The sequence below is a fragment of the Candoia aspera genome, chromosome 10, assembly GCF_035149785.1.
Source record: "Candoia aspera isolate rCanAsp1 chromosome 10, rCanAsp1.hap2, whole genome shotgun sequence".
In the NCBI taxonomy this organism is placed as follows: Eukaryota; Metazoa; Chordata; class Lepidosauria; order Squamata; family Boidae; genus Candoia; species Candoia aspera.
This window is the reverse complement of record NC_086162.1, coordinates 11,359,671-11,481,566: the sequence shown is the minus strand read 5'-3', so window position 1 is coordinate 11,481,566 and position 121,896 is coordinate 11,359,671. Positions and strand designations below refer to the sequence as shown.

Here is a 121,896-nt window from a genome sequence, read left to right as displayed (position 1 = left end):
GAAGTTAGAGGGTTACATTTGGAGAAACAAAGGATTTTAATGAGAAGGAGAGAGAATACTATAATGTGGTGGTTAGCCTTATGTGAGGCAACCTGTTAAGGATTATCTGTATACCTTCAAAATAGCTTGAGGTGATTTAACATTGTTTTAGCATGTATTTTTCTCTTAATCAAACTTATTTTTTAATTGAAGAGACTCATCCTGACTACAGATTAGAAAGGAGCTCAAAATGTATTTATTTTCCCAGCCTTCAACAGTCCTTCAATTGTTAGCCCAAAATAGCCAAAGGATAGGCAACTGGTGCTTTTTTAATGTTTTCAATCAGTTCTAAAACGTTTTGGAACTCCTCAACCACCATGGGTAGTGATTAGGTACTATGGTGGCAACAATCCAAAATATTTGAAAGACATGAAGTTGTCTGACCTTGGAATAGCCCAACCACCTTTTCTGTTTGGCCTCAGAATTACGGGGTATTTGAAATATATTCCACATGTGATAAAAAAATTCCCAAATCAGGATTGATTCCTGGTACATTCATGACAGTAGTCATCTTAAGATCAATTCAGAAGCAGTGTGCTGCTGTCTTCTTCCATTTTTTTTTCCAACTTACCTGTGTAGCATACATCCCTCAGATTTCCTGGTAGTCTTCTGTCCAAAAATAATTAAATCCGACTGTGCTTAGCTTTTTAAAGAACAGCTAAGTGTTGCTACCTGCTGAGGACACTAGGAGGTGTATCTTCCGGCAATTCACAATGGACAATGTTGCCTCCAAAGAGAAAGGAAGTTTTTTACTTTCACCTTGCTGTGAGATAAAAGTAAAATGAGAGTATTGTCTCATCCTGTGCAAGAGTAAATACCATACTAGCTGTTATATTAATGTTTTCTCAGTGATACCTGTAAATGTTTTGTATGAAATTTGAAGGTATAGTTGTATCCATTGTGGCTTTGATTCTGCATTTGGTACTGGTCAATCTCTGGGACGTATCTAGAAGTCTAACTGGTTCTAATTTTATTGGATTAATTTTAATTTGGGGGGCCTGGGAATAAGTACAAGGTACAAGGCAGGTTTCTGCTTGATCCTTGCCTCTGATGAATAACATCTGACTGTGAGAAGACCACTGGTTGAGACCAGAAGGAAAAAAAAATCCTATCTAAAGGAGGGAGTGGTCCCATCTTTTTCAAAGGAACCATTCTTGAAACAAACATAGTTGAACCTAGAAGAATTTATTAATTATAAATCAGTGGCAACCTCCCTTCCCTTTCTTGAGCAAAGTGTTAATATGGTAGTGGACTTGATCCAGGTTCTCTTCAATTAATTTTGGTTGTCCAATGGGAAAGCTATTATTGGGAGACAGAAGGATGCAACACTGACCAATCTCCTTGACCTCTTAGTGCAGGGATAATCAGCTTGAGGCTCTTCAAATCCGTATTATCTGACCCTGGGATGTTCCCCTGATAACTCTTCAAAATTGGTGGCATAATTTCTTGTTGAGGCAGGAAGTACTTGAAAACTATGATAAGAGTCTTATAAGTTTTAAAGATTCCCATCCCCAAAGCAAAAACCATCCTCACTTAACTTGTTTCATTGCCTTGCTCACTCTGGCCCTCAGGCTTCCAAAAAACATTAAGCACAGTCCCTGCCTCCTAAAAGGGTACTGCCTATGTCTGAATACCAATGGTATACTGGAGCCATAACCCATGTTAGGGAAACGTGGGACTGCCTTGTAGGTGTGTTGCTTATCCTTGACCATTTACAGAAGGTGGTGCTGGAGGACTTCTGGTAGATCCTTGGATGAGAGCTACCAAACTAAGGCTCAATTCAAAAAATGTTGAGGCCCTATCAGTTCCGTGTTTCCTGGTCCAGATGGGTGGCTTTCGTCACTGGAGGGGAGGAGCTACATTTAAAACTTTGTGGTACTGTTAGGTTAGTACCACAATCATTAGTGATCCAAGTAACTCCAGTAATATGGAGTGTTTTTTAAACCAGTTTAGTGGGTATTCTGGTTGTGCCGATATTTGGAGAAAAATATCTTGGATGCAATAATCCATGTTGTCTAAACTGCCATCAGAGTTATTGTAATACATTATACATAGTCCTGCCTTTGAAAACAGACTCGCAGGGAAATAAATGAGTAAATACAAGGCACAGAAAGAATATTAACTGAAAGGTTTCCTTGCTGTATTTCAAGCTAAAGAGACTGGAGAGTGACAAGATCACTACAACAAACATATTAATACCTTTGTGAAGAAAAGATATTCATGTATCTGGACTTGAAAATCTCATAAAACCTAAGGTATAGAATGCTTGTTACTTTCCAAAGGTATAGAATGCTTGTTACTTTTCAAACAGCCTGTCATTAGTTCCATGGAAACTAATTTTGTAATTTGCAAACCAACAAAAACCTATTCAATAACTCATCCAGAGTTAGGATTCCAATTCTAACAATGAAGGAAAACCATCTTATTTCAGCAAAAGAGCACTGAACTCCCTAATAGATATAATTGAGCAACTGAGCCACTGGATTGATGGAACAGAGAAAGGGAGCAGGTGTCCTGATTGAGAAAGAGATGGAAAGCCAAGAGGAAATCTTGGTACAGAAAAGATAGAGGCACTGTTGCTATTAAATCTCTTTATAACAATTGTAAACACTCATCCACACCCACCTGCTTCTTTGCAATGTATTTTACAGCAGAGTAAGACTGACAGAGGTTTCATAGGTAAGTCTGTCCATGCAGCCTATAAGGCCAAAAGCATCCAAAATACAGTTGGTAATTGAAATAATTAAAATGCTGGCTAGTACAGTCTTTCTGGCATGTCCAAACTACTTGGCAATATTTAATCATATTTAATTTGAAACTAATATAGGATTCCTCATTACTAGCTTATATATAGCACTTAGTGTGCAAGAAGCTTTTGATTCTTTTATTGGTTAACTATCCTGAAAATTGGTTCTTTAACTATCCTAAAACCAATTTAACTATTTCAGGTTAAATTGGTTCTTTAACTATCCTGAAATAGACCAAATCTTAATTTTCCCAGCCCAAGTATCCATGTTTTAAGTTTGACTAGCAAATCCATCAGGTTAGTATCTTCTGTGGCCTCAAGGAAGTCACCTGAAAGTGATGATTTAAAAATGGCAGTCATGTAGTCAATTAGCAAGTTCTGAGTAAATATATAAACAAGCACATCTTAAGTTTAATTTTTATGAGTTAACCTATGGGCCGGCCAATTAGTACGTTCTATCAACTCATTTTCTCAATTTCTTGGACTTAGGGTGAAAAGGAGAATTATATATATATATATATATATATATATATATATATATATATATATAAAATACGGAGTTCTATTTGCATACTATGGAGTCCTATATATATATATATATATATATATATATATATATATATATATATATATAAATAAATAAAAAATACGGAGTTCTATTTGCATACTATGGAGTCCTACCTACACATTTTTGTTGTAATATTTCAGTATAATCCACTGAGGTATGAGGAAAGTCTCTCTGCTTGTGGAAACAGTGAATCATCACATTGACACGAACTCAAAAATTTATATCCCATCAAACTGAACAAAATCCAACTCAAGCTGATTTACAATAATTTAAAATAACCCATATAAAAAAATACTGTTTAACAGAAAACACCCGTCAAAAGAGCACAAGCTGTAAAAACAGATCATTCTGAATTTGAATAGGTTCCAAAAAGTAAAATCTACTATAAAACTGTTCTCAAGGCATGCATAAAAATGGGCAACTTTCTTTAGGATGGCAGTGCCTGTAAAATGTGAGGCATGGAAGATAAAATGGACTGGAATAAAATTCACATGCTTTCTGCCAATCCTACCTGGATCTTATGTGCAGCTTATAGCCTTCTAAAATCAGAAGCTAAGACTATAAAATAGCCATTACTTCAATATCTCCAGTTGTATTAGACTACAGCTCCCAGAATTCCTTGCCAGCAGAGCCAAAGGCCTCCCATTGGCAATGAATTATGTAAGACGACTTCAAGCTAAGAAAATCGCTCTTGCATGGTAGTTGTTTCCATTGATTTGCAAAAAGCGGGTGCCTGTATAGTTTTCCTCTTTCGCAGTGCTGACAAATGCCAAGCATCCAGCTCCTAGCTGTCATCTACGCATACCTGATGGCCAGATGCTAAGCCACGGACCTATCCCTTGTGCTGCTTCTTTCCTAAATGGAAATAATTTACAGTTCCCCTTTGAGTGGTTATTAAAAGGGCTCCTTCTACTGTCATAAAAGCTTCAAGTTACCATTGGAGTTTACCCAGATTGTGGATCGTGGGCTCTGGAGTTGGCACAAAGCCTTCCAGTGCTGCATGGTTTCCCAGAGCTGTGGATGTGCACACCCAGTTATGTCACCTAATAGAATCGTTAGTTCGGCAGGGACTTGAAGATTGTCTCGTTGAATCATCTACACAGTGCAAATCCTCACACTCAAGAATGTTAACTACACTACAATGACATGGTCCCCTGTCTCCAGTGGAGAATCCCGTTTCCAAAGTGAGATTAGTGTATTGTTACGCAGTTTCTCCTATACTTACCTGAATTCTGCTTTCCAACAACTTCCATGCATTGGTTATGGAAAAAAGGGAAAACAGTATCTTCTGTGACAACCACTCAGAAATTTAATAACATTTCTCCCCTCGATTTTCTGCACCCCAGGCTTAAGCTTTCAACTGTTCCTCATCTCTTTGAAATACCACAGATACGCAAGTAGTAAAACCTCTCTGTTCAGACCATCTGGTTTAACGCTTTCCACAATTTATTTGTACTGTATCCATGCTGGAAACTGTCTCCATAAAGATACTACTCCTTTGCTGTAGATCAACTAGTAAGGTTCCTCAATTAGTAAGAGTTAAACCAGATACCAAATGCTTATCATTGACATCAAACAAATCAGCATTATTACATACCTGAAAAACAAAAGATGCCAGTAAGGTCAAGCCACTGATAAATATTATACAGGAAAATGTTATTCGAAGGGGAAATACGTGGTTGCTGGCCTCTGCTTACTCAAGTCTTCAATTCATATTATGTAAAACAGGCTTTTCTAAACAGAGAGAGCCACTAATAGATAAAAAGTTGTTGATTCTGAGCAACTTAACAGAAGTGGGGTTTGATATTAGGTAGAAAAAAGAGATTATATTTCATGTGGGATTGACAAAGTATTATAGTGTATCTGGCTCCCTGCAGCAGTGTCCCTGTTTAGAAATCTTGCAAGCAGGACTTTCGACACTTCCACTGATACAGGTGGTCCTCACTTAGCGACCACTTGTTCAGCGACTGTTCAAACTTACAATGGTGCTGAACTAGTGGTACTCACAACCGGTCCTCAAAGTTCCAACTGTCACAGCATCCCCACGGTCACGTGATCACCATTTGTGACCTCTTTGCTGGATTCCTACAAGCAATGAGGAAGCCAGCAGAAGGTCCCAAAGGATGACCACATGATGTTCTTAATGACCCGCAGTGATTCGCTTAATGATGGCAACTGGAAGTGCCAGGATTTCTGTTGCTAAGTGGTACAGTCATGTGATGTCATGCTTTACAACCATGTTGCTTATCGACAGAAATTCCAGTCCCAATTGCTGTTGTTAACTGAGGACTGCCTACATTCCATATTCTCCACCCCTATGTTAAAAGGCTCTGCCCTATTGGGCTGTTTCTCTGGGGGAGAGACAGGATGTACTGCGACATTACATTTTTAGCTGCCTCCCCATTGCAATTAGGGTGCCTGTTTTCCCAGTGATAATAAACTGGAGATGATCAGCAGTCTTTCTTCAATACTCCCTACTCTAACCTTATCCCCTTATGGTGGGAAACCTAGATTAGCAAATCCAGAATGGAGAAAGCTAAACAACTGGATAGAGAAAGGGAAAATAGGAGGAAGAAGGAGTATTAGGTATGTTCGCTGCCTTGAGTTATTTATAAAATTAATAAAGGCAGGATAAAAAAAAATCTAAAAGGCAGAAGGGGTAGAAATAAATACTAGCAACAGCAGGGTATTCAGTAAAGCTCAATCTAACAGTGTAAGTAAGGTAGAGACAATTCCAGCTAAAAATCACCAGTGGCAAGGCATCATTGTTCCAGCCAGATTGGAAGAAACATTGGATGGAAAGTTACAGCAAAAGAAGGTCCCTTTCTCTTCCCCACATATTTCTTTTGATGTAACAGATTCTGTCCCATTTGTAAGCAAATTAGCCACACAATTAAAAGAAAGGACAGGGAAATGCAAGGTTAGTCAGTAAAGTAACTTCAAGCTGCATGATATGATTTATTTGAAAATTCAGACAGAAACCCTGAGTTACCAGCTACACAATTGGTTAAATTAAAAAAAAAAAAAAAAAAGGAAAAGAGCAACAAATACTTTTTTTGGTTGCACTTAGCATCACAGAGGTGCTGGATTGTGCTGTTTGAAAGAGTTTAAAACAAACAAACAAACAGACAAAGAAAGAAAGAAAGAACAGAAACCCTCTCCCCTTTCTCCACCTAGAAATCCTGGACATCTTCACCGCTGGAAAGAAATTTTCTTACAGGCCCATTGCACATTTAAAAGCAAGATACAATCTGGCATAGATTCAAGAGTCAACTGGATTTGAGGATTTAGAAAAGCACAGTAATTCCAACCCGTCAGATTGAGTTGTCTCCAATCGCATGATGTGGAAAAGGGAAAGAGGGAAGAGATGAGACAGAGTTGTTCAAAACTGTCTTGAGTAGCAGCCACATGGCTTCGATGATAAGGAGCAGGAAGTTCAGCTTGTGCACACAAGAACTCACAAGCCATGTAAAAAGTGTGTGTCTGTACAGAGGGGATCCTTTAAAAAACAAAACATCTCCACTGGAGCGATCTTGGCGAGAGAAGCAGAGACAGCACTGTTTCAGCTGCATCAGCTTTGAGTTGCAGAGATATCAACTTGTCTAAGGCATGGCCCTTTGCAGGTAGAGGTGTTTTGCACGAAGATTATTGCATGTTCATCTTCTTACCTACATCTACATAGATTCCTTTTTAAATAGCCTCTCTGTTCATTTAAGAAAAACACAACAACCACAACAACAAAAAAGACATCCATGAGGAGAACAAGAGCGAATCTTTCTGAAGGCACTTGGCCCTGATGGACTTCTTGGTGGACTGACATTTTCATGTTCCCCTGGAAGACCAGGGGAGTTTGTGCAGAGTCACCACTGGGGTGAAATGGGGAATTACCCTGCATTCCCGTATCACAGAGTTGTAGATGGGAGTTTCTTGACCCGCCTCTGTGCCAAGAAAGAGGCCTCAATAGGCTTCAGCTGGGGACTTGGCTTTGAGTTGTTCAATGCAGAGTATGTAGCAGCCATGGCACCCTGGAAGAGAGAAGAGCCACAGGTGTTTGCTTAAGAGACAGACATATATAAGATGCATCAGCTGTGTGCTGGGGGAAGGATGGATAACCAGGGTTGGCATCATTGACTATTTGCTGATGACTTAAGCCCCCAGAGCACTAAACAATTCACTATCCCATTTAGCCATACTGTTTGGACACAAAGCATTTTCATTCATTTACACATTCTCAAGCATCAAACCTTTTCCTGCTGGTATCTGGAGGGCATCAAGTTGGGGAAGGCAGTTTTAAAGTATCACTCCAGAGTGTGCTCTCCTGAGATCCCACTTCAGTGAGCAGTGATGATAGGACCAACTGGTAGACTTGCCTTTGCTATTCCAAGGCTCTTATTAATGTCCAAGGTAGTACATTATCTGTTTTGCTAGCCATAGGAATCTCACTGCCCAGGATGAGCAATTTTACCAGTGCTGAACCTCAACTGAGGAAAAATGCTCCTAAGCCTGCTTAAGGGAACAAATCAAGATCTTGAAAGAAGCAGAGATCACTTGTGCACTGGGTTTTTCAAGCAAATACTGGTAAAAAACATAGGAATGGGGCCAGAATGTTTGCAGACATCCTTGCAGTAATCAAGTCCACTCCTCTGGGAGTCACAACTAACTGCAGTTCCCCCACTGAATGTATGTGGGGCAGTAAAACCATTTACTGTGTGAAACAGCCCTGACTTGTTCTTAAAGAAATGTAATGGCCAGTGTTCCTCAAAGGAGTGCAGCCTTTTTTTTTTTGGTGCCTTCAAGTCAGTCTTAACTCCTGGCCACTGCCTGGACAAGTCCCTGCAGTTTTCTTGGCAAGTCTTCCAGAAGTGGTTTGCCACTGCCTCCTTCCTAGGGCTGAGTGTATGTGACTGGCCCAAGTACCTGAAGAATGACTTCCCAGGAGTTTTCCATCATGCGTAGGTGCACACATATATGACAGGGAGTGAGTGAGTGAGTGAGTGAGTGAGTGAGAGAGAGAGAGAGAGAGAGAGAGAGGCTTGATAATCCTATTCCTCTGCTGGGTTTACTCTAGTATGTTTTCATGACTGTTTTTTTAAACAATAGGGTACAGGAACACAGAAGTGCCAACTTCAAAGGACTTCTTCATCCAGACTAGTATTGTCTACTTTGGCAGCAGCTGTTTTGTTTTGTTTTTTAAACATGAGATGCCACAGACAGAACATGGCTTTCCCACATGTAATCTGAGCTATGCCAACCTCCCTCTCCCATATGGCTTCTCTTTGTCTTTCCTCACTGACCCAAGGATATTGAGAGAAAATTAGGGCCATTATGGCAAAGCATTTATGCCTTGATATGCTATGGATTCCTTCTGAGATCAGGAATGGAGGGTCCTCACAAGGAAGATTTTCTCTACACACCTGTACAGTCATTGCTTTGTGTCTGGATAGGTACTGGATGGGAGAACAGAACAGATCTTTTCATAGCCAATACATTAAGTGTGATAGAACAGGGCAGGAAACACACAACTCTCTTCCACCCCATACCTTTACAAGCTGTACATCCTGGTGGCTTAATTGGCTCTGAGGCAACTTGTCCTTCTGGGTTATCCACAGGTGTTGGAGTACCTGTTTGGCAGTCAAGCGCTGATGTGGATCAACATGGAGCATCTTGGATACTAAATCCTGCAATAAGCATTCAGAAAACAAAGCTGCTGAATATCCTTTTTCCCTCTGCAGGTTTCTTGGCTACCCCAAAGACAATCCTGTTTCTTAATTCATTTGGAAGTTGCTTCCAGTTTGTCTTATCTGAGAGCAACCATACCTAGTTAGCCAAGAGTAACTTCCTTCCTTCCAATGTGACTGAAGACTTAGGCCACATTTGGGCAGTGTGTCTGAACCTAATCCCTGGCTTGTTCTTCTTTACTTCGGAGCAGCTGCTAGGACTTGAAAAAGAATTCTGACTGGGCCATTTGTGATCATGCGCTGGCAAATCAGGGAGCTGAATTAATTGTTCTAGGACAGTGTTTCTCAACCTTGGCAACTTTAAGATGTGTGGGCTTCAACATGGCTGGCTGGGGAACTCTGGGAGTAGAAGCCCATACATCTTAAAGTTGCCAAGGTTGAGAAACACTGTTCTAGGAGGAGCAGATTGGTCCATCGGGTTGTCCCAACAGAGCCAATGTCTCTGGCTTTCTAACTCAAGGAAAAATTGGGTGCCTATGTGAGTTTGGGGGTAAACAACAGAGGTATATAAAAAGATACATGGTGTGTATAAAGCAGGCTGGAAGATTTTTTTTTTAAAACCTCCCTGTTCCTTCTGTCCTAAAATTACACTCATTCAATGAAACTGAATTGTGGGAGAATTGGGACAGATAAACAGCTTGTTTTGTTATATAGTGCATAACTTAAACCATGGGATTGGTTATCACAGGATGGAGTAAAAGCTGCCAAATTGGGCAGCTTTAACATTCCTGGAGGATGAGGTTACCAAAGGCTCCTGATCATGATGGCTAAAAATTACTCCTCAGTATCAGGGCTCATCATTAGGAGCATAGGCAGGAGGGTGTGGTGGCACTTCTGGAGGTACCTGGCCAGCCACAGGATGAACAGAAAGCTGGAGGAGATAAGCTGTAGTTCCAAGCCCGAGGGCTCTCGTGGACTTATGACTGAAGCTGGAAGCTGCTTTGTCACTCCCTGAGCTTAAAACGCTAAACCTTACTTTGGCCGCATCAGAAACAGTGTTCCAATTTCCTCCTTTGAGGGAAAACTTTCCGCCGCCTATCCGAGTAAGGATCTCTTCAGGGGTATCACCGGGCCCATTTGCAAATGGAGTATACCTGCAAAAGGGGGGCGGAGAGTGACAACGACCACATATTTAATACATGCAATGCCATAATATCAGATGGAAGAGAGGAACAAAACAGAACACACAAAGCAGCGGGTGAGAGTAGACATGGGTGAAGAAGACAGAAGGAGTGCAAAGGAGGGAGATCCTCCACCACCACCACCCCCAGTTCCCCGGAAACCCATTTAACACCAGGTAGAGGTTTAAGCACAAACTAGTTTTGCTGTAAGGTTTTCTCTGCACTGGTTATTCTTTAAAATCACAGAGATCCACACACGTTCTCAGCAGAAGGCGGGATTCTCAGGAGACAAACAGAGACAGACTCTGAACTGGAAGATTTCATAATTCATTATAATTATGAGCGTGTAATAAGTCACCGTGCCCTATTGTAGAGTTGAATCATACGGTCTAGTCTGTTAATGATTGGTTGGGAATGGAAGATTTGCTGTGGGGCAAAAAATTGGCCGGCTCGACCTTCAGGTTTGTTACAGTCCTCCAGTTTAACAGTGACGACTAATAAATGCCTATAGCAGTTTGGAGATTATAACAATTTTCTAATTCTTAAGAAATATTATAATGAGCCTGGATGGGTTTTACCAATAGCCAACTTATGGAGAATTTTGCCTGAGAAGGAGAGAGGGGCTTCAAATGCATTTTAAGCAGAACAAAAAGACATTTCTTTGTTGGGGGGAGGATGTGATTCAGAATACAATTCCAGGTGAATCGATTCTTTGCTCACTGATGGGAGGGATAGGCTTAACATGTTGCGTGAACTAACTTCTGCATTATAAGTTAGTTTCCACAACATGTTAAGTCAACCCTTCCAAAAACCACTGTGTGTTCTTGTTGACTCTAACTACTATGGCACATAGGACATGACTGACACCCATAAGTGATGTGAACCCAGTAATTCTGAGATATTCAGCAAAACAAACTTAAGAAAACCATGGCTTAATAATACCAAAGTCCTCAGCAGCAGGGCATATGCTCTGAAGGTTCAATCTCCAGATTAAAAAGATCAGGGAGCAGGGAACGGAAAAGATTTCTGCCTGGGGATCCAGGAGAACCACTGTGGGTTCGTCAGTCCCATGGCATCAATCCTCTACACTTCAACGAAAGCCAACCCTGAGTCAGTTTACACTTTTCGGTTGCTCCTCTTGATTTGGAAGCAACTAAACAAACCCTGACAACATTGTGCACGGTTTGTTCAGTTTTATGGGTAAAGGAAAAACTCTGTTAACAAATCAGAATCATAACCAAGGAAGAAATGGTAGTTTCCCAAAATTCTTAGTCTGTACACTGCTCTTGACTCAATATCAATACCTACTTAGAAGTTAATGAAAATCTTTCCCTGCCATCAAATCACCATCAAAGTTGGCAGAAAGTGTAATACAGTATGTGACATGACTGCATTAGGGCCCTGTTTCTTTGTCATTTGTTTAATATTTACACTCCACCTATTTATTTATCCAATTTGTATAGCCGCCCATCTCACAAGAAGTTGATTCTGGGCGGCGTTCAACAATCAAATACGTTTTCCTTCAATAAAAATGGAAAGTGCAATGTTCCAATCAGGTATGGTAAATATATTATGTTCCTTAACAATGAAAAAGACAATTAAGTAATGTAACAAAATCATGACGACAAATATGCAACATTTCAGTTACATATAATATTTAGGCTAAGAAAACATGTTGTGAACAAACTAATCCTGAATTCTAGTATGTAACCATGATTCACACAAAAGTATTGAAAACAGGCCCAAAGAAAACCCAAGGATTACAGAAGAACAAAATACTAAAAATATTTAGAGATGAAAATCCCAAAGAACCTATTGGTAAGAAAATTCAAGGTGAATTATCCCACCAATCATCTCCTCTGCATACAGATCTGCTGGATTTAAGATCTTCAGAGATCCTACCCCAAGTGCCACAGCCAAAGAGGCAAGACAGGCCATTAGTAGAAAAGGACTTTCTAGTGACAGAGCCATGTTCCAGTAATGGCATCCACTTTATGGTCTTCTAAGTACAGGTGAGTATCTTTTTCTTCCCTCAGCTTCATCGAGTCATAAACAATGAGCGCTTTGAGGAATGCTGATTGGTTATTCTCTGTCCCTCCCTGCTCTTTTAATTCAGCACCTTGTATTTAAACAGTGTAGCTAATGGTTTTAGCTTTTAATTTCCTCTATAAGAACCTGCAATCTGTTGCTGACTGGAAACCCCTTACAGGCTTTTTGTGGGAAACAGAAAAAAAATGAATTTATGATTTATGGTTTTGATGATTAGAAAGAGTAAATTACAGAAAAAATAGAGTTATGTTCTACAGCTAGAGGTAAATTTATAATTGTACTTATAACTGCTGTAAAGAAGATCGGAAGCTACTTCTTTGTATCTTTTTTCTTTCTTTGCTTTTGCACTTTTAGCTCTTTCCCTGATCTCTTTTTTTTTACTTTTTCTGACTCTATATTAGTTCCTATTACTGTAGTTTAATCTTCTTTCTTAATTTTTTAAAATAAAGTTTTGTATGCATGTATGTATAAAAGAACCTGCGACCTGGAGGAGGAAGAGGAGGAGGAGGAGGATTGTTGGTCCACGAAGGTCCTGGGAATGGTTCCTAGTTGAGGGACCAATATAAGCTAAAATTGCAGATCATCACCAAATCTTACAAGAATCTGATTTTCTTGCCTCAGAGCTTTGCTAGACTACAAGCGGAACATTAAAATCCCATGAAATTTAACTTTTAAAAAATTGTTTACAAGAACATCTCTGGGCTTGATCAGGGTGGGGGATGCCCATTCTACCACACCTGGCTCCTCTACCTATTAACACCTCCACCAATTAACTATCCACAGGGTCAGAAAAGGGGAATATAATCTTTCTCCAAAGAGACTGGTCACTTGAAACTTCAAGAAGGGTTGCAAAGTCTCATTTGATCACAATTACTATAAGGAGACCTAGCTTCGATTTTTTAATCAGTTAATATATTTGCTATCAGGTGTGGCAATCATTTTTATTTATAGCTGCTTATTGTCTAATTTTAATTTTAGATTATCCTTTTTTCACTTTCTTTGCCTTTCCTTTTGCTTGTTTGTCAAGTGCTTATTAAACTACTTTTCTGATTATTTTTGAGCATACATTACGTATTTACAAAGAATTACTCCTACTCTTAATCTGGGGGTCCCTGGATGCTCTCTAGGAGGGAAATGTGTGTTCCTTGGTACTCACTCTGAGATCAGACTCATTCTCCCTTGCTTGCTTTTAATTGAATCATCTTGCTTGATGAAGACTTCTGCTTTAACAGGCATCTATCTCTAGCCCAACTGGGACTGAGTAAGAACTTTATTGATTTATTTTTTTTCCAACAGTTTACAAGTTTTAATCCAGTAAATCATCAAAAAGGTGCTCCTGAAAGAAGTTTATTATCACTGTTGAATACAGCAGATACTAAGTACTCTCTTAAACAGAAGTACCTTCCTACATATATGAGGGAATCCAGTCACATATCCCATCTATCACAAGTAAAGGAAATACTGTACATGTCTTGTTCCAGGTTTTGTTTTTTTTAATCTTTAGGCACACTGAAAAATAAAAATGACTGAAACTAGTATGGTCTATCAGAATGTATTAAGAATCTCATCTGATGTAGTGGTTACACCAGGGATGGCCACCTAGTGAATATTGATGAACTACAGCTCCCAGCATCCCTTGCCATTGACCACATTGGCTGGGTATGCTGTGAGTTGTAGTATAGCAAATATTCAGCTCTAAGTTGCCTACCCCAAGTTAAGAAAGCTGCTGAAGAGGAGGCAGGTTCTAATCCCTTGCTCAAAGAGGAGATTTACTAAGCAATCTCAAGCTAGTCATACCTGTCAATTGTGTTCACACACACTGTGCTAAGCATGGCTTGCTGGGTTCACATTGTATACTAGACCATGACTCATAACGCACAATCTCTCACCCTGTCCTACCTCACAGAACTACTATGAGGAAAAAAAGCAGAGGTAGAGGACCCACCTCTCTCTCCAACATTCTTTGGGGTGGGTGGAATGAAAATATAATAAATAAATACAGCTGAAACTATTGTTCTCCAAGCAAAACACAATACAGCCTCTTACCCTGCTAGCATTGTGTAGAGAAGAATTCCTAAGCTCCAGATATCACAGGCCTCATCATAGCCTTGACGTTTCAAAACCTAAATAAGAACAAGAAAACATGGAGATATAATTATCGACCCTAGGAAGAATGGGGAAAACATTGAAAAGTAGTTCTCCCTGTAATTTTCTTGGCTCTGAAAAAAGAGAAGTAGTAAAAGTAGAGGCATGGATGACATCTCCAGCAATTCAAATATCTGCAGAAGACCAAGAGGCAGGAAGCAGCTCAGTTTTGAATTTCTCCTCTCTTAACACTCCTGCATGTCCTGATTTGAAGATGACCAGTAACTTGTTGGTCTCCTCTACCTTTTCTTATCCTCTTACCTTTTCCTATTTGTGACATTTAAAAAAAGTCAGTCAATTCCAATAATTTCCAGCCATTGGCTGTGCTGGCCAGAACACCGAGAGACCTATTAAACAAAGGATGTTTTAAATACTGTGTAGTTACAAGAAAGCAATTGGCCTAATTAGCAATCTGAACTATGAATAGTTTCTAAGCAAGGAGAACTACATTCTCTATATACAGCCTTCCCCATGGTGGATCTTCCAGATGAATTCAGCTTGCAACACCGAGGATTCCTAGCTTTCTTTTTCTAGTTTAAAAGGGAGATGTTTCACTCCATACAAAAATGTCCTCCTTGCAACTGCAGAACATCCCATTCTTGCCTCCTAGCATCACATCTCCCCTTTGTCTAAGTCAGCATTCTCCCACTTACTCTTCTCAGGATATATGGATTACATCCCATCCAGTACAGAATGGTCATGTTGTAATCCTCCCAAACAATCTAGAGGGAGTCTGCTTGATGGAGGCTAAGACTAGTTCAAAAAGGACATAAGGGTTCCCCCAGGCTTATCAGCTAAAACACAGGTAGCATTTGGAATGCTACTGAAAGGAAGCCATCAAAATTTGTGATAGTGTCAAGGAAACAGGAGAAGAACCATGCTGAGCCAAAGTTCCAACTCTAGTACTTTATTGCTCTTGCCATTAAACAGAATCTTGCCAGACTAAAGGTACTCTAACTGACCTATAGGTAAACATTCAGCAATGGCTCTAAGGTGGTTACCTTGAACCTCTTAACTTTCCCACCAGCAGAACCTGGATTGAGCAATCTTTTATCTCTCTGGAATGTGCTCCCTCCCTCTTGGGAGGGAGTACCAGCTCTGAACTCCACCACAGATAGTTACCAAAATTCATATCCTGTCAAGAACAATCACAGGAGAAAAGACCCAGTTTCTATGTTGGCCTGTATCTCCAAACCCAAACATGCTGATAAGATCTGGGGGAAATCTGCATGTTCCTGAAATGGATGACATTAGTAGAACAAGTATGTTTTATGTGGGAATTCGAACCCAACAGATTCAGGATTATGAGCTGCTTACCTCTGGAGCAACGAAGTTAGCAGTATAGCAAGGGGTCATGAGGAGCCCATTGTCTGCCCTCAGTTGCTTGGCAAATCCAAAGTCACAGATACGAATAGACTCAGGATTGCCGGACTCATCTACATAGAGGATGTTGCTGGGTTTCAAGTCTCTATGGACCACCTGCAAAGCAAAAGTGGAAATTGCAGGTCATGAGTTTACTTCTGCTTCCTTCCAATTTACAGGCAAGTGCTTTAACAACTTCATTCTGATACAATTCATCCTGATACAACTGCAATTTATTTATTTATTTCCTGCTTTTTGGGTTACAGAACCCCTAATAAGGATTACAAAACTAAAAACAAAAAGTAGAAAACAGGTCACAATAAAATAGAAGCCACAATATACTGATAATTAAAGAGAAAAGGCTTGTTAAAATAACTTTGCAATGCAGGCTAAAATGAACACCAGGCTAAACCCACAGATTTCCACCGCAAGGACGTTCTAGAGATTTGGTGCCACCACAGGGAAATAATCCCCGTCTCTGGTTTGTACGTGTCACATCTCATGTGACAACTGAATTTATAACCAAGACAAAGCAGAAGCCATGGCTTTAAGGCAGGCATGCGTGACCTCCTTCAAATTCAGGGCAGCAGGTACTGACATCTGCCGAATACTTGATACCCATCTCTCCTGGTGAAGCTCCTCTGACATTTCCCTTGTACTTCTTCCACAGCCTGATGATACTTTTCTTTATTTGTCCTGATTTTTTAAAAAAGTTTCACTCTAACCCTAATGGATTTACCCTGACATTTCCTGGTTTTTGCTTTTCACACACTCCTCTTGTGCTGCATTTAATTATATATAAGCAAGCCAGGTTATTTTTATTTGCAGAACAAATTAAAACGTGTCATGCACATAAAAGTTTGAGACACATGAAAAACAGGCGGAGCCTTGATCACACCATTGCAACCGCCATCTTGACTCTGTGACTGTACCCTGTGGACACCCCTGCCTCTTTCCCTCGAGAGGCATCGGGAACGGGGTGGGGTTCTTGCCAGCATCTCCTACTCACCCCTTGGGAGTGAAGATATTCCACGGTCTTGCAGATCGTGTGTAGGACAGAGCTTGCTTCTCTTTCTGAAAAACACTTCTGCTTGAGAATCCTGTCCAGCAGCTCCCCACCTCTCATTAGCTCAGTCACCAGGTAAACGTGTTTGCCATCATCGTACACCTGCCAAATGGATATTTCTGAGCAGGTCTGAGAAAAATGATTTTGCTTCTTTCCCCAAACCAGTCTACCAACTCCATACATATCCAACCTGAGGCCCAGAAATTGCACAGGATGCAATTCTGCACAGTGATATAAATTTGCTCTACAATGCCAGGAACAGCATCTCAGCAACCTTGGGGCTGGCATGTATGATGTCTAGGCAAAGAAAGAGCTGCCTGCCTCTCTCTCTAGCACCGGGTTTCTCAACCAGGGTTCTGTGGCACCCTGGGGTTCCGCGAGAGGTCACGAGGGGTTCCCTGGGAGATCCCAATTTATTTAAAAAATCATTTCAAATTCAGGCAACTTCACATTAAAGAGGTCAGTTTCATTCTTTGTTTTCAGTTTAAGAACACTGTTAATGCATACATACAGGCCTACGCATGAAACAAATATAATAATGTTGTAACTTCTGGCCTCTATTTGAGTCTGAATGTGCAGAGCCTCCCCGAGGCCTGGAAAATATTTCAAGGGCTCCTCCAGGGTCAAAAGGTTGAGAAAGGCTGGTCTAGCAATACGATGCTGAATCAGAATTGACATGCATGCCAGCAGAAGTGTGGTGGACTACACTTTTTTAGGGCGCCATATACGAAGGGCCAACTCTTTCACCGTAACTCCTGCTTGCTTTTTGCTCTCTTCTACTTCCACCACACACCCCCTGCCAAGAGGAGGCTCCGCTGCAAGCACCAGGAAGGAATGCAGAACTGCCTCGGAATACAGCAAAAAGCGTGGTATCTTCTATGAATCCTGCAAGGCCGCTAACCTGCAGAGTCCATAGCTGTGAATGGATCTGATGTGGCAGTGAGAAAGAGAGCCGAGAGATGTTTATCCACAGGTTTACACTTTTCTCTGATGAACTACAAATATTCTGATCTGCTGTCCTGCCCCAATCATGAGTGAACAAATTCTTGTATTCCAACTGCTTTTTCCCCACGAGCATAGGACACTGATCAGCTCGACTCTGCTATGACACTCACATCCTTCAGTGTGATGATGTTTGGGTGCTGTCCGTACCGTAGGAGTATCTCAATTTCCTCCGAGGGGTCTCGCTTACTCTTGTCAATAACCTGCAAGAAGTATAGGCTTTCTTACTACAAAGCAACAGCAACGTTTAGGATTTAGATGATGTTTGAAAGTTGAAAACACAACCTATGTATTTAATTGTGATCTCTCCAATAATCCTGCAAGGTTTTATTTCTTAATTATTCACTGTACTTCTAGACCATCCAATAATCATAGTCTTGAGGCACGCACAAAGCAATCAAAGCCTACTATAAAGTATTAATTTATAAAATTAATTAATTTATAAAATCAATTAATTTATAAAATCAATTAATTTATAAAATTAGGCAGCATCGATCAGCAGCACCAATATAAAAATCAGCAGCACCAATAAAAAGAGCAATAAATGCAGAACGAAAAGAACGAAATTCTAAAAACTCTACAATTTTTTAAAAATTCCTGGAAATATCGGAAAGACTGTGTGATGCAAGCATGTAAAACATCATCTGCACACTGATGCGCACATTATGATCTACCACCCCACCCGAGATGCCTGTGCAGTTGGCACGTGGCAGTGGTGAGGTATGAAATAAGGGACTTTTCAGTTCATTCAACTCCTGGGTTACATCAGTTCACACCCACGATCGGCAGATACAGTTGGAGCACCCAGATTCAGTGACACGAGGCTAAGACTTTCCTGTGCACACAATCCCAACTTTGCTCCCCTTCATTTTATGTACAAGGAAGGATCACTTTTAAACTAATTGTGACATTTTAGAAGATTTCACTGTTCCTAGCCTTGACAAAAGAGAAAGCTCTTACCTTGACTGCGTATTCTGTGCTGGTTGCCTTGTGAACACAGCGCTTGCACACAGAATAAGAGCCCACACCAATGGCTTCTTTTACCAAATAACCATCGTTAAACTGGAGATTCTTCCCATGCAGCTGCTACAAGGAAAGACAATAAGGAAAACTCAGGTTTGCTAGACTATACACAAAGTTTATGAAAGTCTCTCTGTGGCTGAAGCTGAACCAGGATGGAGAAATCCAGGTGAGGTTGTGTATACACTGTTTTCATACAGTTTTTCCAGAGTGCTTTCCCAATTAAAATTCCCCTCCTCACTAACCTAAATTGACACTAAACTTCCCAGGACAAATAGCAGCTTTGGAGCAGGGTAGATTCATCAGAGGCAAATAGTGTGTTGAAATTCACAGAGTTTACATAGAATGGATGCAAATCATCTTTCATAAATTGGCGACGATAAGTTTGTGTATGCACGCTTGCTAAGTTAAGAGACAACTTTCATGTGGCTTTTAGACTGCATATGAATTGTTGCTTGATTTGGAAATAACCAGACACGCACCCCGCCCCGGATTCCAGGGATAGCCCAGCAGCTTTTGAAGTGTTTTTCAGGAACTCCAGGTTTTCTTACCTGAACTACAGAATGCAAAGGTATAGGTGGGGATTTAGCTTTCTCATCCTCTATCAATCCAGTGGCCACAAAACTGAATCCTCGGAAGAGCTGATGGGCCCCCGCACTAGGTGGAATTCCAGGGGAATCTGGAACAAAAAAGGCAGAAAAGAGTAGAACTCAACTCACTGAAACAGTGGCATGTCAGGAATTGACCATTAGTTATCCCTTCCCCCAAAGTTCAAGACAGAGCCATGACAAGACATGTTAGCCCAGTGTTTTTCAAACTTGGCAACTTTAAGGTGTGTGGACTTCAAGCCTGCTGGCTGGGGAATTCTGGGAGTTGAGGTCCACACATCTTAAAGTTGCCAAGTTTGAAAAACACTGCACTAGCCAGCTCTAATAGTGAGAGACAAAGACCAGGATGAGGAACCTGGTGTTGTTGGACCAACTCCCTTTCCCTTGACCACTGCCAAAGCTGGCTTGAAGGTGAGAGTCCAGTATCTGGAGAGCCATAAGTATTCCACATCTATTTCTTCAATTCCATTAACTGTGGGAACATGAAATGCTCATCTGAGCTATGTAGACAGGAAAGAATCATGTGGAGAATCCTGATGCATCTTACTATATTTATTTTATGAGATGCTCTTTTTCTGATACAGAGACCTTTTCTCTATATTGGGAGACTGTTCAGGATCCCAACTCAGGCTGCTGGACCTAATGTAAGTAACAAAAACCATGAGCAAAGCTCCCAGAAAAAATGTGCAAAAGAACAAGTTCATTTCAGGCAAGAATCTGATTCTCCATGGGTCTGAATGAAATGATTTAAAAATGGAGGTAAGGGCTATTTCTATGTCCTAGGAACTAGATGTCCAAAGATGATGTCCATAGACCAAGACTGAATCCAGGTACATACACACACTGCCTTATGGTTATTAAAAGCCAAACACGAACCTTTGGGTGTGCGGGAGGTAAATTCTTTGTCAAAATAAAAGGTATCATCTGGCCGGCCCACAGCAGGTTTGAACGGTGGCTTGATTTCTCGACGGAAAAGCTTCTGGAGGATGAAAAATCATGCAGAAATAGGAGGATTAGGTCAGGGTCTAGATGCACCAAGAGTGCCAAAGAGGGAAAAGCAGAAAATAGTTCAGCCACAGGTTCAGTTCTTCAAGGAAATGATGCCCAAGTATTTGGGTGGTATCAGTTTGATATCAGAAGACACCAAGCTGGGAGCTGCCTGCAAAAGTATGGAAAGCCACGGAAATTCATGTATTCTGAGCTCAGGCCTATAGTTCCCTGAAATGGCCAGCATATTCAGAATTGCTTCTATCATGGTTTGCTCTATCAACAAGCCAAATCTATACATCGTCCTGTTGTCAAAACCTGAATTTTAAGATCTTACCAAACGAAGCAAGAAACAGAAGAAAAAGAAGCCAAATACTCACATTCCAGTCAATGGTGGAGTAGAAAGGGTGGCGCTTTATCTCTTCAACACCATCTGGACCAGATCCTGCAAGGTAAGGTGCACTCTTTCTGACAAGTTCTACACACAACACAGGGCTAGTGCGTTCAGGCTTACGCATATGTACAGGGAAACACATGCCTCTCCACCCCAGCAGCAGAACCCTATTTGTTTGGTTGCTGGGATTCAGCATTTTGACTGTTTTTAGTTTAGACGAGCTTTAGGAGTGTTGTGCTATGCAGAAAACCTGCTAAAAGACCCATCAGGGGCACCTGACTCCACTGCTGCACAGGTGGTCATGTTGTAGGTACACTCAGATGCAAAGCTAGCACAAATGTCTTACCTAACCTGTTGACTGGGTTCCTCTTGAAAAGGGCTCGCAGAAGGCTTTGGGCTTCACAGCTTAGAAATTGGGGCATGCCCAGCTTTGCTCTAAATGAAAAGATATATACATAAATATACACAGAAGTGTGCAACCAGACATGAGTCAACAAAGTAACAGCCAAACAAACAAACAAACTTGCAGCACCTCCATTTTCCAACGTGCCAGTGACCTCTCTTGCTTTGAGGATCAAAGGGGAAAACATGGCACAGACCAGTGCTGTTGAAGTAGCCAAGAGGCTCCAAATGATGCCCCTCAAAGGCCTGGCTTTTAAGAAAGGCAAAGCAGGGCCCACCATTTGTAGTCCCTGGAACAAATTCCTCTCTCAATCAAGTGACGTTTTCCACCCATATCAGAGACAGGCAACCTTTTGGGCCCATTGGGAATTCTGAAAGCATGTCTTTGGTGCTTGCCCAAAAAAAACTAACCTCAGGTGGGGAGTTGCCTATTCACCTAATGGCTCTCATAGTTGGGGGCATCAAGTTATAAAACATATATATACAAAAGAAAAACTGGTAGGGATGCTCCCCATCATCTTCTCTAGCAACTCCAGGATGGTTTCTATCAATCCACCTCAACTTTTTTTCTCCTCCCCCCCCCACAACCCCCCCCCCCCAAGCACTGGGCTGAGGCCACCCTTCAATATTACCTTCTAAGAATGTCAATATAGTCTGTGGGATCCAGCACATTCTCAGAAACAAAGATGATGCTGGAGGTGTTTTGTTGTATTACTGCACTCAATAAACAAACAGCAGAGAGTCTCACAGATGCCAAGGCACATTGGCATCCATAAACACCATGATGCCTATGCCTCTCCCATGTTGCTGTGCGGCCAGAGAGGATTCTAGCTGTTCTACATATGTCAAACCTCTCTGTTATGAGAGCTGAGATTCAACGTATTTAAAGAGCAGCAGATCAGTACAACTGGGATGAATTCACCATTTTGTGGCCATGGGGTTGGCAGTCAATCGTTCGATGGGAGGGACACGGGGATCATATTGGCTTCTTTTAAAGCAAACATTTCAAACCCCTCCTTTCCGTGTTTCAACACCAGTCAGGATGGTTAGCAACGTTTTCTTTTAACTATATCAGGGTCTCACAACCAGCGTTCCGTAGGGTTCCATGAGAGGTCACTAGGGGTTCCCTGGGAGATCATGATTTATTTTAAAAAATATTTCAAATTTGGGCAACTTCACATTAAGGAGGTAAGTTTCATTCTTTATTTTCAGTTTAAGGACACTGTTCATGATATATAGAGGCCTACCCATGAAACAAACATATTTTGTAACTTCTGGCCTATTTTTGAGCCTGAATGTGCAGGGGTTCCCTGAGGCCTGAAAAATATTTCAAGGATGCCTCCAGGGTCAGAAGGTTGAGTAAGGCTGCTCTATATAGATCATAAAATATACTAAAGCTCAGAGGGACAACAAAATCAGTGTAAGTGCATAAAGCAGTGTTTCTCAACCTTGGCAACTTTAAGCTGTGTGGACTTCAACTCCCAGATTTCCCTAGCCAGTGCATGCTGGCTGTGGAATTCTGGGAGTTGAAGTCCACACAGCTTAAAGTTGCCAAGGTTGAGAAACACTGGCATAAAGCATCAGATAACCTCATGTGCTTCCATTTCTTTCCAAAGAGACACTTTCCAAAGCTATTTACCAACCAGGAGTCAACCTGAGGCAAACCCTCTCCAGGGTCTGCATGTGGAGAGACCACCAGACTCACTTAAGAATGAGGGTCATTGTTTCCTTCCTGTCCTTTCCTTGGAACGGCAAGGCCCCTGTCAGCATCTCAAACTGAAATGAACAACATACAAAGAAGTCAACACACAAGAGCCAGGGAATTCCATCAACAGCACTCACTATTGTTATTTTATTTGTTTTTTTTTTTTTTTTTACTTTCACATCCAAGGTTGCTTTTGCCACCGAAGGAAGCAACAGAGTCAAAGCAACTTCAGCATTTGCATTCACCTTGGCTAGCTAGATGGGAAGGATGCTTCTTATTGGTCAGGACAAAAGCAGACCACTGCCTCTCTTCACCATTGGTACATTTGCATCAGGCACCAGCCTCCTTAAAATAGTTAGGCTTCTAACCCTAATTCTGTTTGCAGGATTTTCATGAATGGCCCTCCTTGGATTTCTCAGAGCATCCCTGCTGCAAGGTTAGGAAGGAAGAGGTTAGCCAAGAAGGCCTCAAATGGCAGGAGAAAAATGAAGGTTTTTCTTCTTAAAAAAAGAAAAGCAACTTAAAACTCATCATGCTGTTGCGACACCAGCTCCTTTGTGAGTATCTGCCAAGCAGAAGGAAGGGATAGCCCAGAACTTTATCAGTGACAAAACTGCAGTCAAGCAAAAAAATGTAATAACGGAGCCAAGAAAAAAAGCAAATGTAGGAGATACTAAGCAAGGTGGAGTTGTAGCAACTTCCATGTGAGCTATGCCAAGAGTTTGCCATTACTGGCAGCTGCTGGAGCCCAACACACTTCAGAGCTCCCTGAGAAGCAAGCAAGCCAAGCCTCAGCCTGTGTGAAAGAAGGAACATCAGCAATTCTTGCTGTCCGGGCACGGGTGCATGAAGGGCATGTCTCGTCCTTTCCCTGGGTAAAAGAATTTAGAGCTGACCTCGGGGAAGAAAGGAATGAGCCACAAAGGAGGGACTTGAGACACAATTACACGGTCCAGAGATTGCAGCAAATGTGAGAAAGAAATTCAAAACAACCAGCCCTTGATTCTGTTTAGTATAAGAAGGGAGAGAGAGAAACTTGGATAGGCTTTCAAGATCCTGTTCTTCCACCCAGCAACAATAAAGAGGCATTCCTGGAATCCTTGTGGCGTCTGTGTAGTGGCCTGGCCTCCCTTCAAGAGCTGGCACCCTGTCTCTGGGAAAGAGAGGGCAGAGAGAAGGATTCTGTTTATTAGTTTCCTGCCTGGGTGGAGAACAAAACAGGGAGGCAGTTGCAAGGACAGGACAACATCCACCAAGCCTGGGAGCAGGCAGATATTTCTTGCTGCTACCACTCTCATTTGGGGGAATGGCCACAAGAAACAGCTGTACTTCACTTCCCTTCTCTTGTTCTTCTAAGAGGTGCTGAAGACTGGACTTTCCATGCACAAAGGGGCAGCTGCACATGAAGAACAGCCCCTGCTGTTGGCTCTTCCAGTCAACCAACTAAAGGTAACGCAAGGCCCATTTACTAAGGAGCTTCTCCTCAAGAGTTTACACCAAATACATTGGGACGCGGTGGCACTGCGGGTTAAACCACTGAGCTGCTGAGCTTGCCAATCAGAAGGTTGGCGGTTCGAATTCGCGTGACGGGCTCCCGTCGCTAGTCCCAGATCCTGCCAACCTAGCAGTTTTAAAACATGCAAATGTGAGTAGATTAATAGGCACCGCTTCGGCGGGCAGGTAACGGCGTTCTGTGTAGTCATGCCGGCCACATGACCATGTAAGTGTCTACGAACAAACGCCGGCTCTTCGGCTTTGAAACGGAGATGAGCACCGCCCCCTAGAGTCGGACACGACTGGACTTCATGTCAAGGGAAACCTTTACCTTTACCTACATGGTGCTACGAAACAGGGACAGTATTTGTGGTTTCAAGCCAGGCCACCTTTGCAGATAATCGCCACAAGAGGGCAGCACTTATTCAGCTAATGACCATCCCTGCTAGCATTGCAGGCGGCTTCCACAAAGCCAAAGGATCTCAAAATGCTGCTTGAGGTGATTCCAGTGGTCTTAGGTGTGGTGTGGAGGATCCCAGGAGGACCATCTAGGGGGTTTCAATGCTCCTGCTGAAGCTGCCTTGTTGGGGACAGCTCAGGACTTCCATGTAACTACACAGGTCTGTTCTAATGTCTCCTCAGTCCAACGCACTGGAAGCCATGCTCTGAATTTAGTGTTCCCATTCAGGAAAGAAGGTTGATGCTTTGTTCTTGTGGGGAATGTATTTTATGTTATTTATTCATTTAAAAATTAAACTGCCCAGTAGCCAAAGTGCTCTGGGCGGTTTGCAACAAAACACACTGAAAAATATGCCCATGCACCCGTGCCTGGACAGGGAAGATTGCTGATGTTCCTTCTTTCTCGCAGGCTCAGCCTTGGCTTACTTGCTTCTAGGGGAGCTCTGTAGCATGTTGGGATCCAGCAGCTGCCAGTGATGGCAAACCCTTGGCAAAACTCACATGGAAGTTGCTACAACTCTGCCTTGCTTAGTATCTCCTTCAATTGCTATTTTCTTGGCTCTGTTATTACGTTTTGGGCTTGACTGCAGTTTTGTCACTGCTAAAGTTCTGAGCTATCCCTTCCTCCTACTTGGCAGATACTCACAAAGATGCTGGCGTTGCAACCTACTCCATAAAATGCAAAATAAAAATATCGTGTAAACTAAGCAGCTGCAAGGCAGGTGTTCAAAAACTAAAACAAAATGAACTAAAATATAATTAAAAGCCAGTTAAAAACCCTGGGAAAATAGAAAGCTCTTCATTTGGAGCCAATACAATGTCGTGTGGGCACCAGTTGAGCCTCTCTGGGGAGGGAATTCCATAAATGGTGTCCCGCCACAGAAAAAGCTCTCCCCCTTGTAGAGGTCCACCTCACCTCCTTTGGGGATGGGACCTGGAGGAAGGCCTCAATAGTTGATCTTAAAGTCTGGGGCATTTCTCTCTGCACCAGGATTACAGCCAGATTATTTCCTAGTGAACTGCAGGTTGCAGGGCTGGTTGAGGCAGTGTTTCCTAACTGGGGAACTTCCAGATGTGTAGGTTTTAATTCCTAGAATTCTCCAGCCAGTCTGGCCATTGTTGACAATTCTAGGAATCACTCCATAGATCTGGAAGTTCCCAAGTTAGGAAATACTAATCTAGAGCCTGACAGTCTTCCTGAGGGCTCTTGAAGTGTCTCTGCTTAACATGAGTGGCAATCAATAAACACCACAGCCTCATGTTGAATGCAGAGATGACCCACACAATTGATACAGGATTACCATAAATACGTGTCTCTTGTTAAAACACTCTGGATTACTGAACCAAAATTCCCAGCATCCCTACGAAGGATGACCAACAAGGAGGCGGCTTTGGACTTTGCCACAGGATGCCTGCACCTGGCCTAGAAGTGTTTAGCTCCATCATTTACCAGGAAGTTGGAAACAACACGCATAGAAGTTGCAGAAGCAGGACAAGCCAAGAGCAAAGCAGGTTATCCTAAAACCACACAATGTTAGTGACAATGTAGTAAAAAAACAATATTTTTGTGCCCCCATTACATCTTTACATGCCATACAGCAGACATTTTTTTGGTAATATGTGCTCCAGCTTGCCTAGCAACTAACTGCCAAAGAACATTCAGAAAGGTTTTCTAAGGTATGTTAATTAGCAGTGACAGGATAAAATTGGATTCAATCTACTATCCATTTGTCAAGCCACTAAAGATTGACCAGCCTGCTCTGGGAAGCACTAAATGCCTCTGTAGTCTTTCCAGAAAAAAAGCCTCTTGTGGCACTGATGAATGTTCCTACTGTTGACCAGCTGGTGCTTGAGAAGATTAGAATTATGCAACTCTACCACTCTTGGGGTAAAATCAATTTACTTGTGATCCACTTCAACCTGTTTTCCAACCTGGGGTTTGTACCAAATTAGTTTGGGTCACCTTCCTTGAACACCCTTCTTCGCATATTTTTCTCATCAAGCAATGATCCAAGAGAGGGTCTCCTCAGTGGCAAGGGCCCATCTCTAGGACAGTCTTCCCATGAAGGACTTCCTAATTCCAATCCAACGCCAGTGGGCATTTAGCTTCAACCTGCTGTGAATCCATTTCTGTTTTATCTTATCATCTGATGGATTTTATTAAAGACATGGATTCTGCTAGCTCTCTGAGAGCATCTGAGTTAGTTGGTATGACAAACTGACAAAGGGAACTGTACCATTAATACTCCGTATGACCACCAGTCTGCGCTCTGGGTGTGGCCCTGGCGATTCACTACTTCTGGTGCCATGTACTCCACAGTTCCACAGAAAGAATATGCCTTCTTCTCATGATCAATGGCTTCTTTGCTTAAACCAAAGTCTACAAAAGAGACAAGGGTTGGGGAAAGGACAAGGTAAATTGATGGCGGGGAATGAAGAGAACCAGAAAATAAAAGAAAGGAAAGGTAGGGAGAAAGACACAGATAGTTTTTTACCAAGTAAAAGAAACTTCGAAATGCAACAGGAGAGGCCGTACCTGTAAGTTTGATATGTCCTTCATCATCTAGGAGTATACTGTGAAAGAAAAAAACAACGTAAGGGAACAAAAAAGCTAGAATAGCTCAAATATAACCAGCAATTAAATGCAACTAAACACTGGCTTCCAAAGCAGAAGGCAACTGCATTCCTGGAAGACAATGATTAGGGACAAGCGATGTCCCTAGGCTGAGCTTAATCTTTTAAAACCCTCATAAGGGAACCCACACTTTCCAAGTTCACTTGCAAGGATCTCCAATTGGCTACTGAAGGTATCAACCTGCTGTTCAGTCTAGGAACCCAGACTAGAGCAACCCCAACAGATAGCTGACCAGGTTCAAATCTACCCTCTGCCACAGAAGCTCTCTGGGGCTTTTGGGCCAGTCTGTCTCTCTCAGCTCAAGAGCCAAGGTGGCGCAATGGTGAAAGTGTTGGACTAGGAGTGGGGAGACCTGGGTTCTAGTCACCTTACAGTCACAGAGGCACACTGTGTGACTTTGAGCCTGCCTCTCAGTCCAAAAGCCAGTGTGGTGCAGTGGTGCAGGTCTTGGACTAGGAATGGGGACACCCAGGTTCAAGTCCCTCTTCAGCCACATAAGGACCCTAGATGGTTTGGGCCAGTCCCAGCCTATCTCACCAGATATTATCGCGAAGACAGATGAGAGGAGGGAGTGCTATGTATGCTCCCTTTAGCACCTGAAAGGTGGGATATACATTGAACAAGCAAATAAATAAAGTTTCTGCCTAAGTATTAGGAAACATGATGCATGCTGGAAAAGGACACTTAAAATCTTAACCTGTAGAGTAAGCAAGTAAGAGGAATTGTCAATAGTTATGATCTGGTCAGGCATCTTTACAGAGAAAGAGGGAAGCACAGCTGGAGGGCAGAAGCTTCAGGAAAGCTGAATTGTGCAGCAGCTAACACTTTTCTTCCAAAGGTTCTGGCTTGGTCTGCAGGATGGAGAATTTCACTTGTATTTTCTCCAGTGGGACCACAGACTGGGGCGATCCCATAAAGTTTTGCAGCAGGCAGACTGAGGCAGGTTGGGCAAACTGTGGAGCTAAAAAGAAGTGGCTATGAGATAATGTGAGGAGGGGAGGCATGGTTGAAAGGACAGGGCCCACCACTCAGCCATCTCCCAGAGACCCAAGAGTAATGTGATGACATCACTGGAAGTGGCAGAGTTAAAATATTTCAGCCTTTTTTTGTAGCAGAGGGTAGATTTGAACCTGGTCAACCATTTGTTGGGGTTGCTTTAATTGGACGAGCAAAAGAAGTTATTAAAATATATACAGTCATAGACCAAAAGAAGTGGAAGATGAGAACAGCACTGGGAGGTCTCTGAAAGGCAAACCGCCCCAAGCACCTTGAACTCCCCATCTCCCCATTTTGGGGTCACTGTTCATGTTCTGGAGGAGCTATGGGTGGGGACAGGAGTGACTCAGCCCCCTTAGGCCTACCTCTCCTATTCCCACCTTTCCTTCTTGAAAAAAGGCAACAACAATGCATTGCCAAAATTGGGCATTTTGCAACCAAATTACAGGGGTGTAATCTCAGGGTCCTGCAGGGCCATAAATGGGATGCTGGATGAGGCCACATGAGGCCACAGGTTGCCCAATCCTCATGTAATAGGATGGCATTGCATTCCACCAGCATTGCTACTCTAACCTGAAAGTCCCCACAGAACTAGGTTGCTTGGACGAGTTAGTGGCTCCATGAGCTGTCCATTGAGCAGGCCCATCCAATGGCCAATGTGCATTCACCGCCCGGTTAGACATCCTGAAGGAAGCCAGTAAATGAGCTTCTGGCCTATGCATACTTCTCTGGTTTCAGGTCCCTGTACACGATTCCCAGACGATGCAAATGACCAAGTCCCAGCGCCAGTTCTGCAAGATAGAACTTCACATCTTCCTCAGTGAACATTACCTGGGAGGAACAGAGAGCAGCCAGTTGAGGTCATGCAACGCAGAAGGCAAAAACGAGACTATCTATATACTTGTGTGTGTGCGCGCGCACACCTCTGCAGGGCCACATGCAGGAAGGGTCAGAAAAGTCAAGATGTCAGCTGTGACTCCGGGTTCAAAGCTCACCCCTTTCTCACACGCATTGTGGAGTTGTAGTTGTCAACTTCACTTTTTTAACCCTCCCCACAATGCCCGCAGATGGGTCCATAAGGCTGTTGAATAAACAAGGACTGTACTGTGAGCGGCATTCTGCAATCTAAGAATCACTTTCTTCTTTTCTTTTCAAACAAGGTTCTTGACTTCTGTATGTGATGCAGTGGTGACTGGATTAATCACAGACCAGATTTTCCAGCAATGACTCTATCAAAGCATCCTTTTTGATATCTCTGTATTGGGGGGCATGCCGAGAAGGGCAGAATTTTTAGAATGCAGTTATTTTCTGGAACACAAGATTAGACACTTGCATAACTTGTTGTTGTTGCAGAAGCTGGCTCTCTTCCAGCAGAACTTCTGTCCTGCACCCAGGATCATTCCCAGCATGATTATTTGGAGAATCCATCCCGCACTGTCAAAGATTTTTCTCTATCCCTTTTCTATCTATCTCATTAAAGACACTTAGTCTGCTCACTTGCCTCTATTTTACAGGCATGTCACAGGAAACGCATCAATTTTAAAAGCATTGTTAGAAGTTGCTAAGCAGCAGGAAAGAAGGAGAAAACAGACTTGGAATGGACTCTTTATTAAAAGCTATTCTACTCGTTCTCTATTACCGCCTTGCTCACATGGCACTTTCTGTAATGCCATCAGGGCCTCCCTGCATTTTCTGCATCTTGCCCCTCCCCGCCAGCTCCAAGGTGGCCAGGCACTGTGTATGAGGACAGAGGTCATTAAGCATGCACTGCTATTAATGCTTTTGCTGTGCTTGAGAGGGTAAAGTGGTTATGTACTATAGCAGCCTATCAAGCCTCTGCCTGGAACACCAGAGTTTCATACTAAGTTTGGCTCAAAAAATAAAATAAATAAAATAAAATAAAAAATAAAAAAATAAAAGTTCAAAGACTCAAGGTTCGACTTTTAAAAAAAGGATGCAAGGGAAACACAAATAGAAGCACTACCAAATAAATATACTTGGAATTAAAGAAACAATGTTGTCATATTTGTGATTCTCTCCTTATTCATTCTGTGATGAAAACTCTCCAGGCTGAAGTTATTTTTACTGTCTTGAAATGGTCTGTAATGTGAATAATGGCCCTATGGGATTATCATGTAAGCTGCTTAGACAAAGACCTGCTGTTTTTGCTTGATTGCACTGTGCAATTTGGGAACCCATGAGACTGGGTTGAAAACAGGCTAGAGCAGACTGAAACGCAGTTGGGTTAGGATCAGGGTACAGTGTGTTGTGGAAGGCTCAGCCACAAAGCTTGGCTGGATCAGGCCATCCTGTGAGGAGACAATACGGTTTGTTCGAGCGTTAATCGTTCTGTTCTGTATTAACCTGGAATTAGGGCTTGGTCCATTGTGTGAGTCCATCATTATGAATAAAAGATCACATTTGCAAATTCATGCATTTATATTATATTTCTAAAACTTAGAGTTTGGCTTTGGACTTTGCTGCTCTGTCTGAATTTCCTTTGTTTTGAAAAAAGTTTATTCTATTCCTCTTATTTGTGGAGGAAAAAGGAAATGAGTAAAGAGCTACTGAAACTTTGTGACCTCTACATCATAATGTCCTGCTCTTTCTCAGCACAACTCACATCTACGGCCAGGACTAACCCCAACTGCAGAGACAACTTAAGCTCCTTCTTAAGAGAAGTATTTTAGAGATGCTAAATACATGTTGCAAGGCATTCTAAATGTTCTTTCACTGAATTTACTAGTCATCCTCATCATGAACTTGGATCATGCAGCATCTCCAGGGGACATCGTTTGTTGGCCCTTTCAACCTCACTTTTGACACCTTTGAGGGCTGGAATCATGGAGGTTCTTTCAAATTCTGCACAGTGTAGTGTGCACGGTATGATCAGATTATAGAGTTGGAATGCAATGTATAACACAGTTCTGACTCTTAGGCATTTTAATGCCAAGAAGATTAGAAGATCTGACTTACCCATTAAGATTAGTATTCTCCCTGATGAGCAGTGCCAACAAGTGATAGCTTGAGATCTAACATGGAATTATATATAATCCAATCTCAAGTCTTGCACATTACTAGACAATGTCTGCTGATTACCAAGACCTCCAATGTTTCAGATGGCACATCTACCTTATGACTGCATTTATGTATCACCTCCTTTTCCTGTAGGGAGCATACCTGGCTTCCCTCCCCTCATGTCAGTCTCACAATGACTCTGAGAGGTAGATTAAACTTAATGATAATGACTCTCCTAGATTATCCAGTATCCTGCTGGGGTCAGCTGAGGTGAGAACCAAATCTTCCCAGTCATCATCTGATAGCACACTTGCACTCTTTAGAACAGTGTTTTTCAACCTTGGCAATTTTAAGAGCTGTGGACTTCAACTCCCAGAATTCTCCAGCCAGCATGCTGGCTGGGGAATTCTGGGAATTGAAGTCCACAGCTCTTAAAATTGCCAAGGTTGAAAAACACGGCTTTAGAAGGTAAACAGTGCCAGTATCCTGACAACATTAAAAAATGTCTACATTGCAGAATTTAATTCCTACCTCCAGCATCCAATAAACAGCCTGTAGGCTATGTGGCATGCAAATACATGGCGTGCAACTCACCTCTTTGGAAAGGCGCATGAAGAGGTCCCCTCCTCTGAGGAAGTCGAGGATGAGGTACACTTTCCCCTCTGTTTGGAAAGCTGAAATGCAAGGCAGAGAACAAGAATCAGTACAGGTAGTCCTCGGCTTACAACCATTTGTTTAGTGATTGTTTGAAGTTATGACAGTGCTGGGAAAAGTGACTTATAACTGGTCCTTGCACTTACGACTGTTGCAGTGTCCCTGCAGTCACATGACCAAAATTCGGGTGCTTGGCTACCAGCACATATTTACAACGATTGCAGTGTCCCAGGGTCATGTGATAGCCATTTGCGACTTTCCCAGCTGGCTTCCAACAAGCAAAATCAATGAAGAACCATGTGATTCACTTAACAATGGCCTGGTTCGCTTAACAACCATGTGATTTGTTTAACGACTGCCGCAAAAAAAAAATGTTGTAAAATTGGATGCGGTTACATGATGCCTCGCTTAATGACAGCACTGTTTAATCATGAATTTTCCAGTCCCAGTTGCGGTCAAGGACTACCTGTATTCCCTAAATAATTGGGGCAGCCTTTTCCAGTGCTGGCCCTGCATCGTGGAAGCTAGGGAAGGCTGAATCAGCCAAACCCAACCAGAATCTGAGGCATTCTTCCTCAAGCTGGTGGTTTCCAGACGTATGGACTTCAACCCCTCAAATTCTCAGAAATGGCTATGCTGTCTGGGGCATTCCAGGAATTAAAGTTTACAGAGACAATACATGTGCAATGACATCAACGAAGAGATACATATGACCTGCCTGTAATTTACATTCCTCCCCAAATCAAGAAAACAGAGTCCTGTACTCACCATAATGGAGTTTCACAATGAATGGGTGGTTTACTTCAACAAGAATATCTCTTTCCATCTTGGTCCTTACACGGTCACGCACTATCAACACAGAAGGGCCCAATTCAGAAGGGGTAGATCGAAAAAAATGCATAACACCAGCCCCAAGACCCACATGCAACCCAAAGCCTCAGTGAGGCGCAGGGGTCCTGTAAGTCAACCATTCAAACATCAGTTAAGAGGAAATTATCAAAGAGGGGTTAAGAGGAAAACCAAGCTAAGGGCAACCACTGAATGTCCGTCACACACTCTGCTGGCCAATAAATTCAGTTTCCTAAGCACATGAGACCACCTCACCTTTCAGAGTTGCCTTCTTTAGGACCTTCATGGCATAGAGGTGACTGTTATCTGGCGGGGTAATTTTTCTGACAAGAAAGACCTGTGCAGAAAAGATCTAGATGAACAACAGCAATGCATTTAGCAGAATTTCAGGAAAAACAGAAAAGGGAAATAGTTTTGGAGTTGAGTACACACATACATACATACCTACATGCACAGTTTCCATTAACTATTAAAAATACAGTATAGCCTCACCTTGCCAAAAGAGCCCTGTCCAAGAACTTTAAGGAGCTCAAACTGAGAGGGGTCCGCCTTCTCGGAACCTTCTTTCACAAGGTATGTGATTGTATATTCTTGGACAGAACCTTCATTCTGAATGTTAAGGAAGAAAAAGGAAAAAAACAGGGTAAGCAAGACACTTATACATGAAGATAACTGCAAATACAAAAATAACAAGCATCCAAAGATGTGCATTTGCGAAAAATATGCAAATTCTTGTGCCACCCTAAAAAGCAGTTAGATGTTAGTAAAAAACTTACCTTTACAGGCTTGTAGTGAATTGATCTAACTTGTGCATATGAAAATGCTTTGAGCATTTAAGAAAAGCAAGGCATGAATACTCAATGATAAGTGAGGGACATGCCAAGCCAAAAGAATGCATAGAGGCAGACAGAGAAGGGGTCATCCATTAGCATCCATTATGATGCACCCCCTTCCACCTACTGGTGAACAGGAATACAATACTTTTTGAATCCTATTTGGCACTGGCATTTCTTTAATCTCTTCCAGTTCAGGGACCAGGTGCACTTCATTTAGAGAACAGCAGGTAACAATAAGGTGCAATTCTAAGAGCATGTAGGCTTGACTTATCAAGCCGCAATTTTAAAACAGGCTTAGGTAATGCATGTTTCACATACCCCCAAGAAAGTGTTACTGTAAGGAAATGGGAGACTTCCATTTCTGGCGCAACATTTAGAAAGGGCAATTTTGGGAAGTTTTTGTTCATGATTAACATCAGTGAAGTTGACCAAAAGTTTGCCTTAAACCTACCACTGAAAAATGTATTGGCACCAGATTCAGCAGTGGTCTTGAAGGCCTCTAGGGCTACCTTTGATCCAAGGTGGGGAAGCTTAGCCTTATAGCCTGACCTGGCAGGTAGATTCAGATTCTGAACAGTCCAGAGTGACTGGATGTCCAATTAACATGCCCTATAATGCCTCAGAGTAATGTCATGTCTGGGGCAGTGTGTGAAATAAAAATCAGATCATGTCAGAAGGAGTCAATTAGTTGATTAATTATGTGCCATCAATTTGGTGTTGTCCTTTTCAATATAATAGATCATCCTGGAGACGTCTATCCCAACATGGCCTTTCAGGCCTTCTGATAGTACAACCGTTGCCGTTGTAATTGAGTCCATCCACTTTTCTGCTGTTTATCCTCTTTGTTTATTTCCTTCCATTTTTCCCAGCATTATACACCTCTCAAGAAAGCTAGGTCTTTCAATAATGTATACAAAATATGGTAATTTGAAAATAGTAATTTATGCCTCAAGTGAGAACTCTGGATTGATTAACCCATTTATTCATTTTTTTCTTGGCTATCCATTCTCAGGCGTCTCCTCCAACACCAAAGTTCAAAAAATGTCAGTACTCTTCCTCTCTTGCTTCTTCAGAGTCCAACTTTCACTTCCATAGAGTTTTCCAAGTAAAACTGTTGCCTCCACAATTATGATCTTTGAAGCTATAGACACATCACAGCACCTGAGTATCTTTTCCAAGGCCTTCATTATCACCCTATCAAGTGCTAGTCTGTGTAAAGAGTAAGGAAAATGACCTTGATGAAAATATGCAAGAACCATTTCCTAGGTAAAAGGGGCTGAAACATTTTTTTAAGTCCAGAGCAACGAGGTAACATTTGGAAGCAGCTCAGGCAAAGGCCCCGCTGATTTAGTGGAGCATAAGAAGGGGAAGGAGGTACAACACAACCAGACTTGCAAGATTCTGTTATTATACCCAGTGTCAATAAAGATAATTTTAGCCTTCCTGTGGAGTTGATTTCCCGGTCTGTGGGACTAACAATCTGTGCCGTACTTCTTGACAGTTAGTTCTTTACTGCTGATAGTTGATCCTAAGAAGCTATCTACCACTTCAATATCTTTACTGAAGATATGAGAAGGCTGGCTGCTGGACCTGTTGTCATCAGTTGGGTCTTCTTTATATTTAACCTTAATCCTATTTTTTCACTTGCTCCTTGACTTTCATTAGTAAAGCTCCCAGATCATTTGCATTTTCAACTTCAGAGTACCATTATCAGTGTGATGCACTATTCTTAATATCATTAGGTTATGATCAAGCTAAGTAATTAATCATTCAAAGAATAAGGGACACGAGGTTCCAGACTGAAGTTAACAGGCTGCCCCAGCACGAAAGAATTTGGATAAACATGGGTGTATGGGAACCAGCAAGTTATTTGCCAAACCTAACTATCCCTAAGCTAAGAATCGCATTCTTTAAATTCTAGATTCAATATTCTTCCATCTGCACTTCTTCAAGGCAGGTATAATAAAATCCTTACAGCTGAACGTATCTGTCCATATGGTGATGAGGAAGTTGAAACCATCTCACACGTATTATTATGTTGTAAATTTTATAGGGACATTAGGTCAATCTACATTTTGCCCTTAATAGATAAATTCCCTGGGAGTCCAGATCATTTTTATGAGAATGATCTCCTTCAGGATCTAAAACTATACATTACATGTGCAGTAGCTAATTTTTGTGTTGCCGCAATAAAAGTAAGACGAAACCAGCTAAAGTAGTAATCATCTTTGTTTTAAATATTACTTTTAAATTGATATATCTTAACTAATAAATTGTTAGGGGATATACATTTTTATGTTATTAATGTTTTAGGTTTTTATTACCTGGGTAACAAATGTATTGATACAGTAATAGAGGAGTGAATGCTATATTATGTGATTTATTTTGTTAGTCGATAGCATATTATTGTATCTATTTGTTTCACTCTGTTCTGTCCTTTTAAATTTTGCTTGTCATTGACTGAATAAATATTATTGTCAGTGTGATGCAGGTTACTGATGTTTTTTCTCCAATACTAAGGATATTGTATGATAGTTTTCATATTCTAAGTCTCCTTTCTTTGGTATTGGAAGGTAGACTAACCTCTTCCAATCTGTTGGCCCCTGTGTTGTTCTTCAGATTTGAGGCATGCTGTAGTTTGATTAGGACCTTTACTGATTCTTCTTCTGTTCCTTGCCATATTTCTGTAGATGTTCAATCAATCCTGTAGCCTTCCAACTTGGTAATTACTTATCTAACTCTATCTTCTAGTACTAGATTTTTTTTTAAAATAGGGAATATCTTCTAAAGTTACTTGGACGTTGAGTATACTCCTTCCATCTTCATTTGATCTAATTGGCATCCTTTAACATACCAATCCAAGGCTGAAATCTGCTTCTGAGTTCAGAGACCTTTTGGAAGACTTTCTTTGGTTTTCCATGTCTATTTCCATCTTCAATGTCTTTACAGATGTTGCTGTAATCTGCTTCTTTTCTAACATCTCTTTGAAATTCTTTGTTAAGTTCCTTCTTGGGATCTTTGTCTTTCCTGGCTTTGGCTTCTCCTCCTCTTGGCAATTTCCACTGTTCCAGTATTCACTTACTTTCTTCTACTTCTTGGTCTTTGGCAATCTCTTTTCACATTTATTCTTAACAATTTCGTTCTAATAGTTCTCATTTCGTTTGTAGTCGTAGTCCTCATTGACAGGGTCTATCAATAAGGATCAGGACTACAAAATGATTCCTGATATTATCCTTGAAAATGGTAGGTGTATGGCAACTGCTTGGCTCTGCATTAGCTTGACTTGGAACTTGCATGTGAGTGGTTTGTGATCTGTTCCAAATCAACGTACAATCCCCCCCCCGTTTTTATTTATTTATTTATATATTTCCCCCCTTTTCCCCCTCTCTCCTCTCCTCTCTTTTTTCTTTTTCTTCTCTCTTTTCTTTTTTGTATTGTAAGATATTATTGTTTGTATATAATTCTATGTTTATTAAATAAATTAATAAAGACTTTGTAAAAAAAAAAAACAAATAAAAAAAACAAATCAACGTACAATCAATTCATTTCATCTTTCACAATTCTGATCTTTTCTATGTTCATGCCTCTTACATACAATTTCCCACGGTAAGTCTGTCTTTGCAGCTTCAGAGTTTCTTTTCCTGCATGGCAACATCAGCACTACACATCTGGAAGGCTTTAATCTAGCCACATCATAAACATTACTATTCTGAAAGATCTTATCTCTTCCTCAGTAACATGTTGAGTGCCACCTGATCTGAGAGGCCCATCAGCCAGAATTATATCATCAGTCATTTTATCTTGCTACCCATATTGTTTTCTTGATAAAACACAGGAGTGGTTTACCACTGCTTTTTCTGCACAGTATGAAAACATGCCTTTGCCATTGTCACTAAAGCGATCAACTGCCTCCAACATCTTCCTATATTGTTGCTGCCCAATATTGTTTTAGCAGGACAGCTGGGATGACCTCCAAGCCTTGTTTGACCCTGCTGGAAATATATACCCTTGGCATACCCTCCCGGAGTTCTTTGCTCATCCCTTCCAGGAACACCTTCCTGCCAAGATGAGGCATCAATTTGGGATCAACTCCCCATAGCCCGAGCCAGCATGGCCAATGGCCAATGGCAAGAAAGCATGAGCCCATGTTACAGGAGGAAAGTGCATTTAACCAAATCAGGAATGAGCTTGGATTACTGTATTAGTCAGAAATTATTTTCATTATAATTAGTTGATCACAACAGGCTATGTTCAGAATATTGCTCTCAGTCAGGGAAATCCTTGGAGATGTTCACATATACACACACCCCATTTAATTTCAATTCATACCAAGTTTTGAAAATTGTTGAGAACACTGCTATTATTTATGATATGACTTATATTGTTAGCCTTCCTAGGTAAACCAGACAGGAAACACAACTAGATGGATTAATTCTACTTTATTGTAAGGCTACATTAACAGATTCTAGCAAGTTTGAAAGTACAAATCTCCCACTGTCCCCTTTACAGTCTGAGAAGTTAAGGAGGGTCCCTCCTGAGCCTCTTTCTCCTCCCATTATGCAACTGTGGGCTATGCCCTCTCTTATCTGACCATTTAGATAAGACAAATATCAGGCATATAGGATGAAAAGATACCAATTTTGACTTCTAAATTCCTCTACAGAATCTCTGCCTTCAATGAACAGAGTAATATTTGAAATGTCACAAAAATCAGGATCCTAGAAAGAGCCATACTGGAAACTTCAAACCGGATGTAGGAGGGTATAAAACTCGTTTCTCAAGTTTGTTGGGGTTTAGCGTTTAGGAATACAATTAAAACCTGTTTATTTCATCAGGCTTTGAGGGGGGGGGTATGATTTTAGAGGGATTCCTCCTACATAAGAATCCATGACTATATGAGGTTATGATTCTTTGATGTAATAATAATAGTTATTAATTGTAATAGTTTATTATGCAATTGTGATCATTGGCAATTTTTTGCTGTTTTAATCGTGTTTACACATAGTAGGACTGTAAACCGCTTAGGGTTGTTAGATAATTGGAACAGCATATAAACGTAGAAAAATAAATGAAATTGTTGCATCCTGGCTTTGAGAATTTTATTCATGAAAAGCCAGAAAGAAAACGTAGAAATAAAGAAGTCTCAGAATCTGATGTAGACCTAGATTTAACCATGTTTTATGCCCCTCCAGTCTTCTGATTGCCCCTTCAGTCTTCTGATTGCCAAAAGCTTAAAAAAAAAACCCTTTTCCTCCTCCTCCTCCCTCTTCCTGAACCACATTTGTTTATCCAGAGGATAGTAATAATGTATATGGATTCTTTGGCCTCCTTTCTTTGACAATATTCCTGACCTCGGGCCTTTACAGAAGTGTGCATTTTGTATACATACATCAGCTCTTCACATCACTTCATGCATCTGGCAAAGCAATCAATACATTGGGAACCCTGTGACTCTTTTCACCCCAATGTCCTGATCCAAACAGTGGGGAAGTTGCCAAATCCACGGCTTAGTAACTTGCAGGCTTTGCTTTTTTCATCTGATCCCATCTGTGTGTTTTCCACTTCCTATTCCCTGCTCAAAACTTTTTTTTTTTTTTTTGGCCATCTTCTTCTAATCCTTTTGGGTGGGTGGCAAAGAATGCGAATGTTTATGCCATCCAAATTACCCACTGTGCCACAAACACAGGCTTGAGTTTGTTGCAAAACACAGTTTGTGTGGCTGGCACAAATACCACAGTCCCCTGCCAGCATCGCCAAACCATCTGTTCAGCCTCCGGAGCTGTTCGGTAGACCCCCACCCCCACCCCGTTTCTTGGAAGTCTTTGGCCCCTCCCTGCCTGCCTCCCACCAGCAATCCTCCCTCTCTGCTTGGGGGAGATTGAGACGATGCCAGTGCCTGCAACTGGCACAGGTTGAAAATGCCTTGCTTCAAATCAGAATCCAATCAGAAACACACTTCCTATTAGAATCTCCAGAAGGAGCAAGTATCCACTCACAGACGATGGAGAGGGACCGTTTTGCTGATGGCCAAAGGATGGTAGACGTTTTGCCAAATACCAGTTATAAAAGTAAGGTGCTGTGTTGAAGTGCTGGAGCAGGGCCAGGTGGACCCAGGTTCAATTCCTGCCTTAGGCACGGAGGCTCCCTGGGTATCTGTATCTTAAGATGACTAATTTCCGCATATCTAGTTTAACATATCTGAGAGACTAATTATGCTTACCAAAAGTGCTGTGCCACAATCCAACATGGCTCTATTAAAACAAGCCACAATAGCTTGGAATTACAGTAAGGACTTTCCTGAAGCAAACTCTAATTTCCTTATCAACCCAAGTCAAGGTGGCATGGAATGAATTCTGTAGCAATCATGGTCCATCCAACCCAGTTGCTCACTTGAATTCCAGCACCAAGATTGGAGTGGAATTTTAGGCTACGTTCTCCACCACTAGAGTCTTTCCCCAGGCTGGTATCCTTCTGTTACACTAGCTGAGAAGTCCCCATAACTTCAAGCAACCTAGCTTAAGGGCAGCAACTGCAGAAGTTACAGGTCAAGATTTCCAGAGCATGTCAGCCTGGAGAAAGCTGAGCTAAGGAACAGTCTATGTCATTGTTCCTTAGCCTTGGCAACTTGAAGATGGGTGGACTTCAATTCCCAGAATGGGGAATTCTGGGAGTTGAAGTCCACCCACCTTAAAGTTGCCAAGGCTGAGGAACCTGGTCTATGCAGCTGAGAGAACTTCCCAACATTTTTCCAAGCTGCCCACCATTCATCCCTGAAGCTGCCTTGTTGCCACAGCTCGTGAGCAAACAAGCACATGTGGAGTTGGCCTGCACTACTAACCGGGTTGCTGGCGTTGCTAGCAGAAATCAAGGACAGATGGCAAGCTTCAGCACGGCGTTTCCCCAGAGCCAGCTGTGTGAGAAAGGCAAAGAGGCAAGGAAGTCTGGGTTGCTTAGCCATTTCTACTGTCCCATCCTGGTCAGAACAACCCATCGCCAGCTGCAAGATCCCTACAGGGACATGCCTGGAGGCTACAGGCACATCATCCGACAGTGCACAGTTGGTTTCACAGAGGACTAGCCACCACCACAGGTGACAAAAGCAAACCCAACCGGAAGTGCGGAGGCAGCTCGGCTCTAAATGCAAAGGAGGTTAAAAGCAGAGCTTCCTGCCTGCACCTATAGCAAAACAGTCGTGGTATGTAAGCTTTAAAGCAGTGTTTCTCAACCTTGGCATCTTTCAGATGGGCGGACTTCAACTCCCAGAATTCCCCAGCCGCCAAGGTTGAGAAACACCGCTTTAGACACTTCAACCTTCTCACGCCTCAGCTTAGGTTTTTATTTAAGACCAAGCTTTTACCCACAGCTTCAGAGGATTTTGCTTCCTGAAAAAGTTAATTTGCTCTTTAACAACTGCAAAATATAGCGACATGTTTCAGGGCTAAGCAACGGGATGAACCTGTTACAGCGGAATGGGAGCCTAGCCGTCTATTCTATCTTCATGTTTATTGTGTTTCTTTTCTTTTTCTTTAAATATAAAAACATGGGAAGCTGACATGAGGCAAAGCAAAATGCTGGGCAACCCCTGGGCTGCATGTGGTCACAAGCACCCTATTTGAGCCCATCCAACTCTCTTAGGTTGCTCCAGCGACACTGGGCATTAAAACAGGCAATTTTTGGTCAACACCATTTTTTGCTTTCTGTTTTTTTTTTTAAAGCATGGAAGTGGTATTGAAAGCCCTCTGAGGGCACCATTGTTATTCTTAAGAATGCCTCTTCCCTTCCCCCATGGACCCCAGAAACATCTGTGGAAAATAAAAAATAATACAAATAGAGAACCATGGCAGCACAGAGAAAACACAGAGAACACTCTAGTAGGCAGAGCATTTAACTTCTTGGGAACTCCAGCTTCCCCCTTTGCTCTTTTAAAGGAAGTATTTTCTTTTTTTATTTGTCAGTTGAGAAACTAAGCTTAAAATAGCGTGGGCAAGACCTGGCGTTCTTCCAGAACTACGACAAGCTGCCCCTGAAAAGGCAGGCTGCTTCTGGGATGTCCTTTCTACCCCGGTGAGCTTTTGAAGGAAAGGAGAAAAGATGGGAGGAGGAGTGGGTGGACAGGGGACGGACACAAGAAGTTGATATTGGGAGCCTCCCCATAAAATTCGGCTATGTTGTAGGGTCACTGCATGAGAAAGGCACATCCAAGAAAACCTCAGAAACCAGGAATATGACGTTGTATCTTGACACATCTAGACCAGTGCATGGGAGATATGGCAGAGGGACTGGAGACAGGGGAGGAGGCCTTGATATTTTAGAACAATTCCATGTTCCAGCTTTCAGGGTTCTCCCCAATGCCCATTTATTGGATCCTTGGAGACCATGGTCTGCAGCTGCTGTTACTGAATGCCCACTTGGGTTATACTAAGATATCCCTCATCCATGGTTTAATTGTGGATGAGAGGGCTGATCTGGACATGTATAACAGACCTGATTGAATTCAGAGTGAGTGATGTGCCTCTCAGAGATGTGCCATCCTAGATTTCAAGAGCGGCATCAGCCACAACTCCAGAGGAGGGGCAGGGATGTGGCTGTTGTCCTCTAAGAGTCTTGTGGTTTTCACCATTGCACTGCAGATAACTGGATGTGGGACCCTGTTTGTGAAATGAGGCTCTAGGGACCCATTAGGATTGTTGCTTCCATACCAGCCTCCCTGCTGCATAGCGGCTTCCCTGCCAGAGCTGATTGACTCTGTGGCCAGGCTGGCAGTGAAGTTCCTCAGATTTATGTTACTGGGAGACTTCTCTTGGGCAGGAGTGGGAGCATCTCAGGAGTTCATGGCTACAACGGCAACAATGGACCTGACCCAGGTTATTGAGGTCCCAATACAAAATAGTAGTCACACCCTGGATCTGGGTTGGGGGGGCACCGGTGACATGATCTATGTATGGGGAACATTAACAACAATCCCTTGTCATAGTCAAATCTGGGACCCCTTTCAGTCATGGTTGAAATGGTATACAGGAAAGACCCTGGGAGTCAGGGGAAGAGATGCTGCCTAGGGAAAGATCAGATAAGTGAGGGCATAGCCCACAGCTGCATAATGGGTGGAGAAAGAGGCTCAGAAGGGACCCACCCTGTCCTAACAGTCAGGAACCACGCTGAGACGAGGAATAAGTCTCTAGTGTTTTATTACTGCTACGTTAGACAGAAAATCCTACCAAACTGAAGGAGCGTGGGAAAACCCAGGCAGATAAACCCCAAAAGTCAAGGCGGGCCTGTTCTGTGTCTCTTTGAATGACTGCTCAACTCCTCACTACTACGCATGCGTTTTCCCCCCTGGATAGGGGCCCCCTCCTGCTCACCATCAGTGCTCATGACACACCCTGACTTCTCAGGCTGTAAAGAGGACGGCGGGAGATTTGTACTTTCAGACTTGCAAGATTCTGCTAATGTAGTAGTATTAGCTCATCTGATTATGTTTCCTGTCTGGTCTGCCTGGGAAGGCTGACAGGGTTTAGGCCTGGTTAGAGTACTAAGGCAGCATGGAGCACACTTATTGATGACCACTGGAGGGACCAGGATGGTGGTGATGCATTCCTCCTGGCTCTCCTTCTCTCTCAGGGGCCTTCACTACATCAATCATGGTATCTTTCTAGACCGATTCAGGAGATTGAGGGTGGGAGGCATGGGGTTGCACTCTTCAGGGCTGCTTCCAGGTGGTGCTGTTGGGGGAGAGATATAGCCCAAAGCCTCTGCTCTGTGGGGTTCCCCAGACCTCCACTCTCTCCCCACTTAACATCTACATGTATGTGAGACCGAGGTCATCTATATGGGTGAGGTAATCTGATGGCACAGCATCGGGTATCATCACTATGCTGATGATACCTAATTACACTTCTCTACCCAGGGCCAACCAAATGATACCAACAAGGTGTTCTTGCAGTGTCCACAGGCCATAGCGGCCTGGATGCAGAGGAACAGCTCAGACTCCACACTAGAAAGACCAAGTGGCTGTGGGTTCAGGGACATCTTGGATTGGGGGACTTACCATCTTTGGCTCTGAATGGCTCTGAATTCCCCAGACAGAGCTGATGCACAAGTTGGGGGATCCTCCTCAAAGAGCAATTGGCAGCTGTGGTTAGGAGGGTCTTTGCACAAATCCATCTTATGCACCAATTGCCCCCATTCCTAGACCAGGAGGCCTGACTCACAGCCATTCATGCTTTGATTACCTCCTGTCTAGATTAATGCAACGCGCTCTACATCAGGCTGCTCTTGGACCAGTCAGAAATGACAGCTGGTCCAAAATACAGTGACATGAGTAGTTATGGGTCTGCTTCCATATGCCCACTTAACACCTCTATTTCACAAGCTGCACTGGCTTCCGGTGGTGTTCTGGGTGCAATTCAAGGTGCTGCTTATCACCTATAAAGTTCTTCATAGCACAGGCCTAGATTATTTGTGGAACTACCTGTCTTCAATCATTTCTGCTTGTCTCGCAAGGTTGGGCAGGGTGGAGATCTCCATGGCCCCACATTAAACAATGTCATCTAACAGGACCTAGGAAGCGTGCTCTCTCTCTTGCACGGTTTGGCCTATGGAACATGATGCACCCACCGCCCTAGATTTGAATGGCCCTGCCTTTGACAGTCTTTAATAAAGCAGTGAAGACCTTGTTCTTCCCAGGTATTGGGCCAAGCTATTGGGTGAGCCCATCCTGGTGTTGTGGTTCTATGTTTTTGAGTTGCTCCGAGCACATTATATTGTTTTACATTGTCTTTCAAGTGGTCTTTACTGTTGGTTATTTTTAACTGACTGTTAGCCACCCAGATTCGTGTGTTAGGTAGGTGGCCATATAAAGCTAACTGACCAAATAAATACAATTCAGATCTGCCATTCACAACCTGGGATGCTCTAATCTACTAAATGCTCAGAATATGCACAGATGCTATAGGCTTAACACATTTGGAGGACACCAGCTCATGGAAAGGCTGATTTTTAAAAATTTTTTGGAAAAATTGTTCATTTTCAATGTTTAAAAAGGGAGCCACAATTTTAAGTGACACCCCCCACCACCACCACACACAAAAGCCCTTTAAAATTGTTTCTTTTAAAGTGTCCATTTTGGCCCATTCTAAGATTTTCCAACAACTAATTCCATTGCATGGAATTTAGCATAGGTCCTAAAGTTGCTATCTACTTCTTTAATGAAACAGCAAATACAAATATTTAGTAATATGCATCAGATTAGCTACATTCCTCCAGGCTGATTGGTCCTGAAAAGCAGCACCAGTCTCCTTTGCTTTTGGGATGAGGCAAGAACTAAAATCCCCATCCCCCCTTTTTTTACACAAATGCATCAGTCTTCTGCATTTCCAAACTTGGGCTCATATAGAGCATCAAGAGAGCCTATAACCTCAGAAGGAAAGAATGTGGAATGGCCTATGTTAACTCAACTCCAGTCCAGTGCAGAACTAAACCAATCATTTCTCAGCATCTGCCTTCTCAGAAAAAGTTAGGATGTAAAACGAAGAATCTTTCCCAAGCAGTGGCTGAGAATGTAAACAAGTGCATCTTACCTTCTCTGTAGTTTTCATGTCTCTCTCAATCCAAGTGGGCTCCCGTTTTGCCTGCAGAATGAACAAGATTTAGCATCTGAGCAGCCAAAGCAACAACAGATAGCCAAATAATTTCCCCCTAAAATGCTAACCCTCTGAACTTCATTCCCAAATCACCAAAGAGAAATACAGTATAGGTGAATTCCTTTGGTCTTCAGAACTGGCTGTGTGGTGCAGAATGCAGGGTCTGTTCCATCTTAAGCTTCCATTTTGAATGTGACATTTCTGGTTTGTATTGATGTAGTCAAAGGAAAGTAAGGAAAGCAAATTGCTCTCCAGTGTTTTCTTCCTTGCCAGAAACGCAGTTTGAATCTTAGAACCAGAAGCTACTGAGGAAAATAGGAATCTGGGGTCCAAGGTATCCCCAGAGGAGGATAAAAAAATCAAGATGGCAGTCACAACTTTGCAACTGAAGCTCTGCCTGGTTTTTATGTGGGTCGCAATACTTTGATTGCTCTGTTGCAGTTGCCATCTTGACTTTTTTGACCATACCCTGTGGACACCCCTTCTGGGGGTGCCAGAAGCCACAGTGTTGGGAATAGGGAGGTTAGCTAACCACAGCTCTTTCCTCTGGCTATAATTCCCATGTAGCTACTTCACTATTTGTGAAGCCACAAAAGTTTACTTTTGTTTTGAGAAACCCTGCACCCCAAAACAGGAGTAGATGTCCTCTCCCCAGACATAACACAAGTATTTGCCATCCTTAAGAAAAAGGAAGATTTTTTTTTCTTCCCATGGTTGCAATTCACATGTTTGCAGTTTACAACACAGAGATCAGAGAATTCAGTTTTGTTTGTTTGAAGCATGGAACCCTCCTTCCACAGGGAGAAGCATGCCTTTCCATATTCCCTTCTAAAATTGGGGAAGTAGGGCATATTTTTGCCAGTTGCTTCAGGCCGCAAAGCATCCTAGGCCATTCCAGCCTTTAGTATCATCTTTGTTATTATCAAAACTTAATGTCAGAGCAAGAGGACTCCATACATATATGGTGTAGAATGCTGTGCATGGAGACAAACAGATTGTGGAAAGTGCCCACATCTCTTTAGACACTGGAAAGATGCAAAATCAGTGCACACGTAAGAATTTCCTTATGCAAATGGAAGTATTACCCCTCCCACCCCCCTCACCCCAGCAATTTGGAGAGGAACCACCCGGTAGCAAGGATGGAAACTGGCTAAAAATTTATTTTATGAATTGTTAACTAATGTCTCAGTAGAAGAGAAGACTAGCAGAGCACATTCATGAACACCAACTAGCAGTCGGAACACAAGATGAAAACTCCTTAGTCTCACAACACATGGACAGGCTCAACCATAGTTTCAACTGGGAACTAATGTTCTGTCCTGTTAATGGGGGCAAAAAGCCAACTCTTCTAATGAAGCAGAGGTAGATTGTCATGCGCTGCCTACCTCTGAATAACATTCAGACGCTGGTTTGCAAAGCAGGTTCTGGTTTATTTCAGGTTAGGTACAACGTTGGTAGAAAAAAGCTGAGAGTGACAGGAGCGCGCCGGTGCGGGGTTTAAATACCCCGCGCCGGTCAGCGCCCCCTCGCTCACGGTCACGTCACCCCCCTTTGTCCCATGCGTTGCCCTGCCATTGGTTGAGGGTTTCCAGGATCGCCCATCCTCAGGTTTCCCTTCTTCTGCTGATTGCTTTCAGCTGGGCGATCCCCGTTGTATTGTCGCTGATGGCTTGGGTGGCTCCGTGATTAGTTTAGCTATTGTCTGTTAGCCGTTAGTCGTTGTGGGTTGATGGCTACTTAACTTGTGCCCCTTCACTTATTTCCTTGTCATTGTCATGAGTGCCATTGCGCTGATGACTTTAGCTCAACGGCACTCATGACATACTGCCCCCTTTCCGAATAGTGTTCTCCCTCGGGTTTCTGGGTTTTCCCCGTGGAGCTGTCAAAGCGCCACATTTTTTTTTTTTTTTTTTCAAAGTTCCCGCCGGAGTAGTTGTCGCCCCTCCCTTTGCTCCTCCCTCTACCACGTGCCTTCCCAGGGTGTGTCCATGGTGCGCATGCTCGGGTTCTGACCTGGCGTGCGCATGCTCCAACCACACCCTGTTTGTTTGGCTCAGTTCGGCGAGGCGAGAGGCGTGGCTGGTCGGGTGCTGCTCAGCTCCAGGTAGGGCCCTTCTTTTCTTATTTAGAGTGCGTCGCCTTTGTTGTGTCTCCTGGGCGTTGCCCCCAGGTTGCCCTGTTGACTTGCTTGCCACTCCCCCGCGGCCGGGGGGGCGGGGGGAGGGTGCTGGCGATCGTTTGTCACCACCCCGTGGGCCCGGGGCGGGGGGAGTGAGTCCCGGGGGGGGGAAGGTCCACCCAAGTCGCGGGCTTGGGGGGGGCCCTTTCCCTTGGGGCACGGGAGGCGGGGGGGGGCCTGCGGGGGGGGGTTGGATTTGCTGACCTTGGTTGCGGTTTGTCGGGGTATGCCCGGTGAAATGCTCTGGTCAGGTCAGGCGCGTTAACGTTGTGCGCCGCCACCCATTCCGGGTGGGGGAAGTGTTTCCACCTGACCAGATAGTGTAGAGTTCCTCGTTGCTTGCGGGAGTCGAGGATGTCCCTGATCTCGAAGTGGTGTTGCCCGTCGATCATTAGCGGTGCGGGCTGTGGCGTGCTTGGGTGCCATCGGGAGGTGGTTGCCGGTTTTAGGAGGCTGGTATGGAACACCGGGTGGAGTCTCCGGAGGTTGTGTGGCAGGTCCAGGCGTATTGCTACCGGGTTCACTATTTGCGTGACTCGGAACGGCCCGATGTACTTAGGCCCCAGTTTTTTCGAGGGTTGGGTTGACTTTAGGAACTTGGTGGAGAGATAGGCCATATCTCCCGCCTGGAACGGCGGTTGTTGGCGCCGGTGCTTGTCGGCCTGCTCTTTGTAAGCAGCCTGTGCCTCCTTTAGCGCCGCCGTGATTACTGGCCATGCTTCCGCGATCTTCCGTCCCCAGTCGCTGGCGTCCACCTGGGGTTCCGGGGGTTGAGGTAGCTCCGGTATGGGGACAAAGTCGCGCCCCGAGACTACTTCGAACGGGGTTTTCCCCGTGCTCGTGTGGACGGCGTTGTTGTATGCGACTTCGGCGAACGGGAGCAGTTCAGCCCAGTCGTCTTGGTGGTAGTTCGTATATGATCGTATAAATTGCTCTAAGGTGGCATTAAGAACCTCAGTGGCTCCGTCCGTCTGCGGATGCCAAGCCGTAGATAGGGCCTGTTGGGTCCCCGTCAGCTTCAGGAAGGCCCGCCAGAATTTGGAGGTGAACTGTGTGCCCCTGTCGGTCACCACACGTGCGGGACATCCGTGTAGCCTGTACACGTGGATGAGGAAGAGTTTGGCTAGTTGTGAGGATGGGACCGACGTGCAGGGGATGAAGTGGGCCTGCTTTGAGAAGTAGTCCTTCACCACCCAAATGGCCGTTTTCTTCTGGCTGGGTGGGAGGTCCACTATAAAATCCATAGAGATTTCCTCCCATGGGCGGGAGGGTTCTGCCACTCGTTGCAATAGCCCCGCGGGTTTGCCTGGTGCCCGTTTGGCCCTAGCGCACGTTGGGCAGGACGCCACGTAGGTTTTTACGTCTCGCCTGAGCGCGGGCCACCAGAATTGGCGCCGTGTTAGGTGTAGGGTCTTGAGGAACCCAAAGTGTCCCGCTTGCTTGGCGTCGTGTGACCTATGCAAGATCGCCTGGCGTTGCGAGTCCGGGACGTAGATTCTGCCTTCCCCCCATGCCAGGTCTTGCGCCATCGTTACCTTGTCGGGGTTTGCCAGGAACCAGGGGTCGGTTTTGAGGGCGGCGGCGAGGTCCGTGCGCATTCCCCCTGGTAGTTGCGGTTGGCTTCTTTCCGTCGCCGGTTGTCCCGCCGTCGGCTGCGCCGTAGCGTCGAGTTGCCTCCGTGCGCCGCTTCGGGTGGTCACGGCCATTCCCAGTTGCGAGGCGGATAGGACCGTCCCAATGGTGTCTGGGGCGGGCTCTTCGTCTTGGGGCAGCCGGGAGAGGGCGTCGGCCAGGAAGTTCTTCTTGCCCGGCATGAACTTCAGCTGGAAATCAAAGCGGCTGAAGAATTGGGCCCATCGGACCTGTTTTGGGCTAAGGCGTCTAGGCGTTCGTAGGGCCTCGAGGTTCCGGTGGTCCGTCCAGACCTCGAATGGTTGGGTGGCTCCCTCGAGTAGGTGACGCCATGTCTCTAGTGCCGATTTCACCGCGAAGGCTTCTTTCTCCCAGACGTGCCATCGCCTCTCTGTCTCGGAGAACTTCCTTGACAGGTAGGCGCATGGTTTCAGGAGCCCCGTGGAGTCTTTTTGTAGCAGGATGGCTCCCAGGGAGAAGTCTGAGGCGTCGGCTTGGACCACGAACGGCCGTTCTGGGTCCGGGTGTGCGAGGATTGGCTCCGTCGTGAACAGCGCTTTCAGCTTGTCGAATGCGGTCTGGCACGCGGGAGTCCAATTCAGCACTGTGCCTGGGTTCTTGGCGCGTCGGGTGTCCCCCACCCCTTTGGTTTTGAGGAGGTCCGTTAAGGGGAGGGCTATCTCAGCGAACCCCCGGGCGAAGGACCTGTAGAAATTCGCGAATCCCAGGAAGCTCTGTAGTTGCCGTCTGTTGCGGGGCCGCTCCCAGTTTAGCACCGCTTCGACTTTTGCGGGGTCCATTTCGATGCCGTCCCCGGAGATTCGATACCCCAAATAGTCTAGGCGCTCTTTGTGAAACTCGCACTTTGTAGGCTTTGCGTAGAGCTGCGCCCTTCTGAGCTTGTCGAGGACTTGCCTGACTAAGGTTACGTGTTCCTCGTGTGTTTTTGTGTAAATGAGGACGTCGTCGATGTAGACCAGGACCCCTTTAAACAGATGTTCATGCAGTACCTCATTGATGAGCTGCATGAACACCCCAGGGGCCCCCGCGAGTCCGAAGGGCAGTACCTTGTACTGGAAGGCGCCTAGGGGGCAGTTAAACGCCGTCTTCCATTCGTCCCCCTCCCTGATTCGGATGCGATAGTACGCTTCGCGAAGGTCCAATTTGGAAAAGACTTTGCCCGTGGAGAGGTGGGCGAGCATGTCCTTTACCAGGGGTAAGGGGTATTTGTTGGACAGGGAAGCCGCGTTTAGGCCCCGGTAGTCGGTGCAGAGCCGTAGGGTCCCGTCTTTCTTCTCCCGGAATAAGACGGGGGCTCCGACCGGTGAGCATGCTGGCTCTATGAATCCCCTGTCTAGGTTTTTATCGATGAACTCCCGGAGGGTTGCCATCTCCTTCGGGGTCATCGAATAGATCTTTGGTCTAGGTAGGGGGACGTCGGGCAGTAGGTCGATCCGGCAATCCGTCTTGCGGTGGGGGGGTAGTTGGTCTGCCTCTGCCTCTCCGAAGACCTCGGAGAAGTCGGCGTATTGTTCTGGTAGGTCTGCTGTGGTAGCGGCGTTGTCTTGTGTGGTCGCCTCCGCTCGTCCTACCGTGGGGTTGCTTTTGCCAGCTGGTGCTGGTGCTCGATACTCGCCGTCGCCGAATGTGAAGGTGCGGGTCGCCCAGTTGATCCGCGGGTTGTTTTTCGCGAGCCATGGCATCCCCAGGACTGCAATGGGCCGTCCGATGGGCGTGACTACGAACGATGTGCGCTCGGTGTGAGTGCCCATTTGCAGGGTGACCGGCTCGGTTTGTAGCGTGGCTGGTTTCCCTCCCGCTGTAGAGCCGTCCAGCTGGTGGAATGCCAGCGGCGTGGGGAGGGGGAAGCAGCGGAGGTCGAGTTTGGCAACTAGGTCGGGGTGGATGAGGTTTTTTGAGCACCCCGAGTCCACTAGTGCCGCGGCCGTGGTGGCTCCGTTGCCGGCAGAGAGTTGGATTGCTGCCAATATTACGGAGCTTTTGTCGTTTCGTTGAGGTGGTCCGCGTTGCTGTCCCACCGCCTGCCTTGCCACGCGTCTCAGAGCAGGCGGGGAGCATTTCCCGCCGGCTGGTCGGGGTCGGTATTGTCCTCTTCCCCCCAGTACGCGTCCCAGCCCTCTTCCGGTGTCGCTGTGGCCACGGTCATTCGGCGGTGAGGGGGCGGCCCCGGGTTGGGTGGTTTGGGGCTAATTTTCGGGGCGGGCTTGGGCGCGCTGGTCGGCGGTCGGTTGGCGAAGCAATCCGCCGTCTTGTGCCCTAATTTGCCACACCTCCCGCAGGGCTCCCGGTTGAACCTCTTTTTTGGGTATATGGGGCCGGCCATCCCCCCGTGTGGTGCGGGTACCTTTTTCCCGACATAGTTTGTGTCTTCCGTGGTTGTCATAAGGAAGGTGCGGTGCGCGTGTTCGGCTCTCCCCGCGAGGTGGATCCACCCGTGTAACGTTTCTGGGTCGTCGCGGTAGAGGGCCCATTGGAGAACGTCGCGGTTGAGCCCCCTTTTGAAGATTTCCAGCAGGGTGGTCTCAGACCAGTCGCAGACCTTTCCCGCGAGGGCTTTGAACTCCAGGGCGTAGTCAGGGACCGTGCGTGTGCCCTGTTTAAGTCTCTGGAGTGCGCTTTTCGCCCGTACTTTAGCTAGGGGGTCTTCGAAGTAGTTTTTCATCTCTTTGATGAAAGCAGGGAAGGTGGCGAGGGCGGGGGAGCTGGACTCGTACAGTTGGACGTACCAGTCCGCCGCCCTGTCTTGGAGTTTGATCGCCACGGCGGCGATCTTGTCGGCCTCGGAGTCATAGGAGTGTCCGTGCCTCCCCATGAACTCCCTAGCGTTGGTGATGAAAAACGAGAGTTTTGAGGGGGTCCCATCGAAGAAGATGGGGAAGTCCTTTGGGGCCCGGGCGTTTTGTGCGGCCCCGCCTCTCGCTTCCTGGGGTGTGGTGTCGGCCGCCTGTGCCGTCTGCTGGCTCTCCGCTGGCCCGTGTGGGTTCGGTGCTTCGCTCGGGGTGTGGGCTTGTGCGGGGACGTCGTTGGGTGGCGTGGGGGGCATAAGCGCCTGGAGCATGGTCCGGAGTTCCGTCAGCTGAGCCCGCATGGCCGCGAGTTCAGCTCGTGCCTCCTCGTCCACAGCCCGCGCCGCCGCTGGGGCCGGTTCCGTTGGCGCGTCCTCGGGGGTGGGTTGCCGGTGGGGTTCATCGTCCCTCCGCCGCGGGTCCGCTTCCTCCTCCGTCTGATGGGTGTCTCCGTCGTCCTCCTCCGTGTTGAGCACCGTGGGGCTGTCGCTCCACGCCCGTTGCTGGGGTGCGATGTGGGGCGCGGGGTCCTCCGCTGGTTTCGGAAGTCGTGCTGCTCCCTCCCGCGGTCGGGTTGCCTCCGTCGCCATCTCCCCTTGGGGTTGGAGCTGAGGCTCGGGTCGGGTGGGGTGGGCGTCCATGGCTCCGGGAGTCCGCGGTGCCTCTGGCCTCGGTCGGTCCTCCTCTGTCTCTTGCCGCGCGGCTCGCCCTCCTTGCCCGCGCCGTTCCGGCCTCATCTTGCTGGTCTTCTCGCCGTCTACTCCTCCCTCGGCTCGTTGTCGTCCGGTGGGGCTCGGCGAGGCTGAGTTTATGACTCTCAGCTTTATGTCATGCGCTGCCTACCTCTGAATAACATTCAGACGCTGGTTTGCAAAGCAGGTTCTGGTTTATTTCAGGTTAGGTACAACGTTGGTAGAAAAAAGCTGAGAGTGACAGGAGCGCGCCGGTGCGGGGTTTAAATACCCCGCGCCGGTCAGCGCCCCCTCGCTCACGGTCACGTCACCCCCCTTTGTCCCATGCGTTGCCCTGCCATTGGTTGAGGGTTTCCAGGATCGCCCATCCTCAGGTTTCCCTTCTTCTGCTGATTGCTTTCAGCTGGGCGATCCCCGTTGTATTGTCGCTGATGGCTTGGGTGGCTCCGTGATTAGTTTAGCTATTGTCTGTTAGCCGTTAGTCGTTGTGGGTTGATGGCTACTTAACTTGTGCCCCTTCACTTATTTCCTTGTCATTGTCATGAGTGCCATTGCGCTGATGACTTTAGCTCAACGGCACTCATGACATAGATAAAAATCAATTCCACTGCCCCATCTAGTCAAATTTCCCACTATTCTACCTATTTTTAAGCCTCTGAAGCACCTCTTTACCACTCTGGATGTCTATGAAAATTTTCCCCAGATGGAAAATACTAGTTGCTTTGTACTATTTACGGGTGGGTAGAGAAAAGTTTCACAAACAGCTTACAAGTGTGGCTGTAAGCAACTATAGTTCCTCTTCACCTCCACTTGGCTAAGTGGAGGTGAAGAGGAACTATAGTTGCTTACAGCCACACTTGTAAGCTGTTTGTGAAACTTCTGTTTTCTCTAACCTGGGACTGTCAAGTTGGCTGGGAATTATGGGAGCTACATTCCTACCACACCTGAACACACCAAGTTAAAGAAAACAGTATTAAGAGAATCAGGAAGAAGTAATATAAGGGAACAGCAGAAACCCTAACCATTGGCAATAAACTGATAAAGGCTTCCATGCTTCCAGGTATGAATAAAGATTCAGACCACCATCTTCACAATGCAAAAAAGATCAGAATTCTCACTCCACTGTCTCAGTCCCAGACTCTATGCATTCTACCCAACGGTTGTTCTGTATGGATTGTTTTAATATTCTCAATCTAGCGTGTTCCAGAATTCCCAGCCAATCTGATTATAATTGTAAAAAAAAAAAGCAGAATAATTTATTCATTACAAATTTCTTTGTTCCTCTAGAGTAGGGCTGCTTAACCAGCGGTCTATGAACTTGTATGGGAAAAAAATCATCTTTATTATACTAACCTCTAACTGAAATTTAGCTTGTCTTGTTACTGATTTAATGGATTGATAAAGTAGATTGATATATTACTACATTACATAATTGTTATCTACTATCTTGATAACTGTATTTGAGCATAATTGGCTTCCTTTGTAATACAACATATAGCTATGCATTTTAGTTTATGTCTTTCAATACATTTTCCCGAAAAGGAGTCTGTAGGTTTCAAGATACCTAAAATCCGCTAACTTAAAGAATGCATAAACAATCTGGGACCTGTTACTGCTGTGGAACTGAAATTTCCATGATGTTCAGACCAGTTTTATTCACAAAGTTGCGGCTGTTGCAGCATCCCCACAGTCATGTGATCGTGATTCTGTCTGGGAATTCTCCCATGCTGGCTGGAATTCTGGGAGTTGAAGTCCACACCTCTTAAAGTTGCTTACTTTGAAAAACACTGATCTAAATGGTACCACCATCCCTTTCATTTTGCAGAGAGAAAAACAATTGAAAACCATTCAACACTGGTAAAGGTCTCCAGCATATTAGGAGAAAGGCAGGCCAACTGGGCAGGAAGGAGAAAAAGAGGTTTTGGATCCAAGAAGCATCTGGAAAATGCTTCCAAGAGACAAAAATGGCTAACAGGCTTGAGCAGAAAACTTACTACCAGTCTTAGCTCCTGCTGTGTGAGGGGGGAGCCTTTTCTATTCTACAACCCCATTCTCCTAAAATTAAACCAAGAGCCTCAAATCTCTCTACTTTTCTTAGCCAGATGTTTTCTTTAACATAATGCTGCCCCAGGAACAGGGAAGTTGTCACCCTTTAAGACAGGGTTTCTCAACCAGGGTTCCGTGGCACCCAAGGGTTCCACGAGAGGTCACTGGGGTTCCCTGGGAAATCACAATTTGTTTAAAAAATTATGTCAAATACGGGCAACTTCACATTAAAGAGGTAAGTTTCATTCTTTACTTTTAGTTTAAGAACACTGTTCATGCATATATCCTGGCCTACCCATGAAACGAATGTAATAATTTTGAAACTTCTGACCTATATTGGAGCCTGAATGTGCAGGGGTTCCCCGAGGGCTGGAAAATACTTCAAGGGTTCCTCCAGGGTAAAAAGGTTGAAAAAGGCGGTTTTAAGAGATGCCAGCTACAAATCCCATCAGCTGTAGCTGGAAGGTCCAATGGAGAGGCCTGCTGGGGATTGTAGTTGTTCTCTTTATGTTTCTGCTCCACTTTTCAGCCATAAACAGTGCCAGCAACATCCTTATTCTCCGGCGAAGTGGGCAATCCCTCGCATTCCTCTCAACTTTGATGTGGTCCCTGAAGCTCCTCATTCGTGGCAGTCCTATTTGCAGGCACAGGATGGTATCAGGATGATAAGATTGTAGATGTAGAGGTGAGCTTGATATGAAGCCAAACCTCAGAAGTACGTGGGCATTAGCCTGCTTTGTGTTTCCCTTTGTATGTTTATTCATCTTTTCCCATGAACCACTTGATGATAAAATGGATTGTTTGCTTTGCAGGAGTGGTTATTTTCAAGTTTAAGAACAAATCCATCATTTTCGGTCAATGGACTGTCTGTCAGCTTTAATTAGAAAATGGTAGGGTGGAAAACTGGCTATGCTTGTACGAAGTCCAAAGCTCTGTTCATTAACGTTATTTGCACCTGTTGCAGCAGCCCGTGGAGGTGAGGGTAAAAATTCAAGGGTTCAATCACACAATTGTGATCTTAACTTTTTGATACCTCTCCACCCCATGTGGATGTCCACGATGATATGGACAGCATTCTGGGCACTGCTGATGAAATATCAATGTGTGTTTCCAAGAAAAAAGATTTTGATACCTATAGTAATTATTCAAATGCTGTGAGGAAGTAACCTGTTGAAGTTTACCCCAGAGATTTTGATGGCCCCATCCTGTTAGCCCTTCACAGGGCATTGAAGACCTGCACGTTCCCAAGGCATTTGGGTCAGCTGGGGAGATAGCTCTGTGGTTATTGAGGTATTTTTTCGGTGAGCATGTCTACTGTTTATCCTTTGGGTGCTGGGGGCGGGGTGGGATGGTATGCTGGGTGGGATGGGTGGCGACTATATATACTCATGATAAGCTGAGAATTTTAGGTGCCAAAATACACCCCAAAAACTGGGTTCGGCGTATCCACGGATGGGCGTATCCGCGAGTATATATGGTAGTATTTTAAAAAAGTACATTTAGCGCCTTCCAGGAGGTGACGCCAGGCTTCCAAAGCGGCTTTTACAGCAAAAGCCTCCTTTTCCCAAACATGCCACCAGCGTTCGGTTTCAGAAAATTTTCTGGACAAATAAGTGCAGGGTTTTAAGTGATTTTCAGAATCTCTCTGTAACAATATAGCCCCAACTGAGGAGTCAGAAGCATCAACTTGGGCCACAAAGGGGCGTTCAGGATCGGGGTGCTGTAGAATAGGCTCAGCAGTGAAGAGGGTTTTTAACTTCTCAAATGCTGCCTGGCATTCAGGCGTCCAATTCAGCACTGCCCCAGGGTTTTTTACTTTGCGTGTCTCCCCCAAGCCCTTGGTACGGAGTAAATCAGTGAGGGGCAAAGCAATCTCAGCAAACCCCTGGATACATTGGCGATAGTAATTACTGAACCCGAGGAAACTTTGCAATTGCCTCCAGGTGCAGGGACGTTCCCAACTTAAAATCGCTTGAATTTTTGCAGGGTCCATTTCAATGCCCTTGTCAGACACCCTATAGCCCAGATAGTCAAGTTGGGTCTTGTGAAACTCACATTGGGAAAGCTTGGCATAAAGTTTGGCATCTCTAAGCTTGCTTAACACCTCTTTGAGGAGGCGTTCGTGTTCCTCCTTGGTTTCAGTGTAAATGAGAACATCATCTAAATAAACCAGGACCCCTTTAAACAAATGATCATGTAATACTTCATTAATCAATTGCATGAAGACTCCGGGCGCCCCTGCCAACCCAAAAGGGAGGACTTTGTACTGAAATGAACCCAGTGGACAATTAAAAGCGGTTTTCCACTCATCTCCAGCTCGTATGTGGATGCGGAAATAGGCTTCACGAAGATCGAGCTTGGAGAAAATCTTGCCCTTAGACAAGTGAGCTAACACGTCCTTCATGAGCGGAAGAGGGTACTTGTTGCAAATTGAGACGGAATTTAACCCAATAGTCCGTACAGAGTCGAAGTGTGCCATCTTTCTTTTCCCGGAATAGCACAGGGGCCCCAACTGGGGAATTTGCAGGTTCAATAACCCTCCTTGACAGATTTTTGTCAATAAAGTCCCGTAATGCCTCAAGCTCCTTCTGAATCATTGGATAAATTTTTGGCTTGGGCAATTGAGCGTTGGGAACCAACTCTATTGCACAGTCAGTTTTCCGATGGGGGGTAGCTGATCTGCTTCCATTTCCCCAAAGTCGTCTGCAAAGTCTTGGTATTGATCGGGCAAGCCTTCTAAATGTGCCAAACTAGGGCGTGGCATGGCAACTGCAGCCCTTCCAACCCCTGCACGTGAGCTCTCTCCGCTGTAGGAGCTTGGTAAAACCCATCCTTAAAAGTCACAGTTCTGTGTTCCCAGTTTATATATGGGCTTCGATAGGTCAACCAGGGGATCCCCAGAATTACCAAGGGATTGCCAACAGGCGCCACTACAAATTTTAAGGTCTCACGGTGGCTGCCCATTTGCATTGCAACAGTTCCAGTGAAATGGGTTGCCGCCCCCCCCGCCGTTGAACCATCCAACTGTGTAAAGATCAAAGGCTGCTGGAGGGGGAAGCTAGGCAGGTCCAAAGCAGCAACCAGATCAGGGTGAATTAGACACCTGGAACACCCAGAGTGTCATGAGTAATGATGGCGAGCAGGAAGGGGCTCCCATCCAGGGTGGAAAACGCATGCGTAGTACTGAGGAATTAAGCAGCCATTCAAAGAGACACAGATCAGGCCCGCCTTAGCTTTTGGGGTTTATATGTCTGGGTTTTTCCCACGCTTATTCAGTTTGTTAGGATTCTGTTATGTAGCAGTAATAAACACTAGAGAACTACTCCTTGTCTCATTGTGATTCTCACTGTTAGGACACAGAGTCAACTAAAGTCCAGACCTCTGTAGTCTTTGTGCGAGAGCCCAATTTCACTTTTACTGCTAAAGTGGGACAGTCAGCACTCACCATAGCATCCTCGCGCCCATCCTCCTCCACCTGCCCGCAGGTGCTCTTCATGGCAGGTGGCTGGCGTTTCCCGCCGGCTCCTTAGAGTCATCTTCAGCCTCTCCCGAGAAGTAGAATACTTCCTCAGCATCAGCTGCCCCCTTGGCTGCTGTCATCCGCCGCGGGGGGGGGGGGCAATTTGGCCGGCAGCTTGCCCACTCGATCTCCAGCCTTGGCTTTTGGGCAATCAGCTGCTCGATGCCCTTCCTTTCCACATCGGAGACACTGACCCCTCGCATAGCGCCGATCTCTCTCCTCTTCCCAGGCTCTATAGCTTGGCCGGGCAGCAGTTGCAGCACTTCGGGGTCCCCTCATGGTGGCTGGTGGTTTTTCAGGTTGTCTGGTTTGCATGAAGGTATGCTGGGCGTGCTCAGCCTTGCCGGCCAGACAGATCCATTCGTACAATGACTCTGGGTCGTCTCTACACAACACCCATCGTAGGATGTCCCGGTTGAGTCCCTCTTTAAACCGTTCTATTAAGGTTGACTGAGACCAGTCGGGGATTTTCCCAGCTAAAGCCTTAAACTCCAGGGCGTAATCAGCTACAGACAGCTGGCCCTGGGTAAGATCCTTCAGCGCCTTATTAGCTCTTGCCTTGGCCAGAGGATCCTCAAAATGCAGCTTTAACGCCCCCACAAAGTCCTCGAAATACTCAAGTTCAGGGGAGTCAGCCTGACTTAACTGAACATACCAGTCAGCCGCTCGACCCTTCAACTTGGTGGCAATGGCAGTTATCTTAGCCTCTTCAGAAGGGAAGTATGCTCCAAACTGCCTCATGTAACTTTTAGCATTGGTTAGAAAGAAAGATAACTTGGTTGGATCCCCATCAAACTTGACAGAAAAGTCTTTCACCCCCACTCCTGTTGGAGCAGAACCGGAGGCTGCTTGAGTGTTTGGGCCCCAGGTTACGGTAGTTCTCCCTCCTCGGGGTGGGGACACTGGTGGTCGAACTCTGCGGGGTGGAGATTCATCCCGGCGCTGTCTCCGGCCCCGCTCCGCCGGCGGTCCAGGTGGGAGGATGGGGGATGGTTGCATGAAGCTGAGACCTCCGTTGTGCCTCCCCTGCCCCTCAATGATAGAGACAGGTTTCTTAACATGTACTCCATCGATTCTATTTTGGCCTCCACCACTCTTAGCCTTTCAAGGGTTTGATTCCTCCCTCCCTCGCGTGTTAGGCTGTCTCTCCGTTGATACCGTGGTAGATTCTACGTCTGGGGTCAGCAGGAACCGATGCTTCCAGGACGCCTGGGACGTCCCTGGCTGGGGTTCTCCCATTGCATCCCAGGTGATCAACTCTGCGGGCGATTTGCTGGGTGCCGGTTGCTCTGGTTCTCCCCCATCGTTAGATTCCTCCACCTCAGGGCTGGAACTCGAATCCTGCCAGAAATCTGAAGGTTCTGGGGTGAGGCTCAGTTCTCCACTCTTGACCGTCGACTTGGGCATCAAGCTAGCCAGCTCCTCAAGTCCCCTGGTCGTGAGCTTGGACTTGGCCATCGTTAACTATTTTCCCTCACAAGAAACTGATCTTGGTAGGAGCTAACGGTACAACTTTGGTGATTCTCAGCTTTATGTAAGGAATGCCTATTCTAAAACATTCTCAGATTCATAAGCAGGAATGCAAAGATATCTGATTTATTAAAGAATAGTATGCAGGATCACAAAGAAAGCTGAGAATGGAAAAAGCGCGCCAAATGCAAACTAAAAACCCTCGGTACAAATGAGATCCCTCCCCCCGTAGAATCTTCCCAAGCTCACAATCCCAGGTGCTCCTAACGGCTTCTGATGGTCCACGGGAAAAGTCCTTGAGCAGAGCACAGAACCCAAACACATTCCATTGAAATGAACATAGATACAGAGCTTGGCACAAGGTTTCACAGCAGCTCCCTCCCAAACAGAAACATGCGTCAGTGCCATGGCATGTGAAACGTTACGATGTACAGTGCACACTGAAACAGTGAACATGACAGTATATCCCATATATGCTCTCGTTTAAACCCATCTGCGGATATGCCAACCCTGAAATTTTTAACCAAAATACCATGAAAAATGTGGGTCAGCTTATCTGCAGGCAGTACATCTTTCACGGTATTTCCTTAAAAATTTGAGTTGGCTTATCCATGGATGGGTTTATACGACAGTATATATGGTATTTAAATAGTATATGAGAGTATATATGGTATATTAATAGTATAAACAGAATATAATAGAATCTTCTACCACATGGTATGTGGAAATATTTAAGGACTTTGGCAGGTGAAATTTACAAAAAACTAAAAGTGATTGAATTTAACACCAACAAGGCAAATACTAATTTTGGTGGTAAACTAAGAAGAAGGAAAAACAGGTTTTCTGCAGACAGACACGATCCCCCCAAAACACTAATTGGAATGGAGTTTGCAGTTCATGTTGTCTACAGTGCAGCATAAACTAGGTCATTTGTTATCAAGTTTTACAAGTATTTCCATATTTATACCATCAGAACCACACAGCTGAAAGAATTTTGAGATTTGGACTATCAGCTGGTTCCCAACAGAAGCAAGCAGACAAGGTTTCTCTGATAAACAGGGGGCTAAAGTTTTTTTAGCTCTCAAATCTGACCTCTCCTCACAAGAATTGGTCCCAACAAGAATTCACAGGTTCTTTTATTGCTCTTTTGGTGAAAGGTGGCTCTGCATTCTGCACAATCCCTTCTCTGTGTTCAAGAACAAAACAAAAGCTATAGAAAAACAAAACATCTATGTGACATGTTGTCATGAAACTGAGAAGCCCAAAAGAAAAGTCTGTCAAAGGAAGAGATGGTATGCTTCATGAGGCTCAGGTCAAAGGTCTTCTTAAAAAAGCAAAGAACACACAAAAAATATTTGCACTCTCTCTATGACAGTTGGTCAACTCAACGTAGAAGAACGAGGGGCGTCTTGCAACGGATTGTATACATTCTCATGGGCCGCACTAGGTAAGATTCCCTGCCTGGGAAGAGGTAGAAAACATACCTACTCACTATAGTTTTTTTATGCAGAATTGCAAAATGAATGAAACAGGTGTTCTTTGATCAACTGACAAAGTGAATAAATATTGTGCAGACAAAATAGCAGAACCAAACAGAGATGACCAATGGCTACAAGCATTCGCCCGTTTGGGAAATATGGTCATTACAATGAAGATCTTTAGCCTCCAGTGCAGTTTGGTGTGTATCTCACCAAATGCACCCATAGAACAGTTTTTTTTCTATTATGAATACTCTCTGGACAAATGAGAAGAATGGAATGGAATGGAATAAGCAACTCTACAATCATTGCTTGCCTTGAGAGTCAACTGTAATCACAACTGTGATTAATTCTACAATATGCTCTTTAAAAACACACACACCCAACCAAAGCTATTTGAAAATTTCACTCTACAAAAAAAAAGTACTTAGCAGGGATATTTGTCATCTAGAATTTCGGGAAACTGAATTATGGATTATTTATTATTATTTATTTATTAATCAAATTTAGCCACCGCCCATCTCCCCCAAAAGAGGGACTCTGGGCAGTTTATGAATGAACATTAATAAGTATGTGAATTTATACAAATGAGTGTATCCTGATTTTTAGTCTTGGCCATCTGGTCACCCTGCATTAGCCACAGTGTCATGCATGTCACCTAACTCCTTTGGACTGGGAACTCATAATTCCAGGGTGGAAAAAGACTTCTGTTTATTTGGTCTGTTCTTAAGTTTCCCATTATAAGTAAAAAACTTAAAGGAAAACGAGCAGCACTGTTTTAACCATTAATGGAACCTGCAGCACTTTTCTATGTATACTAGTGAACTCTGGGGCATAGGAGAGACAGAGAAGGACCACAAGTATTAAAGTCTGCTCAGGTATCTGTTGAGATAAGCCATAACGGAAGGACACTGCAAGTGTAAATCCCTGCTTTGCCAGTCTCAAAGTTTCCAAGCATGGAAGAATTCCAAACTCTGCCTGCTTTCTTGTATACGAGCAAACTGCAAGTACACTCAAATATTTTGGCAAGAAATAAAAGTGGCAGGAGGCAGTAATTATCTGGATGCCCCCCACCCCCCATCCCCAGGAAAAGACAGGGGCACTACAGTTTGCTGAAAAGAACTGATGTGTTTCCTGTCAAGTTACCACTCTGCTCTCAAATGGGTGCATTCAAGAGATACTGCCCACAAATCATCTTTCCTGCAGAATAACGAAACAACAACCAACACACCCACAATTTTTTTTTCTATTTTCTTGCTTTTATGCCTTCTGCATGGTTTTAGAAACCAAAGCTTCCTTTGCATTTCAGAGAAGGCCATGCTAGGCGGGCTGCTAAGAGTCCAAAATATGTTGGGTTATTTCTGGAAGGGTGTGTATGTGAACTACAGGCAGTTTAACCAAGGAATACATGCTAAACCTCAGAAGCAGACACATTAAGAAACAGTAGTAACTTCCTCCTTTGCTGAGCTGAAAAAGAAAATTGCGGCAATGCATTGCGGAAAGCAAACGGGTGGAAAGAAGAAAGAAAGAAACTCAGCCGGACAAGTGGAGCTCCTGAGATTACATTTTGTGCTTGCAAACAGCTGTCTTACAACAGGAACTCTACGCCCACATTTAGCAGAGCTTGCTTCTAGGAAGAAGCAGAAGTGCCCATGCTTACTACACTTCAAATAATTGTACAGTTAAAGGGCTCTGTGCATCTGGTTTGGACCAGGGAGACTAGGATTCAAATAAGCATTTGCCTCTGAACATAACCTACCATGGAAGGCTGTTGCAGGGAGGGCCTGCAAGTTCTTTGGCAGAAGAGAAGCTGAAATATTACTATCATCATTTCAGTTATATTAACCTTATCTTTATTATTAACCATGCCATGCAACAGACAGAAAGTAGGCATTTGTTTCTAACATCTGCCCCAAGTTCTCTCCACAATGGTCTTCTAAGGGCCATATCTGTGTGCAGCAATGGATATGGATGTCTGCAGCTGTCTTTGTTCTGAAGGCCGGCATGCATGCAGAAGGCTGTGTTAATTCAGAAATGATGAGGGATGGGATAAGCTGTGCAATGTCATAGGATGAACCAAAGATATGACTTTGAAGGCCATTTATATAAGTAAATGCTGAAAGGAGCTTGCTGCTAACTTCTCAAATATCCTGTAGTACCTGAGTAGGTTTTATGGGAGGTCATGAAACAAAATACCGTATGCCTTCGGTGTTTGGAGGTTTTAAAGGAGAGCTGCTGAAAAGCTCTACAGCCCAAAATATTCTGCATGAACTTTGAAAAGTGCTGCTGAGTTGTTCAGATCCCAGTTCCAGCTCTGATCTATTCCCTTGTCCTCTCCCACTCCTTCTTCCATGATGCCACCTGAAGCAGGTTGCTTCCTTGTTGTGTGCCAGGTGAACTTTGTGAAGCTCTAAAGCAGGCCTAGTGTGGTGCTTTCAAAGCCAGCACCTGCCACATTTCAAAAAAGTTGCAGGGCTAGATTCCTTCCCATCTCACTGCACTCTGCCCTGCAAATACGCAAAACATTGTTTATGTGCTAGATTTGTGTCTTGGCTTTCCCTCAGGACTTCAAAACAGTGTCCATAGCTATCCATTTTGTACAGAGAACCATCACCCTGGGAAGAAGGTTGGGCTGGGAGAGAGAGATTGGCTCAAATCTTCCCAGTGAACTTCTGCAGCTAAAGAAGGATGAGAACCTGGCGTTCCCCAGTTCTTGTCCAAGAAGTAGACGTAAACATTTTTCATCTATGGGATATAAACCGTCTCATCCCCGTTACATCAGCCCGCCCCACCTGGTCACGCAAGAGGGCGTGCTACGGACCCCATCTGCAAGAGAATTCCATCTGGCGGGGTCCAGGAGGCAGGCCTTCTCTGCAGCAGCTCCCACCCTTTGGAACACCTTTCCCCCAGAAGTGTGGTTAGCCCCCTCTCTTCTGGACTTCAGAAAACATCTGAAAACCTGGTTTTGTCACCATGCTTGGAGTGGGGAGAGGAAGAGCCATTCCTGGGGTTGGTTGGTTCCCTAGTACTGCCGGGACCGGTCTTATCTCCTTATGGGTTGAATTAGAACTGCCATCACTTGGATTTTATTGTATTTTGTATTGGTATTTATTGCTTATTGACATTATTTATGATTTTACCGAATTTTAAACTGCTTTTGTTGTGAACCGCCCAGGGTCCCCCGTGTGAGGGAGATGGGCGGTGATAAAAATATGATTGATAAATAAATCAAGCAAGCAAGCAAATCTATCCATAGAAAAGCCCATGGGGTAGGCTGGGCTGAGACAGTGACTGGCTCAAAGTCACCCAGTGAGCTTCTGCACCTCATAGTGGACCAAAACCTGGGTCTTCCCAGTGCCAGTCCAACCTTAACCACTGCACCATACTCTTGGGGTTGGGGATTCTGAATATGTCTGACTCAAATCCTAATTTCAGCTTCTGCATAATTAGATAAGAAGTGAATAAAAATTATAAGAATTCAATAGAGATTTAAAAAAAGGATAAATGCAGCAAAACAAGACCAGTCTTTTGTTCTTAGCCACTACGTTAATTCTACCCTTGGAACTCAAGGGGCATGCAATGAAATTACTTCCACTTAGTAATTACAAGAACATCACAGTACATATTTATATTCTTATTTAGGAAATCTGTCTTTCAAAACAGTAGAGAGGTTTGATTTCTTGTGAAGCATTGAAGAAAGAAGAGTTCCTGAACTTCATCCAAAATACTTTGGGCGTCACACATTTTCCATCCATCCATCCATCCATCCATCCCCCACACAAAAGTATCTGCTCTTGTTCTGCTATCTCCTCCTCTGCTACTTTCCAAATGGCATCCCGGAGACATCTAAAAAAATTTGAATGAACACACTAATGTATGCTAAATAATAATTTTACAAAGAGTTAGTCACCTGAGTCTAAAGCAACTATGAATTTTGTGGCACCTTAAAGACTACTGTAGTGGATTTATTATGACATAAGCTCTTGTGGACCACAGCCCTCTTCATCAGTGCTTGAGAATATTACCCTGAGAAAAGAGTATATATACACCCATGGATGTAAGATGGAGTAAGGGCAAAATCAGATCAGAGACAAGTGCAGGAGAAAGCATGGATAAAAATATATTCATCTGAAAAGGATTTAAGATCATTTTCCTCCCAAAAGAAAGAGTAGACAGAAAAATAGAATCTGCCCATATGAATTCCTGGTTAATCTAAGAAAACCTCCTCCCTATTTTGAAGTTTAATCAATTGGGGAAAATCCTCGCTATCCTTTCATGAAGGAAGTCCATTCTGATAAAGAAATCCATCCCTTACAAATTCTTCTTACAAAAGCAGAGTGAAAGAAGAACCCAGAACCAAGGGAGGGAACATATAGGAAACCACTAGTTTCAGCCCCAGGCATCCTCATCAGGCAGTAAGCAACGGAAGAGAGTTCTCACAGCCTCACTCGCTAGATAGCCATCTCGGTGTAAGGCAGATCTGAAGGGACAAGCTCCACCTAAAGAAACATGGTGCAGCCTGATGACTTCTCTACTTAAAAACACATTTGCATCAAGATTATGGTCCAGGATCATCTCAAGGCAGGTTCCACACTCCCCATGACATTCCTCTCCAACCACTCTACAAAATGTGCAGTAATTCTGAGTAGAGAATGGTCCCATTCTCTCCTTCCACTGGTTCCTCTTCACACTCCCATTCCTGGTGGTTGCACACTGACATGCTAAAATAGGCTAAACCTCTTGTCATCACTCCCGCCAAGCCAAGCCAAGCCAAGCCAAGCCAAGCCAAGCCAAGCCAAGCCAAGCCAAGCCAAGCCAAGCCAAGCCAACTGCAAAAGACAGTCGCACTTGCCTTGGTGCGAAACAGCAGCCTCATCATTCTCTCCACAACTGCTGGGGAGCTCCTCTCCCATTGCCCACCTGCTACCTTCTCCAGAGCCTGGACATCAAAACAGAGCACTCCCAAGAAGAAGCTCTCTGTAGGTCATTTGGATAGAATTCAAAACTTTCAGCAGAGAGGAAATTGTAATTTCCCCACTGATAAACCGCAACAAGAGTTTCCAGCACGCAGCCTGGCTGATGCATCAGATAGGTAACTTAAAAAAAACACACACACAATCAAAAGATGATTCTGGGGGGTGGAGGGTGAGAATCCTAGCAAATCCTATTCAGGGATAGTAACCAAATATATTTTTCCTGCTGCTTCCTGTGGAGCAAAGCTTGAAGCAGCTAATGTTAAAAAGGAAGTGCGCGCAACCATAAGACATTGGCTTCCTCTCTCTTCCTGGTTGTAGCAGGCAGTCCCTACCAGCCTGCTTTGCTCTCCAGACAGGAAATCTAAGCCCCTCCTAACTCTGCTGCTGATGGTCAACATCCTACAGCAATGGAGAGAGATAGTTTGTGTCTTGGGGTCAAAGGGAAATACTGTAAGGTTTGGAGTGTTTTTTTAAAATATTTCTTTATGGATGCTTCTCATGCCTCCTCTTTCTGTGGCTTCACTTCTCTCGGTGATCATCACTTTTGTTGGCTATTGTTCATTCGTCTTTGACTTTTTCCTTCCGGGAGCTTAAGGCTGCACACCGAGCTTCCTTCCTATTTTTCCCAACAACTTGCAGGATAAGTTGGATTGAGAAATACTGAGTGGTCAAATGTCACTCCTTGAACTTCTATGGCTAAGGGTGGACTTGAACCTGAGTCTTTTCATTCCTAGTTAAACACGCTGAATGTTACACTATGCCGGCATCTTTTCCCCCAAAAAGGTTATTGCTGGGGCTGTATTTCATGCTAAGCTTTCAAATACGCCTACATTTTGGCTTAGAAAGATGGCTTTTCACGATATAACATAATTTGTTAGTCTTCAATGCTTTGTCTGAACCTAGCTACCACATTTTGTAGATTAGAACATACACAAAGCCAGACACTGAGATTTATCCAATAAGCCATGTTCTGGACAAATCACGGCCTAACATGGAATGGATCTCAATCGTTCTAGGATGAGCCTGATCTCAAGAAGGCTTCAAAAATTGTGGAATTCAATTGTTTGGAAATCAGTTGCAGGCCAATGCAATTTTAGTTAATTAACTGCAGTGTGCCATCTGGTTTTAAGATTCTGGGCAAGTCAGCAACCACTCTCAAAAAGGCAATATCTAGTTGCTCTTCTTATTGTTAATCGCTTGATGTGATTTTTGCTGTGTCTTTTCTACCCATAAGGCACCCAAGATCAGACACCTAAAATAAAACGATCAATCACAAACTGAATAAACAATGACATTTATTGTTTATTACTCGAGTAAACTCAGTAAGCCCTGGCTGAAAAGGAAGGTCTTAACCCCTTTGCTCAAAGCTGAAAGAATGGCGGCTAAATATACTGTCGCTGCACAAGAAATGCATTCCACAGTTTGGGATCCACACAGAAGAGGAGAAATACAGCTTTACAAGCAAACCAGAGGTTCCTTCTGTTTAGGGAGGGAAAGGTAGCAGAAGTCTTTAGGCAATTTAAGGTTAGATTAAATCTTGAGAATCTCCCATATACCTGGCTGATGTAATGCTGACGTTTTAAGGAACTGCGTTCTTAGGAAAGCTGCAGTTTTTCCAAAGCACCCCAAGGTTTCCCACCAGAAATATTAGACAATAATTTTCCTTGAAAAAGACATCTTGTCCACTGTTACTGATCACCTACAACATTACGTCACTAGAACTGTGTGTGTTACAGAACAGGAGTATGAAATAAATGTCACTCCAGATCAGCCTTTCTCAACTTTTTGACCCTGGAGGAACCCTTGAAATATTTTCCAGGCCTCGGGAAACCCCAGCACATTCAGGCTCAAATCTAGGCCTCAAGTTACAAAATTATTCTATTTGTTTCATGGGTAGGCCTGTAGATATGCATGAACTGTGTTCTTAAACTAAAAATAAAGAATGAAACTTACCTCTTTAATGTGAAGTTGCCAGAATTTGAAATATTTTTTTAAAATAAATTGTGATCTCCCAAGGAACCCCTAGTGACTTCTTGTGGAACCCTCAGGTGCCACGGAAGCCTGGTTGAGAAACCCTGCTCCAGATGTTGTGAAATATAACACACAGCATCCCTAGGAAACAATTCAGAGCCAGTTTGCGGTTAAGGCATCAGGCTAGAAACTGGGAGACCATGAGTTCTAGTCCCGCCTTAGGCACAGAGGCAGCTGGGTGTGGTTGGGCCAGTCCCTCTCTCTCAGCCGTTAGAAGGAGGCGGCAAGGGCCAACCACTTCCAAAAAACCTTGCCAAGAAAACTGCAGGGACTTGTCCAGGCACTCGCCAGGAGTGAAAAACTGACTCAAAGGCACCAAGAAAAAAAAAAAACAACAACCCTAGGAAGTACAGATGATTGTAACAAATGCTGGGAGCTGAAATGCAGTAACATCTGGAATGGACTCAGTTCTATGTGGTGCCACACCCATTTTGAATGGAGAAGGCCCACGTTCAACCCCTGGGATCTCCATTAAAAAGCATCATCAAGCCAACAATAAGGATGATCTTTCTCTCAGTTCCTACATAGCTGCTGATAACCAATCGGTAAATCAATCACTTATATTGTGAAGCTTCAGATCCATATATGGCTCTCTAAAACTTTAACTTCCCTCATGGAGCTCTTGGAAAAGTTGTGACTTGGATGATAATTATGAAAAACACAAAGAGTGATAGTGTTAACTGTTCATGATGAAGTGATGTAATCTTAACAAATTAAACATGCATAAAATTAAACCAAGGGATTCTGGGATCCCCTCCGTTTTGTAGTCTTGCCTTTGCCCTTTTTGGAGTGAGGCTGCAGCACACCAATCAAAAGTCCTGAATCCAAAAAGGCTGAAGAGATCTGCAGGAAACGATGTTGGGCCTTGGGGACACAATGTCTGAGTGCTGTATGTGCACTCTGGAAAAAATCTTTTATACTGTATGTCCCTGCAGAAACTCTTCAGTTGCTGTATGAATGGGGAGAATATCTTAAGGCAGAAGAAACTGAGAAGTAGGTGAAGTGTTGGCTTGAAGAAACGCAATTTATAATCTTCTGTTTACCCATACGTCTACCCTAGATGATCTTGGATCGATCATGGTCTCTTATCTGAAGCTATTAATCTTCAGTCTGGTGCCCTCCAGATGTGTTGAGATAGCAACTTTCAAGAGCTGGCTTGGAATTCCAGGTGTTATAATCCCAACACATCTGGAGGGGAATATCTTGGGTAAGAATGACCTAATGCATCCTATAGGACTGGTGGGATAATTTAATAGGCTAACTCCATATATGAACTCCTTGCAAGAAAACTGTGATGAGCCAAAACATAAGATAATTTAGTGAGTATAAATTTCATAGATTCCTGGACCAATAGCACACAGGCACTATCCACATATTAGCCTTCATGAGAGCATTTCTATTTTACAGGTAAGATTTAATCCCAAATCAGTCTTGGCTGGGACGTGATTTGTGCAGAGGGCCAGCCCTACCATTAGGCAGAATGAGGTAGCCCTCGAAGGAGCTGATTTTAGTTGTCATAAAATCGTTTGAATGTTTTATAGCACTTGATGTATTATATTAGTCCCCTACAGAGAGACGTCTGAAATTTTCACTCTGAAAAGCCAAAACAACCGAGCCAGCGTTAAGGACTGTGCCCCTGACATGGGGAGAACTACGGCTGCTCCATTACAGCCACAAAACACCGTGCTGCACTCCAAGATCTGCAAACACAGAGATGGCAAGCAGGGATGAAAAGGACCACTGAATCCACATTACCGCCAATGACTCTTTTTTTCAATGGGATCAGCTGGTACAAAACTAGCACCCTGCAATCACGCCAGTTCAAAGGATGGGTGAAACGGCATCTGGGCTTTCCGGGCTGCTGAGAGGCTGAGGTCACCAGGTAAAAGGGGTGCCCCAGCACTCCAAGCTGAAGAGGCAGGGAGGAAGAGAGCTCTCTTCCTATCAAATTATCTTTGAGATTAAGCCACTGTTACTAGTGTTGGTTACAAGCTGAGTTGCAAGTACAGAACAGGGTTTCAAAAACAGGAAACTGATAGTCTGCTAAAGAAACTTCAAAAAAGCAATCGCCGTGAAAGAAATGGTCTCTGGGTCTCACAGTGAAGACTGCAATAGAAAAGCTGTAGGTACAGATCTCTTGACTTTGATTCCCACCCCCACACGTCCCCCACAACATGCTAATCCTCCTGGGAAGGTATATGTCAAGCTAAATTGTTTTTTTTTTAAAAGGATTTTCCACTATGACATCCTGATTAACATAATATCCTCATCAAGAAATGAATCAACTAATTTTCTAGCACCAAATAGAAAGATTTTAATTCCCCCAGGCATTATAACAAAAGAATTTACAAGTTAGACTCTTGATCCACCTGGCTTGGAGTTTTCCACACTCGCTGGCAGTTTCAGGCAGATTTCCCATCAGTGACTGCCTTGCCGATGGCCTGGGGCAATTTATACAAAGTTATAACAACTTGACAATTGAGTCTTCAGAGAGCCAGTTTTCCATCAAGAGCAAGCCTAGAAACGTTAACAGTTTGCTCACGTCAAAATATGCCTGGTCTGGAGATGTTGGAAAATCTCAGAATCAGCATTTCCAAACATCTGGAGGAGTCTGGCAGCACCTTTTCAGACTAATAAGTGTAATTAAAAGGCAAATGTTTTCATGATGCTTTTATGCCTTTTAATAAAATTTGTTAGTCTGAAAAGGTGCTACCAGTCTCCTCCTGTTTTTCGATGCCATAGATAAAAATGGCTTTCCTCCTACCGAATCAAAGTATGTGCCTAGCCCCTCCTCATATAAATGTCAGACCATCATGTACCTAGGCCACCATGCATTCATCCATTTGGGGCAACTGTAATAGGTATGTTCCCCGCCTTGAGTTATTTATATAAATAATAAAGGCGGGACAGAAAACAAAGAAACAAACTGGCCCACCAAACTCACCAACCCACAGCTGTCGTTCATGATTTCAGGCAGCAGCCTTGTGAAATCTTCCCAACTGGGGCTCGACCACCAATGGTCCTTCCCCATTTAAAACATACTTCTAAAATGCTTACAGCTCAGATGTGCTAATACACGATCATCAGCTAATATATTATACTACTATAGTAGCTGCTTATGGCTTTTTAAAAAAAACAAAAAACCACATTTGTACTGTAAACCAACCTAAGGATCATGTGAAGATGGCATTAAAATGTTTTAAACTGGCCAAGTGGAAAGATCACATTCCAGGGATGGGCATGCCCCAAAGTGAAAGTGTCCGCCTCTCATACCCCAAAGCCACATCTTGGACAGTTCCCAGCATGCCAGCAGCAGTGAAGAAACAGGTCTGGAATAATGACTCAGAGGTAAATGGGAACTGCCCAGCAAAGCCCATCCCTAAGTATTGTAAAACCTAAAGGAAAAAACATATTGAGACACGCCTTGAGCACCCTTCTGTGCTTCAGCCCAGTGTTTCTCAATCTTGGCAACTTCAAGATGTGTGGACTTCAACTCAAAGAATTCTTAGCAATGGCCATGCTGGCTGGGGAATTCTGGGAATTAAAGTCCACACATCTCAAAGTTGTCCAGGGTGGGAACACAGCTTTAGACCATCATATGAACTATGCACATAACACATCTGTGGACATCTATACATCTAGAGCAGCCTTTCACAACCCTTTGACCCTGGAGGAACCCTTGAAATATTTTCCAAGCCTCAGGGAACCCCTGTATGTTCAGGTTCAAATATAGGCCATAAGTTATAAAATTATTGTATTTGTTTCATGGGTAGGCCTGTATATATGCATTAACAGTATTCTTAAACTGAAAATAAAGAAACTTACCTCTTTAATGTGAAGCTGCCTGAATTTGAAATAACTTTTAAAATTATTTAGAGGGGCCATCCCCATGACATCGACTTGTCCCACCCAGTCATGCAGAGAGGGCATGCTGCGGACCCCATCAGTAAGGGAATTCCACTTGGCGGGGTCCAGGAGGCGGGCCTTCTCTGCAGTAGTTCCCGCCCTCTGGAACATTCTACCCCCCGAGGTGAGGCAGGCCCCTTCGCTCCAAGCCTTCCAGAAGAATTTGAAGACCTGGCTCTGCCACCTCGCCTGGGATGGGAAGGGCAATAGTTCTTCCTGGGGATGGCTGGCGTTGTAGAGCCCTCCCCACTGAATCAGATTTCATTGCTACTTGGATTTTATACTTATTTTATTTCTATTTATTTTTGGCTGTTTGTACTGCATTTTATATATTTTATGGTTTTAAATTGTTAATTTTATTGTAAACTGCCCAGAGCCCCCCTTTTGGGGGAGGTGGGTGGTGATAAAAATCTGATAAATAAATAAAACCGTGATCTCCCAGGGAACCCCTAGTGACCTCTTGTGGAACCCCAGGGTTCCACAGAACCCTGATTGAGAAACCCTGATCTAGAGTAGTCTTCACAGAATCCACAGGGATCCACAGATTACCTGGACTTCATCAAGTCCAAGGTTGCAACTGATGTTCCACCTATATTTTATGTGCAACGTACATAAAAAAGCAGGCAGAGCTTTGATTGCACTGGGGGAGCTGCCATCTTTATTTTGGGACCATACCCTATGAACAGATTTGACTCCTGATTAAATTCATGCACACATCCATGTAGTTTTCTTGGCAATAACATGGAAATGATTTACTGCAGCCTTTTCTCTAGAGAAACTTTTTTTCCAGAGAAACTGTTTTTTCTGCCAATTGCTGAGATATGTAACTCTATAAACACAAAGATACCACTTGCTGATGCCCTGTGGGCAAATGATTATTTTATTTTTGCAGAAGCAATGCATTTGGCTCTGCTCCCCATATTACAACATATAGCATATCACTCAGAGGATGTTTGGCAGAAATGTAGAGCCCCCATCATTCTTGGCCGAGTTTGTTGGGCCTTGCAGTAATCCTTCTGCACCAAGCACCTCCCACAAAAATCTTCAGCATCTCTGTACACTGCAAGAGATCAGTAGAGATTAACTGCTGTTACCATAATGATGTTTTCTCAAACATTTAACTAGGTTCAGCCTTCGTGCTGGGTAGGAATCTTTACTTCATATCTAGCCCTCTGGGATGATGGGTCATAACCCTTTCTTGGTGGCATCTCTCCAAGTTCATGAAGAGCACTAGCAGATCCATTTTCTGTTTCTAAGGCTAAATATGCCCATTTCTCCAATCCTCCCAACAGGATTTCTTTTCCAATTCCCAGATCATGGCTCCCACCTTAATACTCTTCCGAAAGGCCCTGAAGACATGGTTTATCCAGTGGGCCTGGGGATCCCAGGCTGATATGGAGCCCATCAAGTAGTTTGTTTGAATGTATTGTTGTCGCTGGAGGAGGGGGGGTGTTGTAGTGGCTTTTGTATTCAGGGTTTGATTTCTATAAGCCACACGGAGTCCCCATGAGTGAGTTAGGCAGCCATATAAATTTCTTTAATAAATTAAAAAAATTCTTATTGCCCATTTTGAACTAGATCATCTGACCAGTACAGAATGGATTGCAACTAATATGTCCCATGATTGGGAAATTACACTTGAATTAATAATGCCTAAGTTATCACCCGGCACTGATTTTCCTCTGCGAAGGGAATCTCCCTTAGGCAAGCTGCATGCCTTCCAGAAGAATCTGAATTTTAAAAACAGCCTTAGACCCTGGCACTGGGATTCTGTGTTAAAAAGTACTCTGTTTTTGCAGAAGTGCCCTTGTTAGAAATACATTATAACAAACTTGCTCCTGGCCCCAACACCAGACTGAAGTGGTTAAGTTATGGAGAGCTAGTCCAGTTATTGTATGCTGTATGTATATGCTTTTAAAATCTGCCACAGCATACTCTCTTCCATTTTTTTTCCCTCACAACAACCCTGCGGGATACTTTGGACTGAGACAGACAGTAATTTGCCCTAAGTTGCCCATAAGATCCCATGGTCAGTGTGTGTGTGTGTGTGTGTGTGTGTGTGTGTGTGTGTGGAGATTAATCTCCTACACCGCTTTTATGGATTGGCATGAAGCTTAACACTTGGCAGTGGTGGGTGCAGGTTCCAAAACAACACCTCCTAAAACCAAGTGAGCACTTCCTATGAGATTGTTAGATGCAATTTTCTTGGCAAGGCACCAGCAAGGATGGAATTTCCTCCTACAGTAGTTAATATTAGAAGCTTAGCCCGGAGCTTCGCTCTAGTCAATGAGTTTTGCACGATTAGTTTTTCTCCCTTTGCTTTTATTAGCAAAGTATGAGTTGGGCAGCTGTATAAATTTGCTAAATAAATAAATTAAATAAATAAAAAGTATGGGATAACAGATGTGTGATGTTTGTGGACTTTTTAAACATTGTTTAACATTTTTAAATGTTAATTTAAATGTTAATTTAATTTTTTAAATAGCTGGATACAGGAGGAGGAGGAGGAGGTCATTAAGTGAATCACACAGTTCCCCACTAATTTTACTTGCCAGAAGCCAGCCAGCAAGGTCGAAAATGGCGATCATGTGACTATGGGACACTGCGACGGTCATAAATGTGAGCCGGTTGCCAAGTGCCCAAACCGTGATCACATCACCACAGGGATGCTGCAACGGTCGTAAGTGTGAGAACTGGTTGTAAGTCATTTTTTTCAGCACCATTGTAAATCCGAACCATCACTAAACAAATGGTTGTTAAGTGAGGATTACCTGTAGCAAATAATGTGGGAGTGTTAACTGTACATGACACGCAAATAAGCATGTCAATAGTTCTTCCTGCAACTTTCTAGGTCCCTCAAATGTGTGTTTGTGTGTGTGTAATGTGATCACATCTATATTCTCACTGAGTGGGCAAATAAGATCTGGAAGCTCAACATTTTCTGGTGAGCTTTCTCCATTTCAGCTGAGAAGGGGTGGGAACACAGAGTGAAGTGAGAAATAAAAACAATAAATAAATGAAAAAAATTAAAAACAATTAAAATTAAACAAAAATAAACATGCATAAACACCAGATTGCCTGCCTTGTGACTATAGAACTTTACAGACAGCCTATCAAAAGTTGAAAAGCTTTATGTAACAAAATTGTGTTGCATCATACACAACAGTTCATGTTTGAAGTGGCCTATAAGCCCAATAAAACAGAACTGAAACAACACCAAATGCAAGACGTTAGATCCCTACTGTTTTGGACAGAAATCAGGAATCTGGCAGCACCTTTTCCATCTAACACATTTTATTATTAAAAGGCATAAGCTTCCATGAGCTGCATCTGCCTTTTAACAAAATTTGCTAGTCAGAAAAGATGCTACCAGATGCCTCTTGATTTTTGGCTACCATAAACTAACATGGCTCTCCTCCCGCAATATCTATTCTGGACAGAGTGTCTGTTGTTACGGCACTTTTGAATGACAACCCTCTAGGGTTTCGCAACCTTGGGGGAGCCCCAGATCCTTTATTCCTGTTTCTTTTCTTTTTTTTAATATAATTTTTATTAAAAGAAAATTTTACATAAGATCAAAAATCTTTGGAAACATAAAAGGAAAAGTAGAAAAAAGGAAGAAATCTGAAAGAATAAAAGAAAAAATCAAAGATAACAAAGGAAAAAGAGAGAAAGATATCTGAAGAAGCAACTTCTGATCTTTGCAGCAGTTACAAATATAGTCATTACCATTTCCACCCTCCCAAGTTACTCTTTATTCCTGCTTCTACAAAGCCTGGAAAGTGGCTGGAGGGAATATGAAACGCATATGAACAAAAGAGGCTATTTCTATCTCAATCTCTAATTACGAGGAAGATAACACTGACACAGGAAGGAACCCTTCTTCCTAAAGGTGTGAACTCCAACAGATCACAAATAGCATCTGCCTGTTGCTGAAGAGGATATTGGCAAGAGTCTGATAAAAATATGGAAACAATTTGGGGGTGGAAGTGACCAACAGGGAGTCAGTTCTTGAAGGGCTGGAAACTCGGTTCCATATGGGTTTATTTTCCCTTAATTCAGGTTAATTGGCAAAAGGCAGGATTTTAATACACACTTTTTGCATATGCCTTTCCTGCCCAAGCAAAACATTCGAAATAAAGTTCTTAATAATCTAGCAACACCACAGATGTCCTGCACAAGCCATGATTCTCTCATGGGCATCCTGAGAGATATGCATGCATTATGCTAATGATGAAATTTGTGCAATTTGCATCATGCAGCTAACGCAAGTTATCTCATTCATTCATTGCACGGTAGTGATATGGTGAACATGTCATGTGCCCCCTCTTGTCCCCCGTCGACAGTCGTGAGCATCACACTTAACACAATGGACTCGGAACCACCACGGCCAAATATAGGGATAAGCATCAATGGGTTGACTTGCGGTTCATTTGCAGCAGATCAGCAAGAGACAATCCAACTGTCACACATTTAATGTCTGCAATATTGAAGAGACTCCCAACCCCCAAGATCAGGTTGGAAGAATCCAATCTCTGTAATTTAGAGGTCTGCAGAACATCCCAAGGCTGAAATGCTCCATTTTCACCAGAACTGTCCCACTACTGGAAAGGCTCATTCTGACCTTACTGGAAGTGGTCCCACCTTAAAGCAGACTGCTCCAACTCTGAATAGGAATCTCAGTGGTCCAGCTTGAGAGTGGAAGACTTTTGGTAAAGTCAGAAGGCTTCCAGTGATTGGAACAGCCCATTTTAAAGATCTGCACAAAATGTTTTAAGGTCACATGCAGAACTCCATTTGTATACGGAGAATCACCCAGAGACAGGGCTCAGTAAATACTTGGCTCCATTCAATTAAAGGCCTGGCTTCCCACAAGTCATCTTTTACATTTGGTTCAAAACAACAGTAAGAACAAGGTCAAAACAAAAGACTGAAATCCATATATGCTATTATGGATAAAAGGCTGCTTGACTATGATAAAAAGACCAAACACCTGTTCCAATGACTCACTCATATAAAACTCACTGGTTGTTTTGGACCAGTCACTGTTTCTCAGCCTAACCTACCTCACAGAGCTATTGCAAGAATTAAAAACTTGGAGTTTAAAAAAATAAATAAATAAATAAACGTAAATCTCTGTGTAATGATTAAATATTTTTTGATTATATATTGGTTATCCGAATCATTTAGTACAGGATAAAACAGGAACAGGGATGCAAAACAATGCATCTGCACAACTTTTTCTTCTGCAAAACACACTGAGAACAAGCTGTAGTCTACGTGCATGAAGCTAGGACTGCAAATGACCCTGCCTGGATGGAAAGTCTTACACATATCCATGCTGCCCTTGATTAGAGAGGAATTTCTTTTCTTCATTTTGTGCCAGGGATGAAGACAAGCTTTGCATAACCAAAAGCAAAGAAGAATCCCCAGGAAGACTGTATAACCTTGAAAGCAATGCGTTTTCAACTGATATTTAAAAGAGGTGGTAAGGTTCCTTCTTCAGCAGACCAACCCAGCAGATGAAGGAAAGAAAGCTGGCTTTGAAGTCACAAGGCAGAGTTTCAGATTAGCAAATAATTGCAGCAGGAAATGAGAATACCATCTACCACAAGCCCTCTCTGGTACTTCTGCTTTGTTTTTAAAAGTTGGGCAGTTCCACATTCCTGACAATTTTCGGTGCACAAAAACAAGGTTGCTCAAGAACTCTGGCCAAGTCTATACATGCAGCAGAGTATGGAGCGTACCACTTGAGATGCAGGGGAAGAGGGAATGATCACATTTTCCAATATTCTGTGCATAATCAGAAAACCAGCAGACCCAATTGGTTTTATTCCACTATTCCTCCCTGTTGCACTAGGCTGTTTTGTTTTTGTCTGCGTGGAGCTTTGATCGGCAGTAAGAAAGAAAATTCAGAACTCCGTAGAATCCTGAATCTTCAACCAAAATGGTGCAGCCTCAGTCCCACCTTGATTCCTTGCACGTGGAAGGATAGCAGATGAGGACCACATGAAAACACGCAGGTTCACCCAAAGGGGCTACAGGCAATCTGGTGTTGTCTCCTCACAATACCCAACTGGATGATTCTAAGACAGCTCACAAGCAGGAGAGAAAGGTATCCACTTTCATTCCAAAACAATTTGATAGGGCAATACCACAAGTCAAAAGTCTCCCACGCCAGCCATCTTCCATGGTCGCTGATATACTACCCACTACAGTTTTTGTTTAGATTTTAAAATAGAAACAAGAAAACCAGTTACACAGAAATGTTTTTTTTTTTTAACAAAAACTTCTCTGGACCTTATGGGATCTCTTAGGGAAAAAATGGTGAGCGGCTGCAGTCTGATGCTTTTTGGACAAGAAAATGGTCAAAGGTATGCTAGGAGCCATTGATCATCCTGGGAGATGGAGGAGGGATTATCCTGGGGAGCAACACTACAAAATTGCCTTCTGCATTAGAAAATGGCAGCTGTTTTGTCAGAGTGCCTACAGCAAGCTCTTCATTCCATATTTGCTCAAATTCCCCTTTAAAGACTTGCATGGTGATGTCCATCACCACCACCACCACATTGCATAGTCTTGTCAGCCTTCCCCAACCTGATGCTCTGCAAATGTGTAAGGTTGCAATTCCCAATGTCCTTAACTGGTTTACACAAGATATCCAATTAATATAGGTAGTCCTAAGGTTACAACCATTTGTTCAGCTACCACTCAAAGTTATGATGGTGCTGAATGAGAGGGACTTACAGTGGGTCCTCAGAGTTCTGGACACTGAAGCATCCCCACAGTTAGGGTGTTGCAGCAAGCTGTGGTCACATGATTGCGATTTCTGACGTTCCCTGCCAGCTTCCCACAAGCACAGTCAAAGGGGAAGCCGGCAGGAAGTCAGAAGCAGCGATCACATGAGGTTCTTGCTTAATGACCTGTGCGGTCCTTGTTTAATGATGGCAACCAAGACTGCTGGAATTGCCCGTTAAGTGATGCAGTCATGTGACGTTGCACTTTACAACTGCATCGCTTAGCAATGGAGCTTCCTGTCCCAATTGCCATTGTAACCCGAGGACTACCTATATTCCAACACGTGCCCATACTGGATTGGGCAAAAGTTGATTAACACCAACTTCCCAAAAGAAGGGTAACTTCCATTTCTTAATGTTACTTGACAGAAGTGGTAATGAACCAGTGCAGTGACAATACAATCCTCTAGGGGGCAGGAGAACTCTATCCCCTAAAGAAAAATGTTTGCAAACTTTGTTTTGAAGAATTAGCTGTTTTCAACTAAAGATCCCCACAGCCTCCATCACCACCATCAGGAGAGCTATATGCTGGGAGAACAAAAGCAGAAACTCACAGATGGGGGGGCAGGAACAATAAAAAGGAATAATCAGAAAGTCTATACAAAATTCAAGAGAAAACCAGCTGCACTTAGAATGGAATCTAAAAGTAGCAGAAAAGTTGTCCCTTGATGGGCACAACCTAGCAGGAAGTGCTTTAGATAGGATGTCTTTCACCCTGGCAACATCAGCAATTCTCCAGAAGTGCATTTATCCCTAGGGGTCCATATCTCCCTAACATATTGCAGCAATCTTGACTCACGGTTCCTGGTCAAAGAGGTGGCACCTGTGGCCAGGAGGGCCTTTGCTCAACTTTGTGTTGTGTGCCAGTTACACCCTTTCCTGGATCAGGAGTCCCTCCAGTCAGTCATTCATGCCCTGGTCATTTCCCATATAGACTATTGCAATGTGCTCTACATGGGTCTACCCTTGAAAAGTATCTGGAAGCTACAGCTGGTCCAGAATGCAGCCGCATGGGCTGTCTTTGGTGCCCCTAGATCAGCACATATAACACCCCTGCTACACAAGCTGCACTGGGTACCAGATTGCTTCCGGGTCCAATTCAAGGTGTTGGTTATCACCTATAAAGCCCTACATGGCATGGGACCGGGTTACCTGAGGGACCGCCTCTTCCCCGCTTCATCAGCCCGTCCCACCCAATCATTCAGAGAGGGCATGTTGCGGACCCCGTTGGTAAGAGAATTCCATCTGGTGGGGTCCAGGAAGTGGTCCTTCTCTGCAGCAGCTCCCACCCTCTGGAACATCTTGACCCCGGAGGTGAGGTTAGCCCCATCACTCCTGGCCTTCCGGAGGAACCTGAAGACTTGGCTCTGCCATCTTGCTTGGGGCGGGGAGGGGAATAGTCACGTTTGGGGATGGCTAGTGCCTTAGAGTCCTCCTCACACACATGGACTGAATTAGACCTTCTGCCACTTGGATTTTATTCTTATTTTATATTCATTTGTTAATCGTAATTACATTTTTATATATTGTATTTATATTTTATGCCTATTGTTTTATTGACTACTTTTATTGTAAACCGCCCAGAGTCCCTCTGGTGGGAGGAGATGGGCAGTGACAAATTTGATAAATAAATAAAATAAATAAAATAAATAATTCCTAATACTCCCATCCCCTGTGGCAAAAACTATAAACGTGTAACATAACATCCAGTCATACAGTATTAATCCCAAACAAAGGAATTTGAACATTTGCTCACTGCACATTTAAAGATAAATAAAATTGTACTTGCGGACTTGAATTTTAATGCAAGAAAATGAAGGGCGTAAGAAATAAAAAGGCAGGAAGGAGCTGTTGAAAAATAATGAACTGGGGAGACAGAGGAAGACAGAAAGGGAAAAATCCATGCAAGTAAACAGTTTGCTGTAGCAGATGGTGATCTGCAGAATCCCACTCCCAGCCCTCTTTCCTGCCCTGAACAGCTGAATTGTATTTTTTCTTTTTTTATAAGACTTTATTGAAGTTTCAAAATACAGATAAAATACGAAATATAGAAAACACTGAAGGAAAGACAAAGAAAAAAGACAAACTAAAAGTGCAAAAGCAGTTAGAAAGAAATACAAAAGAAGTGACTTCCAACCTTCTCCAGCACAAATACAAAACTCTAAATCAAACCACGGTAAACATTATTTCTATAAGTTATAACAACATAACCATCAAAACCCAAAATCAAAACTTCGTTTTTCTCAGATATAAGCAAAAAATGCAAAAGCAGTTTCTGCTAGAAACAAATCCAGCCAAGTTATTTTCTGTTATCAATGCTGTCAGTTTTGCCACTTCTGTCAGTTCCATTAATTTTGCCATCCATCCTTCCACCTTTGCACTATTATCATATACAAAGACAAAGTCCCAAATTTTGTTTCAAGTTTTTTATCCATCAAACCCAAAAGATAAAGAATGGTATTTTTTCTTATGGCTTCCAGAATGTGCCAATAACCGCAATGCTACAAGGAAACTCGGGATAAGCAATGCTCGGACACAAGCTTTGAAGACATCCACAAGTGCGTCGCAGGCCGTTGAGCACATTTTGTTTGCCCTACAAGAAGTCAAGGCTGCAACTGCATGTTAACCAATATAACTGATTGCAGGGGCAGCTGCAGGGTGGGGTCAAAAAAGTCAAGATGGCAGCCCTAATGGGGCAATTGAAGCTCTGCCTGGTTTTTTTTACCTATGTTGTACGCAGGTGGCGTTTGATAGCACCAACACATCTTCTTTTGACCATATCCTGCAGACAGCCCTGACTGATTGAATTAATATTCTGCTTTTCTGCCCCAAAAATGGCACTCAAAGTGTCTAACAAGAAAATAAAATACAAAACAATTGCATGCACTCACTTCGTCCTTCAAAAAAATATAATTGCCAGCAAAAATAAATAAAAATATCAAAAAATAACAAGTAAAAAAGCCAAAAAATATAAAAGCTATTGTCTGGGTATTTATGTAGGTATTACTAACGTTGTATGCTCCTTGCATCAGACTCAAGGCAGCTCAGAATACCATAAAGCAATGAAACCACATAATAATAAAAGGCAATAATCCTGGGATTTTAAAATCATTGTATCATAAGAGCTCCTAAAAACATTTCTCAGCTATCCTACCATAGGAAACCAACTCGGAACCAGGTGCTCCTTGATGAATCAGCTTCTTCCAACTGCTGGAGCAGGAAGGCTCTATGGAAGAGGATCATCTTCACAGACCTGTCCAAGTGTCTATCGGGAGGGAGCTGAGCTAAAGTCAGGGGGCAAGCAGAGTGAGGGACCTCTGGCTCCAACCCGCTGACATCCTGGTGGAAGGGAACCCACAGCAGGTCCCCTCAACTGGCTCCTACTGGATGGGCATGTTCTATTTGGAAAGGACAGTCTCAAATATAAGCAGGACTTGAGTCAAAAAGGACTTTAGAGATAATAGCCAACATCTTGGATAGGATCTGGAAGCAAACTGACTGTCAGCCTCCCAGGCAGACCAGACAGGAAACATGACCAGATGAGCTAATTCTACTTTACTGTAAGGCTACACTAACAGAATCTTGCAAGTCTGAAAGTACAAATCTCCCACAGTCACCTTTACAGCCCGAGAACTTAGGGAGGGTCCCTTCTGAGCCTCTTTCTTTGCCCATTACGCAGCTGCGGGCTATGCCCTCTCTTATCTGACCGTTCCCTTGGCAGTATCTCTTCGCTCCTCTGTCAAGGTCTTTCTCACATACCATTACGTTGGCAGCCAATGCAACTCCCACAATATTGGTGTCATCCTGCAGCAATGACTCTCACCCCTTAGCAGGCAGGCAGCAGCTGCACTTTATGCCAGCTGTAGCTTCCAAACAATTTCCAGGGCAGCTCCAAATAGAGCAAATTAAAGCAGTCCAAATGCGAAAGGATGCCTAACCACAAGGTCAGAGAGGCCTGAAGGTAGTTCTTCCAATCCAACATTCTGTAACTGGGTCTGAAACAGTGTTGCCGGAGAGCATTCTGTGGATACGATAAAGGTGGCCTGAATCTGGGCTTGTACCCCATGTACTGTTGTATGTGCTCTTTGTCTTTGAGAGCATCACTCTAGACAGCTTCTGTCATTTCATCTCCTGGAGCTCCTCAGTTAACCAGTGAGAACCATTGGATCAATGAACAGGGAGAGGCTGCTTGAGGGCAACGCCATCCAGTGCCCTTGTGTCTATACTCCAGGGTTCAAACAGACATGTGGTCCAGCTGCCTGCCAAATTGCTAGGGAAATCCCCAAATCTCAGAAACTGGGTCCCTAACGCTAGCTATCTTCAGCAAAGGATTGTTACCTTGTCGTGGTGCTGGAGCTTGAGCACCTCAATGATGCCATGAGCTAAACCGTGAAGGGACACCCAAGACGGGAAGGTCATGACAGAGAGGTCAGACTAAACGCGATCCCTGGGGAAGGTAATGGCAACCCACCCCAGTATTCTTGCTGTGAAAACTAAATGGATCAGCACAACCAGAGATATGTCGGTATACCATCGGAAGATGAGACCCCCAGGTCGGAAGATGGTCAAAATGCTACTGGGGAGGAACAGAGGATGAGCTCAACTAGCCCCAGACGTGATGACGCAGCTAGCTCAAAGCCGAAAGGACGGCTAGCGGCCGACGGTGCTGGTGGTGAACGGCAAATCCGATGTTCTAAGGATCAACACACCATTGGAACCTGGAATGTAAGATCTATGAGCCAGGGCAAATTGGATGTGGTTATTGGGGAGATGTCAAGATTAAAGATAAGACGTTTTGGGCGTCAGTGAACTGAAATGGACTGGAATGGGCCATTTCACATCAAATGACCATCAGATCTACTACTGTGGACAAGAGGACCACAGAAGAAATGGAGTAGCCTTCATAATTAATAGTCAAGTGGCTAATGCAGTGCTTGGATACAAACCCCAAAAAAATAGAATGATCTCAATTCGAATTCAGGGCAAGCCATCTAACATCACAGTGATCCAAATATACGCCCCAACCACAGATGCTGAAGAAGCTGAAGTAGAGCAGTTCTATGAGGATCTGCAGCACCTACTGGACAGCACGCCTAAAAGAGATGTTATTTTCATCACGGGAGACTGGAATGCTAAGGTGGGCAGTCAAATGACACCTGGAATTATAGGTAAGCATGGCCTGGGAGAACAAAACGAAGCAGGACATAGGCTGATAGAATTTTGCCAAGACAACTCACTCTGCATAACAAACACTCTCTTCCAACAACCTAAGAGACGGCTTTATACATGGACTTCACCAGATGGACAACACCGAAATCAGATTGACTACATCCTTTGCAGCCAAAGGTGGCGGACATCTATACAGTCGGTAAAAACAAGACCTGGAGCTGACTGTAGTTCAGATCACGAACTTCTTCTTGCACAATTTAGGATCAGACTAAAGAGATTAGGGAAGACCCACAGATCAGCTAGATATGAGCTCACTAATATTCCTAAGGAATATGCAGTGGAGGTGAAGAATAGATTTAAGGGACTGGACTTAGTAGATAGGGTCCCAGAAGAACTATGGACAGAAATCTGCAACATTGTTCAAGAGGCGGCAACAAAATACATCCCAAAGAAAGAGAAAACCAAGAAGGCAAAATGGCTGTCTGCTGAGACACTAGAAGTAGCCCAAGAAAGAAGGAAAGCAAAAGGCAACAGTGATAGGGGGAGATATGCCCAATTAAATGCAAAATTCCAGAGGTTAGCCAGAAGAGATCAGGAATTATTTTTAAACAAGCAATGCGCGGAAGTGGAAGAAGACAATAGAATAGGAAGGACAAGAGACCTCTTCCAGAAAATTAGAAACATTGGAGGTAAATTCCAGGCAAAAATGGGTATGATAAAAAACAAAGATGGCAAGAACCTAACAGAAGAAGAAGAGATCAAGAAAAGGTGGCAAGAATATACAGAAGACCTGTATAGGAAGGATAACAATATCGGGGATAGCTCTGACGGTGTGGTCAGTGAGCTAGAGCCAGACATTCTGAAGAGTGAGTTTGAATGGGCCTTAAGAAGCATTGCTAATAACAAGGCAGTAGGAGATGACGGCATCCCAGCTGAACTGTTCAAAATCTTGCAAGATGATGCTGTCAAGGTAATGCATGCTATATGCCAGCAAATTTGGAAAACACAAGAATGGCCATCAGATTGGAAAAAATCAACTTATATCCCCATACCAAAAAAGGGAAACACTAAAGAATGTTCAAACTATCGAACAGTGGCACTCATTTCACATGCCAGGAAGGCAATGCTCAAGATCCTGCAAGGTAGACTTCAGCAGTTCATGGAGCGAGAATTGCCAGATGTACAAGCTGGGTTTAGAAAAGGCAGAGGAACTAGGGACCAAATTGCCAATATCCGATGGATAATGGAAAAAGCCTGGGAGTTTCAGAAAAACATCTATTTCTGTTTTATTGACTATTCTAAAGCCTTTGACTGTGTGGACCATAACAAATTGTGACAAGTTCTTAGTGGTATGGGGATACCAAGTCATCTTGTATGCCTCCTGAAGAATCTGTATAACGACCAAATAGCAACAGTAAGAACAGACCACGGAACAACGGACTGGTTTAAGATTGGGAAAGGAGTACGGCAGGGCTGTATCCTCTCACCCTACCTATTCAACTTGTACACAGAACACATCATGCGACATGCTGGGCTTGAGGAATCCAAGGCTGGAGTTAAAATCGCTGGAAGAAACATTAACTATCTCAGATATGCAGATGATACCACTCTGATGGCTGAAAGCGAAGAGGAACTGAGGAGCCTTATGATGAAGGTGAAAGAAGAAAGTGCAAAAGCTGGCTTGCAGCTAAACCTCAGAAAAACCAAGATTATGGCAACCAGCTTGATTGATAACTGGCAAATAGAGGGAGAAAATGTAGAAGCAGTGAAAGATTTTGTATTTCTAGGTGCAAAGATTACTGCAGATGCTGACTGCAGTCAGGAAATCAGAAGACGCTTAATCCTTGGGAGAAGAGCAATGACAAATCTCGATAAAATAGTTAAGAGCAGAGACATCACACTGACAACAAAGGCCCGCATAGTTAAAGCAACGGTGTTCCCTGTAGTAACATATGGCTGCGAGAGCTGGACCATAAGGAAGGCTGAGCAAAGGAAGATCGATGCTTTTGAACTGTGGTGTTGGAGGAAAATTCTGAGAGTGCCTTGGACTGCCAGAAGATCAAACCAGTCCATCCTCCAGGAAATAAAGCCAGACTGCTCACTTGAGGGAATGATATTAAGGCAAAACTGAAATACTTTGGCCACATAATGAGAAGACAGGACACCCTGGAGAAGATGCTGATGCTAGGGGGAGAGGAAGGCAAAAGGAAGAGGGGCCGACCAAGGGCAAGATGGATAGATGATATTCTAGAGGTGACAGACTTGTCCCTGGGGGAGCTGGGGGTGTTGACGACCGACAGGAAGCTCTGGCGTGGGCTGGTCCATGAAGTCACGAAGAGTCGGAAGCGACTAAATGAATAAACAACAACAATGCTAGCTATATGGGGCTGACTGATGCCTGATCGGAAGGTCGGCGGTTCGAAACCGCGCGGCGGGGTGAGCTCCCGTTGCTCGTCCCAGCTTCTGCACACCAAGCAGTTCGAAAACATGCAAATGTGAATAGATTAATTGGTACCGCTTCGGCGGGAAGGTAACGGCGTTCCGAGTCGTCATGCTGGCCACATGACCCGGAAGTGTCTATGACAACGCCGGCTCCAAGGCTTTGAAACGGAGATGAGCACCGCCCCCTAGAGTCGGACATGACTGGACTTTACGTCAAGGGAAACCTTTACCTTTACTATGAAAGATTAATCTTGTGCTTAAAATGAAATATTGGAAAAAGAGAAGACATGAGTTACTATGGCCTGGTGGCAGTTTTCAATTAAAAGAAGGGCTGCATAGACTTGAGAGTTGTAGAGCCCAGGAAGAGGGGAGAAATCAGGGAAAAAAAAAACAGGAGGGGGGAGAACAGAATTGGGGGAAAAACAATTTAACACCTCAGGCTGTCATATCCAAAAATCAGGAGGAATCTGGTAGCACCTTTCCTGACTAACAAATTGTATTAAAAGGCATAAACTTTTGTGAACTCACCAACGTGAGCTTATGCCTTTTAATAAAGTATGTTAGAAAATATGCTTCCAGATTCTTCCTGATTTTTGGCTACAGTAAACTTACTCTTCCTATAATGCCTATATAACTATTCAGTGACCTCAATATGTACTCTAGTTTTATTTAGACCAGTAAAGACCCCAACTAACATGTACCCTGCATCCACAGGTAGGACCAAAAAGCATGCATGATAGCCACTGCAGAGATATAATCCAGTCAGTGAAGTAGATTATCTGGAGCCTTGATGGTTGCAGCTGAAGTCCCTAGCCACAAATCAAGAAAATGGCTGTTAAAAGCTTTCTGGCTAAAAGCTTTCTTTCTTTCTTTTTCAAAGAAGGGTTTGGACACATTATCCTTCTAGCCCTCATTGCACAGCCAACTGGTTTGAAAATAGGACAGTAGAATTAGACACCAGGGGCAAAAAAATAGCCATCCTGCAATTTAAGAGTTCAAAAGCCTAGGAAACGGCTTTTGATCATACCACGGTATTAGCCTCCTTTGACCCACGGAGGTTCTCAAGATAACTGGGCTGCCACATCCGGCTTTTCTTTTTTTAAATCAGGAAGGCCAAAGGTGGGACTTTGGACTTCCATTGTGTGAGGTGGATCTCTCTCCTTAAGCACTGGAAACTCATTCTGTGGTGCTGCAGTACTTAGAATGACCAGGGCCAGAAGACCAGCCCCTGCGCTGGCCGCCAGTTTGCTAACATGCAAAACTCAAGGTCCTTTTACAAAGCCCTAAAGGTAATCCTCACTCAACGACGGCTACGTTTTAATGACGGTCTGAAGTTACAACAGCCTTGGAAAAAGTGCTTTATGACCTGTACTTGCACTTACGATCCTCGCAAACCGTTACACCGCGGTCACGCGATCACAATTCGGGCACTTGGCAGCCAATTCACATTTACGACCATTTGCAGCGTCCTATGATCACGTGGTTTCTGGCAAAAAATGTCCATTGGGGAAGCTGGGAGTTGAAATCCACACATCTTAAACTTGTGAGTCACTCCTTACCATTGGCCACTCTGGCTAATGGGTACCAGAACCCAGCATCATTTAGGGTTACAAGTCCTACCAATTAGGTCATCTACTAATGAGGGCATCCAGCGATTGGCACAACGTGAGGCCTTAAGCTAGCAACTTGAGGTGTATTTACAATAAAATACCTATCATTCCAAATCATGGCTTGGCTCTGAACATGCCAAAGCAAAACAAAACCAGAATTTATCATCCTCCATGAACAATGCTCATGGGGACCTAAACGGCTGCACAGAGGGGGAAAAAAGGAAAAGATGCAAACAGCAGCTCCAGCAGAGACAGAGCTTCCCAAACACTAAATTCCCAGGCAGCATTTCATAGCTTGGCATCTTCCATATGTCTTGAAATATGATTTCCTAGAGGATTTGTTCCTGTCAAAATCTGACATTTATGCCTTTGCCTGGTTATTCAACGGTAGGTGAATTTTCCATATGGCTGGGGTAATTGTGCGAGCCCGGGGGAGAGATTTGAAGTTTTGAAAGCTGGCGATGGGCAAACTCTCAGAATGGCTGCCATGGTGGGCATGAGTAGCCATTTATTTCAAGATGAATTAGCCCCACCCAAGGCATTCCTACGATAAAGATGATTCTAGAAGTTGGCACTCAGCTTTATTTTTTAATAAATAACTTTTAAAGGATAGGTAGGCTAGAGAGCCTGGTGGGCACTAAGGGAGGCGCTTCGGACACACACTCCTTTGCCCTTTTCTGATTCATTAAGGGGAGGGGAAGCACATTTTCCTTCTATATTAAAAAAAAAAAGCGCATCACAACGCAATCTTATGCACACTCTATGCACCGAGAAGCACATCCTAATCTTTTCCATGACTCTGTATTTAGCTTTGAAGTCTAAGACCAAGCCAGATAAGAGAGCAGCACTCACCCCTAATACCCAATAAGTACACTAGCCTGCATTATGTTCAGCAGATATATATACACATACAAGCCACGATTCTCATGCAATATTACTCATGATATGATCATATAAAATGCTGTCCAACCTCAGTTCAGCCATGTTTGGTGGAAACCAGCCAATTACATCAACTCACTAATCTCTCCAACCCAACAAAGATTCTTCTTCAAAGTCGGATATAATAGTCTACCCTCGGTGTTTTAGACTGGAGATTTAATTAAACCCCCATGATTAGCCAAACCTGTCCTTGTGGTGATGGCTTGGTTGAACCTGTTCTTCACATGCTGCTGCACCACTGCTTTTACAATGATACCCAAAGAAAACTCATACTTCCTCTTTTGCTACATGAACCAAATTATTTGGAGGAACTTCGTGTTGATTTCTTATCAGACAAGAAAAGTTTTATCACCCAAAGTGTAGCAATGTTCTGCATGGCTGCTGTGAATGCGTGCAAACAACTGACTACCACACATAACTGACATCTTCATACCTGGTTCACTTATCTTCTGTTATGTAGGAACGAAAAACTGACACCCATTACTCTAATCTTATTTCATAGTTATTTCAATATTTTGGACTAGTAGAGTTCATAATACATTCATACAATATTCACCTTTTCCATTTTTGATGGATATGTGGATTATTGTTGCTGTATTTAGTTTATACATATATTCTGTTTTATCTGGTCACTGATTGAAATAAATTTTGTCTGTCAGAATACATCTATCTATCTATCTATCAATCAATCAATCAATCATATATTAAGAGTTTGTGGAAGACTAAAGTTGGGATGCACAGTCTTCTTTCACAACACAGATATCTTCTGTGAAGACTACAAGGCCTAACCATGGTTGAAATATTACAGATACCATTTCTAAAACCCTTAGAACCCCTACAGTGGCTCACCCAACCTAGTTACCTCCAAAGGTATGGACATACTGTAGCTCCCAGAATTCCCAGCCACTGTGGCCATTGCTGAGAATTCTGGGAATTCCAGCCCACATATCTGGAAATGTTAAAGTCAGGAAAGGCTACCCTATAGTAAAACATGAATCTGCTGAAAACAAAAGCATCAGCAGTAACCAAGCCAGGAAGGTATACATTTTCTTCACACTCAGTATGTCTTTGACCTTGAAACAGCTCAGAATACATGACAGGAAACACTGTTCTCCAATATTACCTTTCAAGACTGCAGGAGGGATTACATCTCATTCTTTGCTCGGTAAATACCACAATGTAATAACCGCTTGAACATTTTAAAATCACTGCGTTAGCCTCAAGCTGGAGCTGCTGTCACGGAAGGCACGGAACCCGTTACCAACCTGGTGCCCTACGGATGTTTTCAGGGATAACTCCCATCATCCTCTGCTTGAACACTGCTGACTGAGGATGATGGGAGTCATAATCCAACACAAGTTTTAAAAACATTTTCCCATAGCAAAATGGGAAACAGACCACTTAGACAGACTACTGTATCAGGTGTATCAGGCAGATCTGGTAGAGCTGTGGCTTTATTAACAATTTTCAGAAGCAATTTTATCATTGGCAATTAGAAAGATATTAAGTGTCAGCAATTAGCAAATATTGGAAGCACCTTTTTAAAAAACAGAGCATATAGGAAGGAGAAGCTAAATTACATAGATCAAAATACATTGGAACACCTGGGGAAAATTATTTCTGCACAAAAGTCTTGCAATGTCTCCTATTTCAGTTGAAATGAGCACAGACCAGATCCTTGCAATAATTCTGGCTGCCACATGGTTGAGCAGGTAAGGGCTGATGAAGAATGCAAAAGGCATCAGGAGTTAGAAAATGAGAAGACAGCCTATATTTGAATTTGCACAATGTGCTAGACTAGCAAAGCAATTGATTTGTGTAGCCTAAAACCTCCCTAAAACCTCTCTTTCTTTACGTGTATCCTAATTAAACGTATTAAGAAGGCAGTACAATAAATTGTAAAGTACACATATGTTACAAAATGAAACAATACTGTTGAATATGATAGTTATTAAACTCAGCTAAGTCTCACAATGAAACCAAGAGAAGTCAAAAAGAATGGTAGTTACACTCTCATCAATCTGAGGCCCCAGATTAAATACAAATACAGTTGACTTTCTGGAGTGTAGTCCAAGTGATCCAAGGATTAAGTTTATCATTAAACTATAAAAATACAGCAGAATGCATCTTAGCTCTCCCTGCTTAACCTGCTCTTGCACACTTTTGTACTATATGCAGGCATGCAATTTAACACATGCAAATTCAGCTGGGGAGCTGGTACTATGATCCTACACCAGCCTCTCCCCTTACAACACACAGGAATTTGGCCCATTTCACACTCCAACTGAGAATTGTTATTGATTTCACTGGGGCATAAAAGAGGCAGAGAGACAACTGGATTGGGATCAAAACATTTTTGTGCTCAACATCCCTCTCTCAAATCCAAACTGGAGCACACAAATGGAAAGGTGGGCTCCTAAGATTAAGATCTTAAGCAGAAAAATTGAAATCAAGGAAGTTTCCTCTTTGGACTTCATCTATTCATAAAAAGGGTTCAGGCTGTTATATTGGACATCCACCACGTGCTGAAATCCAAGTTATGTTGTTGTTGTTGCTCTCTGAAAATAGAGCAGACTCCAGTTCTCCTGATGCTTATTCAATATTCTTAACAGGTAATGAATCCTTATACAACCCTCTTTCTTCTGGCATCTAACAACAGGTAACACATCTTAGAAACTCTCTGATCTGTCAGTATTAAGATTTGTCCCCAGTGCAATAAAAGGGACATGCTTGATTAACTCAAGTACTGTGTTGACTGAATTTGATTATCTGAAGCCAGAAACTGCAAAACTTGTTTTTAACCAGGAATGCCAACTCCAATTTGCTACTGAAAAAAGGGAAAGTGTATGTAAAGGTATGTGTTGGGGGAACAGACCTTGGTATAATATATGAAGGGAGAGCAGATAGCCTCCCCACCCCAATATTCCTGATTTACTAAACATGTCCAGCGAATTGGCTGGGTTACAATTGCACAGGCCTCTGAAAAGTGATTATTTGCTTGCTATATATAATCTGTCAGGGTTTACAGTCCACACAAGCCACACCACCATTTTTCTAGCCACAGGCTGCACTTGAAAAAAGAAAGTGCAACCACAAGGCAACAAGGAAGTGGCCAGTGATGCCTTGATGTTAATGGCAGGACCAAACATTAAGCTTGTTTAATCTCAGGATGTGACAGCACCTGTCCAGGCCTGAATGCGAAGCAAGGTTGGGCCTGGGCAGTACTGAGAGAGGAAACCCAGAACTATAGTCTGGATTGGAAATTCAAAAAATGTCCTGGAAATAACAGTGGCCAACCAACTCCACATGGTTGCCAAAGAACTACATGAACTTGTCCTTATTTATTTATTTGATGCCTTCTAGTCAATCTTGACTCCTGGTGACTGCCTGGACAAATCCCTGCGGCTTTCTTGGCAAGATTTTGGAAGTGGTTTGCCATTGCCTCCTCCCTGGGGCTGAGAGAGTGTGACTGGCCCAAGGTCACCCAGCTGGTTTTGTACCCAAGGCAGGACTAGAACTCACTGCCTCCTGGTTTCTAGCTGGTGCCTTCATCGCTACACCAAACTGGCTCTCAAACTTGTCCATAAATCAAGCTGAATTTGAGGGCATCCCTATCTTTTGGGAGGCTGGATTTTTTGAAGAGTGAAATGATTAACATAAGCTTCAACGTGGCTAAGAAATCCACTTCCACCTGCTCAGCCCCAAAATGATGGCCCAATCCACAACAGAGTTGCTCAGAGTGCTGAAAAGAAATGCAGGGAGCTGCATGTAGTTTACTTGATTTTTTTTTCTTACTGTGCTTTGTGGTTTAATATGCATTGGGGTTTATTCAACAAACCATGGCTAAAACAAAACCATGGCTTCATCTAATGTACAGAACCAACCTTTGACACTCAAACAAAGTGAGAATGCATGCTATTTTTCTCCCAAAATTTCTTTAAAGCTGCAGACTTGTTCCCCAATTGTTATGAACAGGATTTGAGAATCAGGAAAAGTTTCTGTTTGTCTTTTTTTTTTTTTTTAAGAATCTGAATGCAGTTTTACAAAAAAACCAGACAAGAAACCTTAGAGATTCCAGAATAGGCAGAAGCTGTGCAACTGTGCAACTAAACTATTTCTACAATGTCAGGAAAAAGAAAACAAAACAAACCCAAGCTGGTTATAAGGAATGCAGTGCTTTGAAAGCTGATCCTTATTCAATTATTAATTGGAGCCTGTAGCTCAGAGAGCACAGGACTGAAATATCTATTTAATGGCACTGAAGAGTTTACAGTTTCATGCCAAGGATTAATGGCAGAGTGCTTTGGGAGGGAGGGAGGGTGCATGTCCAAGAACACAGAAAACATTAAGGAAAAAGAAACCAACTGCTTTGTTACATACATACTGATGAGCATTCTAATGTTGACTCTATTTAGGTCTAGAAATACTGCAAAATTCATTTGGTGTCTTTTTTTTCCTACATCCAAACTAGCACCAGGGTAGAAGATGGTCTACTGAGCCATGAACTCGTAGAATGATCCTGCATACTCAAGGTAACAGAATGCAACATCTTTTACTTCACTCAGGTGAGTCTGTGCAAAGAAAAAAGGGGCACTGATCCCACAATTGCAGACTTTCTTGACTTTTCTGACACACCCACAGGCCCTTCACAGACAGCCTGTCCACCAGAACTTAGTGGGAAAGGATGCGCTTTGCACAGAAGGAGACCTAAGGTTCAATCTCCAGATACTGCCAGCTGAAAAAGAACTCTGGTGACAAGGGCCAGAATAAAAGCTAGTGTAATATAACGGCTGAAGGGTGGGAGACTCAGGTTCAACTCTTCACTGAGCCATGGAGTGACTTGAGGCTGGGCCCTCAATCTCAGCTCAGCTTCCCTTGGAGGTCTGTCATTATGGGGATAAAATTAGAAAACACTCCCGTGGAAGCCACCTTGAATTCCCCAACGAAAGGTAGTATATACATGCAATAAAATGACTACAGCTCTCCCTTCTACAAGGTTATTAGCTGGACCTGCATGTTGCACTAAGCCATAATGAGGAATGCTGGGAGAGAGGATGGCTTAGCATACTGTGTAAATTCAACCACTGTGCTTGTGATCCATGAGACATGGCTTAGTGTGTGTGTGAATCTGGTCCCTGGAGACTGACTTTCAGTTTAAGCAGCACAGCAAGTGTCCAACTTGTGTGCCACCAGATGGGCTTCATCATATTTTGATGATGATGGCTTAGAAAACATTTCTTCCCTGCGGCTGGCTGAGACTTGGAGATGGGGCCAGGCATATTTCCCAAACAAAGCTGACATGCAGCTTTGCCACACCAGACTCAAGAACTAACATGCCATAAATGCTGACCCAACAGTGCAGCCTGATCATGTACAAAATAAATATAGAGCAGCTGTCACTAAGCATATTAGCACCTCCATAGATAACCAGGATGAGAGTCAGTTTGGTGTAGTGGCTAAGGCACTACTCTAAAAACTGGGGGACCGTGAGTTCTAGTCCCGCTTTAGGCACAAAGCCAGCTGGGTGACCTTGGGCCAGTCCCTCTCTCTCAGCCTGAGGAAGGAGGCAATGGCAAACCACTTCTGAAATACCTTGTCAAGAAAACTGCAGGAACTTGTCCAGGCAGTCGCCAGGAACCAAGACTGACTTGAAGGTGTGCATGTGTGTGTGTGCGCGCACACACACACACACACACACACACACACAGATAAGCCAGGGTAGAGAGGTTCCTATTTTCAAGTGGTGGAATTAGAACCAGAAACCCAGGGGAATATCTGATAAATTTGGCATCTTTCTCCCTCTTGAAGCAAATCAATGTAGTTCTTATGTCCCATCACTGTGATAACTGTCTCACTCATGGAACATGCAATGCATGTTTGAACTATCTGTCCTCTTGTGGTCATTTTACCTACAAAAGAGTTGCTTTCATGATGGGTCTTTCTGGCATCTGAATCCTCCTGAGACCAGTATCTTTCAGAGTTGCTGTATTATCAGTTTAGTTTGGGGAATTTGCTACAGAAGTATACCTTACTTGACTATGCCAGGAAATCAATCCAGGGAGATGTCCTATTGCATTGTGAAATTGACTATGAAATTGACTTTATTTGGATCTCTGAGAAGATAGGTTGGGAAACTGAGAATAGGCAAAGTATCAAATGAACGGCAAGAGGAAGGGGATGCCCTGAATCCTTGCTTGGCCTCAAAGGGAAAACTGATGCAGGGAAATGAAGAAATGTTTGCAAGAAAGTGAACTGGATTTTTTTTGAAAATGGCAGCTCTTGGAACATGCATCTGCAATGCCATTTTTACCCCCAAGCGAAGAGTTTTTCTAGCGCGTTTTAGAAATTACAAGGTATGTGTCTTGTATTCTCAGTATATATACAGCAAATACTATATTCTGCACTTCATCATATGCCTACTGAGTAGCAATTGCATTCTGGAAAACTACTGACTGTGCTGCTTCACTCTTAGCAGATGTGCCAGATTTTGAGGCAGTACCTTCTTAGGTGAGTTCAGGCTATCACAATTCCCAGACAGGAGAGCCAACAGCCATGCTGATTAGGAATTCTGGGAGTTGTAATCCCAATATCGAGAGGGCCTCCAATTGGAATAAGCTACTCCTTGGGAAGTCTAGAGAGGGGCAGGGCAGTTCACCTTGGAACTTGGTTTTTAAGTCATCCCTCCACCCTGCCCCTTGTGTAGAGGGGTCCAGAGATGACCCTGAAGAAAGAATTCAACTGCTATTATGGAGGGTAAGGAAAAAGCTCAAGATTACCATGCTCTGATTCCTAAGAGGGGAGAGAGGGAATCTCTGCCAGGCTTTCCAGATTCTGTTATTAGAGCCTGCAACAATGAAGCAGAGCTACAGTAGTCTTTAGGAGACTCCTGGGAGTATGGGTTGGCCAACCAAAGAGAGGCTACAAGGGCAGCAAGAGGCGCAGTTACACTCCCCATCACCAAGGTAGCAAGATCAAACCTGCTATCTCGAGGGCAGCCTTCTAAATGGCTCATGATTTCATAAAACTTTTTTTCCTCTTTAGGCAGCCAGCATTACAACATCTATCAGATAATGGCCAGAGATCAAGTTGCCGGGAACTTCTTGCTCTTCTGTCAGCAGATTTATGCTTTGGCTGCAACTTCAGAGAGACTCAGACATTTTATCCCAATAAAAGGCAGATTTGGACCTTAATGTGCGTATCCAAAAGATGTATTACCATTTTTAAAAAACATTGCTTTTGTTCATTGTTTTCTGCTTATCTTTTTAAAAATGCGATTAATATTTTTTAAAAAGATCTTGATGATGCCCATGCTTGGCATAACTTGCTACTCTTCCTCTGATGAGCAGCGGTTCATTAAGGCTTCATGGAGAGATGGACCTTTCCCCTATGTAATCCTTAAAAAAAAAAAGTATAGATCCTGAGATTATATGCCATGGATTTATGCTGTTGGATTACAGATCCTGTGGATCCAGGATGGAAGAACCAGCTGGCAGCCTCTGGCAGGAGATTTGAGAGATCATTATGGGCAAGAAACAGGTCTGTCCATGGAGCAGAACCCAACAAAACTTGACAACAACCATCTCTTTAACATCTGAACCAGCATCTTGAGTTGATCTGGTTCCTTGCCAACTCCGCAGGAAGCAAAATCCCAGCACTTTGTCCTCCCACCCCACCTCCACCCATCAGGGTATCTGCTGGGCAGGGGGTCAAAAAAGTCAAAGCGGCAGTCCTAACCATGCAACTGAAGCCCCACCCCTTTTTATGTCTATAGCCACTGGTGTTAAAGAGGGGTAGGGCTTCATTGCATAGTTTCAGCCACCATCTTGAAATTTTTGACCTCCCAGCAGATGCACAGGGTCATCCATGGGAAGGATTAAGAAGGTCAACATGCTTCCTTTTCTTTCACGGCCTCTTTCCCAATTTGGGGAGGACACCTGCACCCGAGCTAGACTATCCCTGCATATTACTCGTATAATACTTACCGTGGGGTGAGAAACACAGTTTTAGAGAGGAAAACAACAGAAAAGGTAAATTCACTAGGATTAGCCTTCTGCAATCTGGTGTCCTGTTAGAATAAAACTACTACTACTATTACTATTACTAATAACAACAATAATAATAATTTATTAAATTTATATGCCGCCTGACTCCCATCCACTCTGGGCAGTTTATAATGGTTAAAACATTTAGAACCATACACAAAAACTCAAAAACAGCCCAAGACTGAAGTCCTCACGTGAGGACTTACTAATTATCATGCAAATGGTTGGGGAAAACAAACACAGAATATACGTTATTATAACTTCCATTAAACAACTGGCATTTTAATTATTCTACTCTAATCCAGGGATGTCCATAGGGAAGTCAAACCCACACAATCAAAGCCTCACTCCTTTTTTCATGTGCTATATATGTAAAAAAGGGCAGGGATGAATCACATCATATCTATTTGTCCAATTTGTCAAATATATAGCCGCCCATCTCACAACAAGTGGCTCTGGGCGGCATTCAGCAAAGCTAAAACAATAAATACCTAAAAACGGTTATCATCGCTACTATCAAAAAACATTAAAAGTATATAAAAAAACAAAGCCAAGACAAAGAAATAGTAGGTGAAGGGAGCCACGTCACCAGTTCACACATTCCCTGGGGTCCCCAGGCCTGATGACACCACCAAGTCTTGAGGGACCTGTGGAAGATCAGAAGCGATGGAGCCAGCCTCCCCCCAGGGGGGAGAATATTCATAACCCCACCCCCCTGGGATACCCCGGTCCTACTCTCCGAAATCTCACTGTTCACCCTGGCTCTGACATACAGCACGATAAGCTGCCTCTGCTTCTCTTGCTGGATCAGACACACAGTTGATCACACCTTTTCCTTGTTTTAGAACAAAGAGGTTAAGCAACCTTTTCGAGAGAAATGAAAGTATTTGTGTAGGCCAGCGGAATCTTGCAACATCCATAATTGGTAGAAGGAAATCTCTAGAAAGAAAAAGAATTTCTCATTATCCTGACAATATTTAAGTGGAAGAGGAGGAGAGTTACAGACAAGTCAGACAGTTTTTAGCAACAGATTCTGACAGAAAACAGACCCAGGGCTTAGCACCGCTGCGGCAGAAAAAGGCCAAGCAGTTTATGGACTGAAGTATGATGAGTGCAACCTTCTCAGCAGATCCCAAGCACTGGACTCCCTTGTCTCTGATCTCCTCCGCTGCAACCTGGCCTGTCCTCCTTTTCAGAAGACTGAAAGGAATCTGAACATCTGCATCAGGCAAATAAGAGCATGAGGCAAGAAAAGAGATGGGCAGGGCTGAGTTAGCATTAAATTTTATTCAGACTGCAGAATACTAAAAGTTCTGATCTGCAGCTTACAAAGCAGAAACAGATTTCTGCTGGCAACAAAATGGTGATGTGAAAGGTCCCTGTGCAAGCACCGAGTCATGTCTGACCCTTTGGGGGGACGCCGCTTTTGTGACGTTTTCTTGGCAGACTGCAGTGGGGTGGTTTGCCGTGTGGCACAGAGTGGTAGGCGGCAGCATTGCAACCGAAACTCTCCCTACAACTCGAGTTCAATCCCAGCGGAAGCCGGACTCTTGGGTAGCCGGCTCAAGTCGACTCAGCCTTCCATCCTTCCGAGGTCGGTAAAATGAGTACCCAGCTTGCTGGGGAAGGTGACGACTGGTGAAGGCAACAAAATACCCCAAAAGAATTCTTTCTTGATTTTTTTTCATTCCCTACCAAGAACCCATCAGCATTCCAGGCCCATTCAGCAGGCTGTGTCCACATTGGGTTGTGATTTTGTGGTGGGGGGCTTTTTCACATTTTTGCAAAACTTGGCATTCCTCTAAGGCTGCTGGTATAATCTTTTTGTGCTGTGGGTTAGAACCATTTTGACTACATCAAGATGTACATGAGGAAATAGGATTTTTTTGGTACATATAGAGGATTATTTTTGCTTTCCTTCAATCAAGACTGAAAAAAAATTAGCATCTTTTAAACCAAAATTTAGGAAACTGTCCTTCCAGATAAGGATGCTCCTTAGTCCTTCTCTCATCTGCTGATGGAAACTGGAAATCCAAAATATATGGGCACTACATTTGATTTAATCCTACTAAGCAAACTCAGGCCAACTGTATTGAGCAGGAAATATTGTGCTATAAAGAGCAGCAAAAAAGTTCACATCTGGTGTCTTACCTTTGGCAAAGTCTCTTTTCTTTCTTCTGGAGCTGCCTGTCCATTCTGCAAAGCAAAAGAGCCAAGCATCCATTAGCAAGGGGCCTAGCATTAAAAAATCAACGCTGTCTTAAGTCCTGCTTGATGTCTAATCCTTTTTTTGGCTTCAAGCCTAAAGAAAACATCCACGGTTCAAGTTCTTTTTGTAGAAACAAGATGTTTTACCTGTCATTGGTTTGAACTGCCAACTTTAGAAGTTACAGGTAGTCCTCGCTTAGCAATGATTTGTTTAGTGATGGTTCAGACTTACAGTGGTGCTTAAAAAACTAACAACCAGTTCTCAGACTTACAACCATCACAGCGTCCCCATGGTCACCTGATCACCATTTGAGCGCTTGGCAACCAGTTCGCATTTATGACCGTCACAGTGTCACATGGTCACGTGATTGCCATGTTCAACCTACCCAGCTGGCTTCTGGCAAGCAAAATCTATGGGAAACCACATGATTCGTTTAATGACCACATGGTTCACTTAATGCCCACAGTGATTTGCTTAACAACCACCACAAAAAAGGTCATAAAATCAGGTCAGATTCGCTTAATGACTGCTTCGCTTAGCAAGAAAATTCCAGTCTCAGTTGTGGTCATTAAGCAAGGACTACCTCTATGCATTTTCTTACACAGCTAGAAGCCGCAAAGTTTGATTTATTGAACTAAAATGGGAACAAGCACCACAGCATCTCATAAAATATCTTGTTTCTTGCTTCACATGAGCAGGTAAACAAAGCATGAATGGCCAGAACATTTTCAAGTGGCTTCCTAATCTAGAATTACTGATGACTAGGCTTCAGCAAGATGCGATTCTTAAAGCAACAATGATTATTATGAATCCTAGCTTGTTTGGGTAGAATAAACCATTAGCCTGAATTCATACGGAAACTAATTCAAACCAGGGAATTCAAACCAGAGAACTAATCCTCCTTGCTTTGTTTAACAGTTATTTCAGCAGCAGGCTATATGCATCAGCACAGTGCTAATTCACATCCTAGCTAAGTAAGCTAAATAGTTAGGTCCATTGTACATATGAATGCAGTCACTGTGTCTTGCCAAGGCAGAGATCCAATGCAGGATTGTAGCCCCTGGTCACTGTGCAGAACTGCATGGCCAAAGGTTAGTTAAGAGAAACAGATGGTTATTCTGGCTTCATAACCGAGCTTGCCCACTAGATCTGCCTGAACTGCTGCTCTGAGGAGATCTCCTTCTCAGGGAGACATGCCCATATTCATACCGAGCCAGAGTAGGGCTACTAATCCTATTCTTACCCAATATACTCATGTTGAATTCATTCTCCAGGTGTGGTCATGAAAGTAGAAACACCCACTAATAAGAGGAAGAGGTAGGGGAACCCCAATGTTTCTAGAAGTATTGCAAAAGTTGAAGGGACGGAGAACACCACCCTCAAAATAGATCAGTGAGCTTTCAATCAACATTCTGTACCCATTAAACAAGTCCAAGTTTAATGGGTACAGAATGTCAACTGACAACTTGTGAAAAGTATACAGGAAGTATCTCAGGGGGGCGTGTAAAAGAGAGAGAGAGAGAGAGAGAGAGATTGCATATGCATGGAATGGAATGGAACATCTTGAAAGAAGGTATGGTTTGCAGGCACCCGGAACAATAGTCCAGCACGCTCATTGCATTTCACTGCAAGCCAGTTTTATAGCCTGAAATCTATCCAAGAGTAACAGACTGTCATACCAGTTCAAGCGAAGGGCAGGAAGCGTATTCTCAGCTGTGAATAGTTGTGGGGAAGGGGAGGGAGATTCTGTGGCATTAGGATGCTTGCCATTTTAACATGACCTTTTCCTCATTCTGAACCTGCTTTAGGAGGGGAAAAACCCAACTTCAGTGGAATGCAAAAGGCAGCGTCAGTGTTTGCTGGTGAGGTCCTAAACAGTGCAAAAGATGGGAAATGACCTTCAATCCATTAACAGCACACTGTGTTTCCTCTTAAGCCAGCCAAACTGGTCTGTAGCCTACCTATAAGACCAGTTTGGACCACATCATGAATGGCAAAAGCAAAACGTTAAAAGTGTTATCTGCCAAGTAGCACCATTGTACAATACCCTGGGCAAGATTCTCCTTTGTTAGTTAAAATAATTAAATATGTCACCCCAAGAATGTTCCAGTAAGAGGCCATCCTGGCAGGTAGGTGGGCCAGAGACAATTCAATCACAGAAATCCTTTACAAGAGGAGAGTTTGATTTATTGAATCCTTGACCCAGATGGAAAGACCCAAACTCAGTCCAGGAAATCAGGCACTAACAAAAAAGCAAACTGGATTGTAATCCAGTTCTCCGGCACATTCATACCCTATCACCTCAATGCCTGACTGAGTCCCTCTTCTGTCCTGTGTTAGAATAAAAGGTTATAAGGCTTAAATAAAATCAGGTTAAACATTTATATCCTCAGAGAGTAGGAAAGCAATATATTCATAAGAATGCCACCACCACAGGCAAGGAAGCAGCCTGTTTCACCTTTCCTCCACCCCCACCAAATCTTGCTTAACGTCAACTGTTTCTTTCAGTTATTAGCCTGCCTACAATCTGGCCGTCTTTCCTCAACCTACCCTCTCCAAGAACTGGTGCTCTTGTTTCTCCTTATCCTAATTTACCCTCCATTAACCTGAGCTTGTTGGAGTAAAGTGCAGTCTCTGCAGAAGCCAAGACTTTGCCCTTGTTGATGCAGGTTTCTCATCCAGCCCGTGCTCATGTAAGCAGAAAGGAAAGAGCTCCTGAACGCTGCAATTCCAAAGGCTGGCGTGGAATTTTGTCATAGCACCGGGTGCAATATTTTCAAGCCAGGACCGTACTTCAGCCAAGGGTGGGACCAGGCTGAAAGCTAAATCAGATTTATTCACGTCATTCAAATGAAATGAAATTAACAGTTATTACGAACACCACGTTTTCCGTGTATTTAATTGGTTGCTCCTCTACTCAGAAAACAATTACATATTCCCTGGGAGGGAGGGCTCTGAGGCCACTGGATGTCAATTTCTGTAAGAATTATACATAAGCCCTGGAAGATTATTTTTATACAGGATCGCCACTGCAAAACTACTATATGTGCAAGAACTAAAAGACTCTGAAACACCTACCACAGAGGAACAGTTGGTGAAGATGATAGAACTAGCAGAGGTGGCAAAATTAACTTGTTTGCTTAGAGAAAAATCAACGACTACATTTATTAATGACTGGAAACCCCTTATGGACTTTTTGCTGAAAAAAGAAAAAAAAATGAACTGGTGATTTATGGATTAGATGATTAGAAAGGGTACATTCTGGAAAGAAGGAAATTACGACGTAACCTCAGACAGAGAGGATAAAATATAAATGCACCTATAACTGCTGTTAAGAAGATTGGAAGCCACTTCTTTATTACTTTTTTCTTTTCCTTTTCCAGTTCTTTTGCTTTATTTCTTTTTTCACTTGCTTATTACTTTTCCCTATTCTCCTTTTCTTCAATCTGTATTGTTTTTTATTCTGTTCAAAACTTCTTTAGTAAAAATTACAAGGAAAAAAAAAGAATTATACATAAAAGTCGCTTTTAGAAACGTATGGGAAGTTTCCAGTTGCTTTGAAGTTCTGTGAAGCAAAAAAAAAAAAAAACCCAACCTTTTGTGCGATTAGTTCTATGTTGCTACGAACAGGCTTACCCCTCTGTGCTGTGTGCTGCTAATAAGCTATCCCCCTGGAATTATGCTTCAATAAATCTGTTAAACACACTGCAAGACTCTAATAATTCATTTCAGTGAGCACATCTAAGAGGGCTGGAGGTGTTAGTGAAAGAAAAAAGGGGAAGTTTTCCTTTTAGATTTCTCTAACTCCGAAGGTGCACAGTAGAGGTATTTAAACACACACACACACCTTTTCTTCTGTTGGGAATGGAGAGGGAGGAAAATTAAGCTCCTAATGAGCATACACACAGCCCTGCAACTCCAAAATATGGAGTATTTATTGCCCCACTTTAGGCCTTAAGAACCACTGCCACAATATCAGAGATGCAGCCTGTCTTGAGGTTTATCCAGAACTTAGGAGGCATATAGACAACCATTCCGTTTGTAAAACTCCCTCAAATGACTGTCAAACTGGGCCTTCCCTGGATCCTATCCTCACCGATTTGGGGAACGGACATTTTGACATGCCACATAAAATTGAGTGCCAAACGATGGAGGCTGTGCATTTAAAGGTCCGGAGGTGGAAAAAGGTCTCTATCCTCCAAGAAGCCATTTCAGCAAAGAGCACTTTATCGTTCTGACATCGCCCAACAAAGTTCTTGATCCTATACGCCTGCGCTCCCTTCCTCCAGCAACCTTCAGACAGAGCAACAGATCATCTCCCTATTTTAGCCTTATAACAACCCTTTGAATAAGAAGAAGAGAGACAGAGAAAATGCACTCCAAATTACTTCATGTCTAAGAAGCACTGATCTGAAACTGCAGCTCTCAGATCAGGCTGTCACAGGAACGAGGGTCTGGATTTGTTCTGCATCGTTCCCAAGATACAGGGGGAGATCCAAACTTGTCAGCCCTCCCTGGTAAACCAGGCAGGAAATACGACCAGACGAGCTCATTCTACTGTATTGTAAGGCTGCATTAACAGAATCTTGCAGGTCTGAAAACACAGATCTCCTGCAGTCCCTTTTTACAGCCCGATCAATTAGGGCGGACCCTTCCTAAGTTTCTTTCTCGGTCTGTTAAGCAGCTGTGGGCTCCTCCCTCTTTTATCTCTTTTCCCTAGGTAGCCTCTCTTCCCCTGTCCCTCAAGGTGATTCCCACATACCATTACAAAACCTGAAATGCTGTAAGGACCAATTTCCTGACAATGACAGCTATTAAGCTTCCTGGAGTCATGGGCGCTCTATTACTAGAGGTTTGCTAATAAAGGTTAGACAGCCATTTGTATGACATGGCATGAGAGTCCCTGTCCTGACAGGGAACTGGACATGACGATCTTTAAAGTTCCTTCCAACTGTAAAATTCTATGATTCCAATCTGTTATTGCAACCACTCACAATGTTTAGTAGTTGGGAAAGTGGTACATCAGGCTTATTTTAATAATTTAAACTCATGTTAATGCTTAGCATTTTTCTTTCCATCTGAGAACAGCAGAATATCGCATTGTGGATTTTTGGGGTAATTTGCCATCCATTTTTGATGGGGTATCTGGAATAGCATTGAGGACCACCCAGAACCTGTGGACCTCCCATCTTTGCACTAAAGGAAGGAGAAATGTTCACAAATGGAATGAATTTTAGCATGCAGGAAAAGATTTTAAAATCTGATATATTCGAAATAAAAGTTCTGCTATTTATTGTGGTTATAAATTCTTCCCCAGTGCCATCATAAGTTAGAGATTAACCATGCAAAGCAGAATCAGGAGCTAGAAACAGGGCAGGAAGTACATGCATACACACGTGGGTGACTGGTCTTTAAAACTAAGTTACTAACACTTCCAAATACAAATATAGCATTTTCCCACCTCCACCATCCACACAACCTCAATAACACCCTACCATGTGACTCAGACACCCAAAAGGTTTGAATACATCTTTTAAAGGCCACCATGGCAAGGTTTCCAGAATGATTTATATAATCTACATTCCAGCCTTGAGCTGCTAACTCCTTGCCCACTACAGATTGCCCATGCCTCTACCCCCCCCCCCCATTGTAGACCAAAAGTCAACAGGCAATGCCTTAACCAACATGGAGATGCAGAAGTCAGAAATGCAACCATTTCTGCCTGCCACACACAGGAGTTTTGGCCCAAAGAAGAAGGGTGAATGTGGTGCTACAACTGGTGCTACATGTAGATAGAATATAAATATACATTCAGACAGACAGACAGGACATATACAGAGAATCAAAGCAAACATTCAGTTTTGGCCCTTTGTGGGTGGAGGCATCCATGTGCCATGTTAGTTGGAAAACAGACCAGAACTGGAGAGATTTGTCCCACAGACCATCCCCAAATCAACCCAGTTCCCAGGGAAAGATGCCCCTAGACCACCAGGGTGGGGGAGAAAGGGTGTTATAGACACAAAAGTATCTACAAGGTAGCAATACTTGTAGAACTAAAGCAGAGATTGGTAATCCTTTTATGGCTGGAGATGCACTTGTGGGTGGGGGGAAATTATTTTTGATGCAGGAGCCACAAGAAGGCAGAGGCAGTAACACCACATTACATCAGTTCTTTCATTCTTTTCATTAAATGTTATGCTATGTCATTATGACCTGCAATCGCAACAATAAATTTATGATTGCCATACTTATAAAAGTGGGTGGGATCATTTTTTCCCTCAATTGGAAGACTGGAGAGAATGTTTTAGGTATGCAAAACCTTTGTGAAGACTTGTTTCCTCTTTTTTTTTTTCAGCCTGAAAACAGGAGGAAATTGCATCCCCAATTTTCAGCAGTAGGGCAGGGCCATAGATGGGGTTCCAAATAAAGGGGCTACATTCAGCCCATGGGTTGCCCACCTTGGACTTAAACTTTGAGGCTCTGCAGAGATACAGTATTTTTACTTTGCCCAAATTGTGGGTCTAATCAAGGTCAGAAGGAAACAATAAATGGAATGTTTTGAGTTTAGAGAAGCAAACCTGACTTAGAGCTGAACACTAAAAGGGCCCCCCCAGATGCTGATGAGCTCCATCAACAATTCCCAGCATTCCTCATTACTGAGGATGCTGGGAGTCATTCAGCAACATCTTGCATCTAGGATCTGAGCCTTGTTTAATCCAAGGGGAAGCAACCTGGTACTCTTCTGATGCTTTGGAGCACAGTGTTTACAATCCCTTGCCACTAGCCACTAAGGCTGAATCTGATAGGATCCGAAGCCCCAAATATTTGGAAGGTACTGTCTTTCCTGTTCCTTGATTAGGATGCTAGTACTTTACAAGAAAAGTAAAGTCCACCTACTTCAGAATCAAAGAGCAGGTGCTTCATCCAAAAGGATCTGCAGATTTGAATCCAGCTCTCTGAGAAGAAAATTGCACTTAGGGTCAAAGTAATAAAGTCTCCATGCTAACGAGAGACAGTTTACATACAGCTTAAATAAATACTTGGTCTCCTGTGGCAAAGAAGAATTATCTCCAGACCATCATCAAGTACAGAAACTTTACAGAAAGTAGGCAGGGGACATCAACAAACAGCTGCGTGCATAGCTTTCACAGACTTGTTTGCAAAGCTGTTTTACACACAACTTTCTGCTAGGTTGATTGGTTTAAGTTCTGCTTTTTGATATATCCTCACGCAACTCCTGACTTCTTGTATCAACCTGGAAGTGTATTTCAACAACATAAATACAATTTTGATTCAGGACAAGTGAAGAGGCGCATGCATTAGGATCAGAAACTCATTAACGCCGACACTAAAGGACTGGCATCTATCAATTCTGCCCATGCAAAAAAAGCTAACTCCTGTAAATCTAAAACACAACATTTTATGTGCACAGACCTAGAAGAATCAAGCTATGTTCAAATATCCCTGGAGACTGAGATATTAGGTTGTATTATGTCATGTTCAGAGCACAGCAGTTTTTGTTAAGTGTTGGTCTGGAGGGCACAACTGAAGACCAAAAGAGTTCATTTTATGTGACAACTGCATTTCTAAAAACAACTACAAAGATAAATATGGGAGCTTAAGGATCTGTAAAGGAGGATTTTCAGCATGTTCCAAAAACACTGCCCAGAGCTCTTTAGGAGAGCCTATGACAATTACAGCAGCACAAAACGGATACACGTTACAGAGGAAGTATGCATCAAGGTCAATGGTATGGTTGAGGCATGTGATTTCCGTGTGTGTGTGTGTGTGTGTGTGTGTGTGTGTGTGAACGTGTTTGCTCTTACACTAGTCTGCTCTTTAAGGGGGGAAATGTTGCAAGGGTTGAAGGAAGTCAAGGGTATTCTACTGGGGATCCTTGAAACAATCCCTTTTGTAAGAGGGCAGGTACCAGCATACAATCAAAACCAGAGGAAGGGGACCTCAAAGTGCCACTGCAATACCTTTCAGGCAACATTTTTTGCCAAAGGCTCTCCAAATTAAAAAATGCTTCTCCAAACATTGCATTAGAAAACACCCACAGACTTTATACTGTCCATCCAGCACATGATTGAACTTTTAAGAAACAAACAAATAAATGAACAAAAAGCTTACAGGTATTCTTAATATAACTAACATTCATGAACATCACTTCATCTGTTTCTTGTATTTAAAAACCTTTGTTTGTTTGAATGAGGGAAACAGGAATTTCTCCCTCCTTTGTACAAAGCAACATATTAAATATTTCTTAAACAAACAGATCAATAGCATTGTTCCTCAAGCTCTTGTATCTGCTATTTAGAATACTGATTATTTGCTTTTAGCAAATTCATTACTAAAGTATCTATATCGGCAGGTGTATATGGGACTGATGTTTTGGAAAGGTCCAAAGTCTACAGAAGGCAGCTGAAACTCAGAGTTTGTACAACTGGGGCTGTATCCTGCCAAAAACACACCGCCCTCTTCTCTTGCAGGATTAATGAATAAACCCCAAATGTGTCAGGATTAACCTTTCCTCGGGCTATTGACTCTCAATCATAAAAGTAAAACAAAACATTTCTGGAAGAGAAAATCAAGCCACCCACTTAATATAGCCACTGGAAACAGCCTCAAGCCAGGGTAGAGCTATAGGGTTCTCCCAAACAAATACCGCTTTTCCAGGCGAGCACGGTCTTGCTTGTGATTTCAAGCAAAGTCTGTTGTCTGATATAAGATTTCTGAGCTGAAGATGCTAAAGATCAAATCTTGCACACACAGGAGCCTACCATGGTCACTGTCAGGCTTCACCCAGATGATATTCACACAAAAAAGGCTTGCAGCCAGAGATTCAAGGACACAGATCTGCTGAGATACTTTCACTGCAGATACTAGAAAAGCCCTTAATAATGCAAGAAGCCAATCATTGCAAATTCTAGGATTCAAGCCATGCCTACAGTGGTCCCAAAGTTCATATCTTACTCCTCTTTCTCCCACCTTTATGTTATAACAGACAAAAGCCACTCATTTTTCAGTGCGAGAAGCGGTTGGTGCCTGTGCACTGTTATTGTAATGGACCTGTTTGATCTCAGCCCCATGGCTTCTAACCTTGCCAGCTCTTATTTCTATTTATTTATATATTAATCAATTTATACGGCCATCCATGTTGCAAATCCAACTCTGGGCGGCTAAGGAGACATAAAAACAATAAAAAACAGTATCAACAAGCTCTTTCTCTCATGGTCATCATGGAAGGAGCCAACCCTGGCCCTTCTATAAAGGAACAGACTGAAAATCTAAAAAAAACAGTAACGTTTGGATCAAACCAGTGGCTGAATTCACACACTGCGCCAAACCATAATCACTTTGTTTGTTTGTGGATTAGTGCAGTGGATAAATCCAGGCATCATGATGTATAAACAGTGGCACATGGCTTGCAATCTGCATGGGCCCTGCCACTGGGGGTATTCAATGCATCACAATTAAAACAACGCATAGCTTAGCGCAGTGCACGAACACAGCAATTAGCTCATTTCTTTGGGTTGCTCTTTTCAGCAAATGTGAAGATGATGATCATGGGCAACTTGTGGTGAATGGCAAGACCTAGCAAAGTAAAGCCATATTCTGCTGATTTTTATCAAAAGCAAACAAACAAACTTTGGGGCCAGGTTATTTGCAGGACCGCCTTTCCACAGTCACATCCACCAGGCCCACCAGAGTGGGGAGGCAGAGTATGTTGCGGGTCCCTTCAGTTAGAGAAGTACATCTAGTGGGGCTGAGGAAAAGGGCCTTCTGCGTGGAGGCTCCTTCCCTGTGGAACATCATCTCCCCAGACATGGTTTTGTCAGTGGGCCTGGGGACCCCAGGTCACTTCGGAGCCAATCAAGTGGCTGATTTGAATGTAGTTGCTGCTGTCATGGGGTGTATATTGTGTTTTTATGGTTTTTAAGTTTGTAAGCCACCCAGAGTCGCTGTGTATGAGTTGGGCAGCCTTATAAATTTGTTCAATAAATAAATAAATGGGCAGCTACCCATTCACAGAGTCAGGCCACTCACTTGGTATCCTCCTCATTGTCTGCATTCCCCAAGAACACTAAGCCAGCATAGTTAAATCCACCCATTTGGCTAACCTAAAACCAAACCAGCCACTGACTGCCATGTGCAAACCAAGTCAGTATACGATAGGGTTTCAGATCAGAGGCTTTCTAGGCCCTACCTAGAGATGCCAGGAATTGAACCTGTCATCTCTGCATAGAGTGCAAATGCTTTGCTCTGAATTTTTTTAGGAGCTACTCACAGTCCTAATCCGTTGCTTGATACTCTCTGCCCTTTCCGGCAAGCGTGGATAGTATGCAGGGAATGAACTAATGCAAGGAAAAGCAATTAAACATCTGAAATGACGACAAGGAGAGAGGTGGAAAAAGACACACAATGAAGCTGGAAAGAGAGTGGGGAGGGGGAATTTCAGCTTCCAAACTGTTTGGGCAGAGAAGCACCTGCATTTCAGGAGGAGGGAGATTCTCCCAGCTCACCCAATATGCATAAACTCTGAATAAGTTGCAGAATCCTACAAATATGTTGACATGGCAAAAGAGTTCACTGCTATTTTAGAGCACTGAGGAAGCATCCCAAAATATGCTGTGGTATAAGGAACATTGAATTACAGGATATGAGGGTGGGCTGGCTGGCACAGTAGATGCACTGGGCGACCCTGACATTATTGGGACTCCAGTTCTCACCTTCACCATCCTGCACTCAGCCTAGCCATGGCTGTTTAATGGACCCTTACTGGAAAGCTTCTTCACATGAAGCCATACTAGGTTCCAATTATTTTTTCCTTAACACACAGAAACCAGCATTGCCCTCTCTTGGATCAAGAAGCCCTCTGAACAGTCACTCATGCCCTGGTCATCTCCCACATAGACTATTGCAATGCGCTCTACGTGGGGCTACCCTTGAAGAGTATCTGGAAGCTTCAGCTGGTCCAGAATGCAGCCGCGGGGGCAATTCTTGGTGCCCCAAGATCGGCACATGTGACACCACTGCTGTGCGAGCTGCACTGGATACCAGTTTGCTTCCAGGTCCAATTCAAGGTGTTGGTTATGACCTTTAAAGCCCTTCATGGCATGGGACCAGGTTACCCGAGGGACAGTCTCATCCCCTTAACATCGACCCGTCCCACCGGGTCAGGCAGAGAGGGCATGCTACGAACCCCGCCGGTAAGGGAATTCCACCTGACCAGGTCCAGGGGGTGAGCCTTCTCTGCAGTGGCACCTACCCTCTGGAACATTCTGCCCCCAGAGGTGAGGCAGGCCCCTTTGCTCCTGGCCTTCTGAAAGAACTTGAAAACCTGGTTCTGCCACCTCGCCTGGGGTGGGAGGGGCACTGGTTCTTCTTGGGGGTGGCTAGTACCATAGATCTCTCCTCAACAAATAAGATCTTCACCTCTTGGATTTTATATCTATTTTAACTTTATTTATTGGTCTGTTATATTGTAATTTATATGCTTTTAATTTTGATTTTACTGTAAACCACCCAGAGTCCCCCTTTTGGGAGAGATGGGCGGCGATAGAAATTTGAATGAATGAATGAATGAATGAATGAATGAATGAATGAATGAATATCATGATTTCTGGCTTAATATGCTGTATTAATGCAGCCAACTGTGGCTTAGTCAACAAATTATGGTTTAGCATTATGGAGAAAGCCAACCTCTGGGTACCACACATTCTAATCCAATACTTCCAAAGATGTTCTAAGAATAATTTATACTTCATTCTCCAACTATCACAATTTTCAAGCTGCTGATGTGGAAACTGCATGTGCGAATGCTCCCTAGCAGTCAAACAAATTCTGCTTTCACAGCTGTAGCTATAAAAGGAGCCTCGGTAAGGTCAGGGGGCAGAGTGAATTGATAAAGGTCTCCGGCTTTATCGCTTTCAGAATATCAGCAAAGTTGTAATCTCTGAAAGTCCACTCTATTTGCAGAATGCTTTCTTTTTAAAACATGAATCCACTAGGGAGAGGGAAAGGTCCGGCATAGTCCATATCTCAATATGTGGTTTATTTAATGTGGGGAATATTAGAAAGATGCATTCATGCACTGCCAGTCTAAAATTCGATTATCTTTGCAAAATGACTCCCATGGTTCTTGCTGGCAAGCAACTTCTTCCTACTCTGCTAATCCCACTCCTGTTATCTGCTGAGCCCCAGAGAACACATTCATTTTTTAGCTTCCCATACTTAGCTTATGCCAGGCTCACCGCCAGAGTGTTCAGCTTCTACCTGACCAGGAAGACAGCTATTGGTTCTTGTGTCATGTGGGGAGGCAATAAACCTCTTTGAGTGATGGGACATTTAAGGAGTATATTCAGTCCCATTCTGCTCTTAAAACTTCAGTTTCGGAGAAGGGCCAGTTTAAGGGTCGAAAAGATGGAGTCTTGCCCATGAGGTCCTACCTGAACAAGGTATCATGAAACTGTTTACTGGGCAGTTAGTTGGGAGGAACCAAGCAATGTATCTTTAACCTTCATTTTTAAAATTCTAGAGCAGTGTTTCTCAACCTTGTTGCCTTTAAGAGGTGTGGACTTCAACTCCCAGAATTCCCCAGCCAGCATGGCTGGCTGGGGAATTCTGGGAGTTGAAGTCCGCACCTCTTAAAGGCAACAAGGTTGAGAAACACTGCTCTAGAGTATGTTTGGATACTTATCATACTGTACATCAGTTAGGTTGAAAGTATGTTTTGTTTCTTGCTTCCTGGTTGAGTTTGTTTGCTTTTGATAAAACCCAGCAGAATATGGATTTACTCTGCTAGGTTTTGCCATTCACAAGGCAACCAGCAGTGCAAACTTAATGGCGGGGTGGGGAGGGGAGAAAAGCAAAGAGTCTTTCCCCACCATGGTGTAGAAACTTTACCTACCCACTTTCAGTGGGCAGAAAACTAAACTGAGGTGAAATGGGCTCCTCTATTCTATCTGGTGACAAAGCCTAACAGATTTTATACACTCTGAGTTGCCCTTGGATGGTGTTGGAACACAAACACAGCCAACAATGAATCAAGCCTGTCTCACTTATGGGCTGGGGAAGAGGCGAAGGCAGCTTGCTGGCCAGGGAATTCTGAGGGTTGAAGTCCACACATCTGAAAGTTGCCCAGGTTGAGAAACACTGCTGTAGTATGTAGCCCAATTAGCCCAAGGCCTAGCTCCCCTACAGGGTCCTGGGGGCATTCATCTGCCAGAGCTCTCTAACCAGCACCTTCCAGGTCCTTCGACTCATCTGGCTTTTTTATTTTAAACAGTTTAAATCAAACATGAGGAAGCTTCCAGCATAGTTTTTGTTTCCGAAGGTGCTTGTGTGCTTCAAAGGGCTGCTTAGAAAATAAACATGGTAGGTAATTGCACCCAAGATTCTCTTGGAAATGTGCCCACCTGCCCAGCGAAATAAAAACAAGGGAGAGGCATGCATGGGGGCGGGGGTGGGAAGGAGTTAGAGAGGGTGGCAGGAAGCATTCTGCTTTAATGATGCTCTGTGTCCCATTGCAGCTATGTTATGAATGGCCATGCCTTCCTTCTGCCCCCCCAAGCTGGCATTTTGTGAGAGTGCCTGCCACATACTCCCAAATTCCAAATCTAATCCCCCAGACCCAAAAGGATGGGGATCCCTGACCTCGGGGTTAACCCAGCCCTCAGGAATATTGTTTTAGAAACAATAAGCACGCACTGCCACAAATGCTGCCAGGCTCCCTTTGAAATGTTTGAGGGGATTGAATGCTTTAATGAGGCAACATTATTCTTTTCAAGCACAGAAAAGAATCAGAGGAACCCCCTAGGAACAGAATATTTTTGGGTGTGTGTGAGAGAGAACCTATTTCTTTTCTTCCCTTTTAACCAACAGGAAGTTTAATAACTCCTTTGATTACTGCATTGAGCCAGCTAGCCATTAAGAATAAATCACAACAGTACACACAGAGAGAAAATAAAAATGCCATTAGAAAGATCAATAGCTGATCCCGGTGTGCAAGCACACATACATACGCACACAGACACGCAGGGTTGTATAATTACTCCACAAATAAATGAATGATATATTTCACACACCCTTGAAAGAACTGTAATTTACCCTTTAAATAGCAGCTACCATGGTTGAACCATCAACCACGGTTAACAAGCTACAGTGTCTGTGGTTCATCTAACATGCCTACCCAAATGATTAGCATAATGGCCTGGTTCCTATACAAGGACATAATAGGGCTTGTTTGATTTGGCTGAGATACTGTAATTTATAAAGCATGATTTACATTTAGCATGATAGGTACACGTAGCTAAAAGGGTTTTTTTTAAAAGCCTTTTAAATTGTTTTTTAAAGCCTTCCAGTTGTATGGAACTCCAGGCCACTATCCACAGAGGATGGAAACTGCCACATTTGGATTTGAACACCTTCAAGGGTGGCTGTTCCTGTTTTACCTATTCTATATCGTAGTTAACCTGAGGGTTACTTTCTGACCTTGTGTTACTGTTCCAAAATGAGTTTCAGGGTCATGGTGACAAAGCCAACATTTACTTCAATCAGGTCATCACCTCTGCCCTCCAGAAGGCTCATTACTAGGAACTGGAGCTGTGTTCAGAATGGAAAGTAGACTTCCATCAGCCCCTGTCAACGTGGCCAAAGCTTGAGGGCAACATTGTCCAGAGAGCTAAGAACCCTTCTTTTGGCTGATTATTGAAATTTAAAGAGACAAGGTTATCCAGCTCCCAACAATTTCCTGCTAGCACTGCTGGGTTCCTCCACTTGTCACAGAAAATACCACCAAGGGGATGCAGATGTTTCCCAGACAATCTTCTCACATCCTTACTGATGCACAAGAAGATGCCTATCAAGAACTTCTGGGCTGCTGTTTAGGACCCAGCCCAGTTCAGAAACAGGCAAGCAGATGTCTTCCAGATGCTTGAGTCTATAACCCCCATAACCTCTTCCTAATGGTCATGAGGGCTGGGACTGATGGAAGTTGCAGTCCAAAACATCTGGAGGAGACCAGATTGTTTTCCATGCCTAGATTTCTGGACTTTGTATCTGCTGTACTGTATATCTTGTGGGCCAGCCTAAGTCTCAGGCATCCTGGCAGCCAACTTTCTTAGGTCTCACCACTCCCTGCAAGTCACTGATCCTTATCGATGCTTGTCCTCTCTCCACATTTGTCCTCTAGGATGAGTCTGCACAGCCTGCAGCTTGCTAGCCTGATCCATGGCACCAAGCACACTGCAGTTGTTAAGCCCAGCACACCAAAGGAGCGCTGTGGCCATTCCGTGCAAGATTACTCACACATATCTGCAGGTCTGGGGAATCCAACTTGCTTTCCGCAGGGGAGTAAATGCACACCGGACAGCTTTCCCAGAGCACCTTCTTGCCTCTCACACTTATAGTCGTTTACATAAACTACCTGGTAGACCCAAAGGTTTTCTTTCTCCCTTTTCTACCTGCCTGGACAATTTTACTTGATCCAACCACACTATTTCAGACATTTAAGAGACTCAGGTTTGGGCATATCCAGGAACTCCAAGGGGTCCAAGACTTACTGAAAAGCAAGCTAATCTGAAGATTTAGGTCTGGATCTCCAGAGGTGCAGCTGAGATCCCACCCACCCCCTCCAAAATGCCATTCTTTGCAGTCTAATAACCCTTATGGGTGGAAAAAGAGACTGAGCTGCCTCACCCTGCAGACAGGGTCCCCCCCTTCTGCTCCCCTTAAAAAGACCTCCTGGCCCTGGCAGCGCACTGCTTCTTCAGCCCTCCGAAGAGGAAACATCTCTCCCCTTGGCCAGCACCACCCAGCCAGGTTTCTCAACTCCCGCCCCGCCCCAGAGAAGGCACAGGCAGGCAGCCAGGCCTGCGCCATCCCCAAGGAGCCAGGCTCCCCAGCGGTTTCAGAAAGCCGCTCATTGATCGGATCAACGAGGAGGTTCGGATTACTTTAATTAGTAGGAAAAGCTCTCTAGGACGGTGCCCTCTAATAGCTTCCAGGGGAAGGAGCCGGAATGGTGCTTCGGACCAAGGACTATTTTCCTGGGGACGATCCAAGTCGCAGCGGGGCTTCCGAGAGCTCCATAAACATCCCTTTCACCGGGGGAGGGCGGGGGACAACAGTCCATCTCCGGTGCTTTCCTCCGCCTGGTGAAAGGCGGCCCCGGGACGGGCTGGGGACAGACGCCGCCTACGCTCTTTCCAAGTCACGGCCGGCCGGAGGCTCCTCCCCTCGGCTGGGGGTCCGCGCATCGCGCGGGCTGCTCGGGGCTGGCGTACCCGGTGGTGTGAACCGCCAGGTACGGCTCCGGAGCGACCCGCCGGGGCTTTGCGCGAGGAGGGGTGAACCGAGCCCAGCGCTGGAAGCAGGGGGTTCGGGGCTCCGCTCCACCAGCCCTTCCCGGTACGCGCGCAGGCGGGGGCTCAGCAGGCGAGCCTGGAAAGGGGCGCCAGAAGCGGCGCGTCGCCTCGCTTGCAGGTCCGCTCGGGGAAAAGGCGCGATGCTCCGCTCCGATCCCTCCCACGCGCCGCCAGGGAACTCCCGCCCGCCGGCCGGCCGGCCGCCTCGCCGCTGCTCACCTCCGCAGCGTCCAGCTCCATGTCGACCAGCTCCACGTCGGGCCAGGGTTCCGCTCCCAGCTGGGCGAGCGGCATCGCGGCTGCTTGGCTGACGCTCCCGGGAGGCTGCGAGCCCGGCGGGCAGGACGAGCTCTCGAGACTCTCCGCGCACGGCGCCGGCGGACTTCGCGCCTCTCTCGCCCTCCGCGGCGTGGGGCGCCGAGCAGCCCGGGAAGGCGAAGGCGACGGCGTCCGGCGACGGCCCCTGGCGCCCGATTGGCTGCTGCGCGGCTGGCGGGGAGCGCGAGGGAGGGGAGGGGCCCCGCGGCAGGCTTTGGCCGGCTCCCCGCCCCGCCTGCCTGCCCGCCCGCCTGCCTGCCGCCCGGGCTGGCTTTGCTCCGGGCGGCGCGGCTCTCTACGCCCCGCTCTTGGAGGTAGCAGAGCGGCTGGTCGTGGCTCCTCCTCCTCGCCTTCCTTGTTCCCAACCGCTCTTGCTCGGTTAGCGAGGGTGGCCGCGTTCTCACGACACCCTGACTCGTGATTTGCTATTTAACCCAGTCTTCTGCGACCACATACCCGGCGTACTTGCCCGTGGCTAACTGAGCCCTGCTTGCTTAATGAGCCCCATGAATGGTCTGCGGTTGCACGAATTCACAAGACACGGTTACAGGACACGGTTAACTGAAGCACGCGTTGCTCATCCAATTTTTCTGGACTGCACCATTAATCAGTCCCAGGGGTGGGAACGCCCAACATGCTGGGCTAAAGGGTGACTGCCTCACTCGCGATTCAGGGAGTTGGGTGCAAACTCACCTGCGTCGTGGACTATGTATCCGGGATCCAGGATACAAAGCGCGCGGATTCGGGAGGAGAGAGACGAGGGAATCCTAAACAGAAAATCCTGCAGCCTTGAATACTTCAGAGTCCATCCTGGCTTGCTTTGCAGTGTATCCAGCATGTCCAGAAAGCTCGTCAAGAAGTTCTAAAAAATAACAAGTCTTAGTGAGACAGCTTTAGTCAAGTACTTCATCTCAAGGAAATTGGCACATTGACCGCACGCCTGAGAATGATAATGGGAGTGAAGATGCTACTGTAAAGGCTTCTTAATTTAAATTACAAATGAAATGTTACCATAACACAATGTGTTAGAAAGTCCAGCCAAATGCAAGATGGAAGAACATTAAACGCCCCCATGTTCACACAGCCTGCACAGAGTCTATGGACATATGGGGGGGGGGGGTTGGAGTTTGTTCTCTCTGAGCATTAAGGATATGACTTTGTCTACCTGATGGAATTGTTTCTCATTCATCAACAGCTTCTGCTGCAATTAAGCTGTTAATCTGTGAAAACATTTCTTTGTACAGGTAGTCCTCGCTTAACAACCACAATTAGGACCAGAATTTTGGTTCCCAAGCAAAGCAGTCATTAAGTGAATCCAACCTGATTTTACAACCTTTTATGCATCAGCCATTAAGCAAATCACCGTGGGTGTTAAGTGAACCACGTGGTCATTAAGTGAATCACACACAATGGTCCCCCATTGATTTTGCTTGCCAGAAGCTGACCAGAAAGGTTGAAAATGGCAATCACGTGACCACAGGACACTGCGACGGTCATAAATGCGACTGGTTGCCAAGTGCCCAAATTGTGATCATACGACTGCAGGGACACTGTGACAGTCGTAAGTGTGAGGAATGGTGGTAAGTTTGAACTGTCACTAAACTGGTTGTTAAGCGAGGACTACCTGTAGTATTTGCCGTAAAAATGAACATTTTTACCGCCTTCCTAAGCAGGTTACCATGAGCTTGAAAATGTCCTTGTGGCCCATCACATTTAATTGAGCTTCTATGTTACTTGTGAATGTGTAAAATGCATATTCCAGAAGAATGTCAGTGAGGATAGTTGCCTAACAACACCAAGAAAAGAGATGAATCACATTTCCAATCATCAAGGGTACCTGGAGCGGCACCTTCTTCCCTTCCCTGAAATAAAAGACGGATATGCAGTGAACCCCGTGGAGCTTGTCTGCGCAGAGTACTACAATCACGCCTTGAGCGAGAAAGAACACAACGAGAGCATTACTGCCATGCAGAGCTACGCTATCCCCTTTGATGTGAACAGGAAGGAGAACGACGAGCACTTTGGTGCATCAGTGCAGGCAACTGCAACATGGCAAGCAGCATCAGCTGCTCTGCCTAGAGAGAACTGAATGCCAGGATGTTAAGCAAAGAGGCAGGTGTGGAGGGCCAGTTTGGGTAGATCTTTCCACTTGGGCAATGCCAATCACATCCATGCAGCTGGATTTTCATTGCTGGAGCGGTACCTGCCTGGCCCACCCAGGATGCAATCAGGGCTCCTTGTGCTGTTTTCCTCAGACCTTCCTTTTCCTTCTGATTGCCTTTGGAGGAATCTGTGGATCTACCCCATGTCCACTGCCAAGTGGAATGAGTTTCAAAGATGGGAGCGCCTCCATTTAGCTTACCAGATGGCTCCAGCATTTGGACCCGTGGAGAGCAAAATTGGGTTGTAAATGAGCTGGTGCTTCTCTTCTGAATGCTACGAATAAGCAGGAGGGTGGGAGGGGAAAAGGCACATCACAACAGTGGTACAAGCTGGGAGCATCAAGCCGGGAATGGTGTGACCACGCAACTGACTCAAAGTTGTTATTAATGAAATCCAATTGTGAAACTGTTCTGTAAAGAAGCACAGAATTCATTTTTAAACTTTAAATTCTGTTGCAGTGCTCAATCTGCAGAATTGCACACCCAGGAACCTAATGGACTTAAAAATAACAGCAGAACCCCACTGTGATACTGGTTTGTTGGCTGATTGGTTTAAGGAAGGTAGCCCAACACCTCTCCACCTGCAATAACAGCTGTGTTTGTCTAACTTCACACAATTCACCTGATTTACACAGACTAAAATAGACCACTGGAGGTAAGATATTGTATTGTCTCCTCCCCATGCTTAACGGTAGTTAGCAAACATCATAATCAAGAGGAAGAATATGGCTTGCATCAAAATCAAAGTGTTCTCAGTTCCTAAAACCACAGAAGTGGCTGGTTCATCCAACATGCTAAGAAAAAATGGCATGCTGGGTTTGGGATGTTGTGTGAATCCAGTCCTGACTTTCAAGCAGAAGGTATATTAAATTAAAGGGCTATGTTCATCAACTTGGTTGCCCACTATTTTCTTTAAAGGAAAAGTGTAATTTTACAGTGATTTGGGGTACAGTTATTGAATTAACTTGTGCTAAATTCATCTGGGGTCTTTAAAAATACATTTCCACTGTCTGTTGTCTTTGGTTTAAAAAGGCACACTGTTGATACTTTCAGGAAGAAGCATTTTCACACCAGCAGTCAGTGGAAGATGGCATTCGAATTTCTATGCCCCTCTTAATATTTATTACAACTGAAAATACCAGGAAAAGTGCTTTCACAGGAGATAGCCTGCTCCTTTGAAGTACCACTTTTAGAACACTGCTTCACAATATCAATTTCCCTGCAACCATATAAGCATGCAATTATATTTAGATGCTTTTGTTTGTAAGTCTTTTATTGTAGGAAGGAAATACATGCACCACCATCATTTAAATGTAAAATCAGTTCCCATGAGGTTTCTCAATGGTGGAATATACAAAGCTGCAGGTAAAAGGTTCCAGTATAATTCAGGTTAGCTTCAAAACCCTACAGGTGTTTCTCATGCCATCTAAACTGGTTGGGTAAATTGGAGAATCATAACTCATGCAATGGGATTCAAAACCTGGAGAAATATATTTAATCTTTTGATTCCTAGTCTTAGATTTTTAAAAAAAGCAAATTACATGTCCTTATAGCTGTTTGGACATTCAGAGAACCAAGAGCTGAGAAAATTCATCAAGATTTCTTGAGTATTCTCAGCTCTGGGTCCTCTGTAATTTCAAATTTTTTTTTCTAGTTACTCTTAAGAGAATATTACTGATATTTCGAAGCCTCTATTGATGATCTCCAAAATAAAGAATCTCCTTGTCATTAAAGAAGCTTTTAACTATGGATGCTGGGAATGAATTAAGAATCTTTCCACGTGTGCCATATGTTCTAATACTTAAAGTAGTGAAGAGTATCCTGGGAATTACACTCTTAGTACTCCCCATCAGCACAGCTAGTGGTGGAAGATTCTGGGAGGCTAGTTTTGGAGTGCCACACATTCTCCATCTCAGTTAACACTGTAATCCTATGCATATCTTAAGCCACAAGCCCAAATGTATTCAGTGGGATTTGGCAATCTGCACCTAGTCCTTAAATTAACTTCAATTGGTTAGTAAGGTAATCTGAAAAGCCTTCTTCAAGCAATTTGTGAAAACATCACATGAATTTAGACAATGTGCATGTTATTTAACCTTGCAATAAAGCTTTGCCCAGTAATGGATTTTGGGTTACCCAGCACTGCATGTATTAATTCCTGCTCCAATGTTCTTAATGATGACAAGAGTCATGTTTTGCTAAATTAAGAAAATATATACAAATGTCTCTGGCTTGTACACATCTTTTATCTTTGTGAAATAGGAGTATCAAGTTACAGAGACAATTTTTCAAGGTAGAAAAATTTTACAGGTAGTCCTCATTTAGCAACCACTAATTGGGACTGGCAACTTAGTCATTAAATGAAGCAGTTGCTAAGTGAAACCACAACTGTGCTTATGATCTTACTTCAGCTTTCCTTTGCTTTACAGACCTGCAAAGATTGTAAATGCGAGGACTGGTCACAAAGTTACTTTTTCATCACTGTTGTAACTTTGAATGGTTGCTAAACAAGGCAGTTGCTAAATGAGGACTATATTCACCTTTTTTAAACCAATAACTTGTTTCTCTTTTTATTTCCCATTCTAAAGCACAGGCAGCTGGCCCCTGTGTATATGTATCATCTGATGCATACATCTTGTACACATCATAAGCTGGTACATTCTGAACTACAACAGGGTGTATGTTGTACTATTTGAAAAGAAAGGAAGCAGAGCCCCCAGTGGTATTTTCAGCTTAAAGCATTCTGTTCAATGACCTCAGCCTTCAGATTTAAAAAGATGAAATTTATTTTTTGAGTTACTACAGAATAATTGGGTTTAGCTTCTACTAGAAATTAATTGTGCTAGAAATGGTTACTCTCACATTCTCCCCTCTTTATTGAAACCCATAATTTTCTTAAGATGGGGTTTTGCAGCTGCTGAACTACAAATCCCAGCACCCCAATTAGCATTGTGTCTATTTCCAACAAATTGTCTTGGAGGATCGTGGATACTGAAACCCTACATTTTGTTTTTGTGTTTCAAATGCAAATAATGTGTTGTGTGTAGTGCTTTAACACTAAATGCCCTTTGTTCAGAGGCTAATCTTTCCTCCGCCCTGCCCCAGGGTTCTGCTGAAAGTTATAGTGTAAGAGTGTGTTCTTGCAGCAAGACGATGGGGCTGCAAGACAAAGCAGACCTAAGTTCAGGCTGCATCCACAGAAGATGACTTCAGCTTTGTTCTGTGTTGGCCAGAGTCTCATGGCACCATCCTTTAAGGATTTTGAGAAACTGAACCAGTTCAGAAAGGGGCAACAAGGGTGATCAAGGGATCAGAAATTAAGTCTAGAATGACTTCCAGTGGAGGCATGGCAAACTAAACACATCTCTGACAGAGGCAGAGACAATGACTGTGGCAAAGACCAAAGAACCAGCAAGCAGACCAGTTCTTCAGAACCTCTCTGGATAAGGAGGACGGGAGATGTGCTCTTACGGCTGGTCCTCAAAAGAAGACCGCAGGACAGTGGTCTCCTGCAGGTCTGAGAGCTGGGAGATGAAGGAACGATCAGCCATCATGCTCACAGCCGCAGC

The 121,896-nt window shown here is 43.9% G+C and overlaps 1 protein-coding gene across 3 annotated transcripts; it reads right to left on the bottom strand.

Moving 5' to 3' along the window:
* Positions 1–6,298: 6,298 nt before the first annotated feature.
* On the bottom strand, positions 6,299–116,235 carry RPS6KA1 (ribosomal protein S6 kinase A1). Of its 3 annotated transcripts, none has more exons than XM_063312482.1 (24): positions 116,067–116,235; positions 99,420–99,464; positions 45,470–45,520; positions 40,732–40,803; positions 33,550–33,666; positions 33,313–33,394; positions 32,977–33,057; positions 32,149–32,228; positions 29,261–29,367; positions 27,442–27,479; positions 27,143–27,285; positions 22,953–23,023; positions 21,192–21,280; positions 20,832–20,896; positions 20,341–20,443; positions 19,408–19,535; positions 18,797–18,922; positions 17,950–18,039; positions 16,778–16,936; positions 15,724–15,885; positions 14,308–14,384; positions 10,068–10,185; positions 8,894–9,031; positions 6,299–7,378 (listed from the first exon to the last, which is right to left on the bottom strand). In XM_063312482.1, the coding sequence occupies exons 1-24, from the start codon at positions 116,139–116,141 to the stop codon at positions 7,256–7,258; spliced, it is 2,340 nt and encodes a 779-aa protein (XP_063168552.1). In that variant the 5' UTR covers positions 116,142–116,235; the 3' UTR covers positions 6,299–7,255. The 3 variants fall into 3 exon arrangements, with proteins under 3 accessions (XP_063168552.1, XP_063168554.1, XP_063168553.1); XM_063312484.1 differs by lacking the exon at positions 116,067–116,235 and adding an exon at positions 102,556–102,640; XM_063312483.1 differs by lacking the exon at positions 40,732–40,803.
* Between the last annotated feature and the right edge of the window lie 5,661 nt (positions 116,236–121,896).

What these genes read in the sequence shown, in the direction of transcription:
- RPS6KA1 (XM_063312482.1), bottom strand. Translation starts at nt 116,141, where the DNA reads ATGCCGCTCGCCCAGCTGGGAGCGGAACCCTGGCCCGACGTGGAGCTG. An exon ending in CTAGCAACGCCAGCAACCCG is followed by an intron (nt 33,667 to 40,731) that starts GTTAGTAGTGCA and finishes CTTAACATTCAG; the next exon opens with AATGAAGGTTCTGTCCAAGA. An exon ending in AAAGAAGGCAACTCTGAAAG is followed by an intron (nt 33,058 to 33,312) that starts GTGAGGTGGTCT and finishes CTGTGTTGATAG; the next exon opens with TGCGTGACCGTGTAAGGACC.